The sequence below is a fragment of the Medicago sativa genome, chromosome 3, assembly GCF_051527215.1.
Source record: "Medicago sativa cultivar Bolivia chromosome 3, Bolivia_mono, whole genome shotgun sequence".
Classification (NCBI taxonomy): domain Eukaryota; kingdom Viridiplantae; phylum Streptophyta; class Magnoliopsida; order Fabales; family Fabaceae; genus Medicago; species Medicago sativa.
Genome location: NC_140751.1, coordinates 94365920 through 94485528, shown reverse-complemented (window position 1 = coordinate 94485528; position 119609 = coordinate 94365920). Strand labels below are relative to the sequence as shown.

The 119609-nt window shown below is 32.0% G+C and overlaps 8 protein-coding genes, 1 long non-coding RNA gene, 1 other non-coding gene and 1 pseudogene across 12 annotated transcripts; 4 read left to right on the top strand and 7 right to left on the bottom strand.

Moving 5' to 3' along the window:
• Positions 1-4954: 4954 nt before the first annotated feature.
• On the top strand, positions 4955-7875 carry LOC146942208 (uncharacterized). Its single transcript, XR_015032612.1, has 4 exons — positions 4955-5800; positions 6459-6552; positions 7116-7345; positions 7535-7875. It is a non-coding gene; the product is annotated as an uncharacterized LOC146942208 (long non-coding RNA).
• A 4091-nt stretch (positions 7876-11966) lies between these two features.
• On the bottom strand, positions 11967-15951 carry LOC146942207 (uncharacterized). Its single transcript, XM_085756148.1, has one exon. It carries the CDS (start codon positions 12982-12984, stop codon positions 12010-12012), a length of 975 nt encoding a protein of 324 aa, XP_085612274.1. The 5' UTR covers positions 12985-15951; the 3' UTR covers positions 11967-12009.
• Positions 15952-20373: 4422 nt separating this feature from the next.
• Positions 20374-28436, bottom strand: CW7. Of its 3 annotated transcripts, none has more exons than XR_015032611.1 (12): positions 28307-28436; positions 28017-28206; positions 27565-27639; positions 26828-26934; positions 26242-26302; positions 24670-24733; positions 24490-24560; positions 23905-24057; positions 23040-23094; positions 22164-22305; positions 21080-21358; positions 20374-20800 (listed from the first exon to the last, which is right to left on the bottom strand). XR_015032611.1 is itself a non-coding variant. In XM_085756147.1 (12 exons), the coding sequence occupies exons 1-12, from the start codon at positions 28336-28338 to the stop codon at positions 20777-20779; spliced, it is 1185 nt and encodes a 394-aa protein (XP_085612273.1). In that variant the 5' UTR covers positions 28339-28436; the 3' UTR covers positions 20374-20776. The 3 variants fall into 3 exon arrangements, 1 of the variants encoding a protein (XP_085612273.1); XR_015032610.1 differs by having other exon boundaries at positions 21080-21309; XM_085756147.1 differs by having other exon boundaries at positions 21080-21309; positions 22183-22305.
• A 9514-nt stretch (positions 28437-37950) lies between these two features.
• Positions 37951-38022, top strand: TRNAD-GUC (transfer RNA aspartic acid (anticodon GUC)). Its single transcript has one exon. It is a non-coding gene; the product is annotated as a tRNA-Asp (tRNA).
• A 4185-nt stretch (positions 38023-42207) lies between these two features.
• On the bottom strand, positions 42208-42966 carry LOC146942204 (uncharacterized). Its single transcript, XM_085756146.1, has one exon. The coding sequence runs from the start codon at positions 42834-42836 to the stop codon at positions 42510-42512; it is 327 nt and encodes a 108-aa protein (XP_085612272.1). The 5' UTR covers positions 42837-42966; the 3' UTR covers positions 42208-42509.
• A 4397-nt stretch (positions 42967-47363) lies between these two features.
• LOC146942203 (uncharacterized) lies at positions 47364-49954 on the top strand (annotated as a pseudogene).
• Positions 49955-52491: 2537 nt separating this feature from the next.
• On the bottom strand, positions 52492-53883 carry LOC146942202 (protein PHLOEM PROTEIN 2-LIKE A10-like). Its single transcript, XM_085756153.1, has one exon. The coding sequence runs from the start codon at positions 53841-53843 to the stop codon at positions 52650-52652; it is 1194 nt and encodes a 397-aa protein (XP_085612279.1). The 5' UTR covers positions 53844-53883; the 3' UTR covers positions 52492-52649.
• A 2079-nt stretch (positions 53884-55962) lies between these two features.
• Positions 55963-60588, bottom strand: LOC146942201 (BSD domain-containing protein). Its single transcript, XM_085756152.1, has 3 exons — positions 59926-60588; positions 59540-59727; positions 55963-57089 (listed from the first exon to the last, which is right to left on the bottom strand). The coding sequence occupies exons 1-3, from the start codon at positions 60449-60451 to the stop codon at positions 56574-56576; spliced, it is 1230 nt and encodes a 409-aa protein (XP_085612278.1). The 5' UTR covers positions 60452-60588; the 3' UTR covers positions 55963-56573.
• Positions 60589-63007: 2419 nt separating this feature from the next.
• On the bottom strand, positions 63008-65778 carry LOC146942200 (alpha/beta-Hydrolases superfamily protein). Its single transcript, XM_085756151.1, has 2 exons — positions 65288-65778; positions 63008-64107 (listed from the first exon to the last, which is right to left on the bottom strand). Exons 1-2 carry the CDS (start codon positions 65701-65703, stop codon positions 63174-63176), a joined length of 1350 nt encoding a protein of 449 aa, XP_085612277.1. The 5' UTR covers positions 65704-65778; the 3' UTR covers positions 63008-63173.
• Positions 65779-69956: 4178 nt separating this feature from the next.
• Positions 69957-70833, top strand: LOC146942199 (uncharacterized). The gene has a single exon (XM_085756145.1). The coding sequence runs from the start codon at positions 70188-70190 to the stop codon at positions 70659-70661; it is 474 nt and encodes a 157-aa protein (XP_085612271.1). The 5' UTR covers positions 69957-70187; the 3' UTR covers positions 70662-70833.
• Positions 70834-75462: 4629 nt separating this feature from the next.
• On the bottom strand, positions 75463-104411 carry ECA3 (endoplasmic reticulum-type calcium-transporting ATPase 3). Its single transcript, XM_085756144.1, has 35 exons — positions 104277-104411; positions 103412-103758; positions 102403-102453; positions 102223-102256; positions 101524-101541; positions 100906-101042; positions 100532-100606; positions 99489-99534; positions 98554-98613; positions 98375-98455; positions 96305-96390; positions 94499-94600; positions 93269-93322; positions 92781-92882; positions 90187-90245; positions 89345-89489; positions 88047-88154; positions 86554-86706; positions 86363-86467; positions 85772-85968; positions 83959-84070; positions 82789-82887; positions 82557-82702; positions 82387-82444; positions 81137-81229; positions 80992-81042; positions 80731-80862; positions 80149-80250; positions 79830-79884; positions 79562-79647; positions 78253-78401; positions 77412-77517; positions 77247-77300; positions 76315-76363; positions 75463-75899 (listed from the first exon to the last, which is right to left on the bottom strand). The coding sequence occupies exons 2-35, from the start codon at positions 103442-103444 to the stop codon at positions 75832-75834; spliced, it is 3006 nt and encodes a 1001-aa protein (XP_085612270.1). The 5' UTR covers positions 103445-103758; positions 104277-104411; the 3' UTR covers positions 75463-75831.
• Positions 104412-119609: the final 15198 nt, after the last annotated feature.

Sequence of the window (119609 nt, the reverse complement as noted above, 5' to 3'; positions counted from 1 at the left end):
AAGCTACAATAGTTATATTCCTCTCATAATTGGTGATTTGGTGAGGGGGATATATTGTTCATAACGACTCATGAGAACAGCAATTGAAATGACGTTTTAGTTAAACATTAAACAAATCTTACTTGATTTTAGTGATGTTTTATAATTTTATTTTTATATACTACTATATTTTAAGTTGGATGTAGTAGTTAATTGAATTTGAAAATGGCCCAATTATTGAAGGCAACAACCAAGGGTCTCCAATCCAAGAGATTTTGAAAATACTGTACAACCATTAATTTGCAATGCTTGCATGATGTCTAAGGACATGAACATTGATAAACTTAAATGCGATGCGTGTGCATATACAGGTCGCTAAATTCAAACAATACATGGGGCTCATGGCTAGGAACAAGGCCATACTCATTTTATTTTTAACTTATACTTGCAGGTTTTACCGGATGTATACAGTGTGTCATTAACTTGATGTGTACGAATACCATATTTGTCTTCTATCACTTAAGAAAGTTCCCCAAAATTGTCCCACTTATTATGACATAGAAAATTGTCACCAAGATATTACACTGCCTCTCTTCGGCCCAGTTTAGAATGCACAAATTCATCTTTTTGTGCACAAAACACAACTTGTGCATATAAGCCTGACAGCCATTGTAAGCCATTGATATATTAATATTATATTCTAACGGTTCAGATCTGGAGAGAGAAAGGCATGGGTGACCTGCTGAAGCTTCTGCGTGAACAGTACACGCGGGTCCCAGCTGAAGAATAAAGCTGAATATTTAATTGCTGTTTTTTGGTCACTTTTGTTTTGGGCTTGGGCCCTTGTTTTAGAAGTAAATGACTATGGGCTGCATATTGGCAAACGAAAATTGCTATTAATATCACTAGAAAAAACGAAAATTGCTATTATTATATAACTAAACATTGTTGTAATCCCACTTACAATTGGTTAATGTCACTTAATATCACTAAACATTGTTGTAATCCCATAGGAAACAAAAATATAATTTCTGAAATTGGATATTTTTTTACTTAAATGGAAAAATAAAAAATGATGAAAAATTGAGTAGAAGTAATTTCAACGTTTATTGAGTATAATTAGTATGGAGATCTATAATGATGAAAAAACTATTGGAGATCTTTTATACTAAAATAAATTGAGAGCAAACTATTGCATATGAGTATATTATAAAGATTTTTTTTGGTTGAAGGAAGTGTATTATAAAGATAAAAATCCACTACGAGTATATATATATATATATATATATATATATATAGATTTTTTGTCCTTATATATATATATAGAGATTTCTTCATCATTAAAGAATAAAGTGAGAGCAAACTATTGCATATGAGTCATTATTATAAATAGTGTGTGGGGTATATTATTGAGTAACATAATACTACATAGATAATTTGTTAAGTTAATCTAAAATTTCAAGTTTTGCTTATTTTGGTGACCGAAGTGTGTACATTATTGTTGAATTGGTCAAGGTAAATGAACATTAAAATACGCAAAACATTTATTCGTTAGCCAGTTTGAGTTTTTGTATTTTAAAGATTTATTTTTGTTAATTTATTCTTGAGTTTATTTAATTATGTAATATATTATGTTATTTTCAGTTGAATGTGTTTAAAAAATAATTGAAATTTGTTATCTATATTGAATTTATAAATTAGATTTGTGATTTGAATAAAATTTTATTGAAGTATATTTATAATGTAATAAAAATTAATTATAATAATAACGATAAAATTGATGAAATACACACCACGTAGTGAATATCTTGATTAATCAATTAACATTTATCGAAGTAATTGTCGTATAAGTAGTTTAGATCCAAGAATCTTGTCATTAGGGTGAGAGATGTAAGCCTGGTTAGTCGGTGAAAAATTTGATTAGTCATTGAACGTTCATCCAACTACTTTGACTCTAAGATTCTTCCAGTAAGGGTAAGAGTTTTGAGTTTGATCGGTCGTTCTGACATCTTTGAAGTAGTTTAGTTCCAATAATCTTGTCATTAGGGTGAGAGATGTAAGCCTGATTAGTCGGTGAAAAAATTGATTAGTCATTGAACATTCATCCAAGTACTTTGACTACAACATTCTTTCATCTAGGGTAAGAGTTGTGATTTTGATCAGTCGTTCTGACATGTTAGAAGTAGTTTAGGTCCAAGAATATTGTCATTAGGGTTATAGTTTTCATTAGGGTTGGAGTTCTGAACTTGGTTAGTCGATAGATAGTGTGATTAGTCATTGAACGTTCATCTAAGTACTTTGACTCAAAGATTCATTCAGTCAAGGTAAGAGTTGTGAGTTTGCTAATTCGTTCTGAAATCTTGGAAGTAGTTTAGGTTGAAGAATCTTCCCATTAGGGTTAGAGTTTTAAGCTTGATTAGTCGATAAAGAATTTAATTAGTCATTATACATTCGTGATGAGATATTTGTATTATTTTAGATTGAAGAATGTTGTCATTAGGTTTATAGTCGTCATTGGGGTTGTTGTTTTAAGCTTGTTTAGTCGATAAAAGGGTTTGATTAGTCAGTGAACGTTCATTCAAGTACTTTGACTCCAAGATTCTTTCAGTTAGGGCAAGAGTTGTGAATTTGATAAGTCGTGATGAATATTCATCCAAGTACTTTGAATACAACATTCTTTCATCTAGGGTAAGAGTTGTGATTTTGATCAGTCGTTCTGACATGTTGGAAGTAGTTTAGGTCCAAGAATATTTTCATTAGGGTTATAGTTTTCATTAGGGTTGGAGTTGTGAACTTGGTTAGTCGATAGATAGTGTGATTAGTCATTGAACGTTCATTTAAGTACTCTGACTCCAAGATTCTTTCAGTTAAGGCAAGAGTTGTGAGTTTGATCAGTCGTTTTGAAATCTTTGAATTAGTTTAGCTCAAAGATTCTTGTCATTACGGTTATAGTTGTCATCGGGGTTAGAGTTGTAAGTGAAGGGATTTTAAGAGGGGTTTTTCAAAATATTAATCCTCTTTGCGGAAGGAATCCCATTGAAAACGGATCTTGATTAAACCATTCATCACAAATCAACAAGAACACATACTTAATATTTGTCGATAAAGATTTTGATTAGTCGTGGAACATTCATCCAAGTACTCTGGATCTAATATTCTTTCAGTTAGGGTAAGAGTTGTGAGTTTGATCAGTCGTGCTGAAGTCTATGTAGTAGTTTAGGCCATAAAGAGTTTGATTAGTCGTTGAACATTCATCCAAGTACTTTGACTACAAAATTCTTTGAGTTAGGGTAATAGTTGTGAGTTTGATGAGTCGTTCGAAATCTTGGAAGTAGTTTAGTTCGAAGAATCTTGTCATTAGGGTGAGAGTTGTAAGCTTGATTAGTCGATAAAGAGTTTGATTATTCGTTGAACATTCATCAAAGTACTTTGACTCCAAGATTCTTCTAGTTAGGGCAAGAGTTGTGAGTTTGATCATTCGAAAGGGGAATATTTGTATTAGGTTAGGTCGAAGAATGTTGTCATTAGGGTTGTAGTTGTAAGCTTGTTTAGTCGATAACAATAGTTTGATTAATCAGTGAACGTCCATTCAAGTGCTTTGACCCCAAGATTCTTCCAGTTAGGGCAAGAGTTGTGAATTTGATCAGTCGTGATGAAATTTTTGTATTAGTTTAGGTCCAAGAATGTTGTCATTAGGTTTATAGTCGTCATTAGGGTTGTAGCTGTAAGCTTGTTTAGTCGATAACAATAATTTGATTAATCAATGAACGTCCATTCAAGTTCTTTGACTCCAAGATTCTTTCAGTTAGGGCAAGAGTTGTGAGTTTGATCAGTCGTTTTGAAATCTTGGAAGTAGTTTAGGTCGAAAAATCTTGTCATTAGGTTATAGTTTTTATTAGGGTTGGAGTTGTAAGCTTGGTTAGTGGATAACAAGAGTTTGATTAGTCTTTGAATGTTCATCTAAGTACTTTGACTCCAAGATTCTTTCAGTTAGGGTAAGAATTATGAGTTTGATCAGTCGTGCTGACATCTTTGAATTAGTTTAGGTCAAAGAATCTTGTCCTTAGGGTGAGAGTTGTCATTGGGGTAAGAGTTGTAAACTCACATGTAGAATTCATATTTTTGCAGAAAAATTCATAATATTATAAGAATCATTCCAAAACAAAAATTAGAATTTTTTAACAAAACATGAATTTAATATGAATTTTTATATTTTTGACGGTTAAAAATTCATATTTAATTTATGTTTTGTTAAAAAATTCTAATTTTTTTTGGGATTTTTTTCCCAATATTCTTCACACATCTACACAATTTCATTAAAAAAAAAATACCAAAATTAACTTAAAAATGGGGATCAAAAGTAGTGATTGAAAATTTTATAGGGGCTAAGAGTTGAAGGAAAATTTTAAAGGGACTAAAACGAAATGTTGGTATATTTATAGGGCTAAAAACATATTTAACCCTATTATTTATTATGTGGAACGAACATATTAATAAAAAATACAATGATTTAAAAAAAATTAAAAAAATGATTTTTTTTTCCGGATAAAGGTAAATTGAATACTAACTAAAAAAAACTTAATTTCATTTTAGCTATATTTTTTTTGGCAGAATTATCTCACTCAATTTCACTTTCCTTCTTCTGCCAAAATAATCAAATTTCACTTCCTTCCTTATTCTACCTCTCAATGTCACCACTTTCACACATGGCTCCAAAATTTCCCTCCATCTAATTTACCCAATGCGCTCAGTTTTCCCACATTTTATTTTGGCTCACTTTCCTGAATTTTTGGGTTGGACTTGTGTGACATTATGTCACGGTGACATTAAATCTGGGCCACACAACACACATTGCCACACAACATCTGGGCCACACAACACATACAACACATCTGGGCCACACAACACAACACCTTTGTGTGGCCCAGATTTAATGTCACCGTGACATAATGTCACACAAGTCTTGTCCCTGAATTTTTTGGGTTGCAAAACACTTCCCTCTATCTAGTTTACCCTAATTTTTCCCTATTCATCCCTTTCGTTACCCAATTCCAGAAGACTGGAACAAGCTCCCACTGCCAACGCCTCGCCTCCCTCCCTCCCTCCCTACCTCCCTCCCTTCCCCTCTCTATCTCTCCCTCTCTATCTCTCCCTCTCTCTCTCTCTCTCTCTCTCTCTCTCTCTGCGATTGCAAAATACTACGAAGCTACAAGATGGTTCCCTTCATAAGATTTGGGGTTTTTAAGTTCAGATTTGAACATAAACACTGATATCTTCAAAAATATCAGTTCCCCCTCTACCTTTGACGTTATCTTTTCCTCATCCAGGTATGTCAATAATTTCTATTGCAAATCTGTAACTCTGACTATGTCATTCCTTATATTTTCTATTTTTCAAATATTAATTGTGTAATTTCTGACTGTGCTTTACACTTAGGGTTCGAAATAGACTCTAAGAACAGAGTAAAGTACGAAGATCCTGCATAAAAGTCTCTAACTGCAGAGTCATAAGAAGAGGTATTTGTATTTTTCCTTGTGATTTTAACCAATACAAATTTGCAGTGAATCTTTTGTTTATTAGTTCGGTTTATTTCATTTTCTGCGCATTTTTATGTTTATATTGGTTTTTATGTTTGTTAATTGGAAATTTGTTGAGTGAGAGGGAAGTGAGAGTTAAGTCAGAAGAAGCGGTGGATGCATATGACAGATCTTTCCTTGTTCGAAAGCAATGGTAGAGGATGAGCAGAAGTTGCTCAAAACTCGTGCCAAGGAAGAGAAAGAACAATGTGAAACAATTTGAGGGTGCTGAATCTCTTGTTGCGGTAATCTCGTAATGTTTTATTTTGTTATTAACTTTTAATACATGATTGTGTTCAATGTTAACAAGTAACTTTTGTTATTAGGTATGTTTGAATATGTTGTCTAGTTGGTTCTCTCATTCGATACTTATAGATAAAACTCAGGTTTTAATGTTTTTCATATTCTTGTTCTCATTGTGCTCCCTTGAATGAGCTTGTCTTTCTTTATTGCCACACTGAGTTAGTTTTCTGGCCCATGCCATCATTCATTCCTGGAATTATATATGGCATAGTTTTCAATCATCATATTTAAATGATATATGAAGTTTGTCTATTTTTCATTGTAATGAAGATGAATATTGATCAAAATACATAGAGGATGTATACCTATTGGGAAGATTATATTTCGTCTATATTTTATTTAAGAAATAAAATGTATGCTATTTACAAGTTGTCATTCTTTCCTGTTAAATATGATTAGGATTTTTGTTATTGCACCTTTGATTAGATTATAATTTGAATGTTTTTTTTGGATGTGCTGATCTCTTCTAGTGATGATATACTGATCCCCGTTAATTGTTCTCTTAAGTTTAAGTTCTTTTTAGGAGCTTTGTTGGTTTTTGTCGGTTTTATATTACTTGTTTTCAGTTTTTGAGGGCATCGCATCAATCTTCTTTTGTAGGAAGTGTTGATTATCGCATAACCGAGGAAAGCTTGAAGGATCGATTAAGCATAGACATGCATCAAGCATGCCTGCAGATTGACAAAGACTGCAGGTGAGGAAAAAATTGTCTGATACTTTGCCTCTCATCAGTGAATGGTGAAGGTTCTTGGGTACAGAGATGACAGATGGCATCTTACCTCTATAAATCTATTTTGTTCTTTTAAAATTTAAATCATAAGCATTTCAAGTGATCTCATTCAAAAATATGCTTCTGCAATGTTTTGAAACAAAACAAAATCCTTATCAATTGATCATGTCAGAACTTTTTATTATGGAATATGAGCTTTATAAGGGTAAGAATTTTGGGAGTCTACAGAACTTGTCATAATAATGCTGTAGTAAACATAGTCTCATAATAATGATGTATTCTCTTATTTTTGTTTTTGATGAGATGATTTTTTCTCTTATTATTTAGTGAAGGAGATAATGTTTATATCTAAATTGATGCTAGGCTCATGCTTTTAAAAATGTAAGATGCTATGTTTGTCTATATGTAAGATGCTGCTACAACATGAGTCATGATAATTTTTTTTAATGAAAATTGATATTTTTTAATGAAGTTATGGCATTTCCATAACACATGGACATATAATACAGTCTCATAATACATGATAGGTTCCTTACTGTTCATGGTGACGCCGACACAATAATTCCCGTTGGAGATGCACTTGAGTTCGCCAAGATCCTACCTAAACACAAGTTACATATCGTAGAAGGAGCTGATCATGTATATACCGTAGAAGGAGCTGATCATGCATATATTGAGCATTTAGCTAAGTTAGCTTAAATTTTGGCAAATTTTATGAAGGAAACTTTTGCAAAGGGACAAGTTTAAGGCTAGTTAGGTACTCCTATCTATCTACTTTGGCCTGTGTATTAAGTTTTTGCCGTAGTATTGAAAATTTATACAAGAAGTTCCTAAAATAAAATGGTGATTGTTCATCTTGCTGTCTTGAGTCAACTAAAATTTGAAAGTGTTACTGGTGATAAACATGTTTCCTGCTGCTGTCTAATGAACCTGCCCATTATGCTAGATTGCTTGGTGGTACATTTCAGAACTCTGCTCAGGTGATTGAGAGTGCTTTCCACTTTATTCAATTCGACGGGAGCATCATGGTGTGCTGTGAAAGTAGTATTTACATCAAGCCGGCCATTATCTGCCTTTGATATACCAATTTTCTTTTCTTTTTACGAATTATCTAGCCAATGTATATTTAGTTTCCTAATGCATTTGATGTAATCATGAAAGCATTTGTGTTAGTTTATTGGATCGACCTACAACAGACTAATCGAACCCCTAACTTACAGTCATCACCGTTTTTCAGATGTATACATTTGAAAATAAAAATAAAAATAAAAATTTGTGTTGTGGATATATATTTCTGGAATCATGTGTAGTTTTTATAAAACGTGATGCAAATAAAGCTGTTCCCTTATATCATAGTAAGTCTAACTTTATATTTATGCTTATAGAAAATATTAAAAAATGGTAACAAATATTTGTAGAGACAAAAAGAGAATAGCAAAATGGATGACAAGAATAAAAACTTTCCTTCATCATTCTTATACCGAAATATTTACATAAATTAACCATTTCACATGTTACACCACTTAGGGGGTACTCCTATGACATTGGATAGAAATCTACAAGTTCTTATGAAAAGAAAATCTACTTGCGTAGAACGAGCATCAACTTTTTTTTCAACCGTTCTTATAAAAAGAAAATTGTCATCGTCAGTCGATTGAAATTTACCCAAACGACGAACGATGTCAAACAAAATCATTTCGACCATGGAATATGACTTAATTGAACTTAGAATGAACCAGAAACTTTGAATTTCAACGAAGGGATAGTTTGTGCGATCGATTTATGACAAAACTTTGGATCGCCGAAAATTGAGTTTGTATTTCGTCCTTAATCCGCTTAGGTTTTATTCAACGGTCAAATTAATTATATGAAGAGAAATTCTTAATTGAACACAACTACAAATCAAAAAATTTGAACACGCAAATTAATTATGTGTCAAAATAAATTTTATTTAGGCTTGTGTCAAATAAATATTAAAATGGTAGGCTTGTGTCAACCCATAATAAAATGAATTAAATCATTGATTAATTGTCTACTATTCAAAACTGCTAACAAAAATTAAATCAAATTAAAATCCTCAAAATTCATAAGTGCATGCTTAGTACAGATTGTGATGTTCAATTTTTTTTTTTTTGCCAATTTTTTTTATTACTCATCTTCTTCGCCCGCGAGTTTAAAACGGGTCGTTTCGACCCATGATCTAACCCGACCGGATCTCGCTCGATACATAGTGAAATGCAACGATTTTTATGTAGTCTTGATCGGATTTGAATGGCAAGCAGAAAACACATACATATTTTTGCAAATCCACAAGCCAATCGCATTTTTTTTTTAAGGTTCTTGCAAAATTATCATTATCATATGATTTAGAAAAGCCCCTGTAAAATTTTCAGAATCATTCGATCAACTTAGGAGAAATCGTTGATCAAAGAATTTAGGGATTTGGAATTCTGGAAAATACAAACAGTCAGATTTAGATCGTTTTAGCCAATTGTGAGATTTTCCAGATCGAAAATTGCAACAAAGTTGAATAAGAAAATTAATTTCTTCTACCGATCTGGGCAAAAGATCAAGTTCAACTTAAAAGGGTTTCTTAGACAAGTCTTGGTACATGATCACCAATTGCTTTTAAAAACGTCATGATGATAAAGGCAAAATAATTAGACAGTACACCAATTGCAAGAAAAGAAGGGAGGGTCCTTGATTAGCTTTTAGGAATAATGGCTGGAGATGAAGATGCAAGAAGGAAACATATAAAAAAAAAAAAAAAAAGTGACAAACTAGCTGTGCTGATGTGTTACCAAGGTGTGAATTGCTACTCTGCATTTTCAGATTTGGGGGGTGTCTCCAGCAAAAACAATAAAACCAATATTTCCCAATATAATATGTTTTCTTTTATTAATTATTTATTTTTAGCAGGTCATCTGACCCCACCAAAACCTGCAGCTGTAGGTAAATGCACAAGTTGTGTTTTGTGCACAAGTATTGCATTTGTCCATTCTAAATGGGACCCCTTTCTTCATATCTACAATTGAAAAAAAAAAAAAAATTAACTACACACGTACCTAAACGGGCGACAGACAACTTCTATTTTTTTTTCCTCAAAAGAAAAACTTCTATTTCTTTTATAAGCAAAATATCATTGAAAGTAGAATGGGTACTCTAACTTATTACAATAGTTGAAATTACACATTTTGCAAGTAAGAAATGAGGTTGTTCCACAAATTATTAAGACTAAATTCTTATTTTTATCTTCCTTATAAATAAATCAAAGCCAAGACAAACGTTTGATATACCAATTAATCTTCCTCATCTCTGAATTTGAGTTAGCTCCTTTATAACCCTTTTTACTCAAGACCGAATTTATGAGCACAGCTTATGTACTCATATACCTCAAAATTGAAAAATAGCATGGAACAACAACAACAACGCAAGACAGGTAGTTTTACCTTGTACCCCTGCAACTATACTTTCACCCCTACAAATCATACATAATTCCAATTTTATCCTTTTTGTCATTTGATTTCACCCCCACAAAATATTTCCCCAATTTTATCCTTCTTGACATTTGATTTCATCCCACCAAATATTTCCCATAACAAAGTGTAAATCAGTTAACTCAGAAACATTACCGGAAGTCAATAAATTTCACGTAAATTGAAGAAGTTATCAGGTAATAGAAAATGTAAACCCCAACATCTGCATAAGGATTTCTGAAATTTTAGCATTTATATTCCTCCATCTGTTCATGGAACATAATTTACAGTTACGAGCAATAAAAAAGAAGTCAATTTAAGCCAAGATTATTCATTTTTTTCATCGGTGAATAGCCATTCTTCATTTTACTATGATAACTCTACAACACAAATCAAACAGCCCACATATAAGGATGAATCATCCACCAATTTCAAAGTTGCAGATCACATCTTTTCATCTTTTGTTGAAAGTGTGAAAGTAGCATAATTATTTTTGAATCAGGAAGATTCCGGTCAACGATTCAGGACACCATTTCACACATCGTCGTTTCCATAATCGTCATCACATCGTCATTTTCAATTGACAATTCCGGTAACCACTAACCCAGAAAACCTAGCAAACCTTAATCAATGATTCCGGTAAACCATAAAGAGAACAAACACATGAAAATATGGTGAGAACGAACACAAAAACGATTAAGAGAACAAGGAAAGAAGGCTTGCTCTTTTTTGAAAGTAGAAGCAGGACAAGGGTTTTTTTTTTCTTCAGAAAATGGGTGAACACGCGAAGTGTTTTTTCCAGAAAAGTGTGGGGTGAAAAGTGAAAGGGATTGTGTTTTTTTTTTTTTATATAAATAAATGGTAAATTTGGTAGTTTGTGTAAAATGTTGGGGTGAAGGTATAAATGTAGGGGTGTGGGGCATAACTTCCCGCAAGACAACTCAAGTAAAAGCCCGATACAGTCATTAAAACTAGAACCATTTGCAAAAAAAAAAAAAAACAGCTAGAAAGATGCAATCTTCATACATACCAAGAATTTTAAAACTTGGGGATTCCCAAAACCAAATTTCTGCAACTATTAAACATCTGAGAAGATTGAACGTAAGAGAATGCGGTAGAATCAGTCATCAAGCAACCAGGAAATTGAATTGGGGAACCAAAATTACCAAGATGGATTGCTTGATTAATGACTTCTGAAGTTGAGCGTCGAAATTCAAAATTCATTGTATCTTGTGTTCCAAGTCATAATGACTAAAGATTCCATTTGCATCTTTCAAGCTACATATCTCATCAAACATCACAACATATATGTAAATACCACCAAACTTATAAAATAGAAGTATGGAATGGAAAGAAATCTCTAATATGAAGAGTCAAACCTTTATATCAGTTTTTTCATAAACATAAAAGTCTTTTTTTACCATACTTTTATACAAAAACAATCTCATAAAAGTTAATCCAATGTGGGCCAAAAGTTTTTGGATCATATATCTACTTCAATTTCAATCCAACATTTACTAATTAAAGGAACATTTGGATTATATGTCTACTACAATTCCAATCAAACATTCACTAATTAAAGAGAATCCAATAGATCTGTCAACTTGTACTAAGATTTGGGGGGAAATTTAGTTATACATAGAAACACATCCGGTTGATTAAATTCAAACGTTTCTATGTGCAACGTTAAACATAGTTATGATTAAATTCAAACCTTTTTAGCGACCTAACAACTACAATTGATTGATTGACAGTGTAAAAAATCTTTACACTAACAATGTATATGAATTGAATCCTAAATTTAATATGAAATTGGTTACTTTCACTTACATTTGAAACCGAATAAAATATTCAACAAAATAAACTTGAAAAACTTATGGTATGTAATTTCCTTCAAAAAAAATATATATAATACCATGTAGTTCCCTTCAATCTGAAATTTTTTCTAAAAGTCATTCCAACACCACGTCAAAAGATCATCTCTGAGAGAAAGTAGTTTCCTCTCTAGTGCAGTTTCTGCCTCTGGATATACCAAAGCTTGCCAAAGAGTCTTTCCCTTAGGCAAGTTTACTGCTTTGTCAACGACAGTCATTACAATGAGTCCAAGGGGGATCAAGTACATCCAGTATGTAGAGATCAAACCAACAGCATATGTTACAAGTTCAACATATATCCCCTCTCCACCAAGCACCTCTTCAGTAAATATTGGTGTCATTGGTGCATGTTCAGTGTCCTTCAAAAAGATGTGTGACTTGAAAGACCACTTTGCAGGAAGCTTCAGTTGCCGGGTATTAGGGCAAGCCCCAGGGGGAGCACCATAATTGGCAGCCAAGATGTTAACACCTTCCATGTGTATTACAAAGTGTTCCTCCAAACCGTTCCCTGGAAGACATTGAGCTTTGACAGAAGAAACAATATGTTGCCCGCCGGTAGGGTTCAAAACATTGGATGGCACCCTAATCCTATAGAAGGCATCTCCTTTCAATAACTCCTGAAATTTATTCTTGTCATCATCGGTGAAAGAATCTCGCATAAGCAGCGGCTTCGTCAGTGTCTGAGTGCCGTCGGTCCAAGTTATGACGCTCGCGGAGAAGTTACCGGCGTTGGAGAAATCAGAATCTCCAAAAGCGTGTTGGAGTGTGAACTGGATGATCTTGGAATCGGAAGCGTTGTGAGCGGCGGTGTTAGGTGGTGATGGATGGGATTCAGGGCGTTCAACTAAGAGGTCGTATTGGAAAGCTACGTAGATAATGATGAAGTAGAGACTGAAGAAAGTAACCGTCCAAACATTGATCGCTTCAATTATTTGAGATCCAAGGTTTTCTCCCACCATCACGATTAGGGTTCTTTCAAATTTTCTCTTTCGATTACTAAACTTCTCCTTTACAACTTCGAGCCAACGACCACAAGGTTGAGACATGAAACTCAAATTTTCTCAATTGTTAAGTCTAATCTAAAGTAGGGTAGGGCATGTTACTGCTATAACACACACTTCCTTTCTTACCGGTTATAACTAGGTCACCCAACAAATTTAGAGGCATTTGGCGAAATTTGATATGAAGCCTAATTAATTTTTATAATATTATTATTAATCAACACAAAAATAAATATCAAATACATTAACAAGATTCGTTTCTTTTTTAATTTTATATGCAAATGTTTTTTTAGGGAATTTTTTTATATGCAAATGTTAGTTTTCGGAAAATGAATATGAGGTTTTCTCTTTTAAATCATTCAACGTCCTTTAATCCACCAACCAAACTACCTATGTGGGACCGAATAGAACCCTTGTGTAGAAGAGTAACTCTAAACCTAATTCACTCTTTCATAAACCCTAGTTTTCTGAAACCTTAAAAACAGCTCCCTTCTCTCTAAGACTTCATTCGTGAGCAGTTAGCACCGCGAGTGAAGGAAGTTGTTCGTATGGACTGAGTAGAGGTGCTGCCATCAAGCAGTACTTGTCACCACTCACTCTTTGAGGTAAACACATATTTCTTTTCAGTTGTTGTTTGATTTGTGATTAATAATTTAATCAAGACCCGTTCATCATGATTTATTTCTCTAAGAGGGTTAAAATTTTGAAAAAAAAAACCCTCTTAAAATCCCAAAAGTGTTTTAGTAAATCAATTAGATTCCTCAAAAGAAAAAATTAATTCAATTAGTAGCAAAATTAATGAGTAAAGTTTATATTATGCCATCTAAAATAATTAATATTGATAAAAATAATACTATTAATTAAATTAAAATAATAAATTTGAGGCTTAAAAATTGTGAGATGGCTGCCTCGCTTGGATTATTTCTAGTTGCACTCCAACTACTTCTGGTTACACCCCAAATAAAAAAAATACCTTTAGTTTCCTTTCAAATTTTCAACCACTATCCTTTATTTGCTTCTATTTCTTAACTATCTTCCTCTCCCGTTTGTTTTCTTCATTTTTTGTCTCTCATGCATTTTCAAATTTAAGACCATTAATCTAATAACTGCGACAATAATTAGTTAGGATAGTAGGTTGCTTTCATTTAGGAAAAGTTAAGTATGTGTCGCAACCAGTGTACATGAATTGAAAAGAAATCTTTTTACCACGTAATTGCAATTCAATTGCAGATCAAGTCATGGTAATTCAATTGCAAATCACATACATGCAACGAAGAACAAACTAAATGCATAAATTTATAAAAAATGTTTTGGTCAGGATTTGAATTCCCAAACAAAGGGTAAACTTCAAGCAAAAATTAACAACTACCCAAACTAATGATTTGTAATATGTAATCGAAATAGTTCTATATATATAGTTAAGCCTCTTTGACACCCCAAAATATTAATGAAGCTCCGCAACTACTTTCATCACCTCTGAACTAACACCCTATTTTAACAATGATATGTGTCGCTATATAATTTACTGCTGGCAATTGTTTAGTAGTCACAACATCAATTCCTTAGTTTAGTAAATGAGTTAGAATCTGACAATACAAAATTTTGAGCTTGAAGAGGATAATTTATAACTTATAAGTTTATATGATTAAATAAACTTGTTTGATAAACATTTTTTCACGAGCTTATAATTTTTTTTATTAGTTTATAGTATTTTTTTTATAACTACTTTAAAGAACTTATAGCTTAAAACTTATCATTTTTTTCTATCAATTTACTCTTGTTAACTTAATTGAAAAAATATATATTAATTAAATATATATTTTTTTGTATCATTTCATATTCATGGACAAGTTGAAACACTAGTTTTATCACATATATATATTCAATGAACTTCCTTAGAAAAACATCAATCAACTACTTATCAATTTTCAGTTGTCACTCTATCAATTATATGCTATAAACTAACTGCTCGGATATTCACTAATTTTTTTTTACCAAACTGAGTCTTAGCAGGCCTATTATATATTGCCATTATAAAAACAATTTTGCTGTAGTGAAAAAGCTATTTTCGTCACATGATTAGTAATATTTGTTAATGCAAGATGGTCCCCATATGATCTCACAATCGAAATTTGGCCCACTCGTTTCTTTATGCTTTTTGATGTGAAAAAAACATTAGTGCATGAATCCACCATTGTGCATGAGTATATATGTCTTTGTAAAATGTATAAGCGATCAAGCTAGTCTAATTAAGTCAAGTCTAGGCAGTTGAAGTATTTAAAATTATCCAAAAAGACACAAAAAAAAAAAAAAAACAATATATGCATGTTCCTTGACCTTGTTTGGTCCAAACATAGCTAGCATAATTTACATTACATTGAACTGAGACTATGCACCATCAATATATATTCCATAAAGATTCCAATCGACTCGAAACACTTTTCAAACTTTGCTTATCATCTCCTCAGTTTCATCCCTCACTAATATATAAATTGACAAAAGCTAAAAGATAAAGGCTACAAACATGATAAAAAGTGAACCCACAAAATTCCTACATTGTACTTCCAACAACGTGGGCTTCTTATCTAAGCCACTACAATGTTTGAAAAGCATGTTCTCTAGCTTTCTCCTAGTAAACATAAGTAATTAAAAGGGAAAAAAAAGTAATATAGAAAAAAAAGTAATATAGAAGTAAAGTAACTTCTAGCTAGCACCACTCTTCCCCACCTCGATGCACCAACCAGCCATTTCTTCAAAGGTTCAGTCCACAATTGCAATTATGCCGCAATATAAAGTCTCTTCAACGAAATTGCATGTATAATCTCAAGCCATAGTATTTTTCCGCAATTAATTAAAGCTTCGCAACGTAACCATGATATAAAACCTGTGGCCAATAATTAAACTAAAAGGACATATAATACATTGAACTGAAGGTTGATATATCATAGTAATATATATTATTTATATAAGTTTCTTAATTAATTGATTTGTGTAAGTATTGCTCATTGTGATTTATGAAGACGTGGAGTTGCTTAAAATGGCACAAAGATTTGAAAGTGTGGCCAAAAGAGCAACGGATTCAGATATTAATTGGTCATTCTCTAGGGAAAGTAGAAGATGGTGATGCATGGTGAATGCTAATTGGTTTTTTAGTTCTTGATTTTCAATTCTCAGCCGGTTCAACCGGTTCGCTACGTTCTCTAAATGCTTCTTCTTTTTGTAACGGGACCGTTGAGCTGATTCCCGGTTCGACTGCATGCGCCTAAGCTTTCTTTCTTTCATGGAGTAAACCGCACGGTTTGAACTAATTGAACCGGAGCTAGGACTGGCTGGGTCTTCTGATTGGTTAATGAGGGAAAATAGGTATTGTATTTCACTTTCTGAAAGCATGGTTTCGAGAACCGGTAATTGAACCGCTTCTTCGGTTTGGATTAGCATGATTCGGCTCAGATAAAGCAGAAAATGAACCGGAGGGAGGAAGAATGGGGAAAAGGGAGGAAATGAAGGTGAGGAGAGGAGTATTTGAAGGGAGGAAAAGGGGTCACGTGGGGTCCACTAGAGCAAAAGATATTGGAAAGTAAATAGAACATTGGCTCTCAAAATAAATGATAGCTTTTTCTAAAAGTAAAATAAATGATAATTTAATAATGCATCATTTTGATCTCTAAATGTGTGAATGAATGATATTATAGTTGTTGAAAATATTGAAATTGAAACATATATTTTTTTTAAAATTTAATTTACTAACAAAAGATAAATTCGAAGACAAAACTCACCTCAAAAAACAAATATTTATGGATGTTTTTATAACTTTGATATATTCAAGTATTGCAATAGCATGGTTTGACACGTTGACAGATCAAAATAATTATTTAACAATAATAGTAATGAAAGTAGGCTTTAGTCTTCAGATTTATGTCTTTGCAGGTGTCTTTTCAGTTTCAATTTAACTTAAAACAATATGAATGCACACCACCACTAATCAAGATTATTCCACTTTCATGCATGCAAACTTTATATGTCGGGTGTGGGATTGTGGTGGGGATTTAAGGATAGGGGTATAAGCAGCTTTTTGTTTTGGTAAGGAAATTGATTTACTTTGGAAATATTAGTTTTAGCTTAATCACGAAGGATCAAACGAAAACACATAAACAACAAAATTGGATTAGAAAGTTGCCGGAAACTATTTGAACCGCAAATTTCAGGTCAAGAAAGTTGGTGAAAGTTGCTCCCTACCAACATTAGGCATTAGAGATATATCGGGAATTTTCTTGTCAGGAAGAAATTAATTACATATATTTGTCACTCATTACATGAGAAAAAAATGAGAGCAATAAAAATAAATGGAATAAAATAGTAACCTCACTTGCATATCTATCTAATGGTCCAATTTTATTTTATGTTTTTTTACAATAATCTATTCTCTGTATCGTTCCAATTCTATCAGATGTTCTGAAAGGACTTTTTACAATAATCTATTGGGAGGCAGGTTTTCGTATGGACACATGAACTCTGTTTTAAACTCTAAGAAAGTTGTTGATTACTTTCGGACAAACAACAATGACATCACTGAATGGATAGTATTATAAATGTTTGTAAAGAGAGTTGTTCCATGTTGTTTTCCAGGTCTCTCATGTTAAGTTTAACCTGAGGCGAAATCGTTCGTACTTGAATGAAAGTAGCTTTAACTTGTGTTAGTTTTCACTTATCTAACAATTTTATACTATGATTATTAAAGAAATACAATAAGCTTAAAGTATTTTCTTTTCTCTCTTTCTCCCTTGCCCTAGGCATCTACGCGTTTGTTACTTTTTTTTTGTTACAACGTGTTAGTTACATGTTACGACACGTTTGCAATCATTTTGTAAGCGGTTTTTTTTTGTTGCTATAATCATTTTGTAAACTTAATTACACAAACAATTAATAAAAGAGCAATGCTATATCTCAAGAAAAATAACATCAAGAATTCTTCAAGAATAAAGAGCAGCCAATCACAATGCACTATTTGCCACAATTCAAGGAGTTGTGGCTGAAAAATAGGAAGTGAACAAATAAATCATGCAATTAAAACTTGCCAACTGTGTCTTGAAAAATTCTTGATGCTATTTTTCTAGATAAATAGCATTTTCCTTAATAAAATATAAGATTCAGAATTTTGTGTGGTTAATTACCAGACACAATCTACATGCACAATGAGCTTACACTGTTCGAAAGTGAACATCTTCGTATAAAACAATCTTGAAACTTTCCATGGTTGCATCATATTCATATACAAGTAATTAAGTTATATCTATCATTTTAAACATATTTTTTTTTCTTTGACAAAATCAATCACTAAAAATAAATAATATAGTATGTATAAAAATTGATTTTTTTTTTTGAGAGAGAGAAAAAATTAAATTTATTTATCATACCAAAAAAATGCATACCATTTTATGTCAACTATTCGGTCCTACGGATTCTATCATATTCATATAGAAGTAATTGATTTGTCAAAAAAAAATATAGAAGTAATTGATTTAACTTATCATCAAATAATTCATGTTTTCGTGTAGTTTTACAACAGTACAATTCGATATATGATTATATCATCTCTATCAATTTAGATATGTGCGTGTACGTATATGTATTTGAAGACTTTATATCAAACTCTTTTTTATGGTCAAAATTATATTTTTCTCGTAAGCATGCATTCACCTAAAATGCTTCCTATTAAGACATGTACTACGCTACACGCTTGTCCAACAAAAAAAAAAGAGAGACATCCAATACAATGGTGGGAAACAAACTAATTTTTTTTTTGTCAGGTAGCCAAGTGGCTAGAATTCACCTTATAAGTGAATAAGTAGGGTGTCTGGGGTTCGAACCCCGTCCCCTGCATATAATAATGCATTGTCCAACCAAGCTATGCTCACGGGACGGAAACGAACTATTTTAATATGAGGAATAGAGACATTTACGCTAAACAAACTATCCCAAATGAATTTAAACTCAATCTCTTGATTAGATTGCAAAGTTAAACGGTCCCTACTAGGCTATTACCGTGGAATATATATGCTCGTAACTTTATTTCATCCATCCATAGCATAAAGCATACTATGTCACCTGATAAAAGTTTTTTTAAAGGTAAACATTTTGTTTTTAATAAGTGAAAATCTTACATATCATCATAAAAACATATGACACAGTCTTTATAACTGTACAGTTAATTAGAGAATGTCGACGCATAGTTCAATTTGCATAGCACAAAATTTTCTAAAAGGATCGACCAATTGAAATCTCTAATTAAAATACTGTTTACTATATATAATGTACTACTGATAAAGCAAAATAGATGTGAAGTGTGAACAAATATAGCAAACACTATTGATAAAGCAAAAATACACCGAACACTTATGAAAAAATATACTATATACAATAGTTTACTCAATCCTTAATTTAAATTGCGTGGAAATTGAAGCTAGAAAACTAGTTTCAAATATGACATGGTTCATTAATCATATCTATTTGTCTTGATTTACTATTTTTCCTACTAGTTCTACCAAATCGATCATACGAACTAATGAAAATCATAGAATTGTTATTTCTAATATGAGAATTTCAATTTTTATTATTATTATTATTATTATTGCTGTTACTCCATAATATTACCTCCGTCCTAATTTAATTGACACAATTTTGTTTTTCACACATATTAAGAAAAATGTATAAATAAAGGGGAAAGTGGAATATATTGTATTGGGAATGATAAAAGTAGTATTATTTAGTGTTATATTGTATTAGGAATGATGAAAGTTGTATTGAAAATTGAAATGGATCAGTTATTTTGGGACACTTTTTTTTAGAAAATGGGTCAGTTATTCCGGGACGGATGGAGTAATTGAAAGGAATATTCTCCGGTAGTTTTCTTAGTTGAGTATTCTTTTGAGGCAGTTTTATTTTGGTTGTCAGTTGGATCCCCCTGGACTACGAGTACAAATATATATTATTAAAGCGGAATGTGGGTGGAGGATAACATGCAATGATGCAATCACTAGTTATATTACCATTTTAGCTAACCTTGATTAATTTAACGAAGAAAAAAGATAATTAAGCAATTGCTTCTTTTAGCGTACTAATAAAGTAGCTAGGTTTGCATGTGCTGCAAGAAAATTTAATGGAAAGAAGAATGGTACAATCTAGGTGCTTCTGCTTTATCTATGTTATAATTTGAACAACTACGTATGCACCTTTGTTTTCTTTAGCCAATTACTTAGCCTATGTTTGCTTTCGAGATGAAAACACATTCGATTTGATGTACCTCAGATGGAACTGTGGTAAAATTCCATTAGGATGCAAGAAATGTTGAGTTAAGGAAGTTCTAAACACGTGCTTAGTGATTTTCAATTCCTTGCAGTTATAGAAGCACATAGTCGAGCAATTTCGACCATTGAATTAAAATCAAATGGCTCACATCTAATTTCACAAATATGCTCGAGTACATTTTGAAATACACAATCGAGGCTGTGATAACATCAGGTTTGAAAAGGGATACACAATTGTTTTTAAGAAAGAAAGAAAAAAAAAACTGGGTTTATCTTACAGGGAACTAAGGAATTGGCAGTGTGGCATTTAACAACAATCCATCTTATATACTTACATATCAATGAATGATTGATTATAAGCAGTCGAGCAGATGTAACAAATTCTATCGGGACTTTCGCCCCACTACCACATATGCAGTCCCATACATGCACGTGCAGCATGCACCAAAAAGAACTTTCAGAACAGAAACGAATTCCATGACTTAGATATCATCTCCGATTCAATTTTTCATGTGGCCAGAAATATGAGATGATCACATGTTGACTGGAGGAGCTCCCTAAATATGAAAATCAAATTATTATAATCAGTGTTCTTGAAATGAATAGTATCAGTGAAATAAAATCAAAGAAAACCACTGAAAAATGGGAACAGAAAAACATGTCCCTTGAAAGCCATTTCAGCTAGGCAGACTACTTAGTGCAAAGAAATGTTTTGTTGGTAACTTGAATTTCGGAATCATACAAATTTTAAAGACCAGATGCGAAGAAATAATTTCCTAGAAGCACTGACATTATGTCATTTCATTTAAGCATAACTGATCAATGCAAGACCTCACCTTAAACAGAAGATCATACGCTATATATTCCCAAGGCAGCGATATGGACATTAAGCTGCATTTCAACGGAATCATTTCATCAAAATTTGAGCTAGAGGAAGAGGCAGCAGCATAAGCATGTCTTGCTGCTACTGATGCAACTGTTGCAGCTCTACGAACGATTACACCAAGCCCGAACCCTTTATTTGATACAACTGGAGAATGTGGTCCTGAATCCTGCTGGCTTTGATCTGACATTGCAACAGACAGATTCCATTTCATCCATCTCTCAATATATACCTTTTAAATAATAAAATTAGAGTTTACTGCACACACAAACTTTACAACATATTTTTGGTGAGAAAGCCACACAAGAAACAGTATTACCATAATAACCGAGCCTTTTGTTCATTTCACACATATTAAGAAAAAGTGTACACGTGAAAGAGAGAGTTAAAATGGTTTTGAGTGCTTTATCAAGTATTTGGCGCATTCACCATTATCATAAATATAAAGTAGAATAAATTGAATTGGGAGTGATGAAAGTAGTATTAATTAGAGTTATAAAACGGGTCATTATTTTGGGACAAATTTTTTTTTGTAAATGGCTCAGTTATTTTGGGACCGAGGGAGTATTCAATAAGCACTTGCGATCCTTATAACGAGTGCCCCCGGAGCACTCTTTAAGCACCCAAAGTGGTAATATTTGATGAAAGTTTGTGCATTTATTGCATTGGAAATTGAAGTCTTTACTTTTTAAAGAAAATAATTTCTTCATTAGGAATGTTTAAAGAGTGCCCCGGGGGCACTCGTTAACAAGACCCTAAAAGTTAATAAGCAATCATGTAACATTAAACTAAACAGTAACATGAAAAAGGTCTCTAGTGATGAATGCAACTATTAGGTTTTTATAGAGGGCCCAACTCATCCTTACAAAACCGCTTGTAAGGTGAGGATTGTTCCCACTTATAAACATATCTTTAGGCCATCTCTCATCCAATGTGAGACTCTTAACACTAACTAGTCATACTTTATCTTATTTTCCTATAATATAGAAATTCAAGGTAGAAAACTAGCTTTTCAATACAAAATTCAGAAATCCCACCTATGAAAAAGTTGCCTACCTGCAACACCAGAAACAGCTACTTCAACTTCCCCACGGCCTCCGGGACCTTTCATGTAAATCCTATCTGTTTTGCCAGGAAAATAGCCTACTGATAAAAGGCTCCCAAATCGAGATTTTCCAGCTGCAATGCAACAAAAAGGGAGTGCAGAAGTGACCAGTGAGACAACACATATATGGTTCATGGTGCACATTAACTACGTAATATATACAATACATTTGGAAGTTTCACTGTGTAAAGGCAATAAAGTGTTACAGTGAATTGAGGGAAAATCTCTTCTAAGATAAGTAAAAAAACAGATGCTTGCTAAATATTAATCTACAGAATCAAACTGCTCTATACATGAAATTTGAAATAATTGAGATATCATAGCATAACTGAGTATGTGGTTTTACTGGCAAGGATGAATAAAAATTAGAGTAATGATGTTTGTACAACCATTTTGTGACAACTTTTGAGACAACCTTCTTTTTCTCTCTTCTTATTGGTCAAAAATATTAGAGAGAGAAAAACAAAGAGAGAGAGAGAGAGAGTAAGAACACAATGTGAGTATGAGAGAGAAAGTTGTCCAAAACTTGTCACAAAATGATTGTACAAATATCATTTCTCTAAAAATTATCAACCATAGTTAATGAGTTGTGAAAGTTTCACAGGTTCCAAAGAAATGACATCAATTCAAGATCAGGGATACATTTATATTCACATATATTATCTTCTGAAACATTCTGGTGAAACAAAACGTTAACTGTGCAAAAATATGTTCCAAATCATTCATTCTGTAGATAAGACATTCAAAAACATTGCTGAAATTTAAACAAAACAAATATCTAGATAGAGGGAATTGTAGGAAAAATAACCATCATATGCATCTCTGACCATCTGATAGCTGACAAATCCTGAGAAAAGGGTAAGCTGCAAATTAGAGAAACCAGACAATCAGAATGTCTAAACATCGGTTGCTCAAGAACTTTTGCACTAGAGTACCATTTGTTGATGTACTCATTAAGAAGATACTTGGATACAATACATCAGCGAGATTTTTTTTTTTTTTTTGAGGAACATCAGCGAGAAAATATTGAAAGTAAGTCTGGGTACATCCATGATTAAATCTTGAAAGTAAGTTTGCATTCATCCATGAGAAAATATTGAAAATAGCAGTAACTTTGTTGAAAAGATTATGTATCATCGGCCATAAAGACACAATTCGAATTTCTGCTAATTTTTCTATTGATGGGTTGACAAAAAGCTTGTCAACAAAAGCCATACCAATGTATGAAAATTCATTCTGCACTAACATTGGTTTCAGATATTTTTTATTGTTCCAAACTAAGTTGTTTATCTTGCAACCAAATTGTTTTTAAAAAACAAAACTTCATCTGATAAGAAAGGAAGTTCCTCTTGCCCTTGAGTTTAATTTTCTCAAAAGATGCATACTAATGTAGTAAGAATAGTTCCAACCCATAATGTCTAATTTTAGTAGCAAGTATAGGCACTATCTGATCACAGCCATGTGCATAAGTGAAATCGCTTCAGCTGCACATTTCATTATTAAGTACATAGAAGCGATATATATACTTATACAGAGTAGCATATAGTTAAACAAGAAATGCGGTATGAAGGACGATTGATCAATTAAACAGTCGCTAGAGTAGAAAGCTAGTCCTAATTTGCATAAACTTCAAAGAAAATGAATTTCAGTACAGTAACTAAGAATTATCAAACCTTAGTATCTTTTTTTGTAGTAGAACTAGTACAAACTTCCGGCGAGGAGTCATCACTAGTACTGCAATCATTTGACACCTTATCACTAGGAAATGCTGCCCCATCATGTGCATTAAGAACAACACAATAGCAATGATCTCTTTCAGTCAAAACCTGTAGGGAAATGGAATTACAAAGGCTTATTTTATGTACTGAGCAGAACCAGAATGCAAAAAGTATTTAAGGGACATGATTCACAAACAAAAAAGGAGCAAGCATTCTGAGAGAAAATAAATACAACATCACAATGTGAAATAAGACGTAAGCAACTATATTAAACAAATTTTTTCAGCTTTTAAGAGCGCAATGTGAGCATTTGCAAGTAACGAGTACATATTCTTTAATGGAAGTTATGTTACACGTTAATAAAAATGTGGGGAATTTCAAGGTAGCAGATTTTAAACATGAACCCAGCAAGATAAAGCATAGCTATTTTGAAGTGCTGTTCCTGTCTTAGTTAACTCAAAAATATGATTCCCAAAGGATATTAGATACTTAAACACTCCAAACATAAAATGAGATTCAAAATCTAAAATCTTATATTACCACAGCATCAAAAGTGGAGTCAAAATCATCAATTGCAAAACATATATCCGGATAAGCAGGTGTTGTTTCCACTTCCTATAGACATATCAATAAAGGTGTTATTGTCAATAAAATGATAAGCATGTAAAAGAAAGACAATATTTTTCTTTCTCTTTAATGATATAACAAAGATAGCCACACTTGCCTTTTTAGAGTCCAATTGAAAATTGACACGACTTGGAGATGCATAAACAGTCTTCACAACCTGATAAAGCGCAGTGGGCCATGTTTGCCAGTGTTATTAATAGCAGAAGCCACAGATAGGATGAAATAAATAATTATATATAGAATAAGTATGCTGCACACGAATAAAAGCTACATAAACAAAAATTAAAAAGTGACTGACATAAAAATCAAAATCTCAATAGTTCAAACAACTAATAAAGCATGATGTATAGTTGCTTACATTGCTGTAGAAAGCCAGAAACATAAAAGTGACTTAAAACTCAATATAAATACGAAGTGAAGTATGAAGTGAAGAGAGAAGATGGAGAGGCAGAGGCGGTTTAGTGATCAGAGATGACCTAGGTCATGGGGCTTAGGGGTTATATAAGACCCTACCTCATCACCAACTCAGCATTATTTTATTTTTAATGCTTTTAAAACTATGTCATGTGCAATTCACATGATATTTTTAGTGTTATCATTAGGGAAAAAAGCATAAAAAAACAATAACTTCCGATATTTAAGCAATAACCGATATCGCCGATATGCAAAAAGTCACCGCTATTGCAGTGGTAGCGGAATCGCAATAGCGTATCGGCTTTCACCGCGGTTGCTCAAAATCATAAGAACAAAGCCTTATTTTCAAATTCACCAAAATTGTGATGATTGCAGGAAAGCAGAACACAATCAGACACACAAATTCTCATTCCATGTCTATTCCAAAGGGATAACAAAAAAGAGATTAAAATGTTCTGTAAAGATATCGTATGAGGTGAAGTAAATAATGACTTATAGCAAACAAGGAAATATTATGAACCACGAAGAAGCTAAATTTGGGTCACAATTTACAATAATTGGGAGAGATTGAGAGTTATGGTTCCATGCAGCCCAAAATAACGCAGAAGGAGGAGAATCTATTAACCTTGTAACAACAGAAATCTAGAAATCAATCCTATCATAGAGCTCTCTCACTTAAATCAAAAAGACATATCTCAAGTTTATTTTAGCTCACTGCCCTGGCAAGAGAAAGCGTCAAATTTTTTGAAAATCTAAAGGCAATAACATAGAAATTCCTCATTGACTGTAAGTGGCACAAAAAGGAAATCTTAATAGGAACTAAAGAAAAAAATAACATGGACCTTGATAAGGAAATTACTAGTTATGAGTTAAAACAATATAAACAGCCCAAGAAGACCTAAAAAATGGTCAGGATAAACCTTAACTAGAAACCCATTGAAGAAACTAAGTCCTAAAGCCTGCTGCGTGCCACAGCAGTGGTTTGAACAGTGTCCGCAAAAACCAATTTAACTCCCAAAGAAGGACACCATCACCTCGCCAAAAGGTTTTGGGTTAACAAACCTTCCCTCTTTTGTCTCTAGGTTGGTACTATCGTAGCATTCAAAAATCTATTTTTCTTTGGGATATTCTCAAACACGAAATGGTGTAAATATATAAAAGAAAACGATTTTCTTCTTTTACAAACAATTACAAGTAAAGGAAGTAAAGATAATTCAACAGGTAAACAAATATTCATTAAACTACATTTACCTTATATATAGGGGATAAAGATGTATCCCTCCCAGCTTGATGGTTCTGAAGAACCTGTTGACTAGAGAAAGATATATTTGAATCAAACTACTTAATTACCCAGATAATAACCCAAAAATTTAAAAGCCTTGTATTGCATAAAATATTTTCCTTCTTCACAGTTGCAGAATGTTTCAATCAGAATTAGAATTTATAAAGTTACTCTAATTAGGATCAACAGAAAGAAATAAAAATCTAAGTCATCCGACCAATATTAACATGAAAAGCTAGTGAAACTGAAATGAGAACTGGCAGTCATTGTATAGGAAATCTTGCTGAATAGAAGCGACCATATACGGATAAAATCATACAGCTAATCCATCTTTGTAGCACTTTGAGAAAATAGATTAATCAGAGATTCATTATCCGTAGACATTTTTTTTTTAAGGATCATTATCCGTAGACTGTGCACCAATTAAGTGATGCACTTATTTTACTGTGATATAAATGAAATAAATTTAAAGATAATCTAATTGCTGTGGAACCAGCTAACAGGTTAGACAAGGTGAAACACAATGGTGGAAACGAAATTAAAGATGATCATTACCAGCAGATTGCAACAGTTACACTGAATGATGTATGAGCAATTAAATTCAAGTAAAATGAACGCCTCCAATCCACGTCTATTGAAGTTTCATCCACTAAGTTGCTCAACTGAGGGAGAAAAATTAAAAAAGTTATTCGGCATCATAATGAACAGAATTCCAAAGCCTAACATCATAAAAGCTATCCAATATACTTAAATGATTTTAGCAATCAAAAACAATAACTTGCTCACAAACTAAATAATATCACCACACATAATAAGTAAACACCTTAATGCCATCAATACTTATCACAATCCAACTCATGCTATACCAAGGCCAACTAATTTGAAGCCATGAGGTATGCTAAGTACATTCTCAAGCATAACAACACCAGGTCTAACTGGTTTTTTTTTTAAAGTCAATCCTAGAGGTCAGACCAAAAAATCTTTCACTTCTCTGTATTTATCATGCTGATTTGTTATCAGAAATCTTGAATTTGTTCATACTCATACACCATCACTATTTGATTGTATGAACAAGGAGTAAACGGTGAAACTTTCATTTCTTTGGAGATGTAAATGATTCTGACAGAAACACTGGGTAAAATTAAAAATACTAGTATCATCATGTAAAATGTATGAAGAATGCATACAAGGTAATAATAGTAAATTCAGCATGCAATTCGAAGAATAATTGACAATAAATATTCGATCCTGTTTAAACTCCAGCAGCATCGTATATATTGAATTTAAATTACCTCAGGTGCCCACCTGCGTACAAAATAAGGATCAACACTCTCTGGATCATTATTCGAACCAGAACCTCGAGAAACCTGCACGAAAAAAACTTCTACAAAGATTAACGACAATAATTCTTATAAAAAAGGGAAAAGAATAGCATAAAGATTGTAAATCATCATTACCATAAACAACATAAAAATCCAAAAATAGTGGTAAAATAACTCGGAAGCACCAACACTTATGATAGAAGGTGTGTCTGGTGCCTTACACGTGTCAGTGTCCAAACTCCAAACTCCAGCACTAACACATGTGATTACATTCAATTAATTATGTCATTTTTCAAATTATAAGCAGGATCGACGTGTAAGTGTATGGTGTCCAACATGTGATTATGTTCAATTATGCCATTTTTATAAGCGATGTCAACGTGTCAGTGTCGGTGTTTGATAGGAAATGAAAAAGGAGATACCAATTTTCGGACAAAGAAAACGAGATCATCATCTTGTCGTCCTCTAGACTCTTTACCGCGAACAAAATACAAATCAAAGACATCATGCCAAAATTTCATATCCATTTCAACATCAGGAGCATCTTGCTCTTCAACAACGGTTTTTCCAATTAAGTTTGAGTGCTTCTTCACCATACTCAACAATTCATAGCTAAAAAATAATGAATGAAATTCCGCATGTTGCATGAATCGAATTATAATGAAATTAAGTATGATTAAAAGTGATATGTGATTGTGAATAATGAATGTACCTTGATGGGGTTTCTCCACCATCGCCAAGCATCTTTTTCAATTACGAAATTTTACGGATCAAAATCAAATTCTCAGTTTTCAGAGAAGAAAAATGGAATTAACAGTTCGGTCGGTGTCACAAAAAACCTTACACGACTTTAATTGTCTTCAATTGATAAACATCGAAGTTGTTGTAGTATAGTGGTAAGTTTTTCTGCCTGTCACGCGGGTGACCTAGGTTCGATACCCGGCAACGGTGAATTTTGATTTTTTATCACTTTTTTTATAGAAAATTGTTGTTTTTTATATTGTTGGTGTCTTTGAAATAGAAAATCATATAGTTTATTTGTTTTTTTTTTTTTTTGAAGGATTTAGTTTATTTGTTATAATTTGAAAGAAAAAATCATTTATATTTTTACTTTTAATCAAACCAAAATTTCATAAAAATATATCGTTCATAATTTTCAAACATTAGCGCAATAAAAAGAGCGAAAAGACGGGTGCTCACATGCTCGTTTTTTCGTTATTTTGTATAATGAAACCAAACTCATTTCTCTATAATGAAAATTATTCAATATTTTCTGCTTCGAATACAAACCAGATCGAGAGAAACCAACATGAATTAGTTTGATTCTTGCTTTTCAATTTTAAAATTCTATAAATCTATGAACAAATCTTATAGCTTTATTGAGCTCACTTTTTTTGTCGGAGATTTGAATATTTAAGTTGTTGATAATAGTCACAGATAATTTAAACTGCTCAATTAAGTATTCACATTTTTTAAATTTAATTATGTTATTTCAATTTTTGGTCAAAAAATTATGTTATTTCAACTTAAAAATTTCATGAAATAACTACTAATAAATAAGTTAATTATTTTTCTTCCCTAAAAAAAAGTTGATTTTTTTTCTATCTTTGTGTGTGCTCGATTGGTTATTTCAACATTTTAATTTCATTTACTCAAAAAAAAAACATTTTAATTTCATTTTAAGGCAAACCAATCAATCAAACTACATATCAACAAATTAGTTTGAGTCGGTCTCACTTCTAAAAAACACTAAATTTTGAACAGAAGCGAATTGATGTAGATTTGGTCGGTTTGGATATTTTTATTTACTAGAATCTGAACCAAATTGAGCAGTAACACTCCGTTTACATAAGGACGTGCAATGGTTTTTGAAAGAACATCGCAACAGTTACAAATTGAGTATAAAAAAAAATTATTTTTTCAAATGGTTTAAAATGTCACATTCTACATAATCACATTAACTTTCAAAATCTTATAAGGCAAAAATACATTGTCAAACATAATGAGATAATTTTCTTAATAGTTAAATGATTTCAAAAGTATCCACATTGTGCCCTAAAATTATTAAACTATAAATAAATGTTTTAACTCAAGGTTTACAAAACATAGTTTTAAATGTGATTCATGAAGACCGTGAATAAACTCCATCTATGTATCACTTATCGAAGCATGGATCCTTTAAGGATGGCTTTTTAGAATCACTCCTAATCTATAAGATGCAACTATGAGATGTGGATATACATAGCCTGAAATCTTTAAACTTCGTTAACATGAAAAGTGCGCTTTTGCAAGTGTCAAACATAAACAAAGAGTGGTGAATAGTCAAAATTATGAAAGGTAAATAGATGTAAGGTGAACATTATCATAAATGCATATAAAGATGATATTAATACAATTAAACATGTATTTCATATTTACTCGTATGAATACATGTGCATTTAGCTTAAAAGGTTCCACAACTAATTCACATAGCCACTTAACAATAATCATCTAAGTCACATAATGATGCATATAGACACAAACATACTTGCTAATCTGAAAGTTATATTTCCCATTGACGGTTCTCTTGACATTTGAACACTTCACAAAGACACAACGACGACGACGACAACAACAAAATACAATGCAGGCACTTATATCTTTGTGAGTCCGTAAGACTTGGTACTATCTAACTCATAACATTTAAGAAACAATTATAGTATAATTTTCTTATAGAGACTAACACGTTAAAGTCCTCGTAGACTTGTTTAACTTATCTAAAGATCGATTTAAATGACACTAAAATAGGGTTGCGTGATAGCTCCCAATATTGGGGTTCTTCCCAAAGGGACTTGGAAATTCCTTCCGAAAATTACCCTCGTGAAAGTTCCCGATATTTCAACAGTAACTTTAAAGTTGCAGTCTATGGAATTGTGTATCGTATATATGGGAGATTTTTCTGTTTAGAGTATATGTTTGCTCAAAACATAACCAAAAATATTTTATGAGATTTTCTTAGATCAGAGGCAAATAATAACATACATCTCCGTAGAGACTTGATATACTAATTATCAACAGTCCTTTTTCACTTCTCCGGAGCTTCGAGATAATTAGCAAACACAGAGTAATAGGTTTTCTTAGCAAGCGTAGATTCAAATATTTCGATCACCTATTCAACCTCTTTCAACTCTTTCTTAGAAAATGCTTGTTTAAGATGACATGTTTTTGACATAATATTCATATACCTATCAAAAATTGCTCGTTTCTAATACTGACTAAGAGCACATACACGTTTTCCATTGTTTCATGATTTAGAAAACACTTTTGCGGTGTGAATTTTTGCAATCTTATGTTTTTGGACCTGCACTGAAATAATTGATTTTTCAATGTAAAGTGTTGTAAATAAGACAAGTGTGAAACAACTTTTTAATCAACGGTTAAAAGCACTGAAATGTAAGAACAATTAAAATTTAGAATGCAAGAAAAAGTTAAATTAAATGAAAGTGTGAATCATCATAAAAAACTAAACAATCAACGATTAAAATGCATAAAAATTCAACAACCTAAAGTTGAAATAAAAGTGCGAATCATCATCCAAACGTAAAATATCAACACTTAAAATGCAGTAAAATGCAATAATCTTAAGTTGAAATGAAAGTGTGAATCATCATCAAAACCTAAACAATCTACACTATGTAATCATCACATAAAATGCAATAAAATACAACAATCTAAAGTTGAAACAAAAGTGCGAATCATCGTCAACATTTAAAATGCAGCAAAATGTAACAATCTAAAGTTAAAATAGTTGTGTGAATTATCTTCAAAATTTAAACAATCAACACTTTTTTTTTTAACAAGGGGGTAACATAGTTAGATGAAATTTTGCATAATGCAAAACATGGTTTCAACACCCAATATAATACAATTGATATCACTTAACTCTTAAGTCATCCTACACCATAATTTAGCGGAAAAAAAGTAGACATAGTTAGATAAAGAAACAAAACTCATACAAATGTTGAATCATAAAATTGATTACACTAATCTCTAACGGACCATATGCCTTCATAATACGGTTTAAATGAGGTCCATAACATTAGAGTTACAACATCATAGATAAACAAAGAAGCAATCAATTACATGCACATTAGAAAATAAGTAATGCACAGAGTGTTTGAAACAAAACATTTCTCAAACTTAAGTACTAAAAGATTTATCTGCAATACTTTAGACGTATGATGTCATATGTGAAATATGTTTTTAAACACTGGTACATAACAGTTCAAGAATCAAAATGAATGTATAAACACTAAGCAAGAACAATGGAAATGGTAAATAAACAATGCAAGGGTAAGGTGATAAGTTTCAGCATATTTCTATTAGCTTTAAGCCTATAACATTACAAGTTGTGGATTTATTCGAGATAAAAAAGTATGAACATGAAAAAGAAATATATAAAAATAAGAGTTAGTGAACCGAAACAATACTTTAGCTTGATGCTTACAATACTTTAGCTTGATGCTTTGTGTTAGTGAACCGAAACAACAACAAAATGCAATGTAGGCACTTATATCTTTATGAATTTGTAAGACTTGTACTATCTAACTCATAACACTTGGGAAACAATTATGGAATTATTTTCTTATATAGATTGACACATTAAAGTCCTCGTAGACTTGTTTAACACCAATGCCGAATATGGTTTTAGCACCAATACAATACAACTGATATCAGAAACAAAAGTCATACAACCCCGTACATAATTAGATAAAGAAACAAAAGTCATACAAATATTGAATCATGAAAGTGATCACACTAATCCCTAACAGACAATGCGACTTCATAATACGGTCTGAATGAGTTCCATAACATAAGAGATACAACCTCATACATAAACACAGAAGCAACCTAGAAATTATCCAACACTCCGGTACCAATTACATGCACACCATAGGATAGCATAAGGCAAGTCGAAAAGCAACCAAGGAAGGCCGTCAACATCATGCTTTGCATGTAGGTGCGAGAACGACCAAGCTTAACAGATGTTTTGACACTCATCCCAATTTAGGCGGAAGCCAAAAGAACCACAACAGCTGCAAAGATGAGATCAAAGACAAACTGATACTCAAGAAAACCAAACTTCAGCAGAAATACACCCGAAGCTGCTAAGGCGGCGAAAACAAGCGGTCCCTACACTTGACACTTTTTGAAAAAGTCGTCCATAATATTAACAATGTCTCCCGGATACTTTAAAGCCATACTGAATCCTGCAAAAGGATGATTACGGTTACTTTTGAGACATAGTTAGATAAAGAAACAAAAGTCATACAAACGTTGAATCATAAAATTGATCACACTAATCTCTAATGGACCATGCGACTTCAGAATACGATTTAAATGAGGTCCATAACGTTAGACTTACAACCTCATACATAAACAAAGAAGCAATCAATTACATGCAAATTAGAAAATAAGTAAAACACAAAGTGTTTGAAACAAAACATTTCTCAAACTTAAATACTAGAAGCTTTATCTGCAATACTTTAGATGTGTGATGTCATATGTGAAATATTTTTTTTAAACACTGATACATAACAATTCAAGAATCAAAATGAAAGTATAAACATTAAGCAAGAACAATATGAATGGTAAATAAATAGTAAAATAGTAAGGTTATAAGTTTCAACATATTTCTATTAGCTATAAGCCTATAACACCACAAGTTGTGGATTTATTCGAGAAAAAAAAGCATGAACATGAAAAAGAAATATATAAAAATGAATGAAAAGTTAGGGAGTTGAGAGGCTTACAATACTTTAGCTTGATGCTTTGTGTTAGTGAACTGAAACAACAACAAAATGCAATGTAGGCACTTATATCTTTGTGAATCTGTAAGACTTAAATTATCTAACTCTTAACACTTGGAAACAATTATGGTATTATTTTCTTAAAGAGATTGACACATTAAAGTCCTCGTAGACTTGTTTAACACCGATGTAGAATATGGTTTCAACACCAATACAATACAACTGATATCAGAAACAAAAGTCACACAACCCCATACATAATTAGACAAAGAAACAAAAGTTATACAAATGTTGAATCATGAAAGTGATCACACTAATTTCTAACAAACAATGCGACTTCATAATACTGTCTGAATGAGTTTCATAACATAAAAGATACAACCCCATACATAAACACAGAAGCATACTTAAAATTATCCAACACTCCGGTACCAATTACATGCGCACCATAAAATAGCATAAGGCAAGTCGAAAAGTAACCAAGAAAGGTTGTCAACATCATGCTTTGCATGTAGGTGCGAGAACAATCAAGCTTTAATGTTTTGACACTCATCCCAATTTGGGCGGAAGCCAAAAGAACCACAGCAGCTGCAAAGTTGAGGCCAAAGACAAACTGATACTCAAGAAAACCAAATTTCAGCAGAAATACACCAGAAGCTGCCAAGGCGGCGAAAACAAGTGGTCCCTACAGTTGACACTTTTTGAAAAAGTCGTCCATAATATTAACAATGTCTCCCGGATACTTTAGAGCCAAATTGAATCCTACAAAAGGATGATTACAGTTACTTTTGAGACACAGTTAGATAAAAAAACAAAAGTCATACAAATGTTGAATCATAAAATTGATCACACTAATCTCTAATGGACCATGCGACTTCAGAATACGGTTTAAATGAGGTTCATAACATTAGAGTTACAACCTCATACATAAACAAAGAAGTAATTAATTACATGCAAATTAGAAAATAAGTAAAACACAAAGTGTTTGAAACAAAACATTTCTCAAACTTAAATACTAGAAGCTTTATCTGCAATACTTTAGACGTATGATGTCATATGTGAAATATTTTTTTTAAACACTGATACATAACAGTTCAAGAGTCAAAATGAAAGTATAAACACTAAGCAAGAACAATATGAATGGTAAATAAACAGTAAAATAGTAAAGGTTATAAAATTCAGCATATTTCTATTAGCTCTAAGCCTATAACACTACAAGTTGTGGATTTATTCGAGAAAAAAAGCATGAACATGAAAAAGAAATATATAAAAATGAATGAAAAGTTAGAGAGTTGAGAAACTTACAATACTTTATCTTGATGCTTTGTGTTAATGAACCGAAACAACAACAAAATGCAATGTAGGCACTTATATCTTTGTGAATCTGTAAGACTTGTACTATCTAACTCATAACACTTGGGAAACAATTATGGTATTATTTTCTTATAGAGATTGACACGTAGACTTGTTTAACACCAATGCAGAATATGGTTTCAACACCAATACAATACAACTGATATCAGAAACAAAAGTCATACAACCCCATACATAATTAGATAAAGAAACAAAAGTCATACAAATGTTGAATCATGAAAGTGTTCACACTAATCTCTAACAGACAATTCGTCTTCATAATACGGTCTGAATGAGTTCCATAACATAAGAGATACAACCCCATACATAAACATAAAAGCAACCTAGAAATTATCCAACACTCCGGTACAATTACATGCACACCATAACACAGCATAAGACAAGTCGAAAAGTAACCAAAAAAGGTTGTCAACATCATACTTTGTATGTAGGTGCGAGAACAACCAAGCTTAAATGTTTTGACACTCATCTCAATTTGGGCGGAAGCCAAAAGAACCACAACAGTTGCAAAGATGAGACCAAAGACAAACTGATACTCAAAAAAACCAAACTTCAGCAGAAATACACCCGAAGCTGCAAGGCGACGAAAACAAGCGGTTCCTACAGTTGACACTTTTTGAAAAAGTCGTCCACGATAGTAACAATGTCTCCGAGATACTTTAGAGTCATACTGAATCCTGCAAAAGGATGAATACAACAAGGTGTTTTATTAGATTGTCATTGAAGTAACCATCAGAATGAAGTAATTTCATTGTTTAAACAAAGATATGGTTTTATTGAGGTTCATTGTTAATACTACATAGTAGAAAGATACAATTTGCATAAATCAATGACTAGACCTCTAATGAATCTTTTAAGAACAAAACTTCACAGATCATATACTTGAAATTGTTAAAAAATAGTAAAGTTGGACAAATAATAACATACATGTAAAGACTTGATATACTCATTATCAGTAATCATTTTTCACTTCATCAGGGCTTCGAAATAATTAGCAAATATAGAGTAATATGTTTTCTTAGCAAATGTATATTCAAATACTTCGATCACCTATTCAACCTCTTTAAACTCTTTCTTAGAATATGCTTGTTTAAGATGACATGTTTTTGACATAATTTTCATATACCTATCAACAACTGTTTGTTTCTAATACTGACTAAGAACACATACACGTTTTCCATTGTTTCTTGATTTAGAAAACACTGTGAATTTTGGTAATCTTTTGTTTTTGGACATGCCCTTGAAAAGATTGATTTTTCATATTAAAGTGTTGTAAATAAGGTGAATGTGAAACAACTTTTTAATCAACGGTTAAAAACACTAAAATGCAAAAACTTAGAATGCAAAAAAAATCTAAAATTGAAATAAAAGTGTGAATCATCATCAAATCTAAACAATCTATATTAAACAATCAACACTTAAAATGCATAAAAATGCAACAATCTAAAGTTGAAATAAAAGTGTGAATCATCGTCAAAACCTAAAATATCAACACTTAAAAAGCAGTAAAAGGTAACAATCTAAAGTTCAAATGAAAGTATGAGTCATCATCAAAACCTAAACAATCTACACTAAGTAATCATCACTTAAAATGCAACATTGTAAAGTTGAAACAAAAGTGTGAATCATCATCAAAATTTAAACAATCAACGTTTAAAATGTAGTAAAATGTAAACGTCTAAAGTTAAAATAATTGTGTGAATCATTTTCAAAATCTAAACAATCAACACTTAAAATATGGTAAAATGCAACAATTTAAAGTGAAAATTAAATTTTTAATCATCAATAAAATCTAAACAATCTGCACTAAACAATACACACTTAAAACATTAAAAAATAAAAATAAAATACACACTTTAAACATATATAATCATATTGTGAATTTATCAAATTCAATAAGTTAATCATTTTATCTCTTTAAAAAAAAAGTTAATCATATTATGTGAAATGACTTGTCTCCACGTCATGGTTGAGTTTGTTTTCGTAACAATCGTGATGTGTGAGTGTGTATTGACTTTGTCATGAGAAACTCACATACAAGTGGCTGAGTTGGGGTTTGAACCCTGATCATGTCGCCCATCTTTGCAATTTTGACATTTTTACTGTTGGAATTAAAACTGATAGTCCATATAACCTATATTTTATTGTAATGTATTTTGACTTTTCCTCAAACACACTTCCCACTCCTTCCCTCCTATAACGTCACTACGTAATAACTTTTTGAGATTTATTTTTCAATAAAGTTAAAGTAAATAAAAGTTCCACTTTTAATATGAACAATTTATTGGCATACAATTATATTAAAGTGTCTACATATTTTTAGGTACCACGCACTAACATAATATTTGACCAAATAAACACTCAATACATAAAATTAAGAGTCTTATTTATGAGTCTTATTTGCTATGTCAAAGATAGCACCAGCCATTAACAAACTAATATTTACCGCTTTCTTTTTCATGATGGCTGTCACAGCTAATGCTCGAATTGTTTGCAGTTCTGAACCATTAGAGCAGGTCTCAATGGTGTGGTGAAGGAACGATATCCATGCTTTCGCCTCCTGCATTAACTCTTTGACCGCCAACTTCCTTGGAACATGGTTAGGGTCGTTGTTGGGAGTGAATTCCATCCAAGAAGCTCCAAGACGACATATATAACTTAGTATCTCCTCTTAGAGTATTTTATCTCATTCGTCACACTTTCTTTCGCCAATGTCACCGGTGAGATAAAGGGGCCGCTTAGTTGGTGAATCATGAATCTTGGTAAATGTAAGAATTGAAAATTAAAATTAGGGTGCATTAGTGTTTGATTGAATATAAATTGAGAATAAAGAGTTGATCAAAGAAAACAAGAATTATAAATGACATATTTTTATACGGTCATCAAATAATTGTTCAAATAACATTGTCCTTTCTTAGATTTTAATACTTAAACTCCTTCAAATAAAGTGATTGCCAAGATATTTAGAAACCTTCTTAAATCTTGTTATAGTCACTCGAGTTTCATGGCCTTCTAAACCATCTATGTTTCCTTCTTTGGTTATGCTTCATATCTCCTCGTAAGATTTTTTTTTATTCCTTCATGGTAAATTATTTTCCAGTTCATAAAATATCAGCGTAAAGATCTAACGGATCCAGAAATGGAGTTAACTATTAACGAATATATATTGTAATTGCATAAAAACAAGCACCAAGTCGTTGTAGTATAGTGGTAAGTATTCCCGCCTGTCACGCGGGTGACCCGGGTTCGATCCCCGGCAACGGCGTTTTTGTTTTATATTTATTTTGTGACCTTTTTCCTGTATATTCGTTTTACGTTGGAGCAAAGCATTTGAGACAATTATACAATTTTGTTTGGTTTTCCTGTATATTCGTTTTATTCCTCCTGTATGTTCGTTTTACGTTACGTTGGAGCAAAGCATTTGAGACAATTATACAATTTTGTTTGGAATATAAAATATTAAACATCCTTATTTATTAATTTTGTTACGCCTGCAGCAACTTAACCTAATTTTTTCCCGCTCATTTGCTTTATTAGGTTTGCAATTATTTAACCTAACAAATTACATCTAAAAAAAATGTATCGCTCCAATTTCATTCCTATCCTCTTGCCTTTTTTTTTTTGCTATCCTCTTGCCTTTTTGTTTTTTTTTTTGACAATATTTTGTACACAATACTAGACAAATTCATCGTACTAATTTCATGCCTTTTTTTTTGACAATATTTTGTACACTTTTTTTTTTGAACCAATTTCATGCCTTTTTTTTGACAATATTTTGTACACTTTTTTTTTAAGGAAATATTTTGTACACTTATTTAATACTAAAAAAATGCATCGCACCAATTTTATGTCTTTTTTTTTGACAATATTTTGTTAGGTATCTTAATTCTTATCCATATTATTTATTAATTTTGTTAGGTCTGCAGCAACTTAATCTATTGTTTCTGTAGATTTTTTTTTAATTTAATAGATATCTTAATCCTTATCCTCATTATTTATTAATTTTATTAGGTCTGCAACAACTTAACCTATTGTTTCCGTAGATTTTTTTTGACAATTTGTTGTACACTTATTTAATACGTTTACAAACAGAATACCCTAATTTCCATGGAAACTTGACTACCCTAAATAATTTGTTAGGAACCATGAACTGCATTAATTTTTAATGTTTAACTATAAAAGTAATAAATGAAATTGACCCGGGGTTCGAACCTCCGTGAGCTTAACTCAGTGGGTAGGGATATTGCATTTTATATGCAGGGGCCGGGGTTCGAACCCCGGACACTCCACTTCTCCACAATTAAATTGTGTGAGCTCTAGCCACTAGGCTACTTGACAAAAAAAAATTGACCCGTGCAACAATATAATTTTGTATTCTTTTTATCTTTTTTCTTTATAATTTTTTTTATTATCATTTGATTGTAATATTGTATCTTTAATAATCTAATTTGTGTTTATTGATCGGTCCATGATCTTAAGGGTTAAAGATTATTTATTGATCTCTATTATAGTCAAAAAAACCCGTGCGTCGCACGGGTCAAAAGTCTAGTTATATTTATATATAAGGTGAATCAAACGTATTTGGCATGAATAACTTGCACAAAAAAAAAAAAAAAACTTCATGACCTTGCAGTCAAAGGAAAACCAACTTTTTTTTTTTTTGAAAGAAAAGGAAAACCAACTTCATGACCCTCCATTTATTTTACTTCATATTATATTTGTAGTCTTATCATAAAAAATATGTTGTATTTACGTATAGTTTATTATAGTAGTAGTCTTATCATAAAAAATATGTTATATTTACGTATAGTTTAATCTTGACATACATATTTTTTTTGTGAAAGAATCTTGACATACATGTTATTTTGCTCATTGTTACTTACGTACATGTTTTAATAGTATAAAAAAATATAATACTAACAAATTTTTTAAAGACACTAGTTAAGGAAGTAAAAAATAAAAATTAGGTATTGAAAAATAATTTTAAACTCTAAAATGGGGAATATACCATTTTTTAAAACATTATCATTAGCATTTTCGAAAATTGGAGCATAACGTTTGAAAAAGTTACTATTTTTTTAGATTTTTTAAAATAATTTTCTTAATTTTAAAAAATAAATAATCATTTGAATCGAACCAAACCATGTAATTAAATTATTTGATTTGGTTCAGGTTTCGTAAAAAATAATTAAAAAACAAAATAATTGACTATTTTTAATTGATCGAATTTTCTCTCTCAAAAGTTGAATCAAATTCTAACAGCTAACTAATTACTCTAACATCTCCCTCAATTTAGGAGGGTTATACTTACAACTTGGAAAATTAAAAAAGAAACGCAAAAAATACACTTGCTCAAAAATATGAACAAAGCTTAGAGAAATTCTAATATGGTCACAAGACCAAAGAAATAGTGTTTGGTCACACACACATAAAGAAATATTTTTTTAATAATAAAGAGGAAATTGATAAAAAAGATGATTGGATATTCTGAGGAGAATTTTTTTATGTGTGTGTCCAAACATTATTGATTTGGTCTTGTGACCATGAAAGAATACCTCAAAAGCTTAACCAACATACAATACTGTAGCTAAGAAATAATAATCAAAATATATTCGCCACAAGACATAAGCTAGAAAATGCTTAACCACCATAATAGAGAAGCTAAATGGTGCTTAATCATTGTATATGCTAGAAAATATCGATCAATGTTTAAAAATTAACCTTCAATTTAACTATAAAAAAAAATATTCTATATAGTCCCTAAACTATATACAAAACTCATTAATTTACCTTATAAAGTATATGGAAATCCATCAATTTGGTCTCCAAAATCTCAACAATAGGGACTAAATTGATAGATTTTTTATAGTTTGGAGACTATTCAGTATATTTTTATAGTATAGGGATTAAATTGGTGAGAGGTTGATAGTTCACTAACTAAATTGATGGTTTATTCAATATTTAATTATCATGGACACGATTTAAAAATCAATGAGACTTGTATGTTAATCGGAAACACATAAATCAAACAGAAAATGGAAAAAATTTCACTAAACATATTTTTTAGAAAAGAAAGAAAAAGAGAAAGAATGCAGCATAATCATTTTCTTCCAAATGCTGATACAATATTACATTGTATAGGTAAGTTAGTAGTATTTCCAAAGAAAAAGAGAAAAATGTAAAAGTAAAAGTAAAAGATAGTTAGCCTGATTGACGCAGTTTGTCTATATTTGTCCCAACAGCATTTTTCAAGCGCATTGGATTCTTTGGTGACTGACGATGATGTTAAGAGACAAATTTATTCAAAAACATATGTCGATTGAAACGATGCAATGATCATGACCCAAACGACAGCATCATTTGAGAAGAAATAATTGAGACAAAATGTGTGCTTATTTTAATTTTTTTCAAAGTAACTTTAGTTCCTAGAACGTGCTCAATCAGCAATAAACCGTAAAAGAAACATGCTGGAAATTGTTTTAAAATCCCATAGACATAAAAAAGCTTAGAAATATGATATCGGTGGGGATTCGAGTAATCATACTCCCAACCCAACTCATTATGTGAGTCAAAAAACAAAAACAAAAAAACTCAACTCATATACTGAAAATGAAACATAAATTTAGAAGAGCTATGCTATTTATTACGAACAATGCTTTCCCGATAAAAAAACTCGCCAATCAAAATCCCGTGTATAGCATAAAACGTGAAGGTCAACAAATAATCATGCAAAGAAAACACTCCACTGATCTTTTGATGGATTCGCGAGTCAATAATTTGCGATCAATAGCCTTTTTCCAAATTAGACTTCAATTGTACGATCATGATTGAATGATTTAGATTTAAGACTTGATTTTTTTAAACAATAATGCAATGTATCGCGAGAACTTTTGTCCCGATAATTTTCCGAGAGAATATTTACTCAGTATCTGCCAAAATTAAGCCCCACCACCTCCCATGATTTGTAGGCAGGAAGAAAATTGATTGGAGGATGAGTTTTCTCTAGCAATTCGGGATGTATTTTATCTAGAGAAATAACATTGCTCTTTTTTAAATGTAATAAAAGTCAAAATATGCATATTTCACTATCTTATCTTGATCCAACCGTTGCTAATATATCGAATGCCCGGTGAACAAAATGTGTGAATGTGGTATCTCAACGGCGGGGAATTGCCAAAGTATCAATATTCAAGAAGTAAACAAACGCAAATTACATAGCTACTTGTTAATTAAACGACTTATCTTATGATAAAATTGACTATAACTAATATTAAAATGATCGAGTGGCTAGTTGTTTAACTTAAAGGTCAACTCAGTTTAATCCGAAGGCATAATTCATAACATGATACAAACATGAGATTGGTATTATACTCTTTTATCAGACTATATATGTCTCATTAATTTGATGTTATTCTCCGGGTCCTATCCATTGACAACACATATAACCATATATGATTAATTAATTTAATGGCTATAGAAATCATGTATCTTTTGAATCTAAACACTGCACAAATTAAGAATCAATATTACACATGATTCATGAACCATTCTTCATTGTATCTGTATATATATCAAAGGGGAGAAGATTACAAGCATCTTAAGTGATATCATTTTTCTTCTCCAGAAATAACATAAGCTTTGATTTGAACGCACAATTAGAAAAACTCTCACATACTATGTAACATTATAATATTAAATTATAATATATATCACTTACCATGAAAATAAGGAGACATTATTGATTCATCTAGATCATTGTTCGTGGACAAGTACACTTTTCTTCCCTTTACCGGTCCTTCTCCTGCTGGTGGAACCGGCTACACCACCGTCATGGCGGAGATTACCATCGTTGAACATCAATGGCAACTCATTGGCATCTTCTCCGTCTTCTTCTGTGGCGATGCGAATGCAAGAGCAACGATTTAAAGATGAAAAAAAAGCCATAGTGACACCATTGATCAACCACATAGCTACTCCATCAAGCTTTCCACTGCAACCAGAAGAGCTTTGACTCGAAGTATTCGATGATGATCGGAAGTTGAAGAAACCACTGCAGGTGGAAGAGGTAGTAGCTGCCATATGGAAATAATTAGCTAGGTTCAAATGGACACACCAAAACCATACATGAAGGAAATATGAGTTTAAGAAGCTTAGTATATCTAATTAATGGACTCTAGGCTCTAGCTTAATTTAATTATTACTTTTATTGCTATTATTGCAACTTGTTTCCTGCGTCATTATTACCACTTGTGCCATGCTCAATTTCCTTTTCATTATTCAAAGTTCATTATTTTGGTGCACTATTAAAAATTAGAAAAATTGCACTTTAATTTGTCTTTATATTTTATTAATTTATCATTTGTATGATAATTGTGATGAATTATTGACATAAAAAATAAGAGTAAGAGGTTCTTTTATGATCATTGTGATGAATTATTAACAAAAAAAGAGAGTAATCTCTTATGATTGCTGTGACGAATTATTAACATAAAAATGTCATGACCTTTCTTGAGGTCAAGAGGTTGATTTTCCGTTTGAAGAAATTGAAAGAGGGGGTTTAAGTGTGAGTGACTGGTCATAACGATATGCAAGTTGATGATCAATTGGGTTCTCTGGGACATGGGAGACCCACTCATCGATCAAAGTTAGTCTTAATGAAGTCATCCTTGATCTCATGTAGTTTCTCATATTTATGACTTACGTGCTGAGCTGATGAGTTACAAATTTCAATACGTCTATCATGAGGCCAACAGAGATGTGAATGCTTTTAGTAACTTTGAGTTGAATATGTTTGATGACCTTATGACTTTCTTCGTAATTCCGGACTTTTTATCTTGTGTTGCGTTAGCTTATAAGAGCCTTATCACCCCTTTTAAGATTTTTTAGTTTTTTTTTTTTTAAAAAAATTCTTTTGTCTTGTTAAGGGGTAATCATTTCTATTCATCAAGAAACAAGTCATAAGAATGTAATATTTTCAAGGTCACATTCCAATGTAAACATTACAAACTTTGAAAGAAAAACAATTTTGTGTTTTGGTAACCCACTTACGTTTGAATTGAGTTGGGTTCATTTGATTCACAAGAACAAAAATGATTATTTTTTTTGGTAGTGAAACAAAAATGATTATGAGTTAAAGTAAAACGGTTTTTAATTTATTTATTTTTTTTAAATTTTTGGTTTCTTGTGTAGTCGTGTCCTAATAAATGTTTTGTTTCTTACTTTTTTTGAGTTGTTTTGTTTCTTACTTCACTTTTTTGGTGAGTTGTTTTGTTTCTTACTTTACTTTGGATAGAATGGATAGGAAATGTTCTTTTTTTACTAAAGGAAATGCTTAGTTTGATTACTAATACATATTTAGTTTAATTGCATGTTTAGTTCCTTATGTTTATTTTAGGTTTCAAGTTAGTCCTTTGTGTTTTAAAAGTTTTATGTTGGTCCCTTACGTGTTTCAAGTTGGTCCAAAATATCACTCACGTTGGAATAAGTTAATATCTTCCGCGACATGATATTGAGTTTAATAAAATAAAAAAAAATTAAAAATGTTTTAAAACTTATTTTCTAAATAAGTTAAATTCCATCATCCATATTTTCAACCTGAATCTTTAAACGGTGAAGTGACGAAGAGACTAACTTATTCCAATATAAGTAACGTTTTGAACCAACTTAAAACCTTTAAAACATAAGGAACCAACTTAAAACCTAAAATAAACATAAGAGACCAAACATACAATTAATCCTACATATTTTTTTTCACTTTTGAATATAACGCTCGAAGGAGTCGTCTACATTTATTCACCGGTTAAAAAGACTCCGTTCCACTCACATAACCATGATAAGTGTTGGCACTGCTAGTTGCTTAAGAAAAGTGTTAGCACTAATTAGCAAAATAAGTAGAGATGACTAAAATGACCATCATCTTCACATTGTATCTTCTCCTTTGGTTCAACTTAATCTATGCCTCTCGTCCTAAGGTCGAGTTTGACTCCACCTTTTCACCTCAAGGAGTAACTATAAACCTCACCATGAAATTTGTCATGTTTTTTTCCATCCAAGCATGTCGTGGCAGCAAAAGCAGTGTTGGATGATGAGGATTGCGACGGAGAAGACATGAAAATATTAGAGGAATGTTTGATGAGAAGGACTCTTGCAGCTCATGTGGATTATATCTATACTCAGAAGCATTCAGAAACTGTGGAAGAAGGGATTTTTTCTGGAAGATATTCTTGTGTGTTAATACAATACGTTTATGTTTACAATATTGTGAATCTCAATATTGATTGATGGTTGAGCCTTTGTCAAATTCGGAAGACACTACTCACATTCACTGCCATAAGCACTCTATAATTGATATACATATTGACTTTAATTGACATAGTAACTAATATAATCCAACTTGCTCCTGCTTATAGATCATAGTATTAATTTGTTTATGTTTTCAAGCCTTGTGCCCATTAGGACCAGAAGTCTCTGATGTGGATAGCCACTGTCACTCAAATAATCGAACTTTGTTTTTTACTTGACATGGATAATGCCAATGTGATTCTTTAACTCCAAAAACAAAATAAAAAACAAACCGTGGGGGGTTAATTTCATCAAAGCTAAAATGACTCAACTAGTTGGTTTTAGGGCCAGAAAGGACAGTAAGAGCATATCCAGACTCCAATCATAGCCACCCCTCTCCCTCTCCAACACTCCATGGAGCACCAATTAGAAAGACGGAGCAAATCCAGAGGTGTGGCAGCCATGTTGTACCTGTGTTTTAAGAACACTGTGAAAGAACAGTGTTGGAGATGGTCTACATACCACACTTTTTCAGTCAATCACAATCATAGACATGAAATTATAACAAATTCCCAATTCCTTTTTGTGCGGATGTTTTAGATATATGTGCAATAAAATCATAGGCAAATGTATCACAAAAAGATAAATAATTTCATAAAAAACACCAATTAACTTTTTGCTTAGTTTGGGCAAAACAACCTTAAAATCTTATTTATAAAAGGTCTTAAGTTGTCTTAAACAACTTTTTGGAGCCAAAAATTGAGGTTAATTATGTCATTTTAATATTGAAATCTCATTATTATTGTTATTTAATTATTTAATATTTAATATATATTTAAGTAATTGAATTGAACAAACTTTTGCTAAATTTAATATTGACATCTCATTATTATTATCATTTATTTAATATATATTTAAGCAATTGAACAAACTTTTGCTAAATTTGTGCAATAAACTACTAAATACGTTTTTTTTTCTTCCATAATCTTAGTTTGTTTTTTTTCTTTTCATAATCTTATTTTGTTTTTTGTTTGATGGACATCATAGTTTGTTTTCTATTTTCTCTATTTTTTTGGTAGTGCTATTTTCTCTATTTATTTGGCAATATAAACACCGACCCCCATATGTTTTTTTGTTTTTGTTAACTATGTTTTTCTAAACAAACTTTTGCTAAAAAAGATTTAAGCAATTGAACAAACTTTTGCTAAACTTTTGCTAAATTTGTGCCATAAACTACTAAATACTTTTTTTTTCTTCCATAATCTTAGTTTGTTTTTTTTTTCTTTTTTTTTCTTTCATAATTTTATTTTGTTTTTCTTTCACATTACTATTTAATAGTATATATTTAAGCAATTGAACAAACATTTGTTAAATTTGTGCCATAAACTACTAAATACGTTTTTTTTCTTCCATAATCTTAGTTTGTTTTTTTTGGTTTTTTTCTTTCATAATCTTATTTTGTTTTTTGTTTGATGGACATCATAGTTTGTTTTCTATTTTCTCTATTTTTTTGGTAGTGCTATTTTCTCTATTTATTTGGCAATATAAACACCGACCCCATATGTTTTTTTTGTTTTTGTTAACTATGTTTTTCTAAACAAACTTTTGCTAAAAAAGATTTAAGCAATTGAACAAACTTTTGCTAAATTTGTGCCATAAACTACTAAATACGTTTTTTTTTTCTTCCATAATCTTAGTTTGTTTTTTTTTTCTTTTTTTTTCTTTCATAATTTTATTTTGTTTTTCTTTCACATTACTATTTAATAATATATATTTAAGCAATTGAACAAACATTTGTTAAATTTGTGCCATAAACTACTAAATACGTTTTTTTTTCTTCCATAATCTTAGTTTGTTTTTTTTGGTTTTTTTCTTTCGTAATCTTATTTTGTTTTTGTTTGATGGACATCATAGTTTGTTTTCTATTTTCTCTATTTTTTTGGTAGTGCTATTTTCTCTATCTATTTGGCAATATAAACACCGATCCCCATATGTTTTTTTGTTTTTGTTAACTATGTTTTTCTAAACAAACTTTTGCTAAAAAAAAATTTAAGCAATTGAACAAACTTTTGCTAAATTTGTGCCATAAACTACTAAATACGTTTTTTTTCCTTCCATACTCTTAGTTTGTTTTTTTTTTCTTTCATAATTTTATTTTGTTTTTCTTTCACATTACTATTTAATAATATATATTTAAGCAATTGAACAAACTTTTGTTTAATTTGTGCCATAAACTACTAAATACGTTTTTTCTTCCATAATCTTAGTTTGTTTTTTTTTTCTTTCATAATCTTATTTGTTTTTTGTTTGATGACAAAGAGCAGATTGATGTAATTAAAGAAGCAGCTCAGTGGGGCACAGGTAGTTTTCTAAGGATCTTATTTACAACTTTATTGCTGTCAAATGAAATTCCAAGTCCAGATTATGTTTGGATAAATACCTGAAAGTATTTAAGTGATGACATTTTATATAGGCAACGAAGACACCTGAAAATTCCAGGTATATTCAATTCTCATTATTTCTTTTGCTTCATTGTTTATAATATTGAATTTTACTATTATCATATTTAACTTATGTTTTTACTCTATATAACAGATTTGGTTTTGACTGAAGATGAATTGAAAAATTTAACTTTGGTGGAGATAGAAAAATTGTTGCGGAGAAGGAACAAAAGTCTAATTTTTTTTGAAACCATGCCTCAAGTGAACATGCCTTTGAATCCTGAATCTTACAATCAACTTATTTCTAACGAGCTTAACTATAATCATCGTGATCTAATTCTGGAGCACAAAAAATTAACTTCCAGAATGACTGAAGAACAAAGGAGCATATACGACACAATCATGAGTTCTGTGGATGCGAACATCGGTGGTTTTTTTCTTCATTGATGGGTATGGCGGAACCGGTAAAACCTTCATTTGGAGAGCGATATCTGCAGCAATTAGATCCAGAGGAGAAATTGTTTTGACGATAGCATCAAATGGGATAGCAACATTACTTATTCCAGGTGGAAGGACAACACATTACTTATTCGAGAATTTGACTTGCCCTATCAAGCCAGAGGATCCTTTAGCGCAACTAATCGTTGAGTCAAAACTTATTATTTGGGATGAAGCTCTGATGCTTCATAGGCATTGCTTTGAAGCAGTTGATAAGACTTTTAGGGATATACTTCGTGACTCTAATCCTGGAAGTGCGGATATTCCTTTTGGAGGAAAAGTGGTTGTCTTGGGTGGTGATTTCAGGCAAATTCTTCCGATCATTCCAAGAGCACCAAGACATGATGTTGTTGATGCTAGCATTAATTCATCGCGCCTTTGGAAACATTGGCGAGTCCTAAAATTGACCAAAAACATGAGGCTTCAAACTGGTTCTTCATGTTCTGATGTCAATGAACTCAAAGAGTTCGCTGACTGGATTTTAAATGTTGGAGATGGAAATATTAGAGACAACAATGATGGGGAAGCTAAAATTGAAATACCAGATGACATGTTGATCAAGAACTCAGGTGACCTAATTTCTTCAATTGTTAATAGCACATATCCATCACTTTTGGAGAATATGAGTGATATTTCATTTTTTCAAGATAGGGCAATTTTAGCACCTACCAATGATATTGATGATTCACTGAACAATTACATTTTATCGATGATTCCTGGTGAGAAAAAAAACTTACTTAAGTGCTGATAGTCCGTCTACACAGGATGAAAATATTAATGGTCTTGATCAGATTCTCACTCCAGAATTTTTGAACACCGTCAAATCTTCAGGTTTGCCAAACCATGAGTTAAATCTCCAGGTTGGAGTTCCAATTATGTTATTGAGAAATATTGATCAACCATTAGGATTATGCAATGGTACGCGCCTTATAATTATGCAAATGGGGAATTTCGTACTTGAGGCAAAGATAATATCAGGGAACAATATTGGACAAAAGGTATATATCCCAAGATTGACTTTGTCTCCATCTCCATCTGATACAAAACTTCCTTTCACGTTTCAACGTAAACAGTTTCCTATTATGGTCTCATTTGCGATGACTATCAATAAGAGCCAAGGACAATCTCTTAAAAATGTTGGAATATATCTTCCAAAACCCATATTTTCACACGGACAGTTATATGTTGCTCTTTCACGCGTTACTTCACGTGCTGGGTTGATGATGCTGATTTGCGATGACGAAGGACGTGTCTCCAACAAAACTAATAATGTTGTCTACAAAGAAGTCTTTCAGAATTTAAGATAGGTAATTTACACATATACATATTCGTATATATTTTTTATTTGTTTATTGTTGCGTGCATCTAGCTATGTTTTTCAAAACACTTTTATTTAAAATAATGCCTTTCTTCCGAACTATATATATATATATATATATATATATATATATATATATATATATATATATATATATATATCTCTGTGTGTGTGTATGGGCGCACACGCGTGTGTAAAAAATAATATTTAGAATTTTGTTGTTGACAAAAAAGTCAAAACTTATCAACTAAATTTGTTTCACAAATTAACATTATGTTATGCATTTTTCTTATACTTTTTTATATGGTTATGTAATTTGTATTTCTCTTTATACCTTATGCCATTTAAAATAATCGTGTATAATCATACAAATTTATTTTATTTCATGCCAGGTTGATCATCATCTTTATGATGAATTTTTGATTTGGAATCAGCAAAAGTCATGGACACAAAACTGAGTTTTACCGATTCAATTGTTGAGAATTGATACGTCTTTATTATCCACAAATTTGTATATTATTACTCAAGACAAACTTATATTAGTAGTTGCATTTGGTTATTTTTATTTGTCTATCCAATGTGATAATGAGAATTCTAAATTACTTCAGGTTTTTATTGGTTTTATTTTGGACACGTTAATTCATGCTCACTTACAACTATTATTGTTTCATTTACGATTACCTTATTTATTAATTAATGTCATATCTAACCTCCCGTGCATCGCACGGGTCTAAATACTAGTGACAAATAAAAAGGAATTGAGGTATGATGCGGCAGGCTGTATACGACCCTTTAATTGAGGGGAAACCAAAGATCTTAGGGGAAATGAAAAGGGAAACTGTTGAGGAAAAACGATGCTTCAATGACTGTCAACATTTTTAGCGATAAGCCCTTATGTAGCAAGGAAATCATGCAACCAAGCAGCAACTGCTACTAACTAAACTATCAGCAGGGTTATGTAAGAATCTTCTATGGATGGGATGTATTAAACATATTAACTAAAGAAGCAAGCAAATCAGAAGACTTTGAAAACATAAAATCTAGCTTTTCATTGGTGAGAAAAAGAAAACTAGAACAAGAGAACACAACTAAATCTCCGACAACTTCAAAAGAAGGAACCAAATTATAATGCACCAGTTAGTATGACTATTGACGAATAGTGGCACAGGCAAGTTCCAGAAATGCCGAGAAAAGGCAACATTCATTCAACTGAATCATTGTCATAAATAGAAGGTATCTGATCCCTTTTTAAGTGTACAGCAGTGAAGAATGCTAAGGATCTACATCAAAAGTCTTTGATTTTAAGATTTAGTTACTCGTGAAGTGCATCACTGCTTCAACATAAGTGATTAAAAGGAGAAGTCTTTCAACTGAATAGAGTGACCGTATTAAACAAAACCTCAAACTCTATTACCATGTACTGGAATCATTGACATAATAGAATGCATCTCTTCCATTTTAAAGTGTACAGAATACTGAGGCTATACAGGGAACGCATACTGATTTAAAAAATTAGTTAATCATTAAGTGTATCACTATTTCAATAGAATCGAATAAATGGAAAACAACTCAAGATGAATCGAATGAACGGAAAACAACTCAAGATGATGATTTGTCAACATAATCCCCATAGGCATCTTAGAAATGGGGTTATGCCTAACTCGACACCACAAAAGCAACTTATAAGCAGCAGACTACAAAGTCTTACAAGCACTACAAAGACCATATCTCTAAGCAATGCGGGACTAAACTGTAGCACAATGGTGTTGGAGGCTACAATGAAGGTAACCCAAATTTGTTGCAGTAATAAGGTGGATAGGGGAGGTATTTCCAACATACCACTTCATACATAGGCCAAATAGGTCTGGGGTGTAGACAATGTGATAGAACCTGGAAATGCAAATGAAAGGATAAACCAGAGTTCAAGAACTCCTAAACAGAGCACTATGCTCCTAACCAGAGAGAAACTCTACTTACAAACAACAATGATCCTTACTCCTCTCTTCTATCCCTATTATAACTGTTCCCCTCCAAACAGAATCCTGCCACGTCGCTACTCTCTCCTATTCACACATCAATTAAGCTAAAGCCGAATCCAGTATCCTATCACAATGTGGACAACCCAACAACATATCAAGTATAGGCTCTGATACCATCTAGAAAAATATTTTGGAGTATTATTCAATTGAGTGAAGTGTACAAGCACTAATCTAACTAACTAGAGTGCACTCTACCTATTGCGCCTTAGATTAAAGGTCCAAATACAATAATCTCTAATTATTGAAAAATACGAGGCTAATAACTAGAAATACAAAAATATTACATATTTACAACATACTATTGCAGAATAGAGACGCATGAAGCAGGAGCATACCGATTAATAATTAAATATATACTAACAATGATGAATTGAATGAATTGTGTATATATATGCTTGTGATATCTTATTATAGAGTCCATCAAGGTACCATAATTATTGACAAAATCAAAGTCTCAGTGCATAAAGAATAGGGATTCTCAACAGAAAGATGCTCATCACTTAACCATAGGAGAATTTAAACTCACCTAACTACATCACGATCTCGAAATTACTCAGATTGAGATGCATTCCCAGTCATAAGTTACAGTTGGCCATTGCACAAAGTTAAATCTGCCACAAGATCTCAAATTTATAGAGAGAAGGAAAAAAAAAACATTGTCAATCAATTACAATTTCAATTTATCACAGACAAATCCTACTCAAAATTGTGTTTCTTTCTGAATAGTGATCACGAGGCCTGAGGAGGTAAGGTTAAATTGGAAAACTTATTCATGTACTGCCAACCAAAATCAGCATAAAGCCTCTCTAGCCAAAAAATCGGCACAGCTAACCAAAATGATATAGCTCACGTTGTGTCTTTATTAAATTGGATATAATATACAATTACAAAACCTGAGTTGATTGATCTATCCAACAGGGCTATTTCTTGACTGCAACAACCCATTGATTCTTAGACAATAGGGAGTCCAAAATCCAGATTAATATACTTCAAATATCACAATGATATTTCATTTCCAGAAACAAGTGTAAAATTATTGCTGTTTCCAGACATGTTATGTTTCATTTCATTGCATCCGGGGCTAAAGCAACAGAATTTTAAGCAACAGAGATGCACAAACTTTCTATTTTTTGGCTACGGAAAAAGGCTACAAGAGATAATTTAAAGACTACAGTCAGTTATTTCATCCATTGAATTATGAGTGTGGGATATGACCTCAATTAATGATTGGAGATATCATATGTGTAAAGATCAAATCTAGCTGCAAATTATATTCAACTGCATTACAAGTATGAGGGTAGGATGAATGATCATGCTAAGCAGCCACTAGAATCCTACTACCACCCAAAATATGTAAATATAAAGCAAGACACAAGGTAATAATAACCGACGACTTAGCTCCTACATATCTAACAACTTGCATTCCTTTGTCTACAACGTCATCATGAACCTTATTAACACCCCTTTTCAAACCTTCTGATATTCTCCATAACATAAACTCCACAAATGACCTCACAGTTTCGAATGTCACTCTCCCCGTGACATCAAGCACAAACCTCTGGTTAGCTGGCACAGAAAGAGTTGATTTAACCTGTTCAAGCCACCCAGAATCCCCAACTCCATCAACAGAGCTTCCATTTCTGAATTTCTGAAGATAAGCTTCCGGTTTCAAACGCCCATTTTCCCTAGGTGAACTCAAATCAGATTTACCTTTTGGATTAGTCAAAACCTGATGAGATGTTTTAACCAAAGTCTCAACAGCACCATTACATAGAGAAACCAAAATTCCCTTCACCTTTTCGTGGTGTTTTGGATTCGTCATTCCAGCAAAAATTTCATCATAGGTGTTAACATCCATTGTTTTATCAAGAAAAACAGCAACAGCAGTAGCCACAAAAGTCTGCACACAATCCCCTATAACCTTCCCACACTTTTCATCACAAATCACACTCACAAATCCAGAAATACCATCAGATTTCGACCCCGAATCAACATTTTCCAACTTCGTACGAAAACCCAAAACCAAATTCCTAGCAAAACTTCCAACCACAACCGAAACAAACCCAGTTCCAGCCTCAGACATAAGCTTATCCAACACCCTATCCGAAAAATTCGATTTTTCCGCACCAATTTCCAAGGGTTTTTCAAATTCACCATACCCCATCAAAATTCCCTGTGTTAAAGACTTTGAAACCCTAGAAATTGTTATCGAAAATTCCTCCGACATGGCAATTTTGGATAATTGTTTGAAACTATTGGGAATTTCATCAGAATCAGACTTGAGAAATTTGTTTAAATCGTTGGAAACGATTGAAACGGTTTCTGCGGAACTGGAAGCGAGTTCTGCAAGAGAAACGAAAGCTTTGAGAAGCTTGGTGAAGCGGTGGCGTTTTTGAACTACATAGGGTAAATGATAAGCTTTATAAGCACCGTAACCGGAGAATCCTAAAAGCGCGATTAGGATAAGTCGTTTTTGGTGTTTACGTGAGAAATTGAGTGGAAGTTCCATTCAATCGGGGAATGGAAAATTGAAACCCTAGAATGGATTTCGAATTTGATGTGAAAAAAGATTAAATAAATAAGCGCGGTGGATGATGAATTTAAGGGAAATAAATGTTGGTTGTTTGGTTTGGTTGGAGGAAAATTGGAATGTGTTGTTTTCTGGAATTGAATATGGTGGGAACGACGACGTTTAAGAAAACGTGACAAGGATTAAAAAAAAAAATTAATATAAAGGTGGGAAGAGAAGAGAGATAAACGCGCCAAATAAATGGTTGTTTGTTTGTTTGAGTTTAGAATTGACTTGTTGTTGATAAGCAGCTGGTCAATCCTCTCCTCCTCCCTACTACCTATGTATTGCAATTTGCAATAGTAGTAGGGATAATGACAATATATATTTAGTAACAAACGATTTGTTGCTTTAACATAAATAAACAACTTGTAGTAAAAACAGGTTGTATCCAAGCTTTTTTTAACATGAACAACTTATAGTAAAAAGAGGTTGTTTGCCTCTTAACCTCACACTAAACTTTAGATACATAAGTATAACCAAATAGTTTAGATTTTGATAATTCGGCGAATTAATATTTAAATTTGGTTTGAAGGAGATATTTATATTCAATGTTTAGTTCGACTATGAATCACAGAAAACAAATATAAAAAAATATAGTACAATCTTACTTTTAAATAGGGGGCTGACCTAAAAGAAAAATATTTGATTGACACTAAATTTTGACGATATTACTAACTATAGTGTATTTTATTGATAAATAAATTATTTGACGAGAGAGGATGATTGATTACGAGATAAATACAAATAAGGCTATCATTTTGTAAAATAAAATAAAATAAAGAGTCATCATGTAGGGTTTCTTTCTAAGGAGAGATTGATCTTCAAGAGTTTTTTTTTGGGCCTAACATAAATTTCCTCAACAGAGGAAAAAAAATATCTTCTTGCAAAATACCTAAAAGTTGTGTTATTTGTATAACTAAATCGAAAGAATCTTTGTGTGAACGTATATCATTCTCCCTTTTAAGTGGATGTGCTGGAAAACAAGGTTGATAAAAAAATATTATTATTTTTTGTATGTATACGTATGAAAATATTGGTTGTCGTATGGGTTGTTCATATATCATTTTTTTTAGAGATATCATATATGTTACAAATTTAGAGTTATTTGCTTTTTTAGTTGGTGACAGGCATGGTTTTGAGTGTGTTTCATGGTTCACATATTCCACAGTTTTATTTCTTTTACAATATAAGGAAATATATCAAAACAATTTCGACGATAAATTGGAAATAATATACTATGTGGTATAAAAATCAGGAATCATAACCATTTATTTATAAAGTTCCCATGCCTTTTCATGATCAGTCATGACCTTTTAACTTTTATTCTTTCTAATTTTACCCATCATAAAATTAGAAAAAATATGTATGAATTAAATCATAAACCTAATATGAATTAGATCACTTTAATTTGACTATTTAACATAACTGTCCTAGTACATTTAAATATTATATGCGTGATCCAAAATTTCCAACAATATTAGCCACAACAACTAATAAAACAGAAAAAACAACACCCTTGAGGCGCCAGGACAAATATCAGATTTTCAACATATTGTATTAGACACCTCCACATTGTATATTTGGTACAACGTTTGTGAAACGAAATTTAATGAAAATCACAGTAAAAAACCACGTTAGTGTAGAAGTTAGTATTTGGGACTTTAAGAAATTACGGTAAAAACACATCAGAAAACGTACAAACATGCTTTTGTGTGTTGCAAACGGAAAACCAAACACAAGCCGTAAATTGCAGACATCTCGGGTAACCATGTAAGATAGTCGAGAATCCGTTCTAACAAACAGCCAAAATGTAATTCAAAAAACCATGTCTCCTAAATTATAAACCTTTGGTTCCTAGGAGATATAACTTTAGTTTGATGTAGAGAGTTAAAGGAGGGAGAATATTCAATCCCTACTCCAACAAAATAAAATATTACAAACACTAACGTTTATCATTTCAGAAAAAATAACCTTCGCGTTCTCCCAGAGTTTAACATGAAAATTATACGCCAAGAATCCTGAAGAGGTATATTCTAAGATGAAAAACACTTTCCAGTTTATCATCAATCAAATTATTGAAATAATCACTATGGTTTTCAAACACAGTTGACACACCAAGGCAATTAGGATTCAGGAGAACAACACCGGGGTAGAAACCCGAACCCTATTACATCCACCATAAATAAATGAAAAAAATCAAATCTATATTTGATATTTGATGACAAACAAGGCATTTTATATACATTCTTGCACCTATATGGTGTCTTAAAACAAAGTTGTCCCTGAAATAGATGCTCATATTTCAACCCACAACCATGTTTTCGATATCTAAAAAACACTTATCAAACATCAGATTGCTTTTCTTGGCTCTGCTTCTTCTTTTCCATTTGAGTTGTTTTGAAATACAAGATTCACCTTCAAACCCACCTAGCCTTGCGGCAAAAAATTGTAGGGAAAAAGGCATTAACAAGTTCTTTAACAGCCTCAAATATCATCACAGCATTTCTGTAACTTCGCTCACCATTATGTGGACAAAAAAGATAGATTTCACACACCAGTATCCATGTTTGATGTTTTTACCAAACATCTGGCAATTCTCTTTTTGATTTCTTGTTCCGTGTGAGGTTCCAGTGCCCCTAAAATCACCTCAGTCGTGTCATCTGAAGTTCACACCACCTTTGAATCTGAATTGCTACTAACATGTTTAATGCCATAATCATCATCCTCGAGATCGCTGAAAGATATATCTTCTTCATTCACAATAGGGAGCGCTGTTCCACGATATCCCCCTAAATCAGAATCATCGTCTGGCCAATCATCATCACCGTCGTCATCATAGTCCTGAATCATAATTTGAGAAGCTCGACCACTTTTTAGATCTTTGTTTTCAGTTTTATTACTTGGATTTTCCTCAATAACCGACTTATCTGATAAATGTGATCCAGAACTTTCAATTGTGTACTTTTCAGACTCATTATCTGCCATCACAGACAAAGAAGTTGTTCTATATCCGAATGTCCGATGAGGCATGTCATCAGAATAGGTGTCATCTGATAAGCTGGGAGTAGAATCATGATGCTGAGCATTGTCTCTTGAGTAGAGATCACTTCTTCCGAAAATTTCAAATTCAGGCTTTGTTTGTTTCTGCAATTCCTGCATCCACATTGATCTGGCTACCATGACCTGCAAAAGTTAAAACTAAGATATTAAAGAAGTTTATCTACCCATTATCGTAGCTTTAAAATACTAGCTGAATGTAGAAGAGCATGTAAACTTTAGACATAAGTATTATAGACAAATACTGCTTGCGAACAATGAACCAAACTAAGAAAAGGAACATTTCAACACTACTTTCCGAGGAAAAATGAGAAACACTTCAGCAAACCTCTCTTCAAATAAAGCAAATATTCTCCATGGTAAAACAATGATAGATCTAATCTAACACATCCCAATTACAAATCTTTCACTTTAAAAATAACTATAAATATTGCAATTTGCAATCCAAAAGAAGAAACAACTACAGCTACCAACTCGATTATTAGCCAACCCATCAAAGTGCACGGTCATAAGAAGTCTAATGCATAAAATAACACACTCTTCTCTTTTAAAAACTTATAACTTGTGAGGCTATGTTAGGACTTAGGATATCTAATGGAGAGTAGAGTGGACTGCAATATAATTCAATGAAGCAAGAGACTTCTTCCGTCCCATTCTGCTCAAAATCCAAGGGGGTGGGGGTGAGATATTGGATGGAATGGGGTAGAGTCCATGAAATCATGTTGCATTCTTTTACATCCTATTCTGAACAATCCAAACAATAGAATGTTTAACGATCCCATCCATTTATCCCTTTTCATCAATCCAAACATATCCGTATTAGGCGTTAACATATGAGAAGTGTACATTTTAAGAACTAATCGTGTGTATTATAATTTGGAATTCTAATAATACGAGCCACCAAAATTCACACCAGGAAGAAAGATTATAATAATAGCGATTATATCTTTCCAATAATCTCTATTCTTGGATTCCAATAACAATCAAAATCTGGAAACTCCAGTCTGTATCTAAAATTGCTTAATGTGTTCTAGAGAATTAGAAGAAATCTTAAAAGGCAAAAGAAATTTAGAAAATGGAGCACACAAGAATATACAGGGGAAATATATGTGTACTTATTGACGTCTCACTAAGCAGAAGAAAGATAGAGATAGACTCATAATGCGAACATATTTTTGATGATCAACAGATCTCCCAACTGAAGTAGAAATTTAAATATTGTTTACATAACCATTGAGTATTGAGACACTGACGATAACAAAAACATTTAGAGAGGTGTTAAATAACCGGTATAACGCCGCTATACCACTATTACATATTGGGATTTGGGGCAACTGTGATGAAGGCCCATACGCTATTGCAATTCCGCTACCTACCGCCGCAATAGTGGTGGTTTTTTCCATATTTGTGATAGCGGTTATTGATTACATAGCGGAAGTTTCTGTTTTTTTTATGCTTTTCCCCCTAATGGTAAAATTAAAAATATCACATGAGCTGCACAGGACATATTTTTAAAAATATTAGAAATAAAATAATGTTGAGTCGGTGATGACATGAGGTCTTATATAATCCCTCAACCCCACGACCTAAGCAACCTCTCATCACTAAACTGCCTCTGCCTCTCCATCTTCTCTCTTCATTTCATATTTCATCTCCTTCAAGACATTGATCACGAGGATTCATTTTAGAAGTTGAAGGATATGCCTTACTATCTAAAAATGAAGATAATGATTATGTTGTGGAAGAGGAGAATAATTAGATCTTTTTATCTTTATCACTACTAGTTAGAACTACCAGTAATTAGTTGTTTTGAACTACCATTTAGATTTTGAGTTTTAATTCACTTTTAATTTGTTTCTGGTTTTTCTGCAGCAATGTATGTAATTAAGCATCATGCTTTATCGGTTGTTTGAACTATTGTATACGATCATTTATGTCAACCACTTTGCAGCTTCCGCTATTTTCCTGCCACGTTATCCGCTATTTCTTATAGCGGATTTTTAATGATCTGCTATTAATTGGGTTATCTTGTAAAACACAATGAGTTCTACCAATAATCAGGAATTTTTTTTTTGAAATATCATAATGCTATATAGAATATAGAAATTACAGAGCACCATAAATTCAAACCTCTGAGAAGAACTTCAGATTGTATTGAACATATAAGCATTTCAGTTTAAATGATTAAGCCACAATATACAAAGAGGGCCAAGCAACATGAATTAAAGGAATAAATGCAACAGTAAGGTAACTTTTGCATCCTTATCAGTCGGTCACCCTGCCTAGTTTATAATTTACAAGCAATTGCACACGAGAGAGAACTACAGAGGACAATTATTCCCTAGTAAAGTCCCAAAAGATGGCATTGAAAACCACCTACTTCCAAATTTCAAGCTTGGATTGCTATCTAATAGAAATACTGGAACAGCATAATTTGTAGTCTAAACTCTAAAGTATCCTAGCAATTATAAATACATAAATAAGTGTTCAAAATTACTTCATCAAATGATCAAAAACATGTTCCAAGAGATAACAAGAGCAGTGTGAAAGGCAAAGGAAACTGCGAAATAACAAACCTGGGGTGTAGACAAAACCTCAGAATCTTGTTTATTAAGCCTTGAATGCAAAAGTACAAAATAGACTTTCCAAAAGTAACTTTCACTCATATGACAAGGGCACAATTCAATTCTTAGCGCAGCTAATCTCGGAGCAAGCCTTTCAACAACCATAGCATGATCTCGTTGGTCCTCGGACATTTCAAAATCTACAATAAATTTACATTCAATCAAAATTCATTCATAGCTACAGAAATGGATGCAGATAACAGATAAAACCAATAATCTAGCACATTATTATTATTATCAGAAATGGATACAGTTATATGCAATTCAAAACATAAACATGTAAAAATCACGCTGCAATAAGATTCAACAAAGTTGTAAGTTTGATTGAAGAAGATTACCGTCGTTATCATCTTCCTCGTCAATTGGAAAATCCAACCAGGTTTCAGGATGCATAGCGATATTCAATGCAAAAGTCAAAACCTCCTCAGTAATTCCAACCGCGCATTGTATATCAAATTCCCTTTCCTGTTCTCCTTCCGAATTCGGTTGAGGATCATCCCCACGAAACACACCTTGTTCCATTTCAGAATTTTGATTTGAAATTACATCGGCATCAACTTGCTGTTGTTGTTGAGATTGAGAAATAGTTGATGGAGGAGGAGGAGGAGCGAGAAAAGAAGCCATACCCCAAAATTGACGAGTTAGGGTTTGTTTGATTTCGTCGAGGTCTTCTTTAACACCACGACCTTGCAACGTTTCATCATTATTTTCTTCTTGTTCTTCTGATTCATCTGCATTATTATTATTGTTTCTAGGTGAGGTGGTTGGAGATTCGGTTACGACGTCGTTTTGAATGTCACCATCATCATCATCATCATCGATTCGGAGAGAGTTTGCAAGGGAACGAGCAAACCATGATGACATTTTTTGTTTTTGTTTTGTTTTTAAAACAAAAAAGCGACCTTCGAATGGTGTTGTTATTGAGAGAAGAGGTTAAAAGTTGGGATCAGGTGGGTGTTGCATTACGGTGGTCGTCTACTTTTCGATTTTAGACGCAACACACCACCGATCTATCTATTCTATTTAATTTATGGAACAGTTGCAGTTGAATTTGAATAAGAATGAGACAACCAAACCGAGATGTCAATCAAGCACGTGCATAACATATTTCATACTCTTATTTTAACACCTAAAAATGGATAACCATATTCAATACCAAATGAAAATACGTACGAAAATATATTGTAGATTTATTTAAATATCATCTAATGAGTAAATTTTAAATATCAATTATTATTTATAATAGTGACTAGAAAGTTCATACATCTATGATTGTCTATATCATTTAGAAAGAAAAAAAAAGAGAGAAAATATATGTACCGTATATATATACACGAAGTTAGCCACCTAAAAATCTTGTATATGTTTACAATACATACACTATTTGATTTTTTAATTACTACTTAATCAATCGATTACAATAATGTTATTTTGAATATGTTTTCATGTTTGCTTTTTGGAATCAAACTCATTTGTTCTCTCATGTTTTCTAAGTTTGAGAGCTCTCCACCCTTAAACCTATTATTATTCTTTTCTTTTTTTAATTATAGATTCTACTTTTTTTTTCTTTCTCCTACCAAATCAATGGTTTGGGTTGCACATGAATCTCATCGAACATGAAAGAATTATTTTTCCTCTATCCATCTTCATTGCTTCATCATTGCAATGTTGTCACCGGTTTCATTAAGATGCATCATTATTACGGTTCTTTTACGAGATTGCTTAAACATCGCACAAGTGACATCTAACTATTTATTTATACTATGTTTGGATCTAATGTGCACATGAATTTTTTAGTGCTATGATGCATCTTCACCTTCATTGTAGGATCAAATATTTCATAATGGCAAGCAAACATGCATCTAGTGAATCGCTTCAATTTTCTAGTGCTATGAGCTAGGCTACGATCATTACCGCATTCATCAGGCTAAGCATTAAATTGTGACTTATCAATCAAGGTAAACCTCACTCTAAACCTTTCACCCGTGCTTTAAACCTCTCGCCCACCTCGTGCATTATACTAAGTTAAGTGCTGATACATCCCCGCCATTGGCCACTACCTCCACTGCGAATTCCAGCCAAAACGCAACCATCTCATGAGGAGCATTTTTTCCACCAATCCTCCATAAGCATTGTCAGTCTTTGAGTTCCGTTCATAACATATACAATACTTTGAGTTTGTTGAATTCAATGAGCACCCCCGCCATAGAAAGGCAATATTGTTTTCCAAATTTACATATGGATAATGCTCACTTGAAGATTGGTAAATGTTTTGAGTGAGTTGTGGTGTGGGTTCTGGACTCTTGGAGGAATGTGAGAATCATAACGTGGAAAAACATACGTTCCCCTAAAATATTAAGAATGAGTAAGTGTAGAAGTCAAAAATATTATTTTATCAAAATTTATTATAAATAGAAGGGTCCAAATAAAAAAAGGAGAATGTTAACCAGTGCCCTCGGGTCATTGGTTAAGCAGCTAAAAGAGGTAAAATTTTATTAAAAAGTGGTGTATAATTAGTTAGTCAAAAGTAATAGTTTATATTTCTAAGACAACTTTTCTACTTTTGTATTCCTTAACCAGTGCCTAACAAGACCCATAAAAAAACTGGATATCTACACAACTTGTCAGATTGGTTATCTTTTGAATGTCGTCTCATTTATATGTTGTTTAACTTATATTTTTCATTCAATGTGAGATTTCTCATTCACACTTTGACACACCAATAATTCATTCCCTCAAATTTGAGTCACAATTCACACACCAACAAGAGGAACATAAATAATATAGAGATACAAAAACTGTGGGTTTGATACATTGACTATCCCATAATTGATGCACCTAATCCATATTTATTCTTATTGACCCATTAGCCCTGCACATTTTTATCCTGTCATAAACAAATCTCCTTACACAATTCTATAAGTTAGAATTAAAGTATATAAATTGCATGTTAAAGGAAAACAGAGTTGGTTGTATTTAAAAACGTGCAAGAAACTATAAAGAAATTATCTTGGGTTTTGATGATATTGTTGTAGTAATCAAGATATTAGTAGAGTAAGTGCACGCACATCATCAAAACTCGTTAGACTTCTGCTTCAACACTGGATTGCATTTCTAAGCAACCATTATTCAAACTAGACAAAAGCTTAATCAATTGAGGCACTGCCCCAGTGCTCACAATAGAACTTGCTTCTTATCCCTCAGTAACCTCAAAAGATTCGAGCTTGATTTGAGACAAGTACTTTTGTGTCAAAGTCACTCCCTTCCAGTTCCATCAACAACATATCGTTGATTTTTATTCAAATCAACTTAAATCCAATAATTACTATTTCCAAACATGCACTAGGTGTATCAGTATGTTTTCTTTCTTATGTTAAGCCATTCTTAATATCAAAACTCACTACAATTTCAAAACATCAATGGTCAAAAATATTGTTCATATATTCTCATTATAACTATTAATACCTATATCAATAATAAAATGTCAATACAAAACTCTATAGAAAATTAAATTTGCAGATAATGGATATATGACTCCATCGCATCAAGTACTAGCTTTCTGCATTGTTACTATACATGTCCACGATCATTTCTCATCAAATGCAGCTAAAGAAATATTCCTCAAATCAAGTTGAGCATGAGAATTAATTCTACTAATCTCACCAATTATTTCATCAAGTGCAACTTTATCTTTCAATATTGAAGTATGAGTCACCCCACCAATCTTAATAACTTTCAAGTACTGATTTTTTTCATCTTTCCATAGAGATTCAAGTGCCAACAAGCTCACCATGTTCACAGTTCCGTCACCATCACCATAAGAAAACTCTGGGGGCTCGTCAAAATCACCATTCCTATAAAACAATTCCTCTGGAGTCTTCACACCCTTTCCTATAATACAAGTCATACGCACTTCCGGTGCATCTATTTTCGCTATCAAAGGTAAAATGCGAGTTTCATAAGGATAAACCCCTTCAGGAAAACCAATATCTTTAAGAAAATCAACCATATCATGCGCTAAATAGCTTCTATATGGAGTAGTAACTAAAGATTTATCAATATCAAATATCTTAGGATTAGGCAAAAGCCATAGGTTACTCTCAGAAGTTCTCTGTTCATTTCTTACTAGCAAAGGGTTTACTAATGGCACTCCCAAAGTATTGCCTGATGCAAAAGTAAACATTTCATCAACAGTTCCACCCCATGGAGCAGAAAGTGCTATAAAATGTTTAATAAATTTCTTGCGCCAAGAAGAAGGGTTTCGATTAAGGAGTTCGAGAACAAATAAACCTCCTAAGCTGTGTGAGACAAGTATTACTGGCTTCCCTCCATTGGAATTGCTTGCTTTTTCTATCAAATTCTTTAGGTCGTTTAGGAATTTGGAACCAACTTGAGATGGGTGACCTGGTGCAGCTAGACCATATCGAAAATCATAGGGAGCTCCAAACAGATTTTCACCATCTATGTAACCAAGCTGTTCTAATGATTCTACTAAGGGCGCCATGTACCCTGTGACAAGCCTACACAAGTAACATTACTGTATTATTGTAAGGTACCATATAATAACTTTTTATAGAACTAACAATATGCATCATTGTCCCTATTTTGTCCGCCATGAGAACACTGATTAATGCATAATGAAGAGCAGTAACATCATCTGAAAACAATAATGTCAAGCTAATTCTCTAAAGCATTATGTCCGTAGCTTTATATAGATGTAAAAAGTGTCTTTTTTTTCTTTGGTGGTGGCCGGGGTTCGAACCTTGCATATTTTATGCACTGTCCCTGCCAACTGAGCTAGGCTCACGAGGACAGATGTAAAAAGTGTCTATATATAAACATATTGCAATTTGATGATACAAACATACCGATTCAATCTATCTAGAAAAGTGTTCATATAGGCAAGTATTTCTTGTTCCACTGCATTATATTCCTTCCCATATAATAATTGAAAGATAAAATATTCTATTGTATGAATAATATAACACAAGTTATCAATGAGTGTATCACCAGGTTAGAACCTTGAAATTGTAGGGGTATTGTCAAGTTGATTTTGAACCTACGAAATTGACGAGAAATTATAAATTGTTGGTCATTTTAGTCCAAACAGTATAGTCTTTTAGCAAATATTTTCAATTTTTTTTTGGTGTTAACCGGGTATCCTCTGCACGCAACTATACAAAGACTAATCCCTCGAAGGACCGCAATGGGTGGCAAAGTTCTCCCCCAAAAGATTTAACATTGCTCATGGCTAGATTCGAACCAGGATCTTTGGTTAAGCTGAAAGAGATCTCTTACCATCTCATTCAAACGCTCTTGCGTAAATATTATCAAATTAGTCCGAAGGTTAAAAACTTAGCCTAAAAAAAGACTAACATGAATGATAGCACTTTTGAAGTTTTGATCAAATACTGATTTCATATATTCAAACACAAATATTCTGAGTTCACTCATAATAATAACTAGAGCTCATGATGGAAAGTTTGGTGGAATCACGATCGAATTGACAAACTCACGGTCAATTCAAACATGTACTAAATTAAAGTTTCACTAAATCAAGGACTTGGTCCCACAACCAAATTGGATGATCTCATAATGAGCTAGTTTGTTAATTTCAAAGACAACATAAAACTTCCAAAACAAAGTACAGGAAATAAAACAAAATTTAAGGTTAAAAGCATGATAATGAAATAAACTTACTTAAGACGAGGATTAAGATAAAGAAGAGAGGAAGTAGAACCAAAGCTAGGGACACGTGTCTCCACTCCAGGTGCATTAAAAAAATCATCAAGGTCTTGATCATAATAAAGAGTCATACGAGAAGCAAAACATTTGGTGAAAGGAGCAAGTAAGACACTTGAGTCAAACCATAATCTAAACCATCCATTTTTCTTCTTGAAAGGAGGATACCATGGATCACAAATTAAGGTAGAAGGTTTATATTTAGTGGTTAGTTTTGCTTCTAGTTGGTTCCCTCCATTACCTGGTATTAGTATCACTGGATTGAGGTTGTTGTTGCTTGTGCTAATGGCAACATTGGTGCAACAAATTAATGATACCATCACTAACAGTGTTAATGTGTTGGTAATACAAATTTTGAGACTATGTTCCTTCATCACGATAAAAAATATATAATTACTGGGCTTTGTTTCTAGTGAAGTTTTGGATAATGTTTGGTTTCACTCAAACATGGCATTGTTGTTATATGAGTTGCATATTTAGTAGGCACACAAGTAGTATGTGTATAGTGTGATGTATGTGGTGGAGATTTTTCTACATTTCAAAAATATGCAAAAAGAAAACGGGTGAGAAACTGCCACGTCGTCACCTATTTATATCCTTTATCATCCACGAAAAGAAGGTAATGTCAGTCAACGATGAGAATATAAAGTTGGGCCCAACTTCAATTTTTGTTATTGGGCCGAAACGTATTGTTTGTTCAAAGCTTGAATATTATACCATATACCCCTGCATTTAATCTTTTACTCCTACAAATTATGTTAAGTGTCAATTTTACCCTTTTTATAAGTTGCCTTCACCCCACACAATATTCTGGAACAACAATATTTTGTTAAAAGATTTGAAATATGCAACCTTTCATATTCACAGTTCCAATTTTTTTAGATCTAAAGGTAAAGAGGCAAAGCATTTTTTACTTTACTTTTATCAATTTTCGTAAACCTGCTAAAAATCCAATTCTTAAACCTGCTAAAAATCCCAGATAAAGAATTCAAAAAAATTCCTAACCTTTAGAATTAAACACGCATGTTTATTTATTTCCTAACCTTTGGATCTAAACTTTTTTGCGGAATTATAAGACCCTTCATTTTTTAATCCAAAAAAATAATTCCATGAAGGATATGATAAGGTTTGGTATCATGTTCTCTACTGTAATTAGTTTTATATTCATCGATACAGGCAAGTGTGTGTACTCTTTCAGGGCCGGCCTATAGCCCGTCGAGGCGGGGCTATGACACCGGGCCTCGATTTTTTGGGGGCCCAAATTTTTTTTTTTTTTTTTTATATATGGAAGGCCATTAAAACTACTTTATATATGTTCAATGTTGTGTGTACATTACATAGAAAGTTCCATAGTTTAGTGGTTGTCTCCGTGAATTTTTGCTTCCCTCACCTGGGTTCAAGCCCAATACTCCTTTTTAATAAATTTAATCTTTTTTTTTCTTCATATGTATATATTTTTCCCTATATAGTGTACCCCAATTTTTTTTAGACCATCAATTTTTTGTGTGCTTCTTTTTGGGGGCCAATATCTTAAAATTATAACGGAGTCTCTAAATTGTTTAAGACGGCCCTGTACTCTCTTTCTCTTTGCCCTCCCTCACTTCCTCTCAAACCTCAATTTAAGAAGAAAGAATACCAATAGTCATTCTTTACTCAATTGTTCCGGTTTACAACTTAATCTACCAGAAACCTTTAATTTGAGTATTCCGGAAATTTTATGAGGGGTGAAGTTAAATGATAAAAGGGTAAAATTGACATTTTAATAATTTGTAGCGTAAATGATTAAATGTTGGGGCATAAGGTATAACTTCCTCAAAGCTTTTGGAACAAAGATTTTTTTAAATTGCTCGTCTCTCTTTTATTTTTGCTCATTCACATGCATACGTGAGTTAACTCACGTTGAAAAATGTCCAACATAAATTAACTCACGTTGAAAAAGCCGAGCGTAAGTTAACCTACGTTGGACATAATTAAGGAAATGAACAATTTTGAAATGGAAAAGAGTAATTTTTCAAGATTTCTTTTACAGAATTTTGCAACACATAATTTGTTATTTTGTTTATTAAATTAGGGTAATGCTAACTTGTGCTCTAAGAACACATGTTAAGCAATTTAAATATAGAAATATTTTCTTAAATTTTGTGTATTTAATTAATCAAAAGTAAAAAAAAAATTAAATTCAAATGTATTAATTACAACAAAAAATATTTCTACTTTTGTTTATTAAATTAGGGTAATGCTAACTTGTGCTTTAAGAGCACATGTTAAGCAATTTAAAAATAGAAATATTTTCTTAAATTTTGTGTATTTAATTAATCAAAAATAAAAAAAATTAAATTCAAATGCATTAATTACAACAAAAAATATTTCCACTTTTGACTCATTCTGCACAACTTACCATTTCCCATTAAATTAATCATTATAGTTTTTTTATGTCTTTTTTATTGCTAAAAAAATAAGAATTATATTTGTACAACCATTATGTGACAACTTTTGAGACAATCTTCATTTTCTCTCTAATAGAAAGAAGCACACAATGTGAATATCAAATAGAAAATTGTCTCAAAAGTTGTCCAAAAATAATTGTACAAATATCATTTATCTTTCTAAAATTTATAAGTAAGTTTTTTCACTTTTGAAAGTTTTCTAATAAAATATTAGTTTAATAGTATCATTAAATTACTCTCGAGTAAAACAAGGGGTGATCTAATGTGATCGATGAACATGTGTTAAGAAAGAACGTAAAAGTCGAGTTTAAATTCTGACTAAAACGATTCATGGAACAATCATTTGTTGAACGTTATTGTATAAGGTTATCATTTAAAGTGAACTCATTTAAAATTATTGGAGTGAATAATCTCATCCAACAATTGATAACTTGTTGACAAAGACAAAATGTATGATTTTCATAAATTAGTACCTGAATGATTTATTTTTTTTATTTTTTTGAAAAATACCAGAATGAATTTTATAAGGAGGTGCATGTTAGAAGCAACAATAGTTTTTTTTTTTTTACTAAAGAAGAAACAATAGTTGGTTGGTGGCATCCTTTTCCGCTCATGGAATAGGGAAGGTATTTGTTTTAGAGATTGTAAATTTATGATATTTTGTGCTTACTATAAGACATTTTAGATGACACAAATATCTACATATTCAACCCTGTGGCCCGAGTCTAGTCATTGTGAGTTGTGACCCCTTTCGTGAGGAGGCACTCCTTTCCCCACATCACATTTTCATTCTACAAATGTCTCTTAATTTTGGAAGAAACTTATTAGAATGCAGAGAGCAACCTCTCTAATCCTTTTTGACAAATTCTTTGTTAGTATATTAGTATACAAGAGCAACGTCTAGTTTCAATGATGTTTGAAGATGTATTTACTTCATTTTTCTAAAGAGATGATTAGTCTTTATTTTGGCATAACAAAAACAAAAAAGCTTTCTAAAATTTGGTGATACTTATGTTGCCAAACAATATTCTATTTTTCATTTATTGACTTTAGTTGTGTATGATAAGTCAATTTTTTTTCTTTGAACATCAAAACTACCCATGTATCAAAAAAAAAAAAAAATTTGTGTCCATGTAAGTAAAAAAGGACCGGAGGGATATTACTTTTATAGGTAAATGTTACTCCATCCGTCTCAAAATAAATAACTTATTTGACCATTTTACACATGCTAATAAAAATATTTGACTTTCAGTATCTTTAATTATATACCTACAAAAATTATAAAAATTTGATATTTTAAAAATATTCATCGAGACAAATCCAAAACCTCTTACATGCTACCCTTTTGTCTTTATGTAATAGTAGAAAACTATAGTCAAAGTATGTTATAGGAATAATACAGCTATTCAAATTAGATCACTTATTTTAAGGCGAAGGGAGTAGTTGTAAATATATTATTGTTAGAGGAGAGGGAGAATGTTACCTTGAACATCTTTTCCAAACTCCTAACTCTTTAACTATTAGACTACACCTTTCAAAACACCAAATGGATAACACTTGAAATTAAAGACGGCTACAATTATTGGCAATTTCAAGTTCGTAGTTGATTTTGTAATGTGAAAACTGATTGATAACCTTACACTTCAATAACAAAATTACAACATCTTATTAATAATGCAACTAGTTGCCAAGATGGGAAGCCTTTTATGTCTTTTTGTTCAAGAAGAGTCAACAAGCCTCCATTTAGTAATTTGTTTTCAACGTACATCGTTTGATTTTTATTTCAAGAACGTGATAATTCTTCCAATGTTGGTATAAGTTTACTGCTACGTTATTGCTAATCTTTTCCGTGTTAGTTTAAGGCACCTAAAACCTTAATAACGGCCTTTCACTATATCACAGTAATTCATGCAAAATAGAAAAAACAAAGAAAAGTACGAATCATGGGAAATTATGTAGCAGTAGTATATATGGAGTATATTTTTTATTTTTCTTGTATGAAAAAGTCAAAATGGAATACTACTAAGTTGAATTGAAGTATTACCGATCCATATAATCCAAGCCACCTTAAAATAATAGACTATAATGATTACAATAACAACAATAATGTTATAGGGTAACACGTTCCACAACAACTTTGGTCTTATCTAATCTTAAGGTATTCTATTCTTCACTTCTGATCAGGTGTGCCATGAATAGGTACGTGTGATATTTCACATCTTCATGCCCACCTTCCTTATATTATTCATTATATAAATTCCTCTCTTTATTTTATTTCACCCACTCCTATCTAGTTGTCTCCTATCCTAAGTTTCTTGATTTTATTCATTAATTCACAAACTATTATTATTTGTTGTATGTTTTTTACTTGAACTTGAAGCCATATTTTTAGTTCAACACAAACCTTGGAGATGAGGAAAAGTGGGAAAGAGCAAAAACAAAACAAGATAGTGAGAATAATAACAACACCAATAAGAGTGTTGGGAAAAGCAAAAGACATGTACGTAAGAAGCATAACAAAGTGCGGTAACAACATGAATTACAGCAATCCTACTGGAAGATTCGAGAATTTACCGCGAAGTTACAGCGCGGTAACTTCTCGATCCGGTGGTGGTGGTGATAATGAGGATTTTGCTGAGTTAATGAGAGCAGCTTCAGCTAGGACTTTGGGAAACCGAATTGATATGGATTTGGTTCTCAAACAACAACTAGAAACAAAACCCGTTTCTTCAAACGGGTTACCCAAATCCGTTAGTGTTGGTATGGGTCGGATTGATGAGGAAAAGCCTAGTGATGATATGGGTGAAGGTGATGTTCCTGTTGTGGCAAATTCTTATCCAAGAAGTAGAAGCTATGCTGTTGGAAAGAGAAATGTTGTTTTGTAGAATCATCAAAATTAATCTCTCTTGAGAATTGATGATGATTTCATTTTCATGGTCTGGTAATTTTGATTTCTATTTGATTTTATTTTATTTTTTGTCTTGGATGTTAGACATTGGTTCATATCTCATATATTCTCAATCAATGCAATGCAATTCAATTCAATTCTTCCTCTTATCCCATATTTTTTGTTAAGAGTTATCTTTGGACACTCAAATACTTCATCAACAACTTGAGAGAGAAAGAAAAATGAATAATGTTAATTTTTTTTTTTTACATATATAATCACTTTTTTTTTTGTACATTATGCTAAAATAACTTTCTAATAATCATAATTGTCATTTTAATAAATAAATAAATAAAAATATAATTAATTAGTATGTACAATATAATTAACTTTTGAATTAAATCAATTATAATTATTAGATCGTTAAAAATGTTAACTTTAACTCAAAAATGTCTTAAAAGGTGTATATATGATTGATTGTAACATGTAAAAAAGTTTAAACTTACTATATCAAAATGTCTGAACACAATTTGATGGTAAATGAATACATATTATTTTTTTGAGGAAATGGTCAATGAATACATGTATATTTAAATATCTGAAAATTATCGTAACGATGTTAAAAAGCTTAGAGTTTTGAAGAAGAAAAGGTAGGTTAGTTTAGCTTCTTCAAAAAAAAAATTGAAGAAAAAAGCTTAGATTAATATATAATTATGTTTAATAGATGATACGACCTTGTTATTTTTATTAATATTAATATATGTGATCTATTTATACATAATTATCATATTAATAAGTTTTTTCAATAATTCATTTTTTATTGACTGAAATCTATGTAAGTTATCAGTTATCATATTAATATTAATATATGTGATCTATTTTCAAAGGGCAGGAAATATAGATTTTATCTTATAAAGACTGAATGAATTAGAACATCTCTAATTTCCCCCTTTGTGTTAATATGGTGGGGAATACATACAACAGACGGGGAAAGACAATTTATTAAGCTTGTCTCATCTATAGGAGTATGTCTTAAGTGAAAGATAACTCCAAGATACGAGTCAAGTGGGAGAAAAACAAATCAGAATGACAAGATTTTGGTTAGTGTATACAACACTATCGAGTAAAAAAAGAAAGATAAAGGAGTGAACCTCAATGAAGATAAAATAAAAGGATAGCTTTTCTAAGTTGATTAGTTGCTTTATATATTATTTATTAACAGGGCCGTTCCTACGAATATGGAGGCTCGGTGCTGGAAGTAAAATGAGGCCCATAGTAAAATAAAGATGTATATTTTTTTTAAAAGAACAATGTTCTATTTAAATTTTTTGAAAGATATATTTGGGAGGGTGTAAATAGAAAGCTTGGTTTTATATGGGGTATATATAACAAATTGCATCAAAAGGGCCAAAACAATAACAGACTTCAGCCCAGTCTTTAATGCCAATGTTTTGGGCCTGTCTGTAGGTATATTTTACTATATAAACCCCCAAAAATCCAGTTCTTGCTATATACACCCGCACGGTTTATTGGGGGGTACTAGGCTATAATTATTTTTTTGAGGCCCATACCCTGGGGAGGCTCGGTGCTATAGCGCTGCTTGCACCCCCCAGGGTCCAGCCCTGTTTATTAATGGAAAGATGGATATTGATGTGTACATCTATCTTCTATTTTTCTTTTTATCATATAGCTAGATTTTAATATTTTAACCCAATCAATTTGGTGATTCAACCTCACAAAATCTCTATTTGACCTAAATTCATGTTCGATCGGATCAGCCCCATTCAACATGAAAGTGATTGGCTCGGTAATAAGTTTAAAATTTCGAACTCATATTCTAATTTGATGATGTATTAGTTATTATTTAATTAATTTAATTAATATATATAATTATTTTACACATACAATTAATGATGTTGTCCTCACCTAAATTAATAAATATGAAAAATATATGAGTTGTTTTTTTTATTGAGGGAATGAGTTGTTATATTCATTAATTGATGTGAATATTATTGAATGTATGTGTAAAATAATATTACGATGTCAGTTAAACTCTTAATTTGTTTATATTCTCTATTATTTACTCCCTCCGTTCCTTTTTAAGTGTCACTTTTGGAGAAAATTTTTGTTTCAATTTAACTGTCACTTTCAAAGTTCAATGCAACATTAAATGTTGTTTTACCATTATTACCCTTAGTTATTTATTGTGGAGAGAGAAGTATATGAAAGAAGATATTAAATGAATAAGGTCATTATGGTAAAAGTATAAATTATTGTATCAAAATTGTATCAAAAGTAGTAACATTTATTTATTGTCTTGGTATGTGTAAAATGTCAAAATGTGACAATTAAAAAGGAACGGAGGTAGTATATATTTTTCTTCAATTTTAGTATGTTTGTTTGTGAGCATATTAAATATGTTTGAAATTTTATGTCCGACATTTCCAAGTTAATGTCGTTAAGTCCCATTAATGTCAATGAAGGGTCGAGTGATTAAAATTTTACTGGTACTAATTTTAGGAATATTTTAGACCATTAATAATGCAGGTAAACAAGCTGAAAATTTCCTACAATTTTGAGGATTAGATTAAAATAATTCAATTGAAATTACGTCGTCTTTGTCCACAACACATTATTCTGCGGACCAAGAATAATAAATTAACAAAATTGAATAGAGACCATAAAATTAAAATACAATTAAAAGATCTGATAAAAAATTGAATAGAGACCATGAAATTAAAAGATCTGATAAAAAATTAAATGGACTGCAGACCAAACTAAAAAAATTAAACAATTTAGATGTTTTAATCACGATATTTTTTTTTAATAAACTAATAGTCTACGGACCAATTCGTAGACCAAAGATACATAACCCTCATAATAAACCACATCTAATTATAAAATGGAAAGATGAAATTTTCACAACTCAAACTTTACTTGAAATGTATGCGTGAATGAGATATATGTTATTTGAACAACCATTTTTAGAGTAATTATTAAACAATCAAAGATATACAAATAAAGATTGATATTAACACGAAAAAACAAAGAGAGTTAGAACACAATAAAAATACGAGAAAGAATTGTTTCAAAAATTATAACAAAATAGCTAGCTGTACAAATAACGTGAAAATTTTGCAATCCAAAGGTGTACTTTAAAACATTTGTTATCCAAAAGTACGCTTTTAAAAATAAATTTTTTAACATATCATCGATGTAAAATTATATTTTCAACTAAATTTAACAATTATGATAGATTGACGGTGTAAGAAAACTTATATTGAATGTGTATGTAAATTCTTAAAAAATGGATGCTGTATTTAAGAAATACAGTATGTGTTATGAAACTGAAAAGTCACGATAATCATAATTAACTGGATTTTGACCGACTCCGGGAGAAGGTGAGAAAGGACGACGAAAGGTGAGGGAGGTAGTAAAGGAAGCGGCTGAAGCTGAAGGTTTTGACCAATATGCGTTTATAATTTGTTTTTTTTTTCTTGGTTACATGGCTAAAGAAAGAAAAATGTTTATAATTTTTTTTTGAGAGAAAAAATGTTTATAATTTGTTTGAATCCAATATAAATGATGAAAAGCTGAAAGTTGAGATAAATTGAGTAAGACAATATGTTCCTGAATTCAATTGATTTTCAAATTCAACATTCAAATTTATTCCTATTCAATCCAAATCAAACCAAACTGAGATACATACTTAGACATTTATTTATTTATAAAACAATCATAAAATAATTCGAGCTCCCACCTTGTATTTCGGTTTTTCTGATGTTTTACTTCGCTTATACAAAAATAAAATAAAATAAAATACGGCCAATATGATTAAATACAGCTGTTATTGAGGGATTTAATTACAGCATAGATGACGTACCACTCAAGTAAATAACCGAAGAATGTTGACCAATGTTCAGTTGGATAATTTAAAGAGAGCTGCTAGCGATAATCGCTCCAGCAATCGCTAATAAACACTCGCTCTTATAGCAATGCCACATATCTCTTTTTGTTGATGAGTAAACCGGCAACCGGCTCTATTGCAACCACATCCCTCACCCCTCCCTCAACACCAGTCATAACCCATTTGTCCTGCCACTCCCGTGAGCTACCACCTTGAGTCACCATCATATGCCCCGTATTTCCTATATGTTTCAAATCTACCCATATATTGATTATTGAGATTTATCCAATATAGTAAACCGTAGAAGTTAAATCTGGCGCACCCATAACAAATTTGAACTTCAACTGGTAATCCTAGCAAAGATTAACAACAACACACAGCACAAGAAAAGCAAATGATCGAAGTACTGGCCTCCACCAAAGAAAGGGAGAGAATTAGTTTCACAAATTAAACTGCTTTGTTTTAATTAGATTCAAGATCTTATGGAATTGTTTGTGAAGAAACACAAAAAAATAAAGATGTTCTCTTTGAGTTTCACCTATGAACCAGCAAAGATTATTTATTAATTTGGTTGAAAGGGGATTTTGTTTTACTGAGAGAGATGGGGATATAGAAAGCGTGTTTTTAGAATTTTAATTTTAATGATTAAAAAAAATTAAAATGTCTCAACAGGCTAAGCCGGTTAACAGGTGTAAAATTTTTAAAGTTGCGTGACGTTTGTTGATATATGCGCGAGTGTTTGGGGGCGTTTGACAGAGCAACTGTCCTTAGCAGTTCTCTAATTTAAAATATAGCCTAAGGAAATCGCAGTGGAAATTAAAGGTACAAACTAACATAATCAAAGGAATAAAACTTTCAACAGCCAGACACAGAACTAACAGGAGCATCTATATAGTCTAATCGAAATGGAAATTAATCATCTATAAGCCTGTAGTTACCTATATTTGCTGTTTTCAGATACATAAATGACAAAATATAACATTCTCATAAAAAGAAAAAATGAGGACCTTTATTGTTCTTACGCTACCAAAATTGATTAAATACAAACCATAAAAGAGAATGAATAATTGATGATAATATAAGCCTGTAGTTACCTATATTTGCTGTTTTACATCATGGACATTTTCAGAATATTATACAGTATTTTCATGGTACCTTTTAATTCCTGGACATGCATATGGAGGTTGGCGATTCAGATTAGATCATGGATACCACTTTAAATACTTTGCAAACAGAACTTGCTTGAATAGTACACTGCATCTTACTTATCACGCACTTCTCTTTTTGGAAGTAAATCAGTCCTCCTAAACCATAATCTCAACCTCAAACCTAAAACCATAGGAATTGTTATGATATAAGCAATAAGGAAAATATTTTTTATATAGATGATTACATCAATAAATCCTATACACTATACAGATACCATCATGACAAAGCACCGTACAAAATGTACCCACTGATATATCTTTTTTCAACAATGAAAATGAGACAACAATCCTGCAATTTTCCACTTTGAAAACTGGTACTTTTAATAGTGGAAAAAAATAACACAACGTTTTTATTTTACTTTTCCGTTTTTTGAAGATTTGCGCAAAAAATAGTGGAAACAACATCTTGGTTTTTTCCATCATTTCTTGCACAAAACTCTGAAAAGAAACCAAAGCACCAATGAAATGGCATTTTTTGCAATTATTAATGAAACACAGGAAAATGTAATTATTTAACATGATCAGATAAAGATTACCACTGGGATTTCTGGAGAAGAACTTCAATATCTCATCAATGATTATAACCTGGAAAAGAAACCAAGGGACAACACAACACATTGATGAGTCGCAGGACTGAACATTTGGCAGTGACTGATTCCTCAAGAGAGATCCCAATAATCAAAATCAACAAAAAGCTTTATGCAGATATTACGTGCAATACAGTCATAAAATTAACCAAATTACTTTTAGATGGTCACCAAACCAATGTGGCAATCAATTGCAAGTTAAAAGGGTAAAAGTGCAGAAGCTCAAAAAGGTAAAAACCACTTTTCTTCCCCAGATAGACTTCCAGTTTCAAGAATTGTTCATATTGGGAGTGCTAAATAATATAAACTATTTCCTAACATTTTAGTGAAGGTCTGAAAGGGAATATGACTGTAAGGCATAAAATATAAACAGATAAGAATGAAGATTGTCACCGACCGAAATTTAACCAACTCGTATTAACAAAAAAAAAAGAAGAAGAAAGCAAAAGCAAATATCAAGCCCTAATCTAGTTATAAATATTCGAATTAAGAATTGCAGCGAACTTTTTGGTTACTAATAAATAAAGCCTGACAAGTTAGTATTGCAAATGCTCAATACATTAGTTATTTAAGTTAATATGGGATTCTGACTCTACAACTTTGAGCGGAACAACTGCAAATAAATACTTCTAATAGCACCCCCATACTTTCCATATATGAAGAAAGCAACTCGATAAGTGTTGGTAACTTTCAGCTATCTAGCAAATTTTGGTCATTATGATATATATTAATATTCTAAGCTAAAAGCACAGGGTTCCAAAACTCAAAGACATAGTACACTCACCATAGTGCTCATTCAAGGAATTATCTACCTAAATGCACAAGGATGGAATACAAGGGTCAAAAATATATCATAGAGAAAGATGAACAAAACTACATACCGGTAAAGAAAGATAGAGGACAGCCATCCAGTCAGCCCAAGATAATGGTGTTACCTGCCAAGACATTTGGTTATATAATAATCTGATTCTTAATGAACAGGATAAATATAAAGTCGTCATTTCAAGAAAATATAGTGGCAATCGTTGTTTCAGATAATTACTTACAGAGAAAAGAACTGACAGTGGACGAACATACAAAATGAGTATGTGAAGAAGCATAGTGAGGACTATAGAACCAACAAGCCACAAGTTACTCCAGGGAGGGATAACCCTGAAAGAGAAATGAATATTGTCATTGTTATATCATTATTAAAAATTAAATATTTGTTACAGCAAAAGTTGTTGTTTCAATTCCTAATTATAATTCAAAAACACGTGAATCAAACTTTGTTTACATGGTGGACTCAGGTCTTGGTCACTAGATTAGGTTATGGCCTATTCATGTCCTGCACATTAAAGAAGATTCTAGTAGGTAAGATTCTGTTAACAGAATCTAACAGCTGCAACTGTGTTCAACAATTTGCGATTGTTTGTCACTTCTATGAATGGCCTCGTGTGTATTCAGTTCAGTTTGTTAAGATTTCATTTTCTTGGTCTATGAATTTTAACAACTTCCTACCCTACTAGTTTAGTGACTGTTTGTGAACTTGTGAACCATCTCAAAAACTTCGACTTATGGGTGAAAGAACTTGAATGATTTCTTATTTAGTATGTCCCTCCATACAAGAGTCTTTGGGCTTAAGGCGTAGACATTGCACATACTATATCTTATCTTGTGCAGAAAACAAATTTCATACAAAAGAAGCAACAATGATCAAACCTATGATCACTTGGTCATAGAAACTTCGATACCATGTCACCAACTAACTATTTGAATGAGTCGACAGACAAAAGCACATGAATGATTTGATATTAAAGAGTAACATCCAATATCCTTCAATTAACATGCAGGAACCAGGAAAGAACAAAAATCTGAAGTTAAATTAAATTGGATAGAATTACTTACAGGAGGGATTGATTTTCACTAAGATTGTTCAAAGCATTGAACATCTCAACAACAACAAGCACAGTCATTGCTACAGTCGATGGATGTCGATCTTCAAATATACTGCATGGATAAGTTGTCTCCCTGGTTGGGCAAGTGTCAAAATTCATCTGGAAAGGGAAAAGAGTCAAACTAAGGATGCCTGAAATAGATTTAGGGGATGTTTGGAAGATCTTATCTTATGACGTGATAACTTGTGCAAATACCTTATAAATTTATAAAATACCTTATAATATGCACATAAGTTGCTTTCATTTTATACGTAATTTTCATAAGCTCTTTAGAGTATCTTACAGAAACAACTTATGCAGAGCCTGTGCAAAGTTTTCCCTCAAACAATCATTATATAACTTAGATAATAAACACTTAATGAAGTTGTTTACCCAAATGCTCCCTGTACTACTTGTAGACAAAAAGGAGCACTTATTACTAGAATGAAGACAACAAAATCATTTGTATCTACATGTACAAAAATACATTGTCATGGCTTGAAGCAAATCTTGAAACAACTAATCCTGTGTTCAAATTATATGATGCTCTTCAATAGTGATCATCGTTGAGTATCGATGATTTTCAAGTCTAATCTATCAATGATTCCAACAAGTGATTTTCATGGGTGCATTTGCTTGTTTCAAGGGAGTTTTGTTTTTGACAATGCAAAAAGATTTAGGAGCCTCTGTAGTAGCTACATTGCTTGTTTACTCTATTTTACCTTCAACTTCAATCATATCAGAAAATAATATTATTTGAATGTTGTTGCATCTTAAAAGAACGGAGTAGAGAAACTTATCCATGATGATTAAAACTGAAGAGCTCTTAATATAGGAGCAAAATTGGCTCTAAACTAGGATACAATTCTGCTGACATTAAAAGGAAACATACCTACGATCTGCTCAAATATCAGTAAGGATAATTGGAGCAGATTTGACACACTCATCATTAATTATTAATAAGAAAATAGTTGGAATAAAAAAAGGAAAGAAAATAAAACCATATTGCAATCCTTATCTATATGTACTTCTCTCTCATATCTCCATATAATTTAAGTTCAATCAACAATAGCAATTTCTGTTTATATCTTTTTGAATCATTTTCTGATTAATTTTTTTTCCTGAATGTATCTGTTAAAGTTTGGAATTTCTTTTATTTCATGATACAATACAAAGCTATTTGCATATTGTGTCACATCTCCTCAGACGTTATCATCTATAAAGAATTTACTCAGGACTCAGAAGCACAGCCCACAAACAAGTATACGATAATATCTCACCAGTTCAGTGTATGGTAGTTTAGGGCCACTATCAGCGTAAACAAACCACCAAATAAAGCCGGCAACAGTGGCAAGCCCAACATAAGCTGCATCAAACATTAAAGATTTAACATTATTCAACTAATGAAGCAAAAACATGAACAATGTTAAGAGCATGAACCCTTTCATCATAAGAAGAACATATCCCCAAGTTCCAACGTTTCCAACATATGCTTCAATAATTTCACAAAGTTGAGAAAAACAAACGAGATTGAGATATTGTGGTTACCTCCAATTACCAAATACCGAAAGAAGAGCCAACCTGTAACAACTGCTTCATTCACCTGTAGATGCAAAATGGAATAAATGTGACAAAATAAGAGGATGATTGGGAATTTTTTGAACGATGATCTTTTTTATGACATCAGCAATTTTCGGCTAATTACAATTTTTGTATTAGCATTCAAAGTTCACTTGGATTTTAGCCTTTTGCCTACAATTTTAAGGGGTTTAACTATTTGACAGGTAAGGTTTAAGAGAGATAATATCATTTTGATATCAATCAAATACAACTCTGGGTCTCTGACAATGAACTGTTAGTAGAGTACCTTTCGAGGCTTAACCTTCATCACATCAGAGTCTTGCTTGTTGAAGCCAATAGCAGTAGCAGGCAATCCATCAGTAACCAAATTGACCCAAAGCAACTGGACCTGGTAGGATTAGAGGAGATAAAATGAAAAATATTAAAGCTACATTATTCACTGAACCAAAAATGAAAACTCATTTTGTGAGGACTCACACTGTCTACCACCTTCAAGTTACATTCTACGATTTTCCAATGATAATACATTAATTAAGAAGAACCAGCAATAAGTGCCAGGGCCCAGAGTCATTGGAAAATAATTAAGAAGAATTCGAAAATTTATATGGGGCTGAAGTATTTATTATTAAAAAATTAGCATTATGAGATAAAAAAGGGCAACCCGGTGCACTAAAGCTTCCGCATACGCAGGGTCCGGGAAGGGGTCCCGGCATTTGGTGTATTGTATGCAGCCTTACTCTGTTTTTACACAAGAGGCTGTTTTTGTTTTTTTTTTTTTTTTTTGAGATAATCAACAAAAAAATATAATACAATTCCTTTTAATCTCTTTTATTATGAAATCAATTGCTAAATAATACTCTACACTCACAGGGGCAAGGGTGTCAGGTATTCCAAGCACTGCAGCCACAAATATACATACTACTTCACCAATGTTGGAAGAAATCATGTATCTGATAAACTGCTTTGTATTATTGTATATAGCCCTTCCCTCTGCCACGGCCTACACAGAGACGGAGATTCTGAAGTTGTATGAGGAAATTTCTTTTCTATTCAAGAGGAAAGGGAAATAAAGTAATAAACAAAGAGAAGGAAAAGAAACTTGACAAGAACAATAGATATGCTAGCATACCGCAACGATTGAGGCAAAGTTGTCATCAGCCAGGACCATGTCTGAAGCACTCTGTAAAAAAAAAAAAAGGAGAAAAACATCAAACTGTTCAGGATTATTGACTAGAAAAGGAATAAAGAGGGGAAGTATGGACGGTTGATAACACCTTAGCAACAGCAGTCCCTGAACCCATAGCAATTCCTATGTCTGCCTTCTTCAGGGCAGGTGCATCATTGACTCCGTCACCAGTCATTGCAACCTAAAAGATTAACATTGTGAATTTCCCCAAATTTGAAAGAAATGCTTTTAGTAATTGTAGAAATAATAATGTCCAGTTGTCCACGATTAAAACGATATAACAAACTAAAAATTTTAGGGCCTAGAGTGGTTAAAAGAGCTATAGCTTTCCCTGGTGCAGCTGCATTGTTTTACGGCCCCGGCCATAATGATGGTCCCTCATGTTGACCTTTTTTGTTGCGCACATCAAGGGCACTAACTATAGTCATTGTAGTGCTACTCATTGGGTTTGTCATGCCATGTACAGGATCAAAATCCATATTTTCCCACCCTTCTGAGTTTCCTTGACCATTACTTTAAGGATATCACGGTAATTTTTCCTTAATGCATAGGAAGCCTTTTAGGGTTCCAAACCGCCTTTCTTTAAAGAAAACCCGCTGCAACCACTTCTGTTTTCAACTTCAGGCACAGAACCCTTCAAAATTAGGGCAAACCACTTATCGTGCATTGAAATCCCCATTTTGCACCAGATAAAGGAAAAGGTTCACCAGCCAGGCAGACATGTTTGTAAACCTGTTTTGCTCTTCTCATCTTTGTCCCTCCCCTATCAGCACTTCACAAGACTCTTTTCATGCATTCTGTTGCATTGTCCAGCAGCTCAGTGATTTTCCAGCCTCAATCACTCATTTGGTACTGTACTTTTCTCTTTGTCATGTCCCTGGACTATTATTGACTTGTTAGCTGTACTTCATAGCAATGGTATGCCGAAAGTGTCTTTAATTTTAAGCATTTAAGTGGGTATTAGAAAGTATTTACAATGTCATGCTATCTCTGGTATGCCAGACACTCTATATCTTCTCTAGGGTTTTAGCTATGCTGTGCATCTTTCCATCGACAATTTGATTAACATCTATAGGTGTAAGATTAGAAGGATTAGAGCTAAAGATATACGATCCTCACAACCCAACTGCGGGAAAAGTGCCATACGACAAACTATATTCTGATGAAGAGGACTTTTTACAACAAGAATGGGAGAACTAGAGAGACATCTGAAGACAGGAAACAAAAAAAAAAAAAAAAAAAAACCAAAGGAAAAACCTTTACTAGTTTTTATTTTTTATGACATCCTTTTCTAGTTAGTAATCACAACTAATGTTGTGAATGTGGAAGCAACCATACCACTTCATTCTGGTGTTGCAATGCTTCAACCAGCATCCTTTTATGAGAAGGCTCGACCCTAACAAAAAAAATAAAGACATGCAACTATTAATATATGAGTAGTTGATCTACAAAAAGAATGAACACAACCGCAAGTGTGCTTCTATTCATGCCATAATCTGATAATATACCTGGTAAAAAGTGCCATACGCTGCAATGCTATAGTTTGCTGCAGTGCTGGAAGTTCTTCAAACTCAGAAGCAGTGTAAGAGTGTTCGGTAAAATCTATCAAATGGTCAAAAGCACCTATCTTGCGGCAAAGTGACTCAGCAGTGGACTGATTAAGTAAGAAGTAACATTAGACAAGACATGGGGAACATTGAAAGATAAAATGAACAAGAAAGCTTTTGGAACTTTAAGAACCTTGTTATCTCCAGTGACAACTATAACACGAATGCCTGCAGTCATGCAAGAAAGCATGGCATTTCTTACTTCATCTCTTGGTGGATCCAGCATCCCAACCTACATAAGGTATAACGGAAACCCAGAAAGAGAAGGTTAATATTGTATAACAAACATTTAGAAAACAGGTCAAAGTTAAAACAAGAAAAGGGTTATTGAAGCCTACTGAGATTTTCCTATTTTCCCCTAATTTAGTTCTTTCCTAGTATGTGTTCATATGATTAGCTGTACATATATTTTAGCAACAAAACTGCGGTAATAGGTGCTGAGAGTTAATTTCTCAATCCAACCGGTTTGATTCTCAAGTTAGCCCCAATCTTTAACACAAACGTTTCAACCTATGAAGCACGGACACTTCTCGGATTAGGCGTGTCCCGGTGTCGGACACGTGTCGTGTCCGACACTGACACGACACCGACACTTGTAATTACACCCAATTATGTGATTCTTTTTTAAATTATTAACTGTGTCGGCGTGTCAGTGTCCGTGTCGTGTCCGGTGTTCGTGTCTGTATCCGTGCTTCATAGGTTTCAACACACACTTTTTTATTGGTTTTTATTCATATGGGTCCCACCTAAGTTACATGGGACCACGTGATTTGGTGGAGCGCATAAAAATTTTAACCAATAAAAGAGTCAGTGTTGAAAAATGTGTGTTAGAGAGTGTGTTGCTAGCACTCTCTTCATTTTGAATATGATGCACCATTTTCCATTTTAATCATGCAAAATAATTTCCGGAAGAAAAACCGCCAACGTTTCATATGATTTTTTAATTTGAACAAGGACCAAACCATTCCTAATCACTTTAAGAACCGCATCTCCTAGCACATTGCACATAAAATTTAATTCAAGTCAAGCCACATTAATAATGTATTTTTGAGTTTATTCCTTGCTTCAGTTGCTGCTGACATTCACATATGTCTATATCTCTGATTAGAAAAGCACATTCATCTTACTCTACATGTCAAGGCATAAAAACATATATTAAGGAAGATAGCTCCATTGGACGACTCAGCCTAAAAGTAAGCTAAAGAGAGCATTATAGAAAGAAGGAAAAAGATCATGAGGGTAGACATTGTTATAACTTAAAAACAAGATTTAAACCTTGTATTATATTGTAAATAGAGCATACCAATCCAATAAATGTGAGATCTTTCTCATCATCAAAGGATAGCTTCTGTTGATCTGAGGGCATCCACTTGAGGGCCAAAGCTAAGCATCTCAATGTTTCTTTTCCTGCAAAACTGCCCAACAAAATGTATGTTCACAACACATATGAAAGGGTGTTTGGAGAAGAGTTTAAAACCAAAAATGGATAGAGTAGAGGACAATAACAGCCAACAGACATTATTTACGTCTAAAAATTAGATCAGAATTCAAAATGGAACTGTATTAAGAATATAATATGCCAAAAACTGATTCGAGAAGCGTCATCACCCTAGTAACTTATGACAAACAAGAAAACGGAGTGTGTGACACTAAGGTCCTTTATGGTTGGCTTAATTACACTTCTTGTTCCTCTAATTTGGGATATTTACAATTTTGGCCACTAAAACTTTTTGAGCCAATTAAATTACTAAAAGTTAAGGAAATATGATCTTACTGTCGAATTCTCCCCGAAATACCTTAAATTTTTATTTTTTTTAATAATTGGGACTCGGTTATGAATTTAAAATTGAAATAGTTTTAAAAATTAAAAAATTTAGAAAAAGTTAAGAAAATTGCGAAGATTAAATGTGGGTTTATTTAAAGAGGGAAAGTTTCAATTTTAGTATAGGATTAAAGATTGATATTTTAATTAGTGCTTTTTTTTTTTGTTGATAAAATTAGTGAGTTTTAACTCAAAGAAAGATTGATATTTTAATTAGTGAGCTTTTCAGTCAAAGAAAGATTAAAATTATTTAATCAATTCAATTTGTAAAAAATTTGTAGATTGTGAGATTTTTAGAGTTTTACATAAGTAGAAAGGGATGAATCATGGATGGACTTGTAACAATTAAAAAGTTGAAATTAAAATCGCTCAAAAAGTTATTAAGGGACCAAAATCGCACAAAGTCAAAATCAAAGGAATCAAAATTATAGTTAGCGCATTATGTTTACACCAATTCTAACCAGATTCCTGCAATTGTCTAAAAACTTCAGACAACAAAAAAGTCCTCTTAGAGTCTTAGTTTGGTGTGTTCTCTTTTTCCAATTTCTTTAGTACAAAAATAAATCATAATCCTTTTCTCTATTTAGTATTGCTTCATTTTATTTTTATGTCCTTCATAATAAAAAAGGCCTTATTATAAAGGGTAACAAAAGGATCTAACCCTTTGTTTTTTGAACTAAACTAGTCCATCCATTATCTCCCTAAAAGGATAAAAAGATTCTCTTCTTTGTAGGCCGTAATGGTCGCATGTCACTTAAGTTGCAGAAGTCGCAGGATTATTTTTGTTGAAAATATCTTGGTACAAACACCACTAAGTGGAAGTGGGCGGACCCATGTCAAAGCTAGGTAAGACAGAGAACTGGTAAATTTCGAATTCAGGTTCAACAAGTTCAACAGGTTAGATGGGACTGTGAAATCAGGTGATGTGTAATTGTATCAAAATAAAAATTATACATAAAATTAAAATATATATGATTTCTAAAAAAAGAATACTAACAAATAATATTCAAAAACTTGGATTTTCAATTTGTTTCAATTTATAAGCTTTGTTTCAGATCTTAACTCACTGCTCCAGTACCCTGAACAAGGGATGTAGATTATATAACTAACGGACCCCTTACACTTTGCAAGAAATATGGGAATCAATTCCCTTGCAAGGAAAGCTGGTAAACCAGCAATGTTTTTAAGTTTTTCTTAATCTTGCCTATTTGGAATTAAGCCCAAAAAGGAAGGTAAAACCTAGACAAAACATAGTGTATATATGCAGAAAACATGATAAATGATAAAACCTAACCTGTTGAACTTGGAGTCTAGCTCTGCTCGAATATCAGCAGTGAGTGGCATGACGGAACCATCACCATTGCATAGAATGGTTGTACATTTAGAGATTATACTTTCTGGAGCACCCTTTGAGAATAAAACATGCAGCTGGTTCCGGCTGCAAAGAATACTCATCATTTTCCGATCTCGAGAAAATTCCAAAACATCTAACTGCAAAACATCAAGCTCAAAGAGTGAGAGTAAATACTGAAAGCCATAACAAACAATAGACATTCAGAATAAATTTGATATTAGTTGGATGAAATCTCACCCTTGGTAATCAAACTATTTCAATCTAGTTTATCTTACTTTGTTTTAGATAGTGCCCGGATTAGGTGTACCTGTCTACATTCATTGTGTATAATTTATTTTTTATTTGGGTTTGTGTGTTTCCTTGAATTTTACGGAAACCTCGCTTGTATAATAGTGTATTCAGATCAACTAGAAAGGCATGAAGAATATTTCAAAACCATTATTGATATTCTTCAATATTTTTACTTTCCTAAAGTATATGAATAGAAGAAAATAAATAGAAAAGAAAGGTAACAAACTTGCCGAACCACACCTTTCTAAATTGTTCCTCCCAATAGTGGTTACAGTAAGACGCACGCTCATGCTTGCTCAACATATTCAATGCTGACGGCATAGAATTATAACCAGGGAGACCGACCTAAAGATACAAATGACCCAGAAGTATACTTGAGTAAGGAAGGAGCTTCAAGCATAGGAGACTTGAGGAAAGGTACAAACACATACCTTTTCTACCAAAACACGTAGCGCTACTTCAGTTGACTCACCAATTTTTTCATATTTCCCTTTATCAGGATTATACTGCAGGGTTGATTCATTGCAAAGAGCAGAACACATTGCCATGTGAAGAAGACATTGCAATTGAGCCGGAGTGTCAAGCTGCAAAACAATCAAATGCCACATTGTTTTATATCAAAATAAATATGTATATACTTATGCATACACTCATTAAATTACATATGCTACAATATCGACTATAAATTCATGCTTTGCAACCATAGTTTTAAAAACCGGACCAGACCGGCCGGTCCAACCGGTCCGATCGTGAACCGGTGGTGTGGCCGGTTCGAGCCACATAATGGATCGGGCGTGCATTTAAACCGATGAGAACCAGTGTGGCTCGGCCAAAACCGGTGACTCGGCTGGTTTGGTGAACCGGACCGGGTCAATGCATCAGTTTTGATTTAAAAAAAAAAAAAAAAACTGGAAAATGGAAGAAAGTGAGACAATGAAGACGGTGTGCAGTGCAACAGTATATCTGAAGAAGGGAAAAAACAAAGAAGCAGTTGTATGAACTTGTTTGATAACATCAGAAATTTATTGGAATGAACTCAATCCAAAATATTAAAGAGGTGGTGAGATGGGTTAGAAATTTAATGAAAGAAACTTAATGAGTATCAAGCACGTGAGATATGAGAAGGGAGGAACAGAGAGACGGCGGCAGCACAACATGTATGGTTTTCTCACTTGTTTTGTCGTTTTTTACATTTGAGAAGACCTAGTCCTCTCCTGTGTTGTTTTCGGGTCAGCATAGTCCATGAGTCAAAAGCCCATTGCTTTTACTAGTCCAGTGCACATGTATCTTCCTGTTCTTTGTATAATCATATTCACGTTGCACTAACATATAATCCCTTGTAAAATAACTAATTAACATATAATAATAATAATAATAATATTCCTTCAAAAACTTGTAAAAAAAAATCCTTCAAAAACATAATAATAATAATAATAATAATAATAATAATAATCATCATTATTATTATTATTATTTCAATTATAATAACAAAATAATAATAAAACACTACCGAGTTATCTTAACGAGTCATCCGATTTAATCCGATTCAGTCGTGCGGTTCAACCAGTGACCTAGTGGTTCGACCAATGAACCAGTGACCCGATGACCTTACCGAGTCGATGACCGGTCCGGTTTTTAAAACTATATTTGCAACAATACATCACAGAACGGGCTCAATTTAATTCAGTCTTTACTTGAGCAAAAATATTTCCAAAATCAAGCAGTGGGGATGCCCGCCACAAAGGCATAAACACAACATATATAACACTCAAGATCCTTGATCGGATCTTTGATGAGGAAGTTAAGGCCCCTACTTTGAAAGAATTGCACTTTCATTATATTAGCTAATCACTTAGTTTCAAATGGGATGTGTTTTGCTTCTGCATGAATGCCTAAGTATAAGAAAGAAAGAAAGAAATCGTACCTGCACCCCTGCCTTGTCAAAGATTATACCTTCAGGTGCATATGTTGTTCCACTGACACCATATTCAGTAACAAAAGGACTACTTTTTGAAGACTCGACAACACATATCTGTACGTACAGAAACATGAGCAGGGCAAATGCAGGTCAAAGTTGCTACAAATATTCATACGTAAGCCTCAAGACAAAAATAAAGTAAAAAACAGGAGAAAAATATTCCCTAGAAAAGTTATGAAAAAGCATGGCAAGTATGACAGAAATATGTCATAACAAAATAAAGAATAAATATGTCACATGGAAGTTTCTGATAGACTAGGACACAAATATTTGAAATAATAGCGTCCATGAGTCATTCATGTACCAAAAACACATACAGATTGAATATACATGAAAGATACAGACAAAGCAACGTGTGTATCAATTGAGTATCACATTCTCAACCTGAGTATCAACCTGAACCTAAAAATATATGCATATTCCCCTGTATGCAGCAAGTGGTATCAATTCACTGAAATAGTACAGGACCCAAAGACTGAATGCTATAAATACCTTCAACATCTAACAGCAGCTTGCCTTTATTATAAGAAAGGACTATTGTGAGTCCATAAATATGTATCATGAATGTATCTGAATTTTTTAATTGAAGTTCAAAAAAGCAGTGACGGTGTATTATTTTATTTTTTTTGAAAACTTGGTATCCGATCCAAGGACTGACTAATCCGAGAGGATCAATCCCACCACCCACTTGCGGGGACTCCATTTAAAGCCAGAGCAAGCTCTGTATGGACTTGCCCACCGAAATTGGCACCAGAGGGAATCGAACCTGAGACCTTGAGAGGAGCAAACTCCAAGATCCCAAGCCAACCACTAGGCCAACCCAAATGGGTTATGACGGTGTTATTATTGATTTGAATGTTTCATGGAAAAAACTCAAAAAGTATCGATAAGTTAGGAAACAAAGCCAATGAGGACAGTAGGACCCCCTTGGATGATTGGACACTTGTGGCAATGCAAAAAATCCACAAAAAATAGAATAGTAAATGGATAAAGGTGAACGCATTAATGTTAATGGAAAATAGTAATAGTATTGGTTGTCCTATTGTAATGTCGAAGAAGTGAGATTCTTCTTGACGCTGGCACCAGCTAGCATTCTGTCTATCATGACTACTTGTAACTACCCATAATAACCTTTAGAGGTTAACACACCAGTATAAATATCAGGTGACTGTATTCCTTCGTTCAATCAATTCGGTTAACATTTTCTCAGAGCCCGAATCTATTAATTCTCAAGCAAAATTTACCTTCGCAACTGACATCATATTGGTAGTTAGAGTCCCAGTTTTGTCACTACAAATTACAGTGGTACAGCCCAAGGTCTCAACAGATGGCAAAGAGCGAACAATGGCATTCAACCTAGCCATTCGCTTGGTTCCAAGAGCCAAACACCTATTATTAAAGAAAAGTGATCAACACAATATAATTACGGAAAAAGAAAAGACGAGCATATTAAATTTTCGATACATCAAATATCTTCTAAAAAAATAATTCTAACATAGCATCTCAGAACATCAGTATAAGTTTACAGTACAAAGATTAGATATTTACCGCCTATTTAGTATGGTATTTAGAGTAAATCATGTGCCCTTTTTATGGGAATTTTCTTCACAATTATACCGATGTACTACTGCTTTACTCCATTATTTTTTTCTCTTTTTACTGCTTTATATTTTTTCTCTCACGTTAACAAATTCTTGTGATCCAAACTGGTTAAAGGTTAGTATAAATGAATTTCTTTTCTGATCGATGTAATGTAGATTCGACAAAGTTTTACATAGCAAAATGGATTTCTTCGGTTCATGTATTGTAGTCAACCTCAAGGAGTGTGATAAGGCATTTTTTGTGATCACTGTTGTTTAAATTTATCTCTTCGATGTCAAAAAAATCAACCAGTGTAAAAATTATAAATACCGCAACATCATCAATATAGTATAAACAACTAAAACAACATATTTGAAATGTGAACTCAAAAGTCAATATGAACAACCATGAGAAGCATCTATGTATACTTCACAATATATCAAAATTAAGTATTTCAAGATATCATGGATGTACGACAAACAACAAAGAAAAGCCATAGACTCACGTCGTTACAACAGCAGGGAGACCTTCAGGAATTGCTGCAACGGCCAGAGCAACTGCAATCTAGAAGGAATGTGATTATAAGTTAAAGATTTTCACGTTATGGAGACAATATATATGATTATTTAGAAAAATATAAGTCTCATATTGAAAAGAGACAATGTGTGAAAATAATTTATAAATAGCGACACCTCTCATGTAAGTCGGTTTTGTAAGGATGAATTAGGCTCAATATAAAATTTAAGGAAACCGTAGCTTATTTTTAATTAAGTAAACATGAAAATGAGGAGCTTTTGAAAAAGTAACTATAGGAACCTTTTTATGCAATTGCATGTTGCTTTGTCCATTGTCTCACAATCGATTCTTGTGGATGGGGGTAATCTAATTTCCTATGATATTTTATGCACATCTATTACCAGATCAAGAGACTACCTTCTAAAACGCCAAAAAATAAAAAAAGAAGAGACTAACAAGAATATATATTGTACTCCCTCCGGTCCTTAATAATAATATAAGGTAAAATTACAAATAACAAAGACCAAGGAACATATTTAATGCTACAAAAATTAAACTATCATTCGGAATATACCCCCAACAATAAATCTTGTATATCAATTATGAGAGTTTCTTGGAGAACATAAATCTCATATTAAATAGGGGTATAAAAAGAATTATAGCAATAAATACACTTTGGAATGAGTATCTTTTTCTTATAAAAAGGACCAAAAAACACAAAAATTCTTATAAATAGGACCGGAGGCAGTATTTTTTTAAGAAACAATATAAATTGTTGATCATATATTATTATGTTCAGTTAAAAAAATATAATATCAGCACACAAAAAAATATAATATTATGTATGTTTTTGACATAACAAAACCATTCATAAATATAAACATCAAAATTTACATTAATAAATTTAAGGGATAATTACACTCACCTCCCTTGAGTTTTTAACCAAATGACGCTGACACCCCCTCTAGTTTTAAAACATACACTAACCTCCCTTAAGTTTTCATCAATTAGACAAACAACTCCCTTCTATATTAACACTGTTAATTGTGTTAATATTCTGTTAGTTTTTACAATCAGATATGTCTGTTAACTTGATTGTGTGTAAAGGGACATACTTTGCTAATTCTAAAGAGAGGGTCAAGAGGATGACGATGGGAGAGACTTTGCCAATTCCAGAGAAAGAGTCGCAATTGGAACAATGAGATGTATATGTATTTATAGATAGACGATAGAGAGAGGGGGATTGAATAAAATCAATCCAATTGGTGCTAAAGAATGAATAGTTAAATATACACATGAGAATGTATTAAATGGCTCCAATTTTGGCTTTGAAGGAGGATGCAGAGGTTCTAATTGAAATTGAGTGTATCTTCAAATGTGAGCAAATGATTAAAAGAACTGCGCTAACACTTGAGACAGATGAAGGAAGATGTATGGGTTATAACTCAATAAAGAGACAAATTAATGAATTACTCAATTTTTGTAATATATGTTTTGTGATGCTGGTATTGTATCGTTGGATTATGAGAGATTGTTGGGCATCCACATCTCTCGATTTTTTCGGAGAGGTTGGATATGTATCATGGATAACGTATGAATTTGTTAAAAGTTAACAGAAATTTAACATTGTTAACAAGGAAGGGAGGTGTTTGTCTTTTGATGAAAATTTAAGGGAGGTTAATGTAAGTTTTAAAACTAGAGGGGGTGTCTTTGTTATTTTGATAGAACTTAGGGGAGGTGAATGTAATTTTCCCTAAATTTAATGATATATATATAGGAGTTGCTAACATACACACACTTATTTTTTAGAAGGTGTGTTTTAGCAACATTCACCTTAAGGTGTGTTTAACAACTTTTTAGTTATATCTTTGCTAAAACACACCTTAATAAAAACTAGTGGGTGTATCCTAGCAAACCCCATATATATAATACTATAAATAAATTTATTATAATTTACAAATAATAAAAAAAAAATTGAAATACTATAACACATTTAAAATCTTTCTTTATTTTAGAAAATGACTATTTCTGAACAAATCATTTAATATATCAAAAACTCTTATGAAATTGATAAAAAAAGAGTAATTATTTCTCCAAATTAATTGTTTAGTAATTGTACTATTAAAAATTCATATATTTTATCAATAAAGACTATCCAGGCATCAAGACCAATAGTATTGGGTGTGTGGAGGTGTATATTAGACTATTATCAAAAACCTATGTCCCACATTGTAAAAGGATTAGGCTAAAAAGTACTTTTATAAAGAGTGAAACCTCTCACCTTAGAAGCTAGATTTGTAAGGATGAGTCAAACCCAATATAAAATACCTAATAATGATATATTCTTTTTATTTAAAAGCACATGTTATAACTAAAAACAAACCAAACCAAACCAAAGAGGGATTAGGCATAAATTAAGTATACAATAATGCAAAACAATGCAAGACTCCAATATATGATGCCTGTGAAGCTTGCATAACAGAATATACAAGGGTAAATAGAAATCTTCATACATTGCAGAGAACAATACAGCTAATAAAACTCCCAAATAAATTTGAAAGTAAATTAAATTTCAGAACAAACCTTAAAATAATGAATTGCCCCGTGCACAAAACCACCATGAGAAGGGTCACGAAAGTGACCAATATTTACAATCCAAACCAACACGCATATCCCCGCAATAACCTGTAACACGTAAATATAGGAACCACCATCAGAATTCAAAATATGTGAATGGTGGGTTCACAGTAAAATGTTGAGCAATAAAAACATGTCATACGAAATGTTCCATCAATATATTTTATTTACTGAAACATGACAGTTTCTAATTGGAAAAACGAGGTCCCTAAATGGAAATTTCATTTCAATCAAAAACATTACTTGCGCATCTTCAAAAGAGCTTTATATTAAAAAGTAAATCTTGGCTAAAATAAGGTAACTAATTTGCTGGGCTTAAAATACAAACATTGTATAGCTTATCAGATATAAATTATAATAAAAAAATGCAATAATCCCCAAAAGAGCAACTGATAGGTTTGAAACACAGCAAAATCAGATAACTTATAAATCACCTTGGCCAAAAAAGTGCCAAACTCATCCAGCTTCTTTTTCAATGGTGTCACCTCCTGCAACCAATCATAGAAAAAAGTGCAAATGCTTCAGATGTGTTTCTAACAATTCAAAGTAATATGTTCTTTTCCATGGGTCAGGAAAAGAACACAGATGCACACATATTGCATGTTAGAACATTCTGACCAATTAAACAAGGTTCCCTGATTACCACAGTAATAACTGTATGTACATTCTGAAGGTAAAACATAGTTACGTTGTTAGACCTCTAAAATGACTACCTGCGAAATGACAATCCCTGACCATACCAATACTTATATTAGTGGTAGAAACCAGGTTGGATGAGATAGTGAAGGAAGTGTAAATAAAGATTAGAGAAAACTGAAATTTAATATTGATAAATAACTGTGACTTAATCTTAAATTTTATACAAGAGCATTTATTATCTACCTATACAAGATTGCTAACAGAAACTAACTCCTAACAAATTAACAGGCTGAGAGCTGACTAAGAATCAGCTGAGTCGGTATGACCACACGGCAGAGGCTGCAAAGACACAGACTAATAGTGTTCATACAACAACAATTAGAAATATCAAATTTACCAGCAAAAAAAAAAAAACACTTTTCTCCATAGATTTATACACCACCAACTAGGCTCGTTTAAAATCCCAAATAACTCGCCAACATTAGGATTCTGTCAAACCTTTCCTCTGATTTCATCTGAAACACTAATTTCACACCCAACATTCCAGCAAACACCAATGGAAGCCAAATCTAGGCTTCCTCAAGCAAACATCATACCACACAAGACTGTCTGTCCACATTTAAATTCCTTATGCAGTATAACAACCCCAGTAACATTGAATAATACAAACAAGATTATGTAAATTATCTAGACATTGCACAATTAAGCACCGTTTCATGATGTTTGTAATTAGGATTTCCAATTATGATATCACAATAATTAGCAAACAATTCCACCTTTTCAATTATAATCACCAACGAACCACCCAACCCATATATGTACAAGACCAGCACTTTCCTAATTGAATGTGCATGGAAGAGAAATTTAGTGTGCGTGTGTGTTGAAGCATCATTTCAGTTGATGCCCACAAAGGAAATCAATCAAAACCTAAACTATTATCAGAATGTCTGCAGACAAAAAGCGCATGCAGTAATGATATTTTTACAACAGCAAAAGTATCCATGTGAGGGAAATTCAACGCTTACATCCTCTGTTTGCAACATTGAATCACGTATGCTTCCCATGGCAGTGTTAGGACCAACTCCCACCACAACAGCTCTTGCTCTACCAGCAACCACAACTGTTCCCTGACAGTCAAAATGAACTCTTATATAGGAGAAAATAGACAGAATTAGGAGAAACAACGTTGATTCAAGGGGCAAAAGGATTCCAGTTTACAGGAAACAGTGCACTTCATTCTTTCCTAGTTTTGAACAGTTATCAATTCCGAAAGCAGAGAGGAACAAACAACCACAAAAATGCTATAGCGAGCAAGCATAGCGGGATGACCGTTATTCTTAATTTTTTTAATATATATTTTTAAATATATGTATTGTTATTCTAAATTTATACATAAATGTCATAATATTTTCTAAACTATATTAGTAAAATTCATTGGTAAATGACACCATACCAAATTATCTACAAGAATAGGGAACTATCAATTAGATTATGATAAAATATCTTAAAATATATTTATATTATATTCGGACCCCTTCCCGGACCCTGCGTATGAGGGAGCTTTAGTGCACCGGGTTGCCCTTTTTATATTTATATTATATTCGAGTATCTTAGTTTATCTCATAGGACCCATTTCTAATCTTAGAGTCTCTTTGTTTATTTCCTAGGATCAATTTATAATTTTAGAGTATCTTAGATTATTTCTTAAGATTATTTTTCATATTACTTAAATATTATTATGATTCGTTTTCGGATTCCCCTATTTGTTTAGGATTAGGAGTCAGGTATCCCTATATATAGGGATTAATTAGTGTTTAGTCTTTTGTGTTAAGTTACTATCAAGTTATTAGTATACAATTACTTATCAATCATACTACCCCCATAATCATACGTATTATCATTTGGGGCCTCCTATTGCTCATTGGATTAAGTGTAATATTAATGTGACTGCTAGAGGTTGCCCTGATCTTGCTGTCTGTGGTCGTGTCTTTAAGAATAGCAAGGCTAGGAATTCGGATTGCTTTGCAGTTAATCTTGGTATTACCACTTCATTCAATGCTGAATTAACTGGTGTTGTGGTTGCCATTGAGACTGCTTTGAAGAAATGTTGGCCTGCTTTGTAGTTGGAAACTGACTCTCAGTTAGTCACTCTTGTCTTTAAGTCCCCTAATATTGTTCCTTGGCAGTTAAGAAACAGATGGAGAAGCTGCTTGGAGAAAACTAGACTTATGACTTTCCTTATCACAAACATTTACAGAGAAGGCAATCACTGTGCAAATAGCATTGCAGCTACTTGTTTTCATATTTCTAACATGTTGTGGATGGATAGCATTCGGTCTGGTGTCACTGGAGATTTCTTTAGGAATATGCTTGGTCTGCCTGAGCATAGATTTACTTAGTCATGTTTAGGTTTTTTTTAGCATTATAGTCATGTTTTACTTTTGCACTGCACTCTTTTTCCCTTCATCGAAGTTTTATTCCACCGAGTTTTTCTGATAAGGTTGTTAACGAGGCATTTACTTTTAGTCTTAATGCCTGTTCCCTTGGGTTTTGGTCAAGTACCCCCAAGTTGTATCTTTCCTATTTTTATCTTATTTAAGAGTGATGCAGATGATAGATGGCAGCTATGGGGTGCCAACATAGTTGGGGTGCCATAGCTGTCTTGTGATGCCCTGCTCTCTTTTTTGCTTAAAAAAAACCTCATCTATGTCATAAATGATTGCTAATTGGCCTTATAATAGCCAATCCACTAGTCATAAAAACATTTTATAAGCATATCATTCACAGGGTATTGAATAAAGGATGGAATAAACAGGATGGATAAATCGTACCGAGAACAAAATATTTGTTTTGTCCTGGTATACCGCATTTGCTGCTGTGGTAGTTTTAAGTTCTTTTTCCACTGAGCTGCTCTCACCTACAATAGGAAATAAACGGACCACCCAACATACCAATTAGATGCCTCTTAATGATATATATAGTTAAAGAAGCAAGAAGCCCTTGCATTGTACAAGCTTTTTAAAGCAAAACTACAAGTTAAAAGAAAAGGAAAAATTGAATTTTTAAAAGATATACACATAAATTTACATTTAAAATTAACAAATCATGACATTTTTTTATATTGATAACTGAATTCTTATGATTTTAAAATGAATAAGAATATTTATTAAAAAAAGGAAATATTTCATGTAAAACAAACATGTTGTCGTGCAGCACATTGAGAGGGAGAGTAAGTTAATGTTTGGTGTGTCATAAAAATCGATATATTCATACACATGCAAGTATTATAATAGGTCACATCAGACAAAACTGTGACTTAAATGACTCTAGCCTATTTCTGAAGAGATTACAATCCTGGTCTATTTATGTAACAGAAAACTTTTTGAAGCCTGGTCTATTTATTTAGAGGCCTACTTTGCAAAACAACAACAATAATAATACTTCAAAAACAAAAAATAATTAGCCCAACAAGCCTTTGCGCTAGAAAGATAGACCATTTAATATGCCAAAAAGTTATATAATAATAATAATAATAATAATAATAATAATAAAAATAATAATACTAATAATAATAATAATAATAATAATAATAAGAGGAGGGATATATTGACTCCAAGAGTAAGTCAATTGAGTTACTAGAAATCACTACCCTCCATTTATTTTAATCTAATGGTCCTAATTAATTACTAATTCATCTTATGTGAGTACTACTTTAAGCAATCATTCCCTTGCCTATGAACCTGCTCGTTTCTTTCCGATCCATTCCCTTCCCAATTGCTTGAGCGCAACTATACATGACTTTATCAAATTAGTAGGTTCGGTGCTTTCTGATTTTGCACAACAAGATTCCACAACCCGATCAACCATTGGATTGTTTTTCTGCATCTTGCAATTGTTCTATGTTTCAATTGCTTCGATCAACCAATCACACACTTGCTGCCAATTTATGTATAATATTGTTTTAATCCAATTCTTCAATTTTTTGTTAATCTCCTCTGTTGAAGAAAATTATTGAAGATTTGTCAGATTTTCGCTGCCTGTTCATCGATCTATTTTGGTGTGGTGATGATCGGAATCAAAATGGATTGGAAACAATCGCATGAAGCAGGTTAACATAGGCAATGGAATGATTGAGTAAAGTAGTAACACGTGAGATGAATTAGTAACTACTTAGGACCATTAGATTAAAATAAAACGGAGGGTAATGATTTGGAGTAACTCTATTGACTTACTCTTCGAGTCAATATATCCCTCCTCTAATAATAATAGTAATAATAATTAGTTTAGATTATTAAATTAAATAGGTCAGTCCATCCAGACCAAAGGTCCTTTTAAAGTAAAAAAAATTCTAGCCATTTAAGCCAAAAGAGATTTTTAAAATGTAAGTTCATTTAAAAGGTGAGGCTGAAGAAGCCTAATACAAGCCAAGCTATAGGTCGCTAATAAAACCATCTAGCCATTCCAACCAGCATTCACATGTAGCATTACATATATATGTACAGAACATGTTTCTTTGCATGCATAAGAGTTTCCATGAAAATAAAAAGACTCGCTAAATAAGACACTGTTAACAAAGAGAAAACAATCAATTGGATTACTAGAGTATAAGTAATCCAAACAGACAGGCCAAAATTGTTATGGGATTTTCAACAAGGATAAGAGCAAATAGCACCAACAACAAGAAATGTGGTTACCTACAATACTTCTCTTAGACTGGATTCAAACAAATCAAATAAAGCAATATCAATAAATTGACGAAATTCCTTCTAGTGTCAATACATGGCTATGTGGTGCAATTTCACATTTTTCAGATACATCAAAAGTAATTGGAAATAATCCCAGTTGGAAACATTTAGTAATTCTGTTCACAAAGTATAAGATACATAATAAACCAGGCATACCTGTAAGAATAGCTTGATCAACACGTACTTCATTACTTAGCATCTCAATCATCTTCATATCAGCAGGAATTTTGCACCCCACTATTTAATTCATAGCCAAAACAAAATCAACTTTCAGCATTCCAGATTCAGATACTCAAATAAAACAGTTTGTTTTAGGTACTGCATAACCAACTCACCAGAAACTTCCACAATATCCCCAGGAACAAGTTCCGTTGCAGGAAGTATGGAAAAACAACCTGCAAGAAATAGACTTCCATACTTCAAATTTTTGTATGTCCTGAACTAGCTTTAACCAATTATTTAAAAATACCCATAATCTCATCATGCCAAATGGAAGAAACACAATGATTTGAAAGCACGGATTCTAATAATCAAAACACGCTTTGGGAAAGGGGATTGCAAGGTTTGAACACACACACACACACACTCCCCAAGTAAATCCCCCAACTATCCCAAGCGAACATTAAAACTCTTCACGAATGTTTTTTCTGTTTCTTTGTTTCCATTCTTTTTTAACTTTTTCATATTGGATTGGGAAGTAGAGTAGGTGCATTTTCTGTGCTCTTTTTACTGTTCACCAATCACAATTCAACACATTGATGGTGTATTTAATAGAACAATGCCTCAATTTTGCCAGGATAGAAATGATAAATAAAAAAAGGCAACAACAACAATAAATCACTGTAAAATTACTCCGTCCTTTATTTAAATAAAGATTGTGATTATAATGCATCAATTATACAGAGCAAAGACACCCTCTGATTAAATTTCTTTCCCCCTACCCACTCCCACACCCCAAGACAAAAGGAAGAAGCATCGAAAATACTAGACAATGTGAAAACAGAAAGAAAAAAAAATTACTAACCAGTTTTTTTTAGTCAAAAGCCTATCCATCAAGATCGGATTTTTTTCCCATAACTACCACTACTAGCAAGGTATTTTACAAAGAAAAAAAATGTGGAGAAACAAACTGCGCAGTAGCATTACAGGTTAATTATTACAGAAAGGCAACACCAATTAACATCAAACAAGTCACACTCAATAAAATGCATCAAACGATTGTACTACTCATGATACAATAAAATCAGACAAGTATAGAAGTTTTTGTTACCATTTCGCAAGACAGTTGCCACATCAGCTTGATAGGCACGTAGCTCCTAAGACAAAACAATGGAAATAGATGAAAGTATGCTCGGCTTGAAACAACAAACATATGAGAAATCCACAATAAAACTGACTTTCTTGTAAACAAGTTTTGATTAAGCAAGCAAAAAAGTTAACAAACAAATTAGAAAAAAAAGAATAAGCTATTGTTATGCAATGAAGGATAAGGTCGAATAGTGTAAGATTTGATGAGATTGTTATACTACATAGTTTTTGATGTTATATTGCACAATATCCGGTAAGGTATAAGAGAAGACTATCCAACATTTAATTATGTGTTGTAAGATTGGATAAAATAATTAACATTTATACATAATACATTTTATGGATATACTAGAATTACATAAATATGATATGTTATATTTACTTTTGGAGGAATAATACCCTAAATTATAGAAGAAAAAAAACACAACCAATGTATACATTTAATTAAAAAGAAAAAAAATTGTATAAAGATTATAAAACTATAACAAAATTCAATAGTTAATGACAATATTTATTGGATAAAAGGAGGGAGCAGAGCTTCCAAGTGAGTGACAAATTTAACAAGCTCTTGCAACAGTATTGAATTCTCAGAATAGTCTACATACAGCTTGTGTGTTGTAATAATTCTATGGTCAAAATAAACTATTTTATAATTAATTTAAATTTACAAGGTATACATCAAAACCCAGTCACGTCTAAATCCCACACCTCAAGATTTGATCAAATTATCCATCAGTTTCATGTAAAAAGAATGTAATGAATAAGTTTATAAAAAGGATGTGATGAATAAGTTTATAAAAGGTTGTAATGAATAAGTTTAGAGAATACAGTACAATTGATTGAGTCATAAAGTACTATTTAAGTTTATCTTCTCAAGCCTAATACGTCATACCAAACAAGTCTTTCGCCATAAATTTGGGATAACTAATGCAAAATTGGTGAAATTTTTATATACAAAATCATTATAGGCAAATTTGTTTTGAAAGCTAAATTTTTCAAATATACCTCAAGAGCTTTTTCAGCATTTGTTTCTGTGATCACTCCCACAGCTGCATTCGCAGCCAATATCATCAGAATAACCTGCACATGCAATGAACTTCTTTTATCAGAAAACTTGTACGGCACTGAAACTAATTGACTAATCCAAGATCCACATATGATGAGGATAAGGACACGTAGCATCGTACATGTTAACTCTACATATGCAAAATAACTCAATCAGCTCATTTTCTACAGCTGCTACTTAAAGGGTGCAGCTTTCACATCTTTGTGTAAAAATATTATGAAGGCATGAGCCAATCAAAGAAAATGATTCTTTCTCTGAATAGAACCGTCCACAAAAAAATTAAACACAACACATAAGTGCACATCAAACTTACAGAAGGCTCCAGAAATGCCATCAAGCCTGTTTCACCATTAACTAATGCCAGAATAAATGATATAAGAGTAGCTGCAATCAGTATCTTCACAAGCAAATCATCAAATTGCTTCAAAACCAATTTCCAAAACGGAGCTCCTGCATTTCAAAATTTACAGGAACTAATTAGTTGCAACAAGAATCAATTGAGCATGAGGTTTGTTACACATGGAACAAAACATTACAGTACGGCAAATGCAACAAAATGAACAGGACCAAGAACTCTGAATGCCTTAATCATATGAGATGAGGTTCATTACAGTGGTAGTACTATCATTAATAGGTTTTTTGGATGACCCTCAAATTGCTTACAACCACAACAGTAAATATAAATTAACTTATTTTTTATAACTTGCACAGCCTTGACTAGCCAGTAAACAACTACCCGTCTATCAAAGACTAACATTCCCATCTATCATATGCAATATTGAAGTGTATTGGTAAATATTGTCAATGAGATCAAATGCAAATCACAATGTGGATATACAGAACAATAAAACCATTAAGTTACCGTACATCACGTAATTTTTATATTTACAAAAAAAAAAAAAAAAGTAGGGTACAAACACCATATACTTACTTTGATCTTCATGCAGCACTGTGTAGCAAGCGGATACCATGCAGCAAGAGAAAATGAAAGAAGTGTTAAGAGAGACCAATAAAATAGTATCAAATTGAATACTTGAATAAAATAAAAATAGTGGGAACATATGCATAAGATAAACTTCCTTACACTGTAACATGCAATATTTTAGGGATTCAAAATACTTAACTTTAAATTACGGTGATTTCATTGAATTTTTATTTTTCCAGGATTTACTTCGCCTTAAGTAAGGAATTTTGAAATTTCACTTCTCTTTTGTAACATTGCTTATTGAAACATACTGTGTGTAATAATTATGTAAACAAGGGATTTTATAAATGAAGGGAATTCAATCACTTCATAACCACAAAAGTTTTTGAAAATGAAGGGAATTTTCAATTAAAGCAATTTAACTCCCTTGTATTTTCTTCAAAAAAAAAAAAAAAAAAACTCCCTTGTATTTTAAATTCTTTCAAATTTTAAAATACCATATCCCAGCTCACCCATTAATACTGGGTTCAATAGTCTGTTTTTTTTCCATCTCATGTGCCATCAATATAAACTAGGTCGTTACATCATACACTAATACAAATTCATTTGATTATAAAACCATGTTCTTTGATATCCCTTGTCAATAAACCACAAATTACTGGAGGAAAAAAATGAAACAAGTGAATGGACCTATAGAAGGCATACCGTTTGTACCATAAAGTCTACCATGTTGTGCTACCTGGAAAAAAATGAGAAAAAAAAATAATAATTTGGAACCACTAACATATGATTGAGCATAAAAGAAGATAAGGAAAATCCAAGTACTCCTAAATCTAACTTAACCCCCAAAAAAAAAAAAAGGAAAAGAAAAGAAAACTGAAGTACCTGAGTGTCGGATAAACCCTTTGTTGGGTCCACTCCAAAGAAATCAAGGACCTAATCAACCAGAAAGAAAAAAATAATAATAATAACCATTGCTATCCATAGGCATGTTCTAAATATAATAAATAGGCGAATCATCATTTTGGTCCTTGAAATTGTAGGTGTAGGGCAATTCAGTCTTTCAAATTTACAAAACAGTTGGTACCTAAAATTGTAAATCAATATTGATGTAGTAGTCTCTCTGTTGTATCATAGATACTGAGTTGGAGCATGTTTCTAAAATTTTGTTTGAAGCTTTCAATGATCTATGTTTTACGATCAAGATTGACAGAAGAACTAAATTGATTAATGACCTTCAATTCCAGGAACCAATTAGCCATTTCGTTAATTTGGGGGGACCAGGTTGTCCGACCACTACAATTTTGACGACCAAAATGGTGATTCACTCTAGTAAATTGGCTCTAATAATCTCAGTACAAGCCAGTATTGTCAAATATTGGCCATGGAAGATATCAGCGGTGGGTTTTTGGCTTTCTGACATGGCCAGTTTTGTGAAGGATGGCGATGCTCGGATATGGAGGCACCACATGTCGGCCGGTATGGCGGGTTTTTGGCTCTCCGCTATCGACAATATTGGTACAAGCCAAATCATAGTTGTGGAGAATAGAGACACAAATTGATGCAGAATTTTCAAATGAATTTCCAAGAAGGTCACGGAGAGAAGTCTATCAACATTATGACATTGCGTGTTTATAAAAAAAATCTACTTCTGGCTTCTTCAAAAAAAAAAATATATCTGCATCTGAGAGCACTAGGAATTGTGCAAGGTAGAGATACCAAATCACAGGCCGCACAATATAAAACATCCAATTTCACATTCTAAGCATCTAGTGAGTTCATATTTTATATTAAAAAAAAAAAGAATATTGCTTCCAGATTTACTTTCTGAATTTACAATAGGACTTTGTGGTTTTAGCAGCAATCGAAAGGTGTATAAGCAGTAGGAATTTACCTCGGGAATAGATCTAGCAAAGGCTTCATCCATGATTGTAGGATTGGATTGAAGATAAGAGCCTCGGGAACTGGGCTTTTTGTTGCTTGAAGTTTCAAATGGAAAGATAGATAGAATGTGCGGGTGTCATGCCCAATTCTTTCTTAATTCTTAGTCTCAGTGGCTAAGTGTCCCTCTGGCGCCTACTAATGTGGGGAAGCACAGCCTTTATAATAAAGCAATGCCGTATTGGACCTATTCCATCCCAGTTGTTTTGGGATTTCTAGAGCTCGATGCCAATGAACACAACCTGACACTTGGAATATAATAGCATGCACTAGAAGACCCTTGGAAGTACACGTTGAGCTCTGCCAGCAACAAGTAGTGCATATATAAGATTAAACTTCAATATAAAACTAACTTATAATTCATATGCAAATACCTAAACCTCCTTCTAAAATATTCAGTTTCTTCATAACCTAAAACCTAATGCAAAACGATGCGAGGCAACTGAGTTTGAAAAATGAAATAGCAATCCAGCATAATCTCAAGTTAAACCATAAGTACTGCAATCAAGTCATGCTAATAACCTTTTTTCTGTATGGAACTCAAACTACATTCAACTTGATTAATCATTTATTGTGTTTTGGATTAGTTGAGTTTCTTTAAACCAAAAATATCCCTAAACAATAAGAGATCTACTAATCCATTTATTTTTCTTTCTTTCCATTGCACAAATTACTCTACTTCAAAATGAACATGAAACACAAATTCATTAATAAAAACAGAACATAATTTGATTCAGTGATTAAAGCAATGGAGAAATTCATGAACAAATCTAAAGAATGAGGGGATAAAATTGATGACAGTGAGAAGAGTTTCAAACCTCAATTGACGACCAGCTTGGCTTGCCGGAGTTGCGATTTCTGGAATGGAACGGAAGAAATCGCAGCGGCGGAGAAAGGTAGTTACGATCTGTGGTCCACGTGATGCGGTGGTTTTTGCTGAGAGAGTGAAGCGTGAGTGAGGGACAAAGGTGGTAGTGGAAATGTAGATTTGTGAATGCCAATTACCTCTCTAGACTCTTACCGGGTTTCTTCACCGCGGAGGAGGAGTTAGAATTTTTACGCGGGTCCCACTTTTTCCTTATTTACTCCACTCGAATATAAAAATAAAAAATAAAAATTAATTAATTAATTTGATTTAAAAATTGAATTAGATGCCCACAAGTCATAGCTCAATCCAAGAGTGTTTAGATAAGATAACATGTGTTTCTTTTAATTTAACCAAAGTCTTATGTTCGAATTTTGTATTGGGTATGCAACAACGTTAAAGCCATTTAGGTCCTACAATGCTCGAGGGATTAGTCTCATAACTCAACTTTGATCGAAATTCAAACTTTGACCCCTTCACTTGTATGGATGTGTTTAAATAATTTTTTTTTTTTTTAGGAAATGTTTGAATGGTTATTTGTTATTTTGTTTATGTACAAAAGAAAATAATTAAATCAGGTACATCTATTTTGTTTCTTTAAAAAGAAAAATAATCTATTTTATTTTCACATATCAAACTTGCCTAAAAAAATACTTTCATATATAAACTATCTATCTAACAAAGAAATATAGTAGCATTTTTGCCCTCTAATAAGGGCATTTCAGTAATGAACGTGCATTATGAGGGCTTTGTTTCAGTAACAAAGAAATATAGTAGCATTCTATGTTTAATTATTTGATTTAAGGTCATATTCTAACTTTCATATATCAACTTGCCTAAAGAACTTTCATAAATCAATTATTTATCTAAATAAGAAATATAGTAGCATTTTTATCCTTCAATGAGGGCATTTCAGTAATTAACAAAATCAAGCGCAATATGAGGTCTTTGTTTCGGCCGAACAAGCTTCATCTATCTCTAGTGGCTAATCTTATTGTATAAATACTATATTAGGCGTAATTTGTTCCAATTTTTGCATGATTAGATGTTTTTTTGCAACATTTGGTCGTGAGTTCAAATCTTGTTGACTCTATTTTCTGTATTTCTAATGCATTTTTAATTCTTATTCACAAAAAAGTTCTTGCCAAGACTATAAATATTGCTCATAAGGTAGAATTTAAGAACAATGAAACTACTAGACCATATAACAATTTGTGCTTGCAAAATGAAACAAATTATTTATGAATTTTGCTCTCCACCCAGCACATTTTGCTCGCACCCTGCAGTCATGCCCAAAATGCTCCTGCGCTAGTTAACTTGCGCAAGTGTAAATTAATGTGCATGTTAAGTAACGCTGTGCAAGTTAAGTGGCGCAAGGCTACTTTTTTTTAAATTTATTTACTATTTTCAAATTATGTTGTTAACTTTATTCAAAATTATTTTGTTTATATTAACTTTATTTAAATTGTGTTATTTTCTTAACTTTATTAACTTTATTCTAAATTATTTTATTAACTTTATTTTGAAATTATTTTGTTTGCATTAATCTAAATTATTTTCTTAATTTTATTCTAAATTATTGATTCGATATTATTCTTTAAATTAATACAAATATAAATAAAGGTAAATACAACATTAGAAACTAAAAGCAAATATAAAACAAAGGAACAAAATTGAGGCATAAATAATATCTCATTTTATTAATAATTCATACATTACATTACAATAATTCATACAATAAGTTTGAACTTATTCACTAAATCTACTTATTTTCTCCTTGGGGTAAAAAGTGAAAATCTTCGTGGGGTAAAATAGTGAGCAGCCTTCTTGGGGAAAATACATCATCAACCCTTTGGGCTAAATTTAAATCTGTTTTTTTTACCACAAGAAGTTCATTTTACCCACGGTAAAAAGTTTCTGCGGTTAAAAAACAGGTTTAAAATTATCCCAAGGGTCGATCACTTCCCCAAGTCGGCTACTCACTATTTTATCCCGACGAAAATTGATCACTTTTTACCCCAAAGAGAATATTGAAAAAAAAAACAAGAAGAGAAATAGAGGGAGAGAGTGAGGAGGGGGAGAAAGTGAGATTGTGTGAGGAATTAGGGAAGTATGGAGAGGTATTTATAGGTAGAAATGGGAGCCTAGGTTGTAACTACCATAAATATGGTAAAAAAAACGTGTAAAGTTTGTTAAAAACGTGTGGATTGAAGGTTGAAAATGTGACCACCGTCCACAAAAATGTGTGCTTTTGAGCACAGACCACCGGCCAACGTCCGTGAGTTAACTCGCGCATAGGCCAGTGGTGCGTGACTTAAGTCACGCATGGTGTAACACCCCGTTCTCCCAACGTAAAAAATTTCATAATTAAAAATCAGAGTATTTCACTTTAAACGGAATGCTACATTTCTTAAAAATTCATAAACTGAATAAATAAAAATGTATTCTTCAAAATCATTTAACATAAGTAATTCAAAACTTCGCAGCGGAAATTAGTTCAACAATAAAAATAATCTTTGGTACGCAGGCCTCAACATAAAAATCTCATAAGTCTTTTTCAACATTTATTCATAAAAATCCATAAGTAATACGTAAAGAATAGAAATAGAAGACATAATCTCATCCCGTTACGTATCAGAGCACCTAAGACACACTTGTGAGGAGTCCACTCACGACCGCAACTAATCCTGGTTACCTGCAAGTTACCCATACGAAGAGCAACATTTCCAAGCAGAGGGGTGAGATTTCTGAAATAATAATATTAAGCATATAAATCATATAAAGTACATTCAACAACTTAAACATCTTATAATCCATTAATCATATCTAACAACTTAAACTTCCTTAACTAGTGTCATTATCTTCTTATATTGGTCGTAAAACTATCTTAATACTAATCATAAACATCTTCATATATTATCAATTACTAATCTTAACATCATCATATAACATCAAATAAAAGTCTCCAACAATCATCACATAGCATCAATATTAATCACAAACGTCACCACATTTCATCAAACATTATTTATAAGCATCAACACCTAATATCAAATATAATCATAAGCATCGTCATGTAATTTCACATAAGTATTATTATCAAAACATAGCATTACTGAAAACAACTTCATAATCAAATTCGTAATCAACTTCATATATCAACATAATTAAAACTCACGTAACATCTTATCATAAATCATTCGTCTTCATTCATCATAGCACTTCATTAATAACTTATCAACTTGACATCTTAACAACTTGACAACTTGACATCTCAACATCTTAACAACTTCGACTCGACTATGCAACTTCTACTTCTCAAATCATCTTAAATCATCTTAGACATCTTCATTATGCATGCGGTACCACCAGGGCATTAAGCCCTCTTCTCTAAGGTCATAAAGGACCTGTCGGGCATTAAGCCCCCATCTCTAAGGTCATAAAAAACCTGTCGGGCATTGAGCCCCCATCTCTAAGGTCATAAAAGACCTGTCGGGCATTAAGCCCCCATATCTGACTATGCAACGACACAACTCTAATGCAACGACATAACTTTCGTACAACTTAGACAACTTCATGAACATCTATGACATCCTAACATCTTGACAACATAACATCTTAACAACTCGATGACTTCATAACGACTTGATGACTTAACAACTCTTATCATCTTAACGTCTTAACATCTTAGCATCTTGACAACATATAGATCACATAAATAATTCATGTCATATCATAATATAACAATATCAAATGATAATAAACAACATCTTAAAACATCATATTCATCAATCATAAACAACTTCATATAACATCGTATTTAAACATCAACAATAATTCACTATGTATCTTTGTAAAAACATAATAAATTATCCACAACATATTTTCATGTCAAACCAAAGCTACTGGAAAGATATCACAAATATCAACAACTTTCATGTTTACAACAAAGATCAATTCAAAACAGAAACATATGAACAAAACGCAAAAACATGAAACAGAGAATGTTGTCACCGTACAATTTCGCTAAGACCTCCCTGTAGTATTTTCATCATAACTCAAAGACCAAACATCATTTTCACGTCAAACCAAAGACACTAGAAAGCTAACAAAATTATCTAAAACTTTCATGTTTACGCCTAAGACCAATTCTGTACCGATCAATACCAGTTTTCATTTTAAATTCGGAAAAGTTGTGCTGAAAGTCCATAAAAATTCACTGTGACCTACGTGCAGTAATTTGACCATAACTCAAGTTCTATAAGTCGTTTTGATGTGAGACCAAAGACATTAGAAAGCTAACATCCATACCTACAACTTTCGTGTTTACACCTAATACCAATTCCGCACCGATCAATACCAGTTTTAATATCAAAATTCGGGCAGAATGCAGATTTTCTTCAAGTTTCACCTAATCTCATGGTGCTAACCTCAAAACTACTTCCAATAATCATCCTTTGGATTATCTAAGGCCTGTACACAATTTCTACATCAATTCAACAAGTTTTCATCATCTAATCATCAAATCTCTCTCAAAACCCTAATTCTCAAATTCTCACAAACTCTCCCCAACTTGTTAGATGTAATCTAATGATTTAACAACTTAATATTAATGCAAGATAGTCTCACCCTCACCTTAGATTAATTCCTGAATCAGCAGCAGCGTTCTTCTTTCCTAAGGTATTCTCCTCTTCTCTTGACTTTTCTCTTCTCTTCTCTTCTTTCTTGTTCTCCTCTTTCCAAAAAGTGGTTTAAGGTAAACTCTTTCCAACCTAAGCTTCTCTATTTATAATACTAAAATATTCTTCCCAAATCTATTTAGGTCCAACAACTTATTCTTCTTTTTATTCTAACCCCCAAATCCACTCACACTAATAATCCTCATATTCTAATAAATAATATTTCTCTACTAAATATATAATAATACACCAAATAACAAATATATATCTATAACAATTAACAAATATATTATGCTAGTAAATACCAACATATAACATAACAAAATATCACTCAACAAAATATATTAACTAAATTATAAAAAGACATCTAATCTCAACAAATCATATATCCCTCATATACATCATATAAATATATAAATATATTCTAAAACTAATTAAAATAATTAAATAAAAAGGAGGGCGTTACACATGGCTTACAACTTGCGTTAGTTAAGTCACGCATGGCTTACAACGTGCGATAGTTAAGTCACGCTGCGTGACTTAACTAACGCAAGGGTATATTTGGAAGCAGTGCAGGGCGCGAGCAAAATGTGCTGGGTGGAGAGCAAAATTCATTATTTATATATTCTACGTTTATTTGGCACCCCTAAGGCCCTAACAATTTCAGTCAAGATCTGTCACAGTTTATCTCCATTTCAGCTTACATCTTTGTTGTTCTTCAGGTTAGTAATCTTCTTTAATGCATTTCCACCACTTCAAAAAAATTATTTTTGACACCATACAAGGGCGGTTTTACCCCCCAAGCAAGTATGTGCACATGTCCGGGTTCAACCCATACTTTCTTTGTATATGGGCCAACCCAATAGCCATTAACACACTTAAAAAACATAGAAGAAATAGACAGTTGCTTTTCTGACATATAAAACCTCATAAAAACACATGTAAATGACGTTTTTGCCCCCAACGGTAGTTAACTACCGCTGGATTGATCCGGCGGTAGTTAACTACCGCTGTATACCAACAACACAGCTTAAAAAAAATAAAAAAAAAGCTCCAGCGGTAGTTAACTACCGTGGAGCATGAAAACTGATTTTTTTTTTCTTTTACTTTAGCATGATTGTGAGATGGGTTTTGTTTTAATTGTTGATTGAAATTGATCTAATTAGATGAGTCGTGCTATTCTATTCAAAGAGAAAAAGAAAAAGAGGTTGAATTTGACATTGAAAGTGATGAAAACACAAGAGAAGAGGATACAAGCGATGATGAGAGAGATTCAAATTCAAAAAATGGTTTTCCTTGGTCATGGAATGGGGTTATGAATTTAGATGGATCAGAAAAGGGTAAAAATGGAATTGAAGCATCATGTAGCAGTTCTCCAAATTACGGTGTTGTTGTTGGTGGTGTATATTAATATAATTTAGAATTGTTGGTGGATAAAGGTTTAGAACATGTTAATGGAAATCATGGAAAACAAAGATTAAGTTTACTAATCCAAGAAAGCCTCAAAAGCCACCTTTGCCTCCTAGAGGTTTATCTTTGGATGCTGGATTGCAGGTGATCATAAGTATGTGAAGGAATTAGCTGAGCTTGCGTTGAGGAAGCGTGCGAGGATTAAGAAAATGAATGCAGTAAAAAAAAATCAGTTTTCATGCTCCACGGTAGTTAACTACCGCTGGAGCTTTATTTTTTTTTTTTTTAAGCTTTACATGTGAACGGTAGTTAACTACCGTCGGACAAAACCAGCGGTAGTTAACTACCGTTGGAGGTAAAAACGTCATTTACATGTGTTATTATGAAGTATTTTATGTCAAAAAAGCAATTTTCGAAGAAATATGGTCGCGCTGCCAAAAATAGACGGAACAGGAAAAAAAACTACACACTGTCTCAATCCGGCGATCTACTCCTCACCTCTCTTGAATCAGGCGATCTCCTCCTCAGCTTCACCTCACCTCAACACTTTCCCTTTTGTTCTCAATTTCACTACTCAACACAGTCAAATGAATTTTTTTTCTTCTCCTTTATTTAACACACTATTGGCAGATTATGTTTCATCTATCATATTTTAAATTGTACTTTTGTTGACAAAATGACGAGCCTCTTTTATTTTGATTTATGACTATTTATATACTATGTCACATGTGAATTTGCGGTTAAAATTTTGCTACTTTATAAAATTCTTGGCTCCGCCACACCATGCATTTGTATTTTTCCAATTTTTTCGATTGATGTCTTTTTCATTTTTATTATTGAATCTTTGTTTCTTTCGTTTTCTATTAGTTACCCATCTAAATAGAAGTTTGATTATATCAAGTTATTAATGTTTAAATCACAGTTTGATTAATTTGTTATCAATGTTTGCTTTTCTGAAAGTTTTGCATGAATAAAGGTATCAACAAAAGTTGTTTTTTGTTTATTTTCTTTTTCTTGAAGTGCATGAATTTAGCATATATTTAGTGTTTTCCCCCTTCAAAATAGAAGAAAAAAGTTTGCTTAGTTTTCGATCAATGTTTGGTTTACTTGGAGTTTTTCATGAATAGTGTGTGTCTATATATATATATATATATATATATATATATATATATATATATATATATATATATATATATATATATATATGTATATATTCCTTTTATGGAAGATAACAAAGTTCATGACCTTAACATGTTTAGTCTAATTGTCAAGTGTGCTAAAAACTATCAAAGTAATAGTAACTAATTCGTATCCATAAAGACTGCTATCAATTTTTACTCGGCAAGGTCATTAAATTCAAAATGTATTAAAATGGGGGTTGCTCAAAGCAATCGGTTGGTTTGATAACATTTAATATGATAAAAAGTATGATTAGAATTGGTTGAAAATTAAGGTTTACAAAGTGATCAAGTCATTTGAATCCTCTATTGCTCTCTTTTCTATTATTGTTCACCTAGTTTTACGATGAATTAACTAAATAGTTTTGATCAATCTCTTGAGTAAAAACCCTCTCCTACAAATACAATCCATTAATCTCTAAAGTGAATCCGTAACCGTTGGATGTTTTACTTGTCCGTTAATTCCTAAATCATAACTCAACAATTATATCTATCTCTAGCTTATTCCATTAAGTTAATCAGATTTTCTAGGTCGGATTTAAAAGTTATGACTAGTAGTCAATTAAATTCTAAGATTAATCCATATATTTAAAAAGTCAGGGCTAACAGTCATTAATAAACATACAAAAATCATTACACTGAAGCAAATATGAACAATATTAGGATTCCATTGATATCAAAGAGAGTTCACACAAATCGCATGGATAGAACTTACAATAGATTCATCTCATGACTTAATCATAAGTAAAGCAATGAATAACAAAGGATAATGAAACATTACATAAATCAAGATAAACTACGAATTGGTTTGAGATCCAGTGATTGTTCTTGGGTCCTCAGCTAAAAAATATGCTCTTAAAACTCCAAAATTTCGACCCCTTGACTCTGAAATGCGTCTGCCTTTTATAGATCTGCTTTTAGTAACAGAAAAATTGTGTCCCGATCTATAAATATTGTGGTCTGATGTACAATAAATTTCAAAATTTGATCAAACGCTCCTCAAAATGGTGCCCTGATAATCGTCAAATTGAAATGTTGAGTTTTACCTCCAAATATTGGCCCGTTGTAGTGAAATCGTGGCCGGTTTTATGCCTCTCTTGATTCCTTGTTTTCCATCTATTTCAGTTTTAAAGACACCATTATTACACTGAACTCGACTGAAAATGCATAAAAAAACAACTAATAATATACATACGACATAGTGTCATCACTTGTGTTGAAAATAATTGGCATAGAGAAAATAAAGAATATAACATTGAAACTCTAAAATTGATGGAAAATTCACGACCATTTTCTAATGCAACCAAAGAATAACATCACGTGAAAACTGTTACAACAAACAAACTTTTCTCAAACATCGAACACCTCAGTACACTCACGCTCTCTAAAACAAATTCTTAACCACATCTCACAACACTCTATGACAAGAGTTAAAAGAGAAAAGGAAAAAGTCATATGGAAGCTTAAAATGTTTCTAATTATTACACCTTGTAATGAATAACTGAAACTCCTACATATGTGTCATAAACGACATTGTTTAAGAAATCTATTAAAAGAAATTGTGTCGTGAAAATATAAGTCGAACATTAATCTTAGTTATATTTTTTTTTGTTACAATGATAAATGGAAGAAACTGATGAAATTTTTAGTGTTTAGCCATAGATCAATAGATACAAGTTATAGCATATCATCAATAACAAAAGGAACAAGAGATTGTGTACCTTTGAATTAGGTTGATGAAGGATAACCGTAGACAACGCCGACAACTATGAGAGGGGTAACTACCCTCATTCCGTCTAGCTCTAGGTTTTCTCACCAATCTTCCGAATAATTAACCGTCTAATGGGATGACGTTTAAATAGCTAAACGGCTGAGGGCAGGGACCTCTCATTGGGCTTATCTAAATGGTCCAACCCATCACGGTCCATTTAGTAACAAAAGCCCAATCACTCAAATTCATCATATAATTAGTGCTTAACACAATAGACCATAATTTATATTATGACACCGACTTATAATAATTGATTATTGTCAATCCATAATTGATTAATTAAATAATTAATCCAACAATCTCCCACTTGGATGACAATACTCAATTACTGAAAGAATAAAAAAATTCACTTGTCATAAAGAATTTAAAATTTAAAATTACATGTATGGTCAAAGCACTAATCATTCAAAAGAGAAGTAAGCTTTAATGCTGCAGAAATTGAATCCGATAGGGAAAACAAATCATACAGATCAAAGACTCACTTTTCTAACAAATGATGAATCTATAGTGACACGTTTGAATTAAAAAGAATATGTCACTAAAGAATAGCCCAAGCATTTAAAAAATGCTATAACAAACTCCCACTAACCCAAAATAACATAGACTTGATCAAATCATTATGAGTTACAATACTCATATACATAAGTCTGTGGTTAGTGGTTCTGCCAATGAGTTTTCAATATTACAGAAGTCCTATATCCACATAGGTACACGAATAGTAATTACTTATAGGGATAGCCTATTAAGAGGGTGTAATTACATATAGTCAAAATCAATAAATGTTCTACGACATTCAATTAATCCAAGTTTTATAAAAAACGTGACTATGAAAATCCATAAAAGCAAAATAGGAAATTCAATAATCCCCAAATTGGATTAACATAGACACTTAGTTTAAAGAAAAAAATGTGGATTAATGTGGCCACTAGAATGTCAATAACAAAAGAACATGTATGATTATCTCAAATTATAAGTACCACAAGAACACAATATCATACTCGATAGGAGTATTGATATTATACATTGTACTTACTATTTATGACCTCATAAAATGTGGAATGTTGATAAAACAGAAGCACAATATATATTTGCATGCTACGAGGTTATTGTGCATATTCCAACAAAATTGACTTAAGCATCCAATTATGATGCTCATTGAGATCGATAGAATTTTAACATATATCTCAATATAATAGAATGAGACTAAATTTTAAAGTCTCTTAAGCTATGCCATATTTTATAGTGTGCACAAGACTATATGGCGATAACGACAATAATATTGTGTACACATTTCTCTTGATCTCACATATATATATAAACAAGAGTGAGATTTCTCATTTGAGCTCATAATATATAATATTGTGTACACACTCCCACTGATCCCACATATATATAAACAAGAGTAAGTGGGATTCTCATTAGTGATCACTGATACAAAATATTATAATAATGTAATATTCAACAGTGGGATACTCAATTACTAGTGCAAGATCATCAACATAAGTGGTTATATAATTTTAGCCAATAGAGTTTCATGAACTCAACCACATATTTTGCACATGAGCATAGCAGAATTATTAACACAAGTGGTAACTCAAAGATAATATGAAACCCCATAAATACATATTTTATCAATGGCAGATATTATCAAGAATTGGGTTTCGTAGTTAACCACATATTCTGCATTTACAATTAAGGAGAACGTAAATTTTCATTTAAGAATTTTATAACACAAGATCTCCTTTTCACAATTAAAATTCCACAGAAATTTATAAACATAGTAACCGTTATATGACAGAGTATGATGATTATATAAAAAATTTATCATCATATGAGTGAGATGAGTCTCTAAAAATAGGATATAAGACTCTGTTCACAATTTTAATAACTCACTCAAAACTCAAACGCTACAATTATACTTACACAAATTTGAGAAACAATTAGGTTACAAGCAGCGGAAATACACAAGACTTATATTTTATTATTGAGGATATAAGAGAAAATAGTCATAAGCTTCCATAAGTATTAAAGAATAGCCATAACATAATTAATATCCTCAATATAAGTCTCTATTTCATATCTAAAATATGAAAACAAATAAATATATTTGTTTATGAGATATAGTTAGTTGACATGTAGAATTTTTCTCACTTGTTGAAGAATGATAGTTAAACTATCTTACCCACAAAAGGATGATTATGTTAAGTAATGTCATACCGATAGGGTATGTCCATCACGTTACACAATACATAGCAATGATTCTCCCACTTGATAGAGAATAGACAATGATAGTTGAATTAAAAAGGTTTGAAAGATATTTTATTTAAAATATTCAACTATTTCTCTATCACAAAATGATATGTTAAGTAACGTCACACCGATAGGGTATGTCCGTCACTCACATAACAAAGGGATAGTAGCAATCCAAAATATTTATATATATAAAAATCACATTTAGGTAGAAATTTAATTCAAAAATGTAATAATATTGGATTGCAAAATTTATACAATTTTCTACATGTCTTTTAACAAAGTAACTTACTTATATTAATCTCATTCAAGGATCTTAACGATAATAAGTAAGAACTATATCATCACAATGTACCACTCTTATGTCTTACAAAATTTTAAACATTGATAGAGTATTCTAATTATAATTGACATAAGTATAAACATTTTAGGTACATTGAATAATAACAATTATATTAATAACAACACATCGATAGGGTATGACTGTTACCAATATAATGCTAATCTATTTAACAAAATTTGCATAATTGTACCCACGATAGGTGAGATTACAATTATACAAATAAATAATGTTTATGCTTAAGAGAATATGATACAATAATATCATGCATAAACAATTATACTTAAATTTACTCAACTTCGGTAATATTCAAATGATAGAAAAATGTGCTTAACAATATTTTAAATTAGCACATCATAAATATGACTTTAGAATTTCTTTTATATGAAGTAGTAGAATAACAAAAGTTGTTATTTGGAATAGAAGTGTGTCAAATAGTTTTCTAATTTATCCAGAAAAGAACTCTTAGAATAAAATTTTTCAATACTCCCACTATAAATTAGAAAAAACACAAATACAAAATGGAGCATTATAGTTAGAAAATAGTATATAACAACAGAGTTCTGTTTAGAATATTCTGAAAAAGAATTTCACTTCTATATAGTATATCATAATTGCACAACAAAAGAGAAGAAGAACTAAATTTCTTCATATGTGCAATAATAAGCAATAAGTCACAAGAGGATAAAATAGTTAAATAACAACATACCTCGCAGAGTGTGACATTCATCCTTATACTTAGAGCCACTGAATTTTGATGACTTTAGGAGAATATCTTATAATATAGTCATCTCAAAATAATCATGAATAGAGAATAAGTCATTATAACTAAACATATATGAGACTCTAATTATAAGTCAATATGATTTATATAAGAATTCAGATGTAAGGATGATACATATTTCAAAAATTGCCTCAATTCTTAATAATGTAAAAACAGAATATGATATTTTAGTAAACAATTTATTTCCCAAATAATAATATACAAAATATTTATAATTGTCAAAATAATTCCAAAATTTATGCCAAATTGATCAAAATAATAATTAATAATTGATAGGCACAAAATAATAATAAATTTTGGAATATTTGGCTTGACCCGGATCGGCATCTGTCGGCCTGTAACTTCTCGCCGTAAGACAACAGTTTTACCAAAAGGATTTAAAATCATAAGTGATTTGAGAGAATTCGAAAATTCTTGAATTCATCAATTGATTAAGGGCAAATCACATAACAATATATAATTAATATGATTGTAGAGAATATCAAATCCATGATCTATAAACATGAGGAATACTAGCATATTAGAATTTAGATTCATGCTATTCAACAAAACGTGATTCTTCGAATAGGATTTGCAGTATATATGATTCATAAACTTTAACAATAGTATATAGGATTTGTTAAATACTAGTAAAAAAACCCGTGCTAACGCACGGGTACAGTTATAATTTTAGAATTTAAAATTTAATCCATGTGTTAATTACCAACATTACATAGATGAGGGTATAATATAATTATAGAATTAAAGTGATATGATGTTCTAAATACTATAGACGTTTTCGCAAGAACATTTTTTATTTTATAAATAACAACTTGTATCATGTATCGAAGTTAATTTAATCAGTGACAACTTATCCCGTGCATTTGAGTCAATCCCCACTTCTCTCGTGTATTTACATTATTTAGAAATATTTTAGATAATGCCCACTTATGCAGTTCATTTTAGTTGACGAAGATACTATATAATTGTAAAATTGAAATTAGGTGATATTATAAATAGGATAAACTTTTTATCATGAATAATTTTGATAAATGACAACTTGTCCCGTGTATCAACGTTAGTTTAGTCAGTGACAACTTATCTCGTTTATTTCCCGTATATAATATTTGTTTTAAATTTTAATTAGCATAAATTGTACAATGTAAAATAATTATTGTTGTATTTTTTACTAACGACGACTCTTCCCATGCATATTAACTATTTTAAAATACAATTTTTATAATTATTTTTCAATTTTTATCAAATAAAATTTGTTTGATGTATAATATTATTTAAAATTTAATCCATGTGTTAATTACCAACATTACATTAATTATTTATTAAATGTATTGTTTTTAAGAATTAATGTAAAAATTCTCTGATACATGCCTAACCCATATTAATGTTCTGTTATTTTATTTGTAATCATAATAAATTTTGTTTAAGTATTTTGATCAGTAAAATACCTGTGCTGACGCACGGGTACCGGTAGTGGTGGCTGGTTTAGACAGTACAAATTTTAATATATGGGATTTATGTATAATTTATTTTGATAATGATAGTTTTGATATTAATGATTTTAACAGTTACAAAAATAAAATATGATAATGATATATAAAAATTGTACTGTATTTGAGAATATTGTATATAATTTTTTTAAAAAAAAACTTTTAATATAATTGTTGTTGTCAAAAATAGGGGTGAGAATATAATTATAACTTAATTATAGATGAGGGTATAATATAATTATAGAATTAAAGTGATGTGATGTTCTAAATACTATAGACGTTTTCGCAAGAACATTTTTTTATTTTATAAATAACAACTTGTATCATGTATCGAAGTTAATTTAATCAGTGACAACTTATCCCGTGCATTTGAGTCAATCCCCACTTCTCTCGTGTATTTACATTATTTAGAAATTTTTTAGATAATGCCCACTTATCCAGTTCATTTTAGTTGATGAAGATACTATATAATTGTAAAATTGAAATTAGGTGATATTATAAATAGGATAAACTTTTTATCATGAATAATTTTGATAAATGACAACTTGTCCCGTGTATCAACGTTAGTTTAGTCAGTGACAACTTATCTTGTTTATTTGAACAAATTCTCCCGTATAAAATATTTGTTTTAAATTTTAATTAGCATAAATTGTACAATGTAAAATAATTATTGTTGTATTTTTTACTAACGATGACTCTTCCCATGCATATTAACTATTTTAAAATACAATTTTTATAATTATTTTTCAATTTTTATCAAATAAAATTTGTTTGATGTAGAATATTATTTTAAACTTTGTATCAACGACAATTTCTTTCGTGTTTACTAAAAAAATTGGATTTCTGGCAACTAATATTCTTTCGGTTTATGATAATAAATTAAAAGTATATTTTCAAATTTTTATTGGGAATAAGTTGTACTTCATGTGTAATAGTTATTTCAAATTTTTTATTTATTATGGTGAATTTCTCCCATGTATAACAATTAATAATTATTTTATAATTTATATCAATGCCAACTTGTCTTTGTTTAATAATTATTCTTAAATTATTATCATAAATAATTTGTCCTGTGCATAAGAAATATTTTGAACTTTGTATCAGCGACAACTTGTCCTGTGTATATTAAATTAATAACTATTTTAAATTTTGCACCAACAGCTACTTGACCCCAGTTTAATAATTATTTTTAACTTTTTATCATAAACAACTTCTTATGTATGTAATACATATATTTAGCTTTGTATCGATTACAATTTGTTTCATCTTAAAAAAAAACTTTGATATATTGTACTTTATTATACTACCTCCGTCCCGTTTTATCTGAGCCAGTTTGGTTTTTCACACAGATTAAGAAAAATGTATAAATAAAGGGGAAAGTGGAATA

Bases quoted from the DNA above. Each gene is read 5' to 3' on its own strand.
- LOC146942207 (XM_085756148.1), bottom strand. From the start codon at position 12,984: ATGTCTCAACCTTGTGGTCGTTGGCTCGAAGTTGTAAAGGAGAAGTTT.
- CW7 (XM_085756147.1), bottom strand. From the start codon at position 28,338: ATGCTTGGCGATGGTGGAGAAACCCCATCAAG. The intron at 24,734-26,241 runs GTAAATGTAGTT...GCGCTTTATCAG, and splicing joins CTTTATCCCCTATATATAAG to GTTGTGAAGACTGTTTATGC. The intron at 22,306-23,039 runs GTTATTTTTCCT...GTTGCATTGCAG, and splicing joins GGTCAGAGATGCATATGATG to CTGGAAAATCTCGATTTGGG.
- LOC146942204 (XM_085756146.1), bottom strand. From the start codon at position 42,836: ATGGCAGCTACTACCTCTTCCACCTGCAGTGGTTTCTTCAACTTCCGA.
- LOC146942202 (XM_085756153.1), bottom strand. From the start codon at position 53,843: ATGGAACTTCCACTCAATTTCTCACGTAAACACCAAAAACGACTTATC.
- LOC146942201 (XM_085756152.1), bottom strand. From the start codon at position 60,451: ATGTCATCATGGTTTGCTCGTTCCCTTGCAAACTCTCTCCGAATCGAT. The intron at 59,728-59,925 runs GTAATCTTCTTC...AATTTATTGTAG, and splicing joins CGAGGAAGATGATAACGACG to ATTTTGAAATGTCCGAGGAC. The intron at 57,090-59,539 runs GTTTGTTATTTC...TAACTTTTGCAG, and splicing joins AGGTTTTGTCTACACCCCAG to GTCATGGTAGCCAGATCAAT.
- LOC146942200 (XM_085756151.1), bottom strand. From the start codon at position 65,703: ATGAAGGAACATAGTCTCAAAATTTGTATTACCAACACATTAACACTG. The intron at 64,108-65,287 runs GTAAGTTTATTT...TTACTTGTGTAG, and splicing joins TATCTTAATCCTCGTCTTAA to GCTTGTCACAGGGTACATGG.
- LOC146942199 (XM_085756145.1), top strand. From the start codon at position 70,188: ATGAGGAAAAGTGGGAAAGAGCAAAAACAAAACAAGATAGTGAGAATA.
- ECA3 (XM_085756144.1), bottom strand. From the start codon at position 103,444: ATGGATGAAGCCTTTGCTAGATCTATTCCCGAG. The intron at 82,445-82,556 runs GTATATTATCAG...TTTTTTTGTTAG, and splicing joins CGTATGGCACTTTTTACCAG to GGTCGAGCCTTCTCATAAAA. The intron at 80,251-80,730 runs GTGAGTGTAGAG...TAATCCTACCAG, and splicing joins TACCTGACACCCTTGCCCCT to GTCCAGTTGCTTTGGGTCAA.